Source organism: Dermacentor andersoni, chromosome 10, assembly GCF_023375885.2.
Source record: "Dermacentor andersoni chromosome 10, qqDerAnde1_hic_scaffold, whole genome shotgun sequence".
Taxonomy (NCBI): Eukaryota; Metazoa; Arthropoda; class Arachnida; order Ixodida; family Ixodidae; genus Dermacentor; species Dermacentor andersoni.
In genome coordinates this window covers 71,828,644-71,972,822 of record NC_092823.1, presented here as the reverse complement: position 1 = coordinate 71,972,822, position 144,179 = coordinate 71,828,644, and the positions used below count along the sequence as shown (strand labels likewise).

General features: G+C 48.0%; 1 protein-coding gene and 1 long non-coding RNA gene across 2 annotated transcripts; both read left to right on the top strand.

Annotated features, from left to right (window-relative positions):
* Window positions 1–31,510: 31,510 nt before the first annotated feature.
* On the top strand, window positions 31,511–80,035 carry LOC140213516 (uncharacterized). Its single transcript, XR_011890376.1, has 3 exons — window positions 31,511–31,908; window positions 79,661–79,769; window positions 79,981–80,035. It is a non-coding gene; the product is annotated as an uncharacterized lncRNA (long non-coding RNA).
* A 1-nt stretch (window position 80,036) lies between these two features.
* LOC140213515 (uncharacterized) lies at window positions 80,037–82,493 on the top strand. Its single transcript, XM_072284768.1, has 3 exons — window positions 80,037–80,098; window positions 80,461–80,788; window positions 81,185–82,493. The coding sequence occupies exons 2-3, from the start codon at window positions 80,703–80,705 to the stop codon at window positions 81,486–81,488; spliced, it is 390 nt and encodes a 129-aa protein (XP_072140869.1). The 5' UTR covers window positions 80,037–80,098; window positions 80,461–80,702; the 3' UTR covers window positions 81,489–82,493.
* Window positions 82,494–144,179: the final 61,686 nt, after the last annotated feature.

Here is a 144,179-nt window from a genome sequence, read left to right as displayed (position 1 = left end):
AAGGTGCACGAAGTCGGCGACTTATTTGGTGTCGGGTTAGGCAAGATCTAGACAGCTGACACTACAAGCAAGCCGTTTCGCTAAGTTGCGTCACACACTTTACCAACTTCATCTGCCCTACCAAACACTTCAAAGGGCATTGCAAATAGAACCCTACTCAAGTACGTAGATTCTCCCGCCACATTCATGTGGTATCGGCCATCGCCCAAGCTGGATTGGAAATTTGGGATTTAGAGGCGCTGTTTCGGATCCATTACCGTTTTCGCAAGGCAATGTACAGAGCCATGCCGTAGAATGTGATCGTGATGTATCTCTTTGGCATGTGCCCCGTGGCAGCCAACTTTAAGCGCCGAGATCAACGAGTACTGCTGCAGCTCATTAATAGTGCAGCACTTGGCGGTGATGATTTCAAGTTTTATTTGACTGCAACCAACAAAATTAATCGGAAACCCTTCTGTAGAACTTGGGCTTTCCATGGTACAATGTGAAGTTGTGAATGTTGATCAGCTAGTATCAGCTAATGTTTGTCGCGCGACTCAGCGCCACCTAACAAAATTTTATGGGTAAGACCTCCCGTAAGAGCATGCGACTTCATTGTACGAGGCACGCAGGAATTTACGGCTCTTTTGGTCAATTGCCTGCAACTTCGTCGCACCGTTCGCACCGTTCGGTCGCACCGTTCCCCTGGAACGCAGGGCAACGGTGCGACCTTCGGGGGTATCCAATTTTGCTGATTCTTTCTGCTGACCTTTCACTGCTTTCTGCTGACCTTTCAATGCTGACCTTTCAGCCACCACGATTCCAATCTCAAGTTTAGAGACAAGCTTACCGAAGTGCAACCATGTGCACTGGGTCCTAGAAGACGATAGAAGTCATCTTGTGCATCCGCTTGAGATTTGATGTACAGAGAAAATTACCGACGGACATGTTGTCAAAGTTTGCGGTTGGACCATTAACTGAAAAGGTTCTGTCAGGACCGTCGCCTGATCCTCTACATCAGCCGAGTAGTCTGAAGGCCCGCCACGAATTTTGCTATAAAGCGAACTGGACAAGAAACTTTGAAGTGTCTTAGAGCTTGCAAGAATCTCACCACCATATTGTCACGTGGTGGTGACGTTAAGAACACAGTAGCAATACTGTGAAAGGCAAAACTAGATTTTATTGGGCGAACCTGTGCCCACAAAACAGGCTACACTTATAGCACAACGAAAGCGGCGAACACAGTCGGCGATCTTCGAAAATCTGATCAGCGGGTCAAGCGCGTCGGCTTTTATACAGAATCGTCGAATGTTCCAGACTAATCGTTGGGAACCCGCGTGCCTTCCACAAAGTTCTACACCATTCGCGTCAGGCGAATAAATCAGATAACACAAGGTTCGGGGACAACAGACTGCGGATAGAAGCATCGATAACTTTCCAGAAACTTCGGATACATGCAAGCGCGTGGCGCGCTGTGCGGTAAGATTTGTTAGGCGGCGAAACGTGGTCGCCCGATAAATATAAGTACAGGTGTCAATACCCCTCTCTTAAAAAGCATCTTCCCGATGCTACAAATATAAGAGAGCGAAACACAAAAGGACACTTATTAAACATAATTAACAAAACAACGAAAAGAAATCAAGTCCAAAGGTCAGTTACGCGAAGTCCCAAAGTTCGTCAACGCTGGTGGTACGGCTTGAGTCGCACAACGTGGACAATTTCAGGTCGTGAGCGGCGCCGCTGTGACAGCGAAATGCCGTCTGGCACGACCTCATAGTCCAGTGCGCCAATACGTCGGATGATCATGTACGGTCCGTAATAGCGACGCAAGAGCCTCTCGCTCAGTCCTCGTCGGCGTACAGGGGTCCAAACCCAAACACGGTCACCGGGCTCGTACTCAACAAAGCGTCGTCGGAGGTTGTAGTGTCGGCTGTCGGTCCTCTGCTGGTTCTTGATCCGCAGGCGGGCGAGCTGTCGGGCTTCTTCGGCGCGCTGGAGATAGCTAGCGACGTCAACATTTTCCTCGTCAGTTACGTGCGGCAGCATGGCGTCGAGCGTCGTCATCGGACTCCTGCCGTAAACCAGCTTAAACGGCGTGATCTGTGTTGTTTCTTGCACCGCCGTGTTGTAAGCGAATGTTACGTACGGCAGGACGGCATCCCAGGTCTTGTGTTCGACGTCGACGTACATTGCTAGCATGTCGGCGAGGGTTTTGTTCAGGCGCTCCGTGAGACCATTCGTCTGCGGATGGTAGGCAGTTGTCCTCCTGTGACTTGTCTGGCTGTATTGCAGAATGGTTTGGGTGAGCTCCGCTGTAAAAGCCGTTCCTCTGTCGGTGATGAGGACTTCTGGGGCAGCATGTCGCAGCAGGATGTGCTCGACGAAAAATTTCGCCACTTCGGCTGCACTGCCTTTTGGTAGAGCTTTAGTTTCAGCGAAGCGGGTGAGGTAGTCCGTCGCCACGACGATCCAATTATTCCCGGATGTTGACGTCGGCAACGGCCCCAACAAATCCATCCCAATCTGCTGGAATGGTCGACGAGGAGGTTCTATCGGCTGTAGTAATCCTGCTGGCCTTGTCGGTGGTGTCTTGCGCCGCTGACAGTCTCGGCATGTCTTGACGTAACGGGCGACGTCGGCGGTGAGACGCGGCCAGTAATACCTTTCCTGTATCCTCGACAGCGTCCGGGAGAATCCGAGGTGCCCAGCGGCTGGGTCGTCGTGTAGGGCGTGCAGTACTTCTGGACGCAGCGCTGACGGTACTACAAGAAGGTAGCTGGCGCGGACTGGTGAGGAGTTCTTCACGAGCAGGTTGTTTTGTAGCGTGAACGAAGACAACCCTAGGAGCGACTAACCCATCGACCTCAACAACATGGCAGGAAACAACCAATTAGAGATTTGGCAGTGGAACTGCAGGGGCTACAAGCGCAATCAAGGGCTCCTGCAGCAACTCATTTATCAGAGAGGAACCGCGCCAGACTTGATACTACTACAGGAAACCTTTAGCACTCCGGCACTTAGGGGCTACACGTGCCTGGAGAAAGGGAATACCGCGACACTCATAAGTAACAAAATCGTCACCATAGCTCACGACGAGATTAAGGATACAAATATCGAGCACGTGATAACGGAGATTATTCCTAAAAAGAAAAGGAAATCGAAGAGCACTTTCTTAATTAACGTATACAGCTCGCCCAAACAAAGGGACGGGGACTTTCTAAAACTTTTTGCCGAAGCCAAGAGGCTAGCGGGACACAACAGCCTAGTGATAGCGGGAGATTTCAACGCTAAGAGCCCCCTGTGGGGTTACGCCAAAGAGGATAAGAAAAAGAGGGCGATTAGCATGGCCGCGGAAAATGCGGGATGCGAGCTCCTAACCGACGAGGCCCAGCCTACCAGAATGGGTAACAGCGTCAGTGTAGACACGTGCCCCGACCTCACGTTTGTCAAGAACGCCAAGAAAGCGGAATGGGAGAACCTGCTGGAAAACCTGGGCAGCGACCACCACGTCCTCCGCCTAGTACTCGAGGCGGAAAACACGAAGAGAAAGATCGGCTCGACCAGACTGACGGACTGGGACGCCTTCAGAAGACACTGCAGAGAACTGGGCGGCGACATCACTTCCCCGGAAGAATGGAGCCAACAGTTGAAGCAAATCCAGGAGCTCTACACCCGCGAGGTGGACAGAACAGAACAGGCACCGGAGGTGGACAAGCGGCTGCTGGGGCTATGGGAAGCACGCCGCGGCCTCACAAAGCGCTGGAAGAAGCAGAGAATGAACAAGAAGCTAAAGAAGAAGATTGCGGAGATCACCAAGAAGGCCGAGGAGTACGCGACGCAACTGGCCAGACAGGTGTGGCAGCAATTCACCGACTCGCTAAACGGCACCCTCAGCACGGCCAGGACGTGGCAGATACTCCGAGGCCTACTGGACCCCAGCAAGAGCAAGCGAGAGAGCAGCAACTCGATCCAGAGGCTGATCCACCTATTCCAAGGCACCGACGAGCAGCTGCTCGAGGAGGTCCGCAAGAAATGCTACGGAACGGGAGAGCCGGAGGGATACCGCGGTGAGTACCGAGGCGAAGACAACCCGGACATGGACCGACCCATCTCGAGGGAGGAGGTCGTCGAGGTCATCAGATCGGCCCCCAAGAACACGGCGGCGGGAGCGGACAGAGTCCGGAACTCCCTCATACGCAACCTGAGCGACGGAGCGATAGACCAGCTCGTCAGGTACCTAAACACGCTGTGGCAAGAAGGGAAAGTTCCGGCGGAGTGGAAGCACGCCATCGTCGTAATGATCCCCAAGCCCGGAAAGAAAATCCAGATTGAGAACCTGAGGCCCATCTCGCTGACGTCGTGCCTAGGAAAACTCTACGAGAAAATCGTCACCAAGCGCATCCAGCGGCACCTAGAAAACGGAAGATACTATCCAAACTCGATGTTTGGGTTCAGGGCCAACCTGTCGACGCAAGACATTCTGCTGCAGCTCGAGAAGGAAGTCCTGACTACAATGCCGAGAAAGGGCGAAAACGTCGTCATGGCCCTCGACGTCAAAGGGGCCTTTGACAACGTCAGCCACGAGGCCATCATGGAGGGCCTCAACAATACAAACTGCGGCAGGAAGACCCACGACTACGTCAGGGACTTCCTCTCGGGCAGAACGGCGACGGTCGGCCTGGGCGAGCTGAGGAACGGTATCTTTGCAACGCCTAGCAGAGGTACGCCCCAAGGCTCGGTAATCTCGCCCGTACTGTTTAACGTGGCGATGCTGGGCCTAGCTCAGAGACTCGAAAAGATCCAGGGAATCCGGCACGCGATGTATGCGGACGACATCACGGTCTGGACCACCTGCGGAACCTTGGAAGAAAAGCGAGCGGCGCTGCAAGATGCGGCCAAGTGCGTCGAAGACTACGTGAAGGAGAGGGGCCTCAGGTGCTCCACCGAAAAGTCCGAACTGCTAAGAGTCGGCAGACATCCCACCAAGGCGAAACTGGAGGTCAGCCTCGAAGGACAACTCATCCCCGAACGCAACATGATACGCGTCCTCGGCATGTGGCTGCAAGGCAGCAGAAAGTGCAACCACACCATCGGCCTCCTCAAGAAGTCGACCGAGAACGTGAGCAGAATGATAAGCAGGGTCTCCCAGAAGAGGCACGGCATGAGAGAAGAAGACACTCTCAAGCTCGTCAACAGCCTGATCGTCAGCAGAGTCATGTACTCGCTACCCTACCAAGTGAGGACTAAAACGACCAACGAAGAGATTGAAGTCGTCCTGAGGAAAGCCTACAAGACGGCGCTGCACCTGCCGAGAAACACCTCCAACGAAAAGCTGATGCAACTAGGGGTGAGCAACACCTTCGTCGAAATGGCGGAAGCACAGCGGAAAGCGCAAATGAAAAGACTAACGGGGACCTACACGAGGCGAAACCTGATCGGTAGGCTGGGCTTCGAAATAGGAGACGTCGACCGGTACGAGGACGTACCGGCGGGAATTAGGAAAACCTTTAATGTAAAGCCTATACCGAAGAACATGGATCCCAGGCTCTACGAAGGCAGAAGGAAAGCTAGGGCCGAATACATAGAAAAGACAGTGGCTAGAGAAGAGAACACTCTCTTCACGGACGCGAGCATAAGTTTAATAGGAAGCGAGGCAAAGGCCACCGCGGTAGTACTGAACAAGGAGGAAAAGCTTGTCTCGTGCGTCTCGGCCGAGATACGGAGCGTAGCTGAAGCCGAGGAAATCGCCGTGGCGCTGGCGGCGATGCAAGGATATAGGGAGAATAAATCGCTAAATATTCTCACAGGCTCGAAAGAGACTTGTCGCAACTACATGAGGGGCAGAATATGCAAAACTGCCCTTAGGATCCTCAGAGGGGGTAACCCCTCGGAGGAGGCGAAAATCAAACACAATCTGATCTGGATACCTGGACACGAGGGCATAAGGGGTAACGAGGCGGCGGACGGTCTAGCTCGAGCTAATAGATTCCGGGCTGGGCAGCAGCAGGAGTACCGCGCTAGTTACGCCGGGATCCTCAGTGACAGTTATTCGGAATTACTGCAACACTACAGGGGGACTAGATTCAAGTACCCAACGCCCCATAAAGCGCTGACGAAGGAGGAAGCAACGGGCTGGCGTAGGCTGCAGACAAACACCTTCCCCAACCTTTTCATATTCAACAAGATGTTCCCAACGCAGTATAGGGACACCTGCCCCTGGTGCGGGGCTACACCCACACTCTATCACATAACTTGGGAGTGCGAACGAAACGACGCATTCCGCGATCATAAACCCCCGAGTGCGGAGCATTGGGAGAGCCGGCTCGTCAGCTGCGAACTCGCTGTCCAAAGAAGGATGGTGGAGCACGCTAGGGACGCGGCCAAACTCAGTGGAGCCCTGGACTGAGGGACCACCCGTGCTGAAGAGGCTTCCCTTCGACGAGAAGACAGCGTGAAGAAGAGAAGACCTCGATCCGCGAGAATTCCATTTTATAATTCAATAAATGTTTTTCTCTCTCTCTCCGCGCTTATTATTCCAAGGAAGGCGTCGTTGTCCTCGTCGTCTTGCGGCGGGGGATCGATGGGGGCACGTGATAAGCAGTCGGCGTGGGAGTGTTTTCTTCCGGACTTGTATATTACCGTGACGTCATATTCTTGTAGTCTGAGGCTCCACCGGGCCAGCCGTCCTGAAGGGTCCTTTAAGTTAGCTAGCCAACACAACGCGTGATGGTAGCTGACGACTTTGAATGGCCTGCCATAGAGGTAAGGGCGGAATTTTGCTGTAGCCCAAACGATGGCGAGGCATTCCTTTTCAGTCGTAGAATAATTGCCTTCCGCTTTTGACAGCGACCGACTTGCATAAGATATCACCCGTTCAAGTCCGTCTTTCCTCTGGACTTGGACGGCACCGAGGCCTAGGCTACTGGCGTCAGTGTGGATTTCCGTATCGGCGTCCTCGTCGAAGTGTGCAAGTAGCGGCGGCGACTGCATGCGTCGTTTGAGTTCTTGAAATGCGTCGGCCTGCGGCGTTTCCCACTTGAACTCGACATCACATTTCGTTAGATGTGTTAGCGGCTCCGTGATGCGTGAAAAGTCCTTGACAAAGCGCCTATAGTAGGCACACATGCCAAGGAATCTATGCACTGCCTTCTTGTCGATTGGCTGCGGGAACTTTGCGATGGCAGCTGTGTTCTGCGGGTCGGGGCGTACTCCAGATTTGCTGATGACGTGGCCTAAGAATAGAAGCTCATCGTAAGCGAAGCGACACTTTTCCGGCTTCAGAGTAAGTCCTGATGACCTGATGGCCTCTAGTACTGTTTCAAGCCTCCTAAGGTGAACGTCGAAATTTCCGGCGAAGACGACGACGTCATTCAAGTAAACAAGACAGGTCTGCCACTTCAATCCTGCTAAAACCATGTCCATCACGCGCTGGAACGTTGCAGGCGCCGAGCACAGGCGAAATGGCATAACCTTGAATTCATAGAGGCCGTCTGGCGTTATGAAGGCGGTCTTTTCGCGATCCCTTTCGTCGACTTCTATTTGCCAGTAGCCAGACTTGAGGTCCATCGATGAGAAGTATTTAGTATTGCAGAGCCGATCCAATGCGTCGTCTATCCGTGGGAGAGGGTATACGTCTTTCTTCGTGATTTTGTTGAGTCTTCGATAATCGACGCAGAAACGTAGGGTTCCGTCCTCTTTCTTCACTAAAGCAACTGGAGACGCCCACGGGCTTTTCGACGGCTGGATGATATCGTCGCGCAGCATTTCGTCGACTTGCTGTCTTATAGCTTCGCGTTCTCGCGTCGAAACTCGGTAAGGGCTCTGGCGTAGTGGTCGAGCGCACTCTTCGGTTATTATGCGATGCTTTGCGACTGGTGTTTGTCGAATCCTCGATGACGTCGAAAAGCAGTTTTTGTATCGTCGAAGCAGACTTCTGAGCTGTTGCTGCTTAATCACGGGGAGACTTGGATTTATGTCGAAGTCTGGCTCGGGAACTACGGTCGTCGGGGTAGATGCAACAGAATCCGAGAGGACAAAGGCATCGCTGGTTTCCTGAATTTCCTCGATGTATGCGATCGTCGTGCCCTTCTTGATGTGCTTGAAGTCCTGGCTGAAGTTTGTCAGCAACACTTTCGTGTTTCCTCCGTGCAGTCGAGCGATCCCTCTTGCTACGCAAATTTCACGGTCGAGCAGTAAACGTTGGTCGCCTTCGATGACGCCTTCTACGTCAGCGGCTGTTTCGGTGCCGACCGAAATAACAATGCTGGAGCGAGGCGGGATGCTCACTTGATCTTCGAGCACACTTAAGGCATGGTGACTACGAGAGCTCTCCGGCGGTATCGCTTGATCTTCAGACAGAGTTATCGACTTCAACTTCAGGTCGATGACTGCGCCGTGTTGGTTTAGGAAGTCCATGCCGAGAATGACGTCGCGTGAACATTGTTGGAGGATAACGAAAGTGGCAGGGTAAGTCCGGTCATGAATGGTAATTCTTGCCGTGCAGATTCCACTCGGCGAGATGAGGTGTCCTGCAGCGGTCCGAATTAACGGGCCTTCCCATGCAGTACTAACTTTCTTTAATTGGGCTGCGATGGGTCCACTCATGACGGAGTAATCGGCTCCTGTGTCTACTAAGGCGGTAACGGCGTGGCCGTCGAGAAGCACGTCGAGGTCGGTGGTTCTTCGTCTTGCGTTACAATTAGGCCTCGGCGTCGGATCACGGCTGCGTCGAGTTGACCTGTGGTTGGCACGTGGCGTCGTCAGGTGGTCTTTCTTCGGCGTGTTCTTTCCTGCCAGACTTCGTCGGGACTGCGGTGTGACGTCGTTGTTATGTCTTTTTGTTATGTCTGTTAGTCTTTTCGGCGTCTTCGTCGGCGGCGGAGGATCTTCGTCAGTTCGACGAACAGCAACCGCACCTCCATCGGTTGCTGCTTTTAGTTTTCCGGACTATGGGTTGACGGACATGGGTTGACGGACACACCCCGGGTTGGGCCAGTGTATGGTCGGCGCTGTGGCGACAGGTAGCGGCCTGGTGACGGCGAACGGGACGGTCGTCGAGGGCTCCACTGAGTAGCGGCGAGGTAGTCGGCGATGTCACGAGGGCGTTCACCTTCCCGAGGGCGCGGTGCGTCGACAGGGAACCCTCGCAATCCCAGGTCGCGGTATGGGCATCGGCGGTACACATGGCCGGCTTCGCCGCAGTGGTAGCAGAGCGGGCGGTGGTCAGGGGCTCGCCAAATGTCCGTCTTCCTCGCGTAGCTGCGCTGGGCGATGGGTGGGCGTGCTGGCGGCGGCGGCGGTGGACGACGGAATTGCGGCGTTGCAGGGCCCTGGCGGGGTCGCGGAGGGAGACCTTGACGGCGTGCGACGGCGGCGTAAGTCATCGCTTCTGGCTGGGGCTGCGGTACTTGTTGTTGCACCTCAGGAACACCAAGCGATCGGTGCACCTCTTCTTTGGCGATGTCGGCGATTGAAGCCACTTGAGGCTGCGACGGTGGCAAGACCTTGCCCAGTTCTTCGCGCACAATGGCCCTGATGGTCTCGCACAGATCGTCTGTGGCCAGTGATTGAATTCCGGCGTAGCTTGTCGGCTTGGTGCGTCGGCCGAATTGTCGGTTCCGCAATTCCAGTGTCTTCTCGATGCTCGTCGCCTCACGAAGAAACTCGTCGACGGTCTTCGGTGGGCTTCTTACCATTCCGGCGAAACGTTCCTCCTTTACACCACGCATCAGTAGCCGTGCTTTCTTCTCCTCGGACATTTCTGGGTCGGCGTGGCGGAACAGACGGCTCCTTTCCTCAGTGAAGATTGCGATCGTCTCATTCGGCAGCTGCGTTCTGGTCTCCAGTAGAGCTTGCGCTCGCTCTTTTCGCATGACGCTTGTAAATGTTTGCAGGAAGCCGCTTCGGAAGAGGTCCCACGTCGTCAATGTGGCTTCTCGATTCGAACCACGTCCTGGCGGCGTCCTCCAATGCGAAATAGGCATGTCATAGCTTGTCTTCGCTTGCCAAGTTGTTAAACGTAGCGACCCTCTCATACTTTTCCAGCCAGCTTTCCGGGTCCTCAAATGTGGAACCGCGGAACGTCGGTGGTTCCCTGGGCTGCTGCAGCACAATGGGGGACGCGGGGGCTGCCATTGGGGTTGCCTTGGTCACAATCTTCTTGGTCTTCTCCGGTAGAAGTCCGTGCTCCGGGGGCAGCTGTTGAAGACGGCGGCTTGCTCGATGGTCCGGGGACTACATTGGTGTTCTCTTTGCGGTCCGGGCTTGGATCACAGCTTGTCGGGGGCGTCCGGTACATGAACAAATAGCACCTCCACCAGATGTCACGTGGTGGTGACGTTAAGAACACACTAGCAATACTGTGAAAGGCAAAACTAGATTTTATTGGGCGAACCTGTGCCCACAAAACAGGCTACACTTATAGCACAACGAAAGCGGCGAACACAGTCGGCGATCGTCGAAAATCTGATCAGCGGGTCAAGCGCGTCGGCTTTTATACAGAATCGTCGAATGTTCCAGACTAATGGTTCGGACCCGCGTGCCTTCCACAAAGTTCTACACCATTCGCGTCAGGCGAATAAATCAGATAACACAAGGTTCGGCGACAACAGACTGCGGATAGAAGCATCGATAACTTTCCAGAAACTTCGGATACATGCAAGCGCGTGCCGCGCTGTGCGATAAGATTTGTTAGGCGGCGAAACGTGGTCGCCCGATAAATATAAGCACACGTGTCTATATTCATCCTATTCTTTCGACGCCCTTTCCCATCCCCCTAACGCTGAGTCCTCTCACAAATAATAAATACCTCTCTCACTTTCTCTCACGTCGGTCGTATTGGATTTATGACAGCATTTTTAGCGACCCGTTAGCTAGGCTATTGGAAACATGGACATTGAAGCTGAGCATGCATGGTTTGCTAACGCGCAGCATTATAAGGTCACAAGTTTTATTGTTAGGCTTTTGGTAGTGTTACAGCTTTGCTCGTTGACTCTCTCTCATCTAGTGTAAAACTATACCCAATACACGTATCCTGCGCGCAGCGTGCTACAGCATTCACCTCAGCTCGTGTGGTCGTGCTTATGTTGTGGTAATCCGATGCCTTGTTACAGAGGAACACGCAGATGCATCCGGGACAAGAAATGTATGCTTGCTGTAATGTGATGAGGCGACTCGCGATCAATGCGATTTTCTCCTGGTTTATTTCGTCTCAGTCTCCTATTTTCGCAAGCACTGTCGTAAACCTTGGACCACTTTGCAATGTGAATTTGGTGAGTGTAAAAATATTAGAGATGGTCCCGTGCAATTTTTGTTCTAGTTGGAGCAGCCGTCTCTAGGCGCTTGAACACATTGGCTGCACAAACGGGGGTAAGTTTCCGCAGGTCTCGGCCGACAATGTCGTGTTCGCACCTAAAGACTTCAGATATTTGCAATTGATCGTGCGCAGGCGTGAGTCCCTTCTATGAATTTTGTAGGCAGATATCATACAAACTTCTTCAGTAACCACACGTTTACCACTCCTGAATGCATAGCGAAAGGTGTTACACTCGTGGTCCCGGAATGCGTCGTTCCTCTTGAGGCTACGATTAAACTCTACGTGTACTATTATTTAAACGAGTGCCACTGCCGCTTTTCCGGTTTATCCACAGGCCACGCACGCCTTTGCATTGTCTGTGCTAGCACGGTTACAGCACCTGCTGTGGACGTCCACGAAGGGGTGGAGTAGAAATGTTTTACCAGATCACGGCACTCCCGTGAGGAAAACTTGCGTTCTTCGAGAGTGCGGGCTGATTTGTCGGTGTAAGGCCTATCGGACAAGGTTGCATAGCTCCTACTTTGTCTTCCGGATGGTTTCCCAGTGCGCGATCTCGGCTCGTGGCACTTTTGCATACGCACAGTGCGTGCAACTGCTTAAAGGAAGCATTGGAGCCGACTGCACCGATGCCCGTCAGAAGCGTGGTTTATCATGGATGTCGGATACAGTGTCACCTCAGAAAGCTTAGCAGTTGTGCACCCCTCCTCGTTATATTGTGCGATTGGTGAACTGCGAAATTCATGGAGTTCGTCAAAGTTTACATCACTCTGGCAGCCTTATTTGTCATGGCGGATGAGGTATGTTATGTTTCCGAGAGCAGCTGCCTACAGTTCTTAATTAAAGTGCCTACTTCCAAGTGGAACCGATAGCACAACTGGACACCTTCTTTCTGCAAGTTAGCTTTATCATCGAGGGAATAAACATGGTTACGATGTATGACGCGCTCAATGCTCTTGTTCAAGCTGTGCTTGTTGTAGCTGGATGTGAAATAGGTCACAGGGAGGCTTCTTATTCTGGGGCGCGATATTAATAGCGCTTAACCCTGTTTTGAGTTGGAAAATGACCGCTACATTGTCGCGCCACCTATGCGGTGGCGATTTCGAGGTTGTTTTCGTACAAGAACTGATGGCACAGAACACACTGATGTGGCATGAGAAATTAGTGATGAAGACGAGCCACAATAAAGAAGAGCATATTTTCACTGGGCAGAAGGCCCTACCTGACGGTCAGACAAGGGCCTGCTTTGCTGCCTAGGCAATGGCCTGATACCAGACAGCCGTGGTTCTCCTCATCTTCATCGATGTCCACGCTGCTACAGGAACACTCCCTTTCCCCCCTAACACTATTGTCGGAGTCGTGCAAGTAGACTAAATGATACCTTGAAAAATTTGTGACCGGAGGTTGGGAGCTGACTAGGTTTACTGACGGGTTTGTTTATTGACTGGAAGTATGTTTAATTAAATCTCCTTCGAAGGGCTCGAGCCTTCCGTACAGCGGCATGTCTGTAACTACGTGGGGCGGTGTTTCGCCGTCGTGGCGGCGTCGGAAGATCCGTGGGTACTCGTCGCCAGTGCTTCGATCCGCCAGGGTTCGTGTACGAGGGAGGGCTCGAGGTACTTTCTGTTAGACAGACGCTCAGCAGCGTGGTGGTGATCAAGGATGACTGACCACCGAGCAGCTGTGCTCGTCGGTGTTTATTGGGTGCGGTGACCAACGTTGCCTACCAAGTCTGGCAGGCCGCCGGGCCTGGCCGCTCAACGATGATTATGTCCGAGGGGGCGTCACAGTATGTTCAATGACTGCCGAGGACAAGTAGGCTTTCGGCTGATTGGTTTATCCGGAGATAGAGGGATAGGTGCTAAGCCAAATCTTATTTGAGGCAATCGGTACATACAGTGTCGTGTCTGTCATTTAAGTTCACATTGACATGCTAGTCGGCAGGATGAATGACACGGTATGAACAGTATGACACCGCATGAACAGGGCATTTTAGTTGTTTCCATATGGAGTCATGGCGGAAGAAAACATAAGAGGAAGTCACCAAGAGTTTGGGAAGATGGGATAAGGTACTGTGCTGATAGCCGGATTCAGGAGTACCAAGAGTTTTGAATTAGGCTAGCAGGTTGTTGATGTAGTTGGTAAGGTCACGGCATGGCGATGAAAGGTCACGGTGGAAGAACTCTGCTGGAAGGCATAGTTATGCTTTAAAAACCATCTCGGCAGGCATACAGCGCAGCTCCAGCTATAGTGCAGCCTGAGGAGTCACTATCACCAGTGGTAATCATGTGCACCACTGAGTGACATCAGGTTGTGCTCTGAGAGAGGCCTTGATAGAGTTGTCGAAACGTTCAACAAGACCCTTGGTGATGAGGTGATATGCCGTTGTGCGTATGGGAGAAGGGCTTAGGAGGGTCACTACGTCCCTGGATAGTGCGAATTTAAACTGGCACCCAATATTGGTAGCAATACTAGATGATACGCAGTCCCGGAGGAACTGTTTGCGGTGATTTCAGTATGGATATCGGGCAGTGGGAAAGCTTCTGGCCATCAATTACAGCGATCTATGGATGTTAGAAAACAGGTGTCCGTATATGACCACTGAGTTGGACTCAAATTTTCAATGCGTACTCAGCAATGTCGTTCAGATGGTGGAGTGAAGCAGCCGAAATTACCCTTGCGTCTCGGCGAACCTGCGATTGTTGGCACACTAGACAACAATATGCCCAAACCCCTGTGCCCTTTGTGATTCCCGGCCATATGAAACATTGTGTCAACAGATCTTGCGTGAGGAATATTACAATTTGCTGAGGATGGCATGACACAGATATCAGGACCAACCTGTACTTTTGTGAGCCACAGAGAGCAAGTGATTGACTTTGGCGCTCGCACCACTTCTCGCTTCTAGTGATGCTATGGGCAGTTTCTGTGAAAACTGCATGGTGACGTACATTTTGGCATGCAAACCTGCTGACTTATTCCGTCGCATTGAAGCATTGGCGAGAGTCCTGCGGTGCTGTAACGTAAAGCTATTCAAAACTTGTGTATTCCGACTCGGCAATGAGGCCTACGCGATCGGTCGAAAGCCTTTTTGGACCACCCCCACTTTACCTGCCTGTCAGGCGACGTCACGAAAACCACGATAGCTCTCCATCTGATATGAGGTGTACACACAGATTATGCATCCTTGTACTCAACTAAAAAGATGGTTATTTCTGATTTGAGGCCGTTCCGCCTTTAGCCCTCGGATTTGGCAAATGTTCTCGGACTGCACCCACTTCAGCGGCCTGTCACGCGATGTCAAATTGCCGCGAAATGTACCCGCGTAGAAATGACGTGTAGCCGGTAAAGATGCAGCAATATGCGTAACAAAATTGTAATTTTTCTTGCTGAATAGCCGCAGGCTGCCCCGTTCCGAAGAAAATAAAGGTAGCAGCCGCGGTTCCCTAAGCCACTGGCTACTCGCACCTGCCGGAAAACATTAGTTTATTTTAGTACAACAAAATTTTGCGTTGCAGTGTAGCGTTTTGGAGCACTTTCAGCACGTTTACGATCTCTCTCTGCCAACGCTTCATTGCTGAGAATCCGTTTTAGCCTCATTCCCTATTGCAAAATTTTATTTATTTCCAAACTGGTTTATACAGATTTATACTGGGTTTGACAGGGACCTGTTTAGCAACAAACGTGTATAAAGAGGATGAGTTTACACACGAACAAGTCTGAACGGTGTCCCGTTTGGCATGCACTTAGGTTTAGGCACAAGCAGTCTTTGCTACGAAACTTGCGTATACTAGACGCACTGGCGCCGGACAGGGGCGCCTCTTTGGCAGAAAAGCTGGCTTAGTCTTGAGCTTTGTGGCAACCATAGTGGATGGTATCATGCATACCAGTTTAATGCTTCAACAGAACTGGGAATGAACATTTTTTTTTCGATAACCTTACAATTTAGACCCTAGTGCTATATTGGGGCCATTATCTTGCTCTGCAGAAATTGCGTGACCAATGGCTGGCATTGTAGCTTTCAAATAAAGCTGCGTGCACGCCAACTGCACACAAAGTTATTTCGCAAGCCGTGTCTTTTATTAACACGTAGACTTTTGAAAAGCTATGGCACACTAACAACGTATACAGCACGCCTTCGCGCACGCACGCACGCACATGCAAACAACGCAAGCCGTGTACGAAAGTGCCATTGACAGACAGTACGGACGTTTATATACCGGTGTCACACGAACATTTCAATCGCTATGAAGCCCAATCCGAATCGTAATTCTTGTTGCTTAAAGGAACTAGTCACAAACGAGAAATTCAATCCGGATCGGGCCTGATCGCGATCAAAAGTGCGCCGTGTGATAACCGCAAATCGTAAACACGTCCACAATAAAGCAAGAAATCAAGCCACCGTGGCAGCAACGTCCGATGCCTGGAGGGCACTGCTTATGAACTGTACACACCCGAAAAACGACACACAAAAAACAAGGCGAAACAATGCGTCGATCACATTTCTATACACCAAATGTGTCGTTAATTACGCCTCAAAAAACATTCACAAACCAAACTACGATATGCTGCGAACTTCAAACCGATTCCCGGTCCTGAGACGTCTATAATGCTGCTACGCAGATTGCTGTCTTCCCTCTTAAAACCAATGTAGCTGAAACACGCCGCACAGGACGCTGTACGACTCGTATAACATCAAAATGTTATGCCGTCATACATGCCGTCACCTTCCATGAGATCATTGAAATCATGGTCGCTTCCGGTGGCGGCCTACAGTTAGCGGCACCGGAAGCGCCGGTAAAGCTACTGATCATATTATTTTCCCGTCTTCAGCTGTAGCTACATGTAAGTGCGCGTCTCCATTGATGCTGGTCGATGTGGTTGTTTAATCGTGTTTACGCTGTGCCGAGAGAAATCGTGGTGCATTTTGTATCCATTGAGAATCACAGAGCCCTGGGAACGCGCAATGTAGCGCGCAATATCTTTCGTGTGGTGAGCTGATTACGAATATTGTAAATATGACCCTTCGCACCTTCTTTGTTCCCGGCTCATGAAAAGCCACTGTCTTAAGAATCTCCTCCTCTGGCACTCTCGCATCGTATCAAACTGTACGGAAGAATTTGGTGAAAGTTGTGCTATTGCATGCTGTGGTTGATCCCCAATTCAAGAGTAAGTGCGCCGGAAGGACCGTCGGTGCAGTCGATGCAGCAGCAGCTGTGACACTAAAAGAAGTGTTTCCCGACTACGCTTAGAAAGGTAGTCCGGCGGTTGCGCGCATTCTTCTAATCTATGGCTCGTGAAGTGTGCATTGTTGTACGGATCGCAAGATCCGTAGATCAACCGAATCCAGATTAGTAAAGCAACAAAAATTATAAATGTGCTTTTCAAATGTTCGTGCTTCATATGGCAGTGCCCATTTAGCAAAAAGTTGCATGGAAATGGCCCTTAAATCCATTGATGTTCCCAAAATATTTATCTATGGTTTATGTATTTTCTCCTTTTTTAGCATGCTAGCGTGGTTGGCTCTTCACTTCACTTCACTTTATTACATTGAAGGCCCCAGGATTGGCGGTATTACATAAGGGTTGGGTAGATACTAAGATAAATCATATACGCAAGAGAAAGATGTTTAGGTACAAGTTTGCTCGCTGGTAAATATGTTAATTATACAGTTCAAGAACGTGGATGGGCAGGTGGTTGCGGCGATGTCGTGTGGAAGGTCGTTCCAGTACGTGGCTGAACGTGGGAAGAATTATGTGGCAAAAGTCGTAGTGTGCGCACGCGGACGGGTAACTTGAAAGGGATGACCAATGTGGAGCGAAATGCGGCAGGAGGACTGATGTTGGGTGGATGATGAAGTGAGCTATAAAAAAACCTATGAAGCAAGTACGTAGTAGCGATACGACGCCGACAAGCCAGGGTTGTTAAACCGGATTCTTCTTTTACCGATTGTATACTGACCTTATATGAATAGCATGAATGCATGAATCTTGCGGCACATTTCCGTACTGATTCTAGACAGTTTGTTAGATATTTTTGGTTAGGGCTCCAGATGATAGAGACATATTCCAGCTTAGAGCGTACGAGTGAGTTGTATGCAAGCAATCTTAGGTTTGGTGGCGCTAGACGTAGATGAGGCTTTAGGAAACCAAGGCTTCTCTTAGCAGATGATATCAGTCTAGTTACATGCGCGTTCCAGGTTAAATCGTTAGATAACGTTACGCCTAGGTATTTGTAAGACTGTGTTATTGCTATCGTGACATGCGAGATTGTATAAGAGAACAGGAGAGGATTACGTTTTGGATCAAATGACATGAGCTTGTATTTATCGGGGTTTAGTTCCATGAGCCATTGGGGACACCAGTCCTGGACGCAAGTTGAATCTCGTTGGAGAGTTAGTTGATCAGAGGGGTTCCTCATTGTGCGATAGATAACCCAGTCATCGGCAAAGATATCAACGTTACAGGAGACCTGTGTTAGTAGATCGTTAATATATATTAAAAATAGAAGGGGACCAAGGACTGACCCTTGCGGGACGCCTGATGTTACTGTAGGAGATTTAGAGGTTTGATTATTAACGTGAAGAAATTGGGTACGGTTTGCTAGAAATTCTTTTATCCACTGCAGTACGTTATGATGCAAGTTCAACCAAAAAAGCTTTAGTAGCAAGCGCTTGTGAGGAACCTTGCTGAAGGCTTTCGCGCAATCTAAGAAGATTGAGTCAGTTTGAAGGTTAGAATCAAGGGCCACGCGCAGGTCATGGACAAAAATAGCTAAGTTTGTTTCACAACATAGGTTCTTACGGAAGACGTGTTGAGAAGGATGAAAGAAATTAATAGAGTCAAGAAAGTTCATTATGGAAGAATATATTACATGTTCCAAGATTTCGCATGGCACACTTGTTAAAGAGATGGGACGATAATTAAGGGGCGATTTTTTGTTATCGGATTTGAAGACCGGACGACCTTTCCCACCTTCCAAGCGTGGGTATGCTACCTCTGGAGAGTGATCGTGTGAACAGTAATGAAAAGTACACTGAAGAAGCACGACGAATGTTTTTTAAGAGTTTGCTGGTGATTTCGTCAGTGCCTGCAGAAGATGACATCTTAATATTTTCAATGATACCAGTGATGCTGTGTGCAGCGAATGTGACTGGTGGCATGAGCGATCTTGGTAGGGCAGTTAGGACAAATATTGGCATATCATTTTCGTTTGTGAAGACAGATGAAAATGCAGTGGTAAATATATTTGCACACTCAATGTCGCTCACTTCCTCGCCATGTGTGTCGGTAAGTGTGATGATAGGCGCATAATCGGGGTTAAGAACTTGTCAGAACTTTCTGGGTTTATTGGTTAGGATCTTCGGCAGGTCAGTATGAAAAAATGCGTGTTTGGCATTAGAAATTGACCGCAAATATGTTGAATCGGCCTCCTAGTATTTATTCCATGCGCATTCTTATGAGTTTAGTTTTGCTGCAAGCAAAAGTGGTTTTTTCTTGTTCTCAAGTGTTTTCCAGGTTCTTTGATCAACATAGCAACAAAAACTCAACAAACGAAAATTACTGTTTGTGTGCACAATTTTTCATTGAGAAATGGTATAGGCATTTCTGGAAGTAGTACGTCGATGTGTCGCCTCCACAGCTGACAGTCGCTAGAGATACCACCCGACTGCTGTGTGGACGCATGCCCAGATTTCTAGCTTATATGCAAATTCGTCTGTTAATCGAGTGTCGCCATATAGCCTGTATTATTGTCCTATGAGTTGTCGTGCATTTGTAAAGGATTCCGATCTTGCAGAGCAGCCGAAATTACAAGAACAATGTTCTTTTTATTAGAAAATCATTTCTCTTTTTTGTGTTGTCGCTCCGAAAAGCGGTTGGTCTGTTGTCATTTTGAGCGCATCGTCCTTTGGGGCAGTGCTTTGTTCCGCCGCATAAAGAAGTTGTGATTTGGAACGCTTTCGATGAACTAAAGAATTTTCCTAATAGTAACATTCACATTTCAGTTCATACAGATGTACGTTTGTGTGAAGCTTTTTATAGATAGATTCATGTTTGCTGCAGTTCAAATTACGTGTTATGTAACTGCCTGTGATGTAACAATAATTTATTCGCACAACCAGATGCAGCTTCATGTAACTGGTTGTATGAGACTTTTCAAAATGTAACGGGATCTTGTTATACCAAAAGTTTGCAGTTTCAGCAGGGAGGACCTTCTTAAACATTTATTATTGTTTAGGGATGTCAAGATGTTGTGAACTAGAGGGACCTCCACATAAACATCTGCGGCACCTCTGCAGCCTCAATAGCACGGCAAAGTACCTAATGGGCATGCTGCGAGAAGGTGTGTGCAAAGCTGTCGCTGCCACTGACACGAGCTGCAGGTTTTGTTGGTATCATTCATATTTGGAAACTCTCCTGAATTTTTTGTGGGTTTACAAACGTGCGTTCATTTTACGATTTCATCAATGTCACTTCAAAAAGAGAATCAAGTTGCGTTGGTTAAGGTGTTCTAAAGCTGTAGAGCGATGAGTGGCATGACATTGTTAAAATGCATGTAAAAATTATTGTAATGCTATTTTACTGCTTTATTATTAGCAATTCAATATCTCTATTGAGTACATCAGAGCCGCACTTGCTTTATAGAAGTTCGGCAGGACAAATTACTGAAGCAGCCTAAAGCGGCAGCAGCAAACACACTGACCAAGCTCTGTTATTAAAAAAAAAACTATGTTGTCAGTTACTACCTTGTGGTTCGCTGCTGCTTTTTATGCTGCACGTCAAGTTAAATATATGTTGATACTGTGTTTGTGACGTAATAGTTCGGCCGAGACCCGCCAGGTGGAGAGAAGTAATTAATGAAGGGAACATCGGGCATCCACCCATTCGTAGCAATTGTTTCAAAGGAAGCCCCTATGGATTCCAGAAAAGAACGGAAAACCTCACAGTTGAAGAAAAATTCGTCCTTGTCCGGGACTCGGACCCGGGACTACCGCCTTCACGGGGCAGCCGCACTACCATTTTCCTGTGTTTCCTGATTAGCAATTGCTACGAACAGGTGGATGTCTGACTTTCACCTTATTGATATTGTGTGTATGCCAATTTGTGAGTGCGGAGAACAAGCTTGAAAAAATTGTGTGCTATGTCCTGACAAAGAATTTAGTGTCGGCAACATTTTTACAAAATAGTATGTTCACAGGTTGGCAGTTATGTTATAATGTACAACAATAATGTAGAACATTTTTGTTGTTGATGTCAAATTCACAAAGTCCATGTTCGGTCTACTCTGATTTGTACCTTTTGAATTTGGCCCACCTTCTGTTTGATCAACTTACATAGTTAGCCCATCTGAGTTAACTGCAATTAGGGGCAATTGTATATATCCATGATATACCTACTCACTGTATCTGTACAGATATTTTAGGGACTTTGTTGTGAGGCATGCATGTCCTTTTACCTCTATGTCTTGCTACAGGTTGCCAGACAAAAGCAGAAAAGCTTTGCCCACCTTTATTGTTGTGCTTTCATGTAGACTTCCAACATCTGTGCCCACACAGACTCTCTGTTCTTAATTACATTTTCCTAAGTGTTCTCTATTGTGTATTACATTATAATTTTTACATGTTTTTCTTTGTTTTTTAGAGGGGGTATTCATTCCTATAATACTAGAGAGAAAAAAGTGTATAAAGCTTTGAACTCAACATTCCATCTCCTAAAGTGCTACGAGAAGTAAAACATTTCTAATTACTTTTTATATGCTAGCTGCCAGATACATTGTCCCATTATGAGAGTACGTATTTTTTCTTCTTTTGGCTGACTAGTTTTGTTGAAAGTTCTCCTTGTGAGTTCAGACTTTGTTTTCTTGCCACCTCACGCAATAGTGCAAACTGGAGCCTATGAGCTTAGTGTATAATAAAGAAGCAAATTCCTGAAGCATGCAACAATCCATGGAGCATAACATTCAAACGTTGCCAGTTTGTAATCCTTCTGATGTGTAGCGCAGCACGGAACTTGACGCTGATCTCTTCAGATGTTAAAAAAAATTGCAAGTTATGAAAATGTGGTCCGACAAACTACTGGTTACGCATGTCAGTCAGCCCGTTGCAGTGGTCACAAGTGAGAATGGAACCGAAAGCTGGGCATACTCGGCACTTTTGCATATGACAGAGGATAAAACTTCAACTCTGCTATTGCTTCTCTTATAACAGGAGCATCCCTCTCACCTTCCCCTCCTATTATTCTGTCAATTTGCCAATATGCATGATTATTAGGGACTTGGTGAGAGGTTGACTGTTGAACTTGGTATATGTGTGCCTAAATAGTGGTACCCCTGAAGCAATGATTTACATGGCGCGCATGGTAATGTGGCCAACCAATTATTGGCAATTGTCTGCGACATTGTTAGGGAAACAAAGTACTGTGTTGGGAATATTATGTAACCAGTTTCCCAAAAATAACCAGAAACAGTATTTCTTCACCTAACAAACGTGGTTAGGCACCCCATGCTCAAGCCATGCTTTCTCAAAAAATAATATTATAGCTTGTTGTGTTAACCATGGTATTAAAAGTGGCAAACAAAAGTCATAACGCGCTTTAATTTTACGATGAAAATGTGTGTGACCACCTAACCTGTCGCCTTACCCTCTTTTGCCGTAGATACACCTCTGTGGTACAAGGGGATTTCTATGTCATTAGCTAGCTTCTGGGATAAGTACAGACTGAATAGGCACATTTTCTGATTTTGATGTAGTACTATACAGAGCTCCATCCAAACCTGCGTTTTCTTTTCCATTTAGACCATGAAACCACGTTTCTCTTATAGGAGAAGAAATCCATTCAGAACGTAAAGCGCGATAGCCTCGCTGATGGGAAAATTGAGTCCCATATTTTCTGAAATGACCACTGTTTTTCTCATTAGACAAGGATTTGTAACTTTGATACTTGACAAATAGCAGAAAATGACATTTGGCGCCCTCATGTGGAAAACATGAAAAAAAGGACGCCCTATTATGTGACTTTCAATAAGTGTAAGCTGCTACTCCGCTTCATTAAAGATATTGAAATGTGGAACATTACTTTCTATTAGAAGTTTTTTTTGTTTTTGTGCAAAACGCAGCTAAATTTGCATTTCTTATGAGCACAAGAATGTCAGAGTTTCCGAAGCAGGGCAGTGCACGCTGTAACCCGTTGTAGGAGACCATAGTGGCACTGTAAGGCCTTGCATGATGCTTTTTAGCGCAAGAAAGAAGAACAAACGAAAACACAGGTGAAAGGAAAAGAAAAGTGAGCGCTACACTTACAACTGTTTGTTGTGAAAAACCGATCATTTTATATATTGTTACGTAGAAAGACGCAGAAGAAAAGCTATATACAAACATATTTACCATGAAACAAGCCACACTTCGCCAACAGGAAACAGCCTGCGCTGGCCTCTAATCGTCGTCGTCGTTTTCAAACTGCTCACCTCTTCGTCATCGCAAATACTGTTCCGTAGCACTACCCCCGGCGGCAAAAGCGCCGTCCCGGAGCGAGTAAAGGCCGGACTCCTAAGCAATGTAGTAGGACTTGAGCCTACTGACGTGCACGACATCACTGGATGCCAGAGTAGAGGACGAGGTCGAACTCACAGGCGCAATTTCGTACGTCACAGGCGTCACCTGGCGCAGCACGCTGTAGGGCCCTGTTTATCGCGAAAGGAGCTTCTCTAAAAGTCCGACGTGACAAGAGGTCGACCACTGGAGCACGAGCGCACAAGTCGAAAACTGCACATTACGGTGGCGGGCGTTGTACTGACGCTGCTGAGTGATTTGCGAGGCTGTCAGTCGAGTACGAGCAAGCTCGCGTGCGTGGTCGGCTATGGCGATGGCATAGGGAGCAAACTCGCTTGTTGAGGTCACGGCAGGAGGAAGTGCTGTGTCAAGGGGCAAGGTCGCTCCGCTACCGTACAGTAGATACAATGGTGAAACTCCGGCGGCGTCGATCCAGGAAGAATTATACGCCAATGTGCCGTCAGGAAGGGCAATTTCCCAGTCGTTGTGGTCCTTGGAAACGTACTTGGACAGCATATCGGTAAGAGTTCGGTTTAACCGCTCTGTCAGGCCATTGGTTTGAGGATGGTATGAGGTATTTTCCTTGTGTTGAGTGGAGCAGGAACGCACAATGTCGGCGATAACGTTCGAGAGGAAGTTACGACCACGGTCAATAAGCAGATGAGACGGGGCGCCATGAGCAAGATAATGTCACGTAAGGGGAACACCGCGACGTCACTGGCGCAACAGGTAGGAAGAGCCTGCGTGATAGCGTATTGGGTGGCGTAATCCGTCGCGACGGCTACCCATTTGTACCCAGACGTTGAAGTGGGAAAGGGACCGAAGAGGTCTAATTTAACACTAAAGAATGGTTAGCGAAGGCAGACACAGAGAGAATGCCTTTGGCGGTACTAGTGTTGGTGTCGTCAGGCCCGTCTACCGGGTAGCGAGACAGGCAGTCAGCGTCCTTGTGTAGTCGGCCAGATTTGTAGGTGACAGAATAAGAATATTCTTGGAGGCGTCTTCCAGTAGGATTTTGCAGAGAGGATAACCACCAAAGCGCGTGATGGTCTGTGACAACGGAAAAGGTCTGCCATAAAGGTATGGGCGGAACTTCGCAACCGCCCAAATTAGGGCCAGACCGTCACGGACAGTGATAGAATAGTTGCGCTCCGAACTTGACAGGAGACTGCTGACGTAAGCAATAGCACGGTCGTTGCAGCGTTGGCGTTGTGCCGGTACTGTGCCAAGTCCATGACCGCTGGCATAAGTACGGACTTCGGTAGGCGCAGAAGGATCGAAATGGGCCAGAACGATAGGCGTTGTGAGAAGGTCGAATAGATGCAAAAATGCAGAGTCCTCGTTATCACCCCACTGGAAAGGGGCGTCTTTTTTCAAATGCTCGGTAAGTGGTCGTGCTATTGCCGCGAAATTTCTCACGAAACGGTGGAAGTACGAACAAATGTCGATGAAGCTGCGCACATCATTGACACACTTCGGTACAGGGAAGTGTGTAGGAGCATGGATCTTGCCTGGATCTCGTTGCACTCCATTCGCGTCAACGAGATGTGGAAGGACGGTAATCTCGCGACGGCCGAATTGGCACTACGATGGGTTGAGTTGCAGACCGGCTCGAGGAAAAACTTCCAGGACTGCGGAGAGGCATTCGAGGTTCGTAGCGAACGTTGAGCAGAATATGATAACGTCGTCCAAGTAACACAGGCACGTAGACCATTTGAAACAGTGAAGAAGGGAGTCCATGAGGCATTCAAAAGTGGCAGGAGCGTTACATGGACCGAACGGCATCACCCTGAATTGATAAAGACCGTCAGGTGTTGCAAAAGCAGTCTGCTCACGGTGCACATCGTCCACGGCAATCTGCCAGTAGCCGGATTGAAGGTCAATAGAGGAGAAATAGGGAGCACCGTAGAGGCAGTCAACGGCGTCGTCAATCCAAGGTAGGGGATACACATGCTTTTTGGTGACACTGTTAAGGTGCCGATAATCTACACCAAAGCGCCATGAGCCATCTTTCTTTTTTACCTGTACAACAGGTGACGCCGATGGACTACATGACGGTTCTCTCTACAGTTCTTTCTGAGCCATGAGCGAGACGACTGATGGAAGTCCTCCGTCTGCTGCTGCTGCTGCTGCTAAACGAGCTGCCAGAGCAGAGGCCCAGCGCCGTCGCCGTCAGAATCCAGAGGTGCGTGCCGCCGAAGCAGAAGCTTACCGTCGCCGCCGTCGAGATGATCCAGGAGTACGCGTCGCCGAAGCAGAGGCTAAGCGCCGCCGCCGAGAAGACCCTGCCGTTCGCGCCGCCGAAGCGGAGGCTCATCGCCGCCGTCGAGAGCAACCAGCAGTAAGCGAGGCTGAAGCAGAAGCACAAAGCTTCCTTCATGACTGTCAAGAACTGTTAGTGGAGTCTATGTTAAAGGAATACGTGTGAAAAATAAAAAAAAAATTCTGTGATAGCGCATACATGTGTTGCTCGATTTCTTTGCCTCAATCTATCGAAAAGGTGAAACAGCTTATTTGCTGCGCTCAAATTTCGCATTAGGAAGTAACGTAATCGTCGGTAATTTTTTACCTGTACAATAGGTGACGCCGATGGACTACATGACGGTTCAATAACGCTGTTGGCAAGCATTCTGCGAACTTCGGCATGAATAACTTGACGCTCAGCAGGTGATAATCGATACGGGCAGCGCTAAGTAGGAGGGGCATCAGCGGTATTAATCAGATGGTTAAAGTAAAAAATATCGTGGTAGGAAAATAAAATGCGGTAGAGCTGACGAGCGTGCTCGGACGGCATGTCGGGCGCGATCATTTTCTGTAAGTCGGCGATGGCAGAAGTTGCCGAATGCGATGGTAGAGGAGGATCGGCTGAATTGTCATCTACAGCAATATATGCTACTGAGTTATCCTCTAATGAGCAAAGCTGGACCAGAGACATAACGTGTGACAGCACTTGTGTCGTCAAGCCAAAATTGACCACGGGCAGGCAGATGCAATTCGCCTTAATAGACAAAACTTTATGAAGTACTGTGATCCCGTGTGTAAGGAGGACGTCTCGCATAGGAGCCGCGAAGTAGTGATCGTTGGGCACTGTTGGGGATGACACTATGTCAACGTAAGTCAGTAGCGAAGGTGGCAAGCGAACGAAGTCGACGGAACTGAGGCGACTGAGGTGGGGTTCAGCGGTATCCAGAGCAAGCAGCTCAAGTCTAAGCCGAGGATGGTGTCGTGGGGTCAACGGACGATGACTGTGAATAGCACGATAGTGGAGCGTTAGGCAAAGGAGAGGCGGGTGGCACAGATACCAATTACAGGGCTGTTCCACCATCGGGGACACGGAGAACAGGCGTGGTGGCGGGAGTGATTATTTACTTTAGCCGGTTGCGATGGTCAGCGCTCATTACCGACACATTCGTCGCAGTGTCTGTATGAGCAGAGACAGAAACACCGTCGACTTGCACGTCAAGAATGTTCAGACGAGTGGGCAACGTCAGTAGAGGATTTGGCGGCGCAGGGAGCAATGCAGCGTCACCTCGAGGCGCGGAATCGTCATGTTTTCCGGCTGGCAGTGGCGTCCGAAGGAAGTCCGCGAATGGCCTTTACTTACGTTTTTGACCTCATTGTACTGCCAGAATATTCACGGGAACTTATATTAGGAATGGACTTTCTACAAGCTAACGGCGCTATAATTAATCTACGTAGGTCCAGTGTATCTTTCTCGACAAAACAAGCTATTCCTGTAGAAGAACCGGAGGCGCGATGCCTTGCTACACCGCGCGTCGTTGATGATGACGTAACTGTGCCGCCACGCTGCAGTATGTAGGTTCTTGCGGAAAAATGAAAGATTTTACGGCCGCGAAGGCATAGCGGATGGAAACATAGAGCGCCTTTTCAACAATGGTTCTTGCGTGGCTCGGGGTCTTGTTCACTTAAGCGATGGTCGTGCAAATGTCGCACTTAACGAATTTCGAAAAATGAATTCCAACACATAGCACAAGGAACAGCTATTGCCTATTTCCCCGAGTTCTTTGAAGCAACCGAATTATGCAGCCTAAAGACAACGTCAACTACCCTGCCAGGAACCTCCAGTGTCGACAGATCAATTACCGTCAACCCTAGAATCCCGGAAGCCCAAAAAGAACACATATGCGCCCTGATAAAGCATTTTTCTCACTGCTTCTCCACTTCCTCGAAGGTACGGCGCACGTCTGCTGCAAAGCCCAGAATCATAACAGTAAACGCCACGAGACCGGTATGCCAGCCCCCGTATCGAGTTTCACCAAAAGAAAGGGAGATCATCAAGAAGCAAGTAGTTAAGATGCTTTCGGATTACGTTGTTCAGCCTTCCAGCAGTCCATGGGCGTCTCCCGTAGTGGTCGTTAAGAAAAAAGATAACACACTTCGATTCTGCGTCGACTACCGTAAAATGAACAGCGTAACTGGGCGGGATGTATACTCCCTTGCGCGTATCGACGAAACGTTAGATCGATTCCGATGTCCTAAGTTTTTCTCCTCCCTGGATCTCGAGACTGGATATTGGCAAATAGAGGTGGATGAGCGGAATCGTGAAAAGAAAGCATTTGTAACCCCTGATGGCCTCTACAAATTTAATGCGCTTCCATTCGGCGTCTGTTGCGTACCTGCAACACTCCAGCAAATAATGGACACTCTGCTCCTAGGATTGAAATGGCGGCCGTGCCTAGTGTATTAGGATTATGTGGTCGTATTTTCTGCTACATTTGACCAACATCTAGAGTGCCTGCGACTAGTATTAGAAGCTATTCGCGCAGCAGATTTGACAATTAAGCGGGAAACATGTCAATTCGTCTTCGATGAACTTCGCTTTCTCGGACACGTCATCAGTGCAGGAGGTCTCGGCCAGATCCCGAAAAGACAGCAGTTGTTACGAGGTTCCCGACACCCACGGACAAAAAGTCAGTGCGACGTTCCTTGGGTTATGCGCATAGTACAGAAGATTTGAGGAAAACTTTGCAAAGATTACTGAGCCCCTTAGAATACTAACAAGAGAAGATGAACCTTTCATGTGGAAAAGCGAACAAGACGCCTTTGACGAGTTATGGAAACGCCTGCAAGCTTCTCCGATCCTTGCCCATTTTGATGAGATAGCCCACACTGAAGTTCATACCGATGCGAGTAACATCGCACTCGGTGCCATACTAGTCTAGTGGAAGAACGGCCAGAGACAGTTATAGCTTATGCCAGCCGGAAGCTCTTGAAAGCAGAGGCAAACTACTCAGCAACCGAGAAAGTGTGCCTGGCACTCATTTGGGCAACATGTAAGTTTCGACTCTACCTCTATGGCATACTGTTCAGAGCAGTCAGTGATCACCATTCGCTTTGCTGGCTGGCGAATCTTACGGATCCATCCCGACGACTTGCAAGATGGAGCCTTATGCTACAACAGTTTGATATCACTGTCGTATACCGATCCGGGAGGAAACACAGCGATGCCGACTGCTTGTCAAGGGCACCAGTCGAAACAACTGTGCGAAAAGAAGAGGATTTCCCGTTCCTTGGCATTGTTGACGCGTCACAAATCGCTCAACAGCAACGAGATGACGCCGAAATACTTCCATTTATACAGCGCCTAAAGTGCCTCGACGTTCAACTCCCGCGTATTTTCTCTAGAGGGATATCCTCGTTCTGTCTGCGAGGAAGTGACCTCCGCAAGAGAAACTTCGAGAACAGTCAGACAAATTTTTTACTTGTCGTACCCACAGTTATGTGAGAAGAAATTTTGCATGCATGTCACGATGAACCCACATCTAGACACATGTGTGTGAGCCGTACATTCGTGAGGATTCTTCTGAAATACTACTGGCCTAGGTTACTAGCATCACTGAAGCACTATGTCAAGACTTGTCGCGAGTGTCAAAGGCGCAAGACTCCATCCGTAAAACCAGCAGGCCTCCTACAGCCAATAAAGCCACTTAAAGCCTCATTCCAACAAGTTGATATGGACCTCATTGGACCCTTCCCAACATCAACTTTAGGCAAAAAGTGGATAGTTGTGGGCACGGACTATCTAACCCGTTACGCAGAAACCGATTCCCTGTACAGTGCAACGGCTGTCGAAGTTGCAAAGTTCTTTGTCAACAATATCGTGCTTAGGCATGGAGCTCCGACAGTTGCTATTCCAGATCGTGGAACAGCCTTTACTGCGGACCCCATGAAGTGCTTGTTGCAAATGACACATACTGATCATAGGACAACTACGGCGTACCACGCTCAGACAAACGGTTTAAGTGAACGCCTCAGCAGATCACTGGCTCACATACTTTCGATATATGTCGATGTTGAACATAGGCTGCGGGACGAAATTTTGCCGTACATCCCCTTCGCATATAATACAGCCGTTCAAGAAACAGCAAGAGTCACCCCGTCAGAGCTTGTATTTGGCCGAGCGGGAACCACAGCTTTGGATGTTATGTTGCCGTTACATGAAAAGACAATAACCCATCTGACCTAGATGATTTCTTGCAAGGAGCCGAGGAGGCACAACAGATGGCAGGGTAGCGAATAGGCCGCGAACAACGCATCGACTCCAGCCGGCACAACCAGCAACGTAGTGAAGCTCATTATCAGCCCGGTGACAAGGTGTGGTTATGGACCCGGTTCGCATGCGCCACGCGCACGAGGGATTGCGCGAGAAGGAAGAAGACGACGTTTCGAGGCCAGTTTGAGAACGCCACTGCCGGGCACTTCTTCACGCCCGCAGTGATTGTTAGTTGTGGGCTCACGTTCGCCCTTCATAAATATTGTTGTTTTATTAACATCGTTACAATGTATATATATATATATATATATATATATATATATATATATATGTGTGTGTGTGTGTGTGTGTGTTATTCATTTATTCAATAATATGTATATTATTGTTATTAATTTATTTAATAGTACTGTCAGCACAAGCCAAGGCAGCAGTTACGGTTACATTGCTGTCATAAATCTGGATGGCCATGGTTGGTGCTTAACCAATTCAGTAGAATATAATCACAAGGTACATAGTGCGTTTTTAAACAATTCAATCGCAAGCAATCCGGATAGGAAGGCACATCATATAAACAAATTTGAAGGAATAAACAACATCAGCCAGAATTAACAAATGTAGCACTATATGGGTCTAACGAAGAACTAATGCGCCAAAGCAAGTGCAACCGACAGACAGCCAGGAATGATACCTATTCTCAAACGTTCACAAATAATTTGGTAACAGGCTTTACGAAACATTGTAAATCGGTACATTCTACTATATCTTGTGGCAAGTTGTTCCACTCGTGTATGCTTCGAACCAAGAGTGAATTTTTGAATGATTCTGCTCTATAATTCAGTTGCTTAATATGTTTTGAACGCTTTGTTCTGGGGTTGGCACATCTCTGTTATGTGATGTGTCTGATTTTCTAAGTCCACTTTATAGTCTCCGCTTAATACGTAAAAAATAGTGTCAGCCTTTTAGGCTGCATTTTCTGCTTGACAGTCGTGAGGCCAGCTCTATTTAAGGGTTCGTTGACGGACTAGGTTCTAGCGTATGGGTTAAAAATAAACCTGAAGGCCCTGTTTTGTACGCGCTCACATTTTATTGCATTTTGTTGGGTGTACGGCTCTCAAACATGACTTGCATAAGTCATTACAGGATGTAGAGTCATATTATAGGCCATTGGTTTTATCTCTGGAGTGGCGTCGTGAACTTTGCATCGTAATATCCAAAGTTTACACTTGGCCTTATTACAGATGTTATCAACATGTACCGACCACTTCAAATCATGTGTGAGATGAATTCCTATGTATTTCAATTCCTTAACCTCACCTAACTCGGCTCCGTCGATGCTGTTGGGGAAAAAAAGGATCTTTTTTTACACGTCTGCGCATACAAAGAGTATTTAATGCATTAAGTTCCGTTTCCCCTCGCCCACCCGAGACTGACTTTCTGTAAATGGTTACCAAGGTTCTGTTGATTATTAGGAGTGTATATTTTAGCATATATAATGGTGTCATCAGCACAGTGCATGAAGGCTATTTGTGGTGAAAAACATGTTCCCATATAATTGATAAAAATGGAAAATATTAACGGGCCTACAACAGACCCTTGCGGCACACTGATCGACCTGATTTATTGGTACTTTAAAGAGAATATGATGAAACAAATTGTTCCCTTTCTGACAAATATGCCTCAATCCAATTTAATAGCTGAGTATTACCGAAGAAATGAGACAGTTTCATAAGGAACGTTCTATGGTATGTTCTGTCGAATGCTTTGCGTAATCGATAAAGACAATATCCATTTGACCGCTTTCATCAAGACATTGACCGATTTCAGGCGTAACTTCAGTGAGGAGAGTGACTATGGAGTGCCCACGGCGAAAGCCATGCTGGGTTTTACCCAAAATGTCGTTTTCTTATACAAATTTAGGTGGGTATTTAAGATCTGCTGTATCGTTTTGCAACAAGTACTTGTCAAACAGATGGGTCGGTAATTAGCCACATGTTTGTATCGCTGTTTGTGAATTGGTACTACCTTAGCCCCCTCCAGTCTCTTTGAACGTCGCCAGATTCTAGAGAGTTAGTATATAGATGGCAAAGTTTTATTATTTTCTTTATTATTTTCTCTTGCAGCGGCAGCGGCGACGTACGCACGTCATTTAATCAAGTTGTGTGGACTTTTGCAGAGGCCGGCGCTTCATCTGATACCTGACCAGGACTGTTCTGCGTGTCCCGCCATCTGCCTGACTGTACTGTAACCACGGCCTTCTGTCGCTTCTTTCTTGGGGGCGGTGTTTTCATGGAAAGCTGGCTTCACTCTGGCAGCGGCAGCGGCGACGTACGCACGTCATTTAATCAACCTGTGTGGATTTTTGCAGAGGCCGGCGCTTCATCTGATACCTGACCAGGACTGTTCTGCGCGTCCCGCCATCTGCCTGACTGTACTGTAACCACGGCCTTCTGTCGCTTCTGTCTTGGGGGCGGTGTTTTCATGGAAAGCTGGTTTCACTCTGGTAGCGGCAGCGGCGACGTACGCATGTCATTTTATCAACTGTGTGGATTTTTGCAGGTTGGTGGCATTTCTTATTCTGTGCTGTAGCACAGCTCCTCCCCTGTCGTCGCTGTTGCTGCCACGAGTCTTGTAGTGCTTTTACCTTGTTGTGACTACTGGTTAGAGTGTCGTATATGCCATATCTGTGCCGCATTTAGGCTATGGAGGGTTCTGGCTCTGGAAGCCTGCGCGATGTCGCAAAGTCTCCTGCTGATAAGCAGCCAGGTACTATAGAGGAAGTCACAAAAGTGTTGGTTGAACTGACAGCTAAGCTTGAGGCGTTTGCGACGGACATGAGAAATGTCGTCGGTGCTGTTGCTAACTCCAATACAGAGATTCGCTGTAAACTTGGAGCCATTCGCGACTCCATTGGCTTTATGAACGACGGTTTCGAACAATTCAAAAAGGATGTTGACGCGTTCCGTCGCGAGCTGACTGCAGTGACGGCTGAAAATCAGCGATGTAAAAGAGTATGAGCAACTAAGTAAAGAACTGAAAGAAGCAAAGAGAGAAATAGTTGAGCTGAAACAATACAGCAGGAACATGAACCTTGAGGGTAAAGGACTACCGTTAGTTGCAAACGAAGATCTGAGAAGAAGTGTTGGACAAATTGCCACATGTATAGGCACAAGTGTCACGGACAGTGACATTGATGTAGTACATCGTGTCCCTTCTAAAGATAACAACAAACCAAACGTGATCATAAAGTTTTCGGCTAGGTCTGCACGAGACAGCGTACTCTCTACTGCGCGAACCGCTAAGTTAAGCACTGGGACCCTGGGCTTGGAAGAGAGTAATCCTGTATATATCAATGAGCATCTGTGCGTTGAAAACAAGGGTCTATTGGGTAGAGCTCGACAACTGAGGCGAGAAAAAGAATGGAAGTTTGTGTGGATGTCACAGGGAAAGATCCTGATGTGGAAGTCTGAAAATTCGCCTGTCCTACATGTTACCTGTGACTCGTACCTAGACAAGGTGCGTTAGGTTACCCGCTATTGCATACTCAACGCCACTTATGTCATGGTGCCAACAGATAGAATGGCTCAAGAACAATCTAGGAACCTATGGTTCTTCTTGCTTTTCTCGATATTTTTGAAAACAGTTAACGGCGCGATTCATCAGACACCCACGCACATTTTCCGAATCTATGTGGTTTCGTACCTAGCAAATGCGCCTGATAGTGTCTTTATGTATGGGAGCTCTAAACTACTGTCGGAAACAGAAGTTCTGTTTATGAACGTTAACCTTTTGACCAATATTGTACACCTTAGAGTCCATAGTACATCAGTGTTGCACTCATTTCTTCTTGCTTGCTACAGTGTTGCGGTTGAGGGCGTCACCCACATAAAAATTTAAATTCCCCTTAATATTCTCTTCAGCAGTTGGTTTTGCATATATAGCATCTTATTCGTCTATGCCAACGGCACTGTTTCTACATTGCAATGGCTGTCTTTTTTTCCCCTGAGAATTAAGTTTCAAAATGGCTCTGAAATGTACTAGTCCCTCTGAATTAAGCAGGATTGTTGCGCATCAGCGCCTATCGACTCTGAGTTTCCTGCATATGAACATACAGTCAGCCCGTTCTAAAGAAGACGAATTGTGGAATTTTCTAGATGAATTTAAATTTAACTTTTCTGTGATTATGTTGACTGAAACTTGGTACCGCAACGACACCGACATTGTGCATATTGATGCGCATAATGTGGCCTACATAAATAGCGAAACTAGAGGCGGCAGTGTATGCATATATGTTGAAACAAGTATCGGCTATCAGTATATTGATGAATGGTCTCGATGCTGTGAAGACATTGAAATTCTGTGTTTAAAATTCGAAAACTCTCTCTTTACTGTTGTGTATAGACCTCCTCACGGCAACATCAACAATTTTCTTCAATATTTAGATGAATTCTTTTGGTTTGTTAATGAAAATAATTATACATTAGTACTCGGAGGTGACCTCAACATTGACATGCTCACAAAGACTAGCACACAAACTGACCTGTCAAATCTACTTCTTTCGCATGGCCTTTCATATGTTAAAACTACCCCAACTCGTATTACAGCTGCTACAGCCACCTTGATAGATCTATTTATAACAAATTCTCCTAATCTACTACAGCATGGTCCGATAAGTATCGCTATCAGTGATCATTTGCCAATTTGCCTAATTACTACGGTTGAAATTAAACAGAGGCACCCGGTGAAATCAGACATTTATTTCCAAGACATTATTTCACAATCTCTTTCTTGCTTTCGTGGCGAAATAAGCTCGTTGAGCTGGGATGATATACTCTCCTCATCATCACCTGATAGCGCCTATGACCGCTTCATTAAGATCGTGTGCACAGTATACCAAAAACACTTTCCTTACAGGCACGTAAAAAAACCTAAACACGCTCGCAAGCCATGGATCTCCTCTAAGCTAATCAAAATGATAAAAGAAAAGAATAGGCTGTACTATGCGTTTTTGAATAGCCGTGACCCAGATGATTTGAAGCAGTTTACGAAATATCGAAATAACCTGACTATGCTGCAAAAACAAGCTAAATGCGACTATTACTGCTCCATGTTCGATGGTATCGTTGATGCAAAACAGACTTGGAATAAGCTGAATTCTGTTATATCATCAAGGCGACCCGCCAGTACCATTAAAGAGCTCAATGTTGGTAATGAGGTTCCTAAAGATGAAGCACTCGCCAATAAATTTAATGATTACTTTGCCTCACTAGTTGAAAGCACTTATGATCAAGATGCCTTGATGTATTTGCCCAGTCCCCTTGCGCATTCTTTGTATATTGATGAGACTGATGACACTGAGGTTTTAAATGTGTTCAAAAATTTTAGGCGATCTAAAAGTGAGGATGTGCACGGATTAAAAATACAACCAATTGTTTTTTATTGACCTGCTCACCCCTTGCCTCAATCACATTTACATCTCCCTAACCTCTGGTGTTTTTCCTCAACAGATGAAAATTGCAAGGGTAGCTGTGGTGTACAAAGGCGGAGAAAGGGAAAGCTTAAGTAACTATAGACCAATCTCAATTCTTCCACTGTTTTCGAAAGGTTTAGAAAAAATTATTCTCCTTAGAATGACTGCCTTTTTTAACAAGTATTCTGTTTTAACACCATGTCAATATGGCTTTAGGTCAGGCTGCTCGACTGAAACTGCTCTTTTTAAACAAAAGGAACTAATTTTGAAAAATATAGAGGCGCGAAAACTAACATTGGGAGTACTCCTTGATTTCTCAAAAGCTTTCGACAGAATTAACAATGAAACACTATTACAAAAATTGAATTGTTATGGTACACGCGGTATAGTTTTAGATTGAATTAGAAGTTATATAACCAACAGAAAGCAATGCGTATCAATAAATAGAAAATCATCTTCGTTTAAACTTATTAAGCAAGGTGTGCCTCAAGGTAGCATATTGGGACTACTTCTATTTATCATTTACATAAATGACATTGTTAATATTGATGTTACCATTAACTATATTATTTACGCAGATGATACTAGTTTATTCTTCTCAGGAACTAAGGAGGATCAACTCGCCAATTTTGCAAAGGAAATATTTCACAAGATATATAACTGGTCTGTAAAATTTCTCTCCAGTTAAACTGCTCCAAGACAAAAGCAGTCCTCTTTAGAGCGCAGTCCACGCCTTGTGACCTCACCCAATGCCTCACACTCAATGACACAAAAATAGAACTTTCCGCTACAGCAAAAACATTGGGTGTTATCTTTCATGAATTGATGCTATGGGACCACCACACCGATTACTTACGAAATAAACTTAGTAAAGCGTTAGGTATGTTGCGCAGATGCAAGAGGCTACTACCAATACCACAGAAACTTATGGTTTATAACGCACTATTTGCTTCTCACCTGCGCTATTGTAACCTGGTCTGGTCAAATAGTACTAAGAAATCATTAGGTAATTTAGTTTCAGTTCAAAAGAATGCCTTACGTGCTATATCAGACTTACCTTACATTGGACATACGCGTGACATATTCCGGAAGTTCGAGATTTTACGTGTAGACCACCTTTACGAGTATCAACTCATCTGTTCTTTTAAACGTGACTTGATTAAGGGTTCTAATCATATCATAAACATCGCGAACTTGCAGCGGAATCCTTCTTTTCGCCTAAATCGATATACGGAACACTGGGAAGTCCCGCGCCCTCGGACGAACTATGGCCTTCAAGCACTGTCGTACTGTCTTCCCTCTACACTTAACAAATATAGTCTACATGATGTAAACATACGCCATATATCCAAGAGCACATTACTGCAAAAATTTCTGTGAATATTTAACTTTTTGGTTTGTCGACTGAAAATTATTTCTTTGCTATTTCTAGGTTGTCTTTTCTGGTTTTCTTCCATACATGTATGCGTATATGCATGTGTGTATCTATATATCTATATATATGTATATATGTGTGTATATACATGCGTCTGTGAATATGTATATATTGACCCTACCACAAGTATGTGCTACGAATATCTTGCCATGTTGCTGCCTGTTCACGGGGAGGTGGGACTAGTCAAGCTGCCGTTATGCGGCTTTTATCCTGCCATCCCTACCGCTTTGTATATATCAGTGTACTTATGTGGTAAAATAAACTTCTTCTTCTTCTCGGTTACATGTGGTAGAGACATAGCTGATCACCATTTCGTGGTCAGAAATTGCTTCTAAAATATCACACCCGTATTTCCATTGTGTGACGGATCTGCTCGAAAACGCCAAATCCAGTAGTGATTCTCCTGATTCGTAGGTTCCATGTGGGCATAGTTAATATTTGTCTTAAGTCAAGGGAAAAAGTCAGATTAAGAAGAACACGAGACACTGCCTGATCATTTTGATCTTCCCGATAATATACCCAGTCAATATTCGGTTAATTTATATCTCCGGCCATTAGATCCTGCAATTGCTGTTGCTAAACTTTTCAAGAAAGAACTCGAGGAATAGCATGCATTCTTCGGTGGTATCGGGGGGTGGAGGGGGCGATATACTGCAACAAAAAGAAAATACAGGCCACCGATCTCTGTGGTACCCACAATACACTCCAGTTCCCGAGGGGATGAAGCTTCAACGAGATCCATCGAAGTTTTATAAACAATAGCAACACCTCCTCCTCTGGATTCTCTGTCTTTGGGACAAACCATATAGTTCGGCGGAAGGAAACAAGCACTCTAAATTGATTTATTTCACCAGGTTTTAGTTACAATTACGACATCCGGTTTATGTTCCAAGAGGACAGCTTCCAAAAGTGAAGATCTGTTGCATGTGCTCCGTGCATTGACGTTTAAAACTACTTGTCTGCCAGGGACACTCTTCCCTGCTGTCAGATCTGTTTCCCTTTTCGTGCGACATTTATCTGCCGCCTATGTTGCTACTTTTGTCATGACGACGCGGTTCCCCACAGGGCCTACGTGTGGAAGTATCATCCTCCTAGTAACCCGCCTTGCCGGCCGCATAAAGCCTGTCATAAACTAGGCGCACTCGACTTCTCATTTTTAGCTCTTTCCCAAAGGCACTTTCTGCTGTGCACCACGCTCTTTGAGAAACCATCGCTTATCGAAACGTTCATGCCTTTCAAATTAGGAGAATCGCGCATAATTTGCTATTTTTCCTTGAAATCATACAGCCCGAAAATAACTTGTCGTGCTTTTGACTGCTGTTTTTCAAGACGGTGCATGCGCTCAATGATGCGGTGAGAAGTACCAATCATTTCCTTTAGCAGCTTCGATAAGTATGCCTTTGTTTCATTGTCTTCAATCAATCAATCAAATCATTATTTTCCATCAGGTGCTACAGATGGAGGGGCTACGGAAAAAAAGCTGCCACTTGGCGGCTTGACGAGTCCGCAGACCCATATATAAGGCAGCGTCTAGACAGCACCAGAGCATAAACAAGCAATAAACAAATCGAGGCACTTGATCAAAGCAAATAAATAAAATAAAAAGTCCTGAGCCAGATCAATCAAACACAGTCAACACAAAAGAATGAACAGGCAATAAGCGTTTCAAGGCACTTGATAAATGCAGAAGAAAAGAAAAAGTCTTGAGCTAGATAAAAACAAACACCAGAATAGCTGAAATCAGGTTAGTCAATAAGCAAACAGGTCTCTAAGTGTAACAGTGGAGCAACTTAATAAATCAAAATTTAGTGACTGATAATAGTTTAAAAGAGATAGCAGAGAGAAACACAAACGTTCCATACCAGAATTCAAGCGTGGTACAGCAACCTTCCAGTTTTCTCCACGTCTAGTATTGTAATATTTCTCATTTGTTTCTAAATGTGCCAAGGCATCGAGGCTATGAATATTTTTTTTCACCTCATATTTAAACCGAGCACTCAAACGGTACCGGTATAGCTTGTGAGCTGTAATAACATGTGCCCTGTGAAAAAATTCTGCAGTGGTTGCATTATGACGAGCATTGTATACGTGGCGTAGATACCGTTTTTGCATAAGGAATATTTTTTGTGTGTTAGAGAAAGTAGTTGTGCCCCAGACAAGTTGGCAATAGTTGACGTGTGGATAGAAAAGAGAATTGTAGACCAATATTTTCGTTTTAGTAGAAAGCATGTACCGGAGAAGGCCGACTACACCGGTTATTCGAGCAAGTTTGGCTAATACAAAATTCACATGCGGTTGCCAGGACAGATTGGTAATGAATATCACGCCTAGACATTTAAACTGGTCAACAATGTCAACAGGGCGAGAGTTTAAAACAGGGAAACTTGTCTTGTTCAGGGAAACCGAAGATAAGGTTATTGCGGCGCTCGACATTTTCCTTATCGTCACCTTTTTTTAGATAGCACTGTTACTGTTCCGTTCAGTCGAGACACCGCCCGCTGTGTGTTATCAATTTTCAAAAAAACTCAAGTTTAGCTACGCGGTCTTCGAAAGTTTGATGGGGCACCATTTACTTTCACTTCTTTTTGAACTACTCTCTGATCACGTTTAATGTCACTGAACGTCTTGCTCTGGCCGTTCAACGTTTGGAAAATCTGTTCGAGTTTTTCATGTATAGTCAAACCGGGGCCGAATTAAACTCGACATCCCCACTTTTGACAAGCTTGAGACATACAGACGAACAATCACATACAAGCAGCGCTAGAATGCGGGGGCATGGCACGATGATCAGAGACAAACGATTACTCCTAATTAAAGAGAAGTCGTGTCTCTGTGTGCGTGTTATTCCTGCAGTGTCCCGGGTCATATATCGCGGTTTTGCAACCAGCATATGACCATGTGGTATGGCCAGCCGTCAGAGTTTTCTACGCCCCTCGAACGACCACACGGTGCCCCGTGGCCAGCACACGTATCATCTGGCGACGAGTATTGGCCGAGCAGCTCTCGGAATCACTCCTCGGCATCTGACAGAAGTTTGACACCCCCACCGCAACGTCGTACTCTGCGTTCTCCTTCAGCGCTGCGTCGCACCAAGTCCCCTTCGTCACCGGAAAACTAGCTAGCGCGGTCGATGACAAAGACGTGCTAGTGACAAAGATACATCCTGTGCTGATGCTGAAAACAAAGTGCGTGTTCTTGTGGATATTATGCCTGTGATGGCTTTGGTGGACACAGGCACAACAATTTCGGCCAAGAGTGTCCTTTTTGAGCGCGTGTTAGGGCGCAAGGTTTTGTTTAAATGGGACGAAGATTCAAAGTTCTGTGGAGTGAGTGGCAAGCCGTTGCGACCTATCGGGGTGTGTAGTGCTGACGTGTTTTTGGGTGACCATTTAATTACGACAGAGTTTGTAATTATTCTTCGGTCGACCCATGAAGTTATTCTCGGCATGGACTTCTTGCGGTAGTGTGGTGCTACTGTCGACTGCCGCATAGGGAAGGTGTTCATAAGTGGTAGGATTCCGTCAGGACTCCTGGAGAACCCTGTAGATAGCGAAACTACACTGTGTTTGTTGTGATACGGTCGTACATGCATCATCTACCACTTGTATTCCCGTTGTCTGTTTCAGCGCACGTTCCTACAACTTCGATGGCACCGTAGAACCAAAGCACTTTAACCGCGTGACGAAGAATGTGTTCGTGTCACAACGTGCGGTGTAGATAGAAGGCGGACGCACTGGCTGATGAACCGTAAACTGTTCTAAGGAGCCCGTGATAGTACCAGATGGCATAACACTAGCCTTCGCTAGTGAAGACGCGTCTTTATCAGTGGCTAAACTAACAGATGTGCCCGAAGAGCCTGAAGACCACACTTCGGAAACGGCCCTTTTGTCGATGGTAAATAAATAGCTCAGCACAAGTGAACGTCGAAGGATAATGCGTGTGCTTTCGAAGCACGGTTCGGTATTCGACTTTACGCAGAAGGACAAAACACCTGCAATTCCCGTATCTCAAACGCGCCATACCATCAACACGGGTTCGGCAAACCCGATTAGACAAAAGCCATATCGTGTTTCATGATCAGAGCGCCAGAGTATCAACGAACGAGTAAACGAGATGATGAAAAAGGGAGTCGTACAAGAGTCGGCGAGTCTGTGGGCAGCTCCAGTGATTCTTGATAAAAAGATGGATCTTGGAGATTTTGCGTCGACTATCACCGTTTGAATGCTATAACAAAAAGGTACGACCTCTTACTTGTCCTCAGTAGATTTACGATCCGGCTATTGGCAAATTCCGATGCACCCTTACAAGGAGAAGACTGCTTTGTAACCCCTGACGGGCTCTTCGAATTTAATGTGATACCACTTGAGCTGTGCAACGCTCCAGCAACTTTCGAGAGATTTATGAACACTGCTCTGCGCGGCTTGAGGTGGAACATCTGCATGTGCTACATCGACGACGTCGTCATCTTTGGCCGCACTTTCAGCAAACACAACTCGCGTCTCGATATTGTCCTGAACTGTATTAGAAACGCTGGCGTAGTTTCAAACGACAAGAAATTCCACTTTTGCGACCTCCAAACACTTATGCTTGGGTGCCTCTTCGATAAGAATGGCATCCGCCCTGATCCCCACAAAACAGAGCCCTTGAAGCGTTCAGTGCACTGTGCTCTGTCAAGGAGCTACGTAGTTCTCTGGGGCTTTGTTCCTATTTCCGCTGCTTTATTCCTAAATTCTCCGACGTCGCGTATCCGCTGACATGGCTGCTACGAAAAGACACCTCCTTTGAGTGGACTCCGGAGTGCGAAAATTGTTTTCATCAGTTGAAGTTTCTGCTGAGGTCACGTCCACTTCTTCAACACTTCAGTCTTTCAGCTCCGGCGGAACTCCATACAATTGCCAGTGGCACAGGAATTGTTGCCGTCCTAGTTCGACGCTACCGTGACCTCGAACACGTGATCGCATATGCATGTCGCTCATCCAGTAGGCCCGAGCAGAATTACACTCTCATGGAACAAGAAGGCCTCGCGGTAACATTAGCGGTTCAGCGGCTTCGTTCTTACCTTTATCGACACCCTTTTACAGTGGTCACCGCCCACCACTCTTTGTGTTGGCTTGTGAATCGCCGTGAAGCTTGTGGCCACCTTGCGCGGTGGGCGCTCCGACTGCATAAATACAGCTTTACCGTCTCTTATGAGAGCGGTCTACGACACGCTGATGCGTACTGCCTCTCGCATATGCCACTAAACACTACGGGCGGCGACGCCGACGACTTACATCACCTCATGGCTTCTGTGTCGCCGCGTTTTCCAACCTTCGATTGCTTCAAAGCCGAACAGCGAAAAGACGATAAATTAACGCCGCTCTTCACCGCTACGATCGCCTCGACGACAGCAAACCATTTCTGTGTTCTTGATGGACTCCTGTATTAGAACTTTTCCAGCACTGGAGCACGTTTTCTCCTACTAGTACCGGAGAGCCTTCGCACAGCGATTCTGAGGGCTATGCACGACGACCCTTTGGTTCGCCAATTATTTTCGGCGAGGACGCTCTACCGAACCAAGGAACGCTTTTATTTGACTGGAATGCGACAGTCTGTTGAGACCTATGTGGGCAGCTGAATGCAGTGTCAATGCCACAAGCAGCCATCAACTGGTCCAGCTGGTCTCCTGCAGCCGATCCCGCCTACAAGCACACCTTTCCAACAAGTGGGCATTGACTTCCTGGGCCCTTTTCCATAATCAGCCAAGGGAGATCGTTGGATAGTTGTTTGCGTCCACTACCTCACACGCTACTGCGAGACAACAGCCGTGCCCACCGCAACTGCCACTGGCATTTCAACATTCCTGCTGCAATATGTCATCCTGCGACATGGTCTGCCTCACGTGATCATCAGCGATCGTGGAGGACAATGCACAGCGGATGTCGTAGAGGAGCTGCTTCGTTAGTGTGATTCTCACTTGCGTCACTCGACACCATACCATCCACAAACGAATGGGCTTACGGAACGCACCAACCTAACAATTGTAAACATGGTATCTATGTATGTTTCCTCCTTCCACAAGAACTGGAATGACGTAATGACCTTTATCACGTAGGCGTTCAACGCCGCGAAGCACAAGACCACCAGCTATAGCCCTTCCTTCCTGCTGTATGCACGGCCACCCCGGTACACAATTGACACCGTTTTCCCTTTCTGTAGTCACGGAAATCCCGTTGTCGCGGAGGCCCTTTGCCTTGCCGAAGACGCTCGTCATATTGCTCGTTGGGCACTTTGGTATCGCAGGACAGATCAAAAGCACGCTACGACATTCGCCACCGTCCGGTAACCTATCACCCTGGTGATTTAGTCTGGCTTTGGAATCCAGTATGGAAACGCGGGTTATGCCAAAAGCTTTTGGCCACCTACGATGGACCGTTTATTATTATCAGACTCACGGAAATCACCTATAGCATAGTCGCCTCACGGCGAGTGGTAGAAGAGCTGCCAAGACCCAAGTGGTCCATGTCGCTCCCTTGAAATTGTTCACGTCAAGACAAATGGATTCACTGGCCCGGTGGGTTTTTTTCTGCGACGAGATGAATGTTACGCATGAAGAAAACGAAGACCGATAAACGTGCTTGCGGTCCCGAGTGGTGGTAAGAAGAAGAGAATAACGTTTATTTGATCAATGAGCTGGCCGCTCTTGCGTCACCTTCGCGACCTAAAATAAACAGCCCCATACATCCGTAAGGGTGATAAGCGGTCTCCTTCGCGCGTAACAGTATAACGAACTACAGATGTTACCGACTGGATAGACCCTTCGGATGTGGTGTATAAGCTTTTCTCATTTCGTCTGAGTACTATCGTGAGACAACAAAATAACATCATACTTCATTTCGCCGATGTGAAATAATAATCTTAGACATAAGTATTGTAGTTTTCTCCCCGCAATCTATGTATTTTATTGCTGGGGTGTAAAATGTACAATCACTTCATGTCGCAGTGGCCTATTGCAAAAAGAGCATATTCTTACGTAGGAGGACGCAGACGAAAACCTACATACAAGTATATTTACAAGAAAATACGCCGCACTTTGCCAAGAGGCAAGAGCCCACGCTAGCCTTCAATCGTCGTCGTCGTCTTCACACAGCTCGCCTCTACCTCATCGTAAATGCTGTTCCGTAGCTCTAGCCCCGGCGGCAAAAGCGCCGTCGCGGAGGGATCAAACACCGGACTCGGAAGCAGTGTAGTAGGCCTTGAGGCTACTGACGCGCACGACATCACTGGATGCCTAAGTAGGGGACGAGGTTGAACGTACGGGATCAATTTCGTACAACACAGGCATCACCTGGCGCAGCACGCGGTGGGGCCCTATGTATCGCGAAATGAGCGTTTGAGAAAGTCTGACGTGACGAGAGGGCGACCACAGGAGCACAAGCGCACCAGGTGAAAACTGTACGTCACGGTGGTGGGCGTTGTACCGACGCTGCTGAGTGGTTTTCTAGGCCGTCAGTCGAGCACGGGAACCTGGCCTGCATGGTTGGCGAGGGCGATGGCATCGCGCCCATACTCGCTTGTTGAGGTTGCAGCAGGAGGAAGTGTCGTGTCAAGGGGCAAGGTCGTCTCGCGACATTACAGCAGATAGAATTTAGAAAATCCGGCGTTATCGTGCCGGGAGAAATTATAGGCAAAGGTGACGTAAGGAAGGGTTGTGTCTCAGTCGTGCTGGTCCTTGGAAACACACGTGGACATCATATCGGTAAGAGGACGCTTTAGCCACTCTGTCAGGCGATTGGTTTGAGGATGGTATGAGGTAGTCAGCTTGGGCTGAGCGGAGCAGTAACGCCCAGTGACGGCGATAACTTTCGAGATGAAGTTACGACCACAGTCAGTAAACAGCTGTTGCTGGGGGCCAAGAAGCTGGATAATGTCATGTAAGAGAAAGTCCCCGACGTCAGTGTCGCAACTGTTAGGGAGAGCCCGCGTGATAGCGTATCGGGTGTCGTAATCAGTTGCGACGGCTACCCATTTGTTCCCAGAGGATGACGTGCGAATGGACTGAGGAGGTCTAATTCAACCGTCAGGTAGCACCTCAGACGTTTTCCAACGCTGGCAGGTATCACAGGCAGCAACAGAGCGGCGGACGCAGCGAGCGAGACTAGGTCAATAGAAGCGGCGGTGTACGCGGTCGTACGTGCGGGTTACCCGAAGATGTCCTGCAGTGGGTGCGTCATGCATGTAAAAGAGCACAGTCTGCCGTAGATGTTTTGGAACGACAAGAAGAAGATCAGATCCATCAAGGAGGAAGTTCCTTCAATACAGAATGCCGCCGTGGACGACATACCCGCGAACGGATGCATCGGAAAGTGTAGAGCGCAGACCCTCGGCGTCGTTAGTCTTGTCTACTGGGTGGCGAGATGCGCAATCAGCGTCCTTTTGTAGTCGGCCAGATTTGCAGGTGGCAGATTACGAATACTTTTAGAGGCGTAAGGCCCAGCGACCAAGTCTTCCTGTGGGATCTTTCAGTGAGCATAGCCGGCAAAGCATCGCCGGTAATAATGCGATGTTTAACAGCTGTAGTTTGGGACAAAGGACGATCGTGAAAGTGAAAAAAATATCGTGGTTGGAAATCAGAACGCGGTATAGCTCACGTGCGTGCTCCGATGGTATGTCGGGCGCAATCATTTCTGTAAGTCAGCGATTATACAAGTTGGCGAAAGCGATGGTAGAGGAGGATCGGCTGAATTGTCATCTACTGCAATATATGCTACTGAGCTATCCTCTAATGAGCAAAGCTGGGCCAGAGACATACCGCGTGGCAGCACTTGTGTCGCCAAGGCAAAATTGACCACTGGCAGGCAGATGCGATTCGCCTTAATAGACAAAACATTATGAGGTACTGTGATCCCGTGTGTAAGGAGGACGTCTTGCATAGGAGCCGCGAAGTAGTGATCGTCGGGCACTGTTGGGGATGACACTAAGTCAACGTAAGACAGTGCCGCAGGTGGCAAGCGAACGAAGTCGATGGAACTGAGGCGACTGAGGTGTTGTTCTGCGGTATCCAGAACAGGCAGGTCAAGGCGGAGAGTACTGGCCAACTAATCGATCAGAGCAGAGTGTGCGGAGAGGAAGTCTAAGCCGAGGATGATGTCGTGGGGACAGTGGACAATGACTATAAATTGCACGGTAGTGGAGCGATCGGTGAACGAGACGCGGACGGCACGTACCAATTACGGGGGCTGTTCCACCATCGGCGACACGGACAACAGGCGTCGTGGCGGGCGTGAGTACTTTGTTGAGCCAGTTACGAAGGTCAGCGCTCATGACCGACAACAGCGCCCCAGTGTCTATATGAGCAGATACAGGAATACCGTCAACTTGCACGCCAAGAAGGTTCAGATGAGTGGGCAACGTCAGTAGAGGGTTTGGCGGCGTACGGAGCAATGCAGCGTCACCTCGAGGCGCTGCATCGTCTAGTTTCCGGCTGGAAGCGGCGTCCGAATGGAGTCGGCGAAAAGTAGCCGTACGTTAGTGCCCAACGACGTAGGTTAGTGTTCAATATGGACACTTGGGCTCCAGTATTGAATAATGCCGTCAACAGAACACCATGTTCGTCTACTTCAATTAGGTTCGTGTTGGTGAGGAGCCCCAACGGAGGATTTAGAAAGGACGAACATGATTCAGCAGTACCTCAGTGATCTGCGTGACCTAGTTTTCCGTCCGGGATGTTCCATAATTTGTCGGCGACGAATAGCGGCGTGACTGAGCCGACGGGGACCAACGGCGCTGAGGTGATGGCGAGCCAGCTGGACGACTGACATCGACGAAAACATCAGAGGTAGCAGGCATCCGGTGAGGCGAGTAAAGGCGTGGATCGGCATATGGGCGAGGAGACGGGGAAAAGGAGCTCAACTAAGGCGACGTCCTGGAGGTGCGACATTGCAAGCGACTTAGCCATTGCGGAGGCTACGGAAGCAAATAGGCTTGTGGTCAGGAGTTCGCCACTCGGCAGGGTTGCAGTATCTGGGAAGGGAATACAGATCGCCGTGAGGCGGAGAAGTCGGCACCGGTCGGGCGTCAGGTCGGCAGACGCAACAGGCAGCAAGAGAACCTACGTTTGCAAATTGTTTCCGTACAAATGCCTGTAGGAGGGAGATCGCTGGGGCTGGTTGTTCAATGGTGGGTTCAATTGGGCGTGAATGGAACGGCACAGGACTTGCAGCCCCTAGTTCGCAGCGAATACGTGTGACGTACACGTTTAAAGGTGGTGAAGTGGTAAGTTCAACGCAAGACGACGTCACAGTCGTGTTAGGGAGCCGGAGGAACAGTGGAATGACGCGGCGGTTTTTTTACTCTCGTCGCAGAAAAAACCCACCGGGCCAGTGAATCCATTTGTCTTGACGTGATCAATTTCAAGGGGGAGACATGGACCACTTGGGTCTTGGCAGCTCTTCTACCATTCGCCGTGAGGCGAGCTGTGTTATAGGTGACTTCCGTGAGTCTGATAATAATAACAAACGGTCCATCGTAGGTGGCCAAAAGCTTTTGGCATAACCCGCGTTTGCATACTGGATTCCAAAGCCAGACTAAATCACCAGGGCGGTAGGTTACCAGATTGTGGCGAATGTCGTAGCGTTCTTTTGATCTGTCCTGCGATCCCAATGTGCGCAAACAAGCAATACGACGAGCTTCTTCGGCAAGGCAAAGGGCCTCCGCGACAATGGGATTTTCGTGACTACAGTAAGGGAAAACAGTGTCGATTGTGTACCGGGGTGGCCGTGCGTACAGCAGGAAGGAAGGGCTATAGCCGGTGGTCTTGTGCTTGGCGGTGTTGAACGCGTACGTGATAAAAGTCAGTACATCATTCCAGTTCTTGCGGAAGGAGGAAACGTACATAGATAGCATGTTTACAATTGTTTGGTTGGTGCGTTCCGTAAGCCCATTAGTTTGTGGATGGTATGGTGTTGAGTGACGCAAGTGAGAATCGCACAAACGAAGCAGCTCCTCTACGATATCCACTGTCAATTGTCGTCCACGATCGCTGATGATCACGCGAGGCAGACCATGTCGCAGGATGACATATTGCAGCAGGAATGTTGAAATGCCAATGGCAGTTGCGGAGGGCACGGCCGCTGTCTCGCAGTAGCGTGTGAGGTAGTGGACGCAAATAACTATCCAACGATCTTCCTTGGCTGATTTTGGAAAAGGGCCCACGAAGTCAATGCCCACTTGTTGGAAAAGTGTGCTTGTAGGCTTGATCGGCTGCAGGAGACCAGCTGGACCAGTTGATGGCTGTTTGTGGCATTGACACTGAATGCAACTGCAAACATAGGTCTCAACAGACTGTCGCATTCCAGTCCAATAAAAGCGTTCCTTGATCCGGTAGAGCGTCCTCGCCGAACCTAATTGGCCAGACATAGGGTCGTCGTGCATAGCCTTCAGAATCGCTGCGCGAAGGCTCTCCGGTACTAGTAGGAGAAAACGTGCTCCAGTGCTGGAAAAGTTCTAATACAGGAGTCCATCACGTACACAGAAATGGTTTGCTGTCGTCGAGGCGATCGTAGCGGTGAAGAGCGGTGTTAATTTATTGTCTTTTCGCTGTTCGGCTTTGAAACACTCGAAGGCTGATAAACGCGGCGACACAGAAGCCACGAGGTAATGTAAGTCATCGGCGTCACCGCCCGTAGTGGTAAGTGGCATATGCGAGATGCAGTACGCGTGAGCTTGTCGTAGACCGCTCTCATAAGAGACGGTGAAGCTTTATTTATGCAGTCGGAGCGCCCACCGCGCAAGGTGGCCACAAGCGTCACGGAGATTCACAAGCCAACAGAATGAGTGGTGGTCGGTGACCACTGTAAAGGGGTGTCCATAAAGGTAAGAACGAAACCGCTAATATTACCGCGAGGCCTTCTTGTTCGATGACAGTGTAATACTGCTCGGGCCTACTTAATGAGCGACATGCATATGCGGTCACGTGTTCGAGGTCACGGTAGCGTTGAACTAGGACGGCACCAATTCCTGTGCCACTGGCATCCGTATGGAGTTCCGTCGGAGCTGAAAGGCTGAAGTGTTGAAGTGGACGTGACCTCAGCACAAACTTCAAATGATGAAAACAATTTTCGCACTCCGGAGTCCACTCAAAGGAGGTGTCTTTTCGTAGCAGGCCTGTCAGTGGATACGCGACGTCGGAGAATTTAGGAATAAAGCGGCGGAAATAGGAACAAAGCCCCAGAGAACTACGGAGCTCCTTGACTGAGCACAGCGCACTGAACGCTTCAACGGCTCTGTTTTCTGGGGATCAGTGCGGATGCCATTCTTATCAACGAGGCGCCCAAGCATAAGGGTTTGGAGATCTCAAAAGTGGAATTTCTTGTCGTTTGACACTACGCCAGCGTTTCTAATACAGTTCAGGACAATATGCAGACGCGAGTTGTGTTTGCTGAAGGTGCGGACAAAGATTACGACGTCGTCGATGTAGCACATGCAGATGCTCCACCTCAAGCCGCGCAGAGCAGTGTTCATAAATCTCTCGAAAGTTACTGGAGCGTTGCAGAACTCAAGTGGTATATCATTATAATCGAAGAGCCCGTCACGGGTTACAAAGGCAGTCTTCTCCTTGTCAGGGTGCATCGGAATTTGCCCCTAGCCGGATCGTAAATCTACCGAAGACAAGTAAGAGGTGGAATGAAGACAGCCTATTTCGCCATCAATACGTGGGAGTTGGTACACGTCCCTTTTTGTTAAAGCATTCAAACGGTGATAGTCGACGCAAAATCTCCAAGATCCATCTTTTTATCAAGAATCACTGGAGCTGCCCACAGACTCGCCTTCTCTTGTACGACTCCCTTTTGCATCATCTCGTTTACTGGTTCGTTGATACTCTGGCGCTCTGATCATGAAATACGATATGGCTTTTGTCTAATCGGGTTTCCTGAACCCGTGTTGATAGTGTGCCGCGTTTGACACGCGGGAATTGCTGGCGTTTTGCCCTTCTGCATAAAGTCGAATACCGAAACGTGCTTCTAAAGCACACACATTACCCTTCGGCGTTCACTCGTGCTGAGCTATTTATTTACCATCGACAAAAGGGCCGTTTCCGAAGTGTGGTCTTCAGGCTCTTCCGGCACCTCTGTTAGTTTAGCCACTGATAAAGACGCGTCTTCACTAGCGAAGGCTAGTGTTATGCCGTTTGGTACTATCACGGGCTCCTTAGAACAGCTTACGGTTCATCAGCCAGTGCGTCCGCCTTCTATCGACACCACACGTCGAGACACCAACACATTCTTCGTCACGCGGTTAAAGTGCTTTGGTTCTACGGTGGCATCGAAGTTGTAGGAATGCGCGCTGAAACAGACAACGGGAGTACAAGTGGTAGATGATGCATGTACGACCGTATCACAACAAACACACAGTGTAGTTTCGCGATCTACAGGGTTCTCCATGAGTCCTGACGGAATCCTACCACTTATGAACACCTTCCCTGTGCGGCAGTCTACCGCAAGAAGTCCATGCCGAGAATCACTTCATGGGTCGTCCGAAGAATAATTACAAACTCTGTCGTAATGAAATGGCCACCCATAAACACGTCAGCACTACACACCCCGATAGGTCGCAACGGCTCGCCACTCACTCCACAGAACTTTGAATCTTCGTCCCATGTAAACAAAACCTTGCGCCCTAACACGTGCTCAAAAAAGACCCTCATGACCGAAATTGTTGTGCCTGTATCCACCAAAGCCATCACAGGGATAATATGCACAAGAATACGCACTTTGTTTTTCAGCATCAAAACAGGATGTATCTTTGTCACTAGCACGTCTTTGTGATCGACCGCGCTAGCTAGTTTTCCGGTGCCGAAGGGGACTTGGTGCGACGCAGCGGATAGGGAGAACGCAGAGCACGACTTTGCGGTGGGGGTGCCAAACTTCTGTCAGATGCCGAGGAGTGATTCCGGGAGCTGCTCGGCCAATACTCATCGCCAGATGATACGTTTGCTGGCCACGGGGCAACGTGTGGTCGTTCGAGGGGCGTAGAAAACTCAGACGGCTGGCCAAAAAAGCGATACCACAAAACCGCGATATATGACCCGGGACACTGCAGGAATAACACACACGCAGAGACACGACATCGCTTTAATTAGGAGTAATCGTTTGTCTCTGATCATCGTGCCGTGCCCCCGCATTCTAGCGCTGCTTGTATGTGATTGTTCGTCTGTATGTCTCAAGCTTGTCAAAAGTGGTGATGTCGAGTTGAATTCGGCCCCGGTTTGACTATAGATGAAAAACTCGAACAGATTTTCCAAACGTTGAACGGCCAGAGCAAGACGTTCAGTGACATTAAACGTGATCAGAGAGTAGTTCAAAAAGAATTGAAACTAAATGGTGCCCCATAAAACTTATTGAAGACCGCGTAGCTAAAGTTGATTCTTTTTCGAAAATTGATGACACACCACGGACGGTGTCTCGTCTGAATGGAACAGCAACAGTGCTATCTAAAAAAGTTGACGATAAGAAAAATCGCCAGCGCCGCAATAACCTTATCCTGTTCGGTTTCCCTGAACAAGAAAATGAAACAAAGGCATATTTATCGAAGCGGCTAAAGGAAAATTTATTTTCTGTGATTGGTACTTCTCACCGCAGCATTGACCGCATGCACCGTCTTGAAAACAAAGCAGTCAAAAGCGCGACCAGTTATGAAGAGAAGAGGGCGTAATTCGGGCGAGTCACCTCGAAGACGGCGGGTGGTCCTCTGGTGTACAGATGTCAGTTCCACGGGATGGATTTGCTGGTGGTCGAGGCAATGCTGATTCCGTCAGTGGGTCTTCGCCTCATACGCCGCACCTCCACAAGCAATGTAACGATGTTAATAAAACAACGATGTATATTAAGGGCGAGTTTTTGTCCACAACTAAATGTCACTGCGGTCGTGAAGAATAGCCTGGCAGTCGCGTTCTCAAACTGGCCTCGAACCGTCGGCTTCGGCCTTCTCGCGCGAACCCTCGTGCGCGTGGCGCATGCGAGCCGGGTCCACCCGCCTACTCCTGCCACGAGGTTCGCTGCTTGTTGTTTCTGAACAACACCGCGGTACGGCGTGGATTGTGTCCAGTACGGAGGCCGCGCAACTTGAATGTGACCAAGTTGTCGCAGCAATATATACATATATATAAATATATGCTTGTGTGTTACACGACGCCCGGTAATAAGGCGCAGCGTTTGCATGGCAACGCAACCGCTCAAGTCAGTGAGCTAGTACCCGACAGCCAAACGTTCATGATGACTGTGAGGTAGGCTGTATACATTCAGAACAAATTTTTTTTCACACGCACTAACTTCCAGTCTTTAGAACAGTGATCGGCAAGACAGCAAGCCATAGACAGCAGCAACGGAGATGATACGGCTTCAGGCGAGAGATGCGAACGATTTGGACGCTGCGGTAGTGGCGGCCAGTAGCCGAGCTGACAGGAGCAACACGTTAGTTTGCTGCAGACGTTCTTTCAATAATCGTGCACGGGCCAAGATTCCTATGAAGAAAATTTTCCGCATAGCCCCAGTACACCAACGTGTGTCTATAGGGGGAATTCGTCGCCTGGGCGGAACGAAATGAGACGACACGTGGCATCACCACGGACATTTCTTTTGTCTTGAATGGTGGCAGTGATGGCGCGTGCTGTTTCATGACAGTGGGCGTAGCGGGTGGCGAACTCTTTGGTAAGTGATGTGGATGGGACAGACAGCGCAGAGGGTTAAATGGTATACAGAACGAAAGGACAGTGCATGACCGTACACGAGCAATGTGGAGCTGTAATTTGGAATCTATTGTTCGATCAATAGCAATATTATAAGCAAACGTCACGAAAAGAAGTGTAGTGTCCCAGGTTTTGTGGTCAGCTTTAACATACGCAGAGCTCAGGTCAGACAAAATTCGATGGAAACGCTCGGCAAGACCATGTATTTGGGGATGATACGCTTCTTATGGATGGTGTTAGATGCCTCCAGGGCCATCAGGAAGAGTAGCCTAGCCACAGTCGCTCAGAACACGAGGCGCATCGTGGCGCAAGATTATGGCGTGCAGGAGAAACTCGGCGAATTCAGAGGCAGCACTAGAAGGAAATGCTGCCGTCTCTGCGCAGCGAGTCATATGGTCCGCGGCGGAGACAATCCAGCCCTGACTCGTACGTGTAAGCAAAAGGCGTCCGTACAAGTCTATACGTGCCATTGCGACGGGAAAAACGGGCGCCACATTCGTTTTAAAGGGCAGGGGGGACGAGGTGTGGAACGTTTTCGGTGTCGACATGACGCCCAGGAACCGACGTACTTGGCAGCACTAGTGTACAGGCCAGGCCGAAAACAGCGACTCTTAAGGCGATCGTAGGCTTTGTTAAATCCTAAGTTGTCAGCCGTGGCATCGTAGTGAAATGCTTGTAAAACTTGTAGTTGTAGTTGTAAAACTTGTACTCTTTGGTTGTGAACTTACTAAAGTAATTATGCACCATGCAATTTAATACGTGCAAGTGCGTTTCATAAGAGGATGTTGGGTGGACGGCATATGCCAATGAGCCGGTGCATAATACTGGGGCTGTATGTATCTGCACGCTTGAGGGAGCCGAGGTCCGCTGAGGAAAGGATGTCTGCCGACGTAACGAATCTTATACGGCTAACAGTCCTTCTATTTGTCGGTTGACTTTGCGGTGTCGAACAGATGGAAGGAGAAACACGGGCGTTTGGCGATAAGGGGCAGTGCGACGAAGCGTCATGGTCTTGGTGCTGGCTGCCAGACCTATATCTGACTGTGTACTCATACTCGTGTAGGCGAAGCGCCCTGCGGCGAGGAGTCCGGACGAATTTTTCAGGGAGGATAACCAACAGAGAAGATGAAGTTTTCGGTAACACGTGTGAAGTGGCAGCCACGTAAATAAGGGCTAAACTTTAGTAAAGCCCAAGGAATTCTAGTTTAGTGATAGCATAACATCGCTCAGTAAGAGAAAGAGTACGGCTCGCATACCCGACGATTTGCTCTTCATCGCCTGGCTCCACTGCAGCGAAACAGCGCCGAAGCCATGGCCCCCTGTGTCAAGGCTGTGGGATAAAAGGGAGGAAACACCTGATGTGAGACGTCGCGGAAGAGTCTAAAAGGCGCCTTCATAGTCATCCGTCCAGAGAGACGGTGTGGTCCTGGTTTGACGTTTGTGCCGAAGAGCTGCGTAAGGAGCGATGTCACGGACAACGGCGGAAGTACTTTAGGAACTTACGCCGCATTTAGGTACAAAGCGGCGGAAGGTGTTTAGGTGGTTGCGTTTGGTAACTGCAGTACAGCAGCGACGTTGTTGAAAGCGTGCTCAATGCCGTGTTTGCTGACGACGTCACGCATTGAGGCATTGATGCTGACGACGTGGTAGTCTCGCAGTAGTTATGGGTCTTGCTAGTTGTAGACAAAGAATTACAGAATACAAGATCAAATTGAGGCGGTGCCAGCCTTTCTCTAGAGTTGAAAACTAGAGTTGAAAAAACGCACTTTCACTCGTTTTAAATCACCTTAATAGTGTTCAAATATGTGTGTCCACACCACCACCGCTATTACACACTATTGATCATAGTCCACTGTATGCTATGGATGTTGAAGGGAAACTGATGAAAAGTACTAAGCCAAAGTTTATGTGTAGATTATTCGTCAAGAAGTCTATTATTGTTTTTGTGTCCTATGATATGACTGTTGTATGAAGAATTGCCACCCAAGGTCCCGCTGCTGCTTTTCAGCCTCAGTTGATCTTACCAAAATGAATCAGTTGACATGATATCCGCGTGACCCTCCCCTTTGCCGATCTTCGTGAATCTATCAGTGCTGACGTTGCATTATTGGTAATATACTCGAAAATATTTGGCGTCACTCCAGCTTTCCAGTTCCAATATTTTGAAGCCCACATAAGCTCTGTTGTCAATCTGAATCATGAATTCGTTATTACAGGAACGTTATCTTTTACCCTAGCTCGACTGAATATATTGCATAAGTGTCCCTTTAAAGCTGAAAATTTATTCCTATTGCGCATCTTAAGAATTGGTGAGGAGCATTACACAATCGGAGCGACTACTTTAATCTAGAGGCAGCATTTTCAGAAAGAGAGGCAGACCTTGAAAACGGACAAATGCTTTTAGTGCAGATGTGCTACTGAGTGCAGTTTGTCTCCGTGCCGATTTTAATGTCACAAATGAGTGTTTGTTTGCACTATCGACATTCGCAGACTATTGAAGGCCTCCTACTAACCCACTTGAGTGAAACAGCAGGGCACTCAGTACGAGCGATGGCACATTTTTCTTACCTTTTCTGTATTGGGTGCTCTCCGCATGCCACATCAGAAAAACACCTTTGTTTGCCACTGCAGTTATTCATAATTGCAGATAGCTTTTGCTTCCACGAACTTTAAACTGAAACGCTTTAGCTTAGCTTTATTGGCAGCTGTGTTTGAAATCAAATCAAATCTTTGTTCAAATCAGACTTAATTTCAAATACATTTTATTGACAGATCTTGTTTTCTGGTCAATCTAAGCACATCGCGCTTGTTAGAAGCTATCCTTTACTAGCTTTTTCATTGTCATGTGCATGTTCGTGCGTTTCTTCAAGCATTTTTGTTTGTTGTTGCCAGTGGCAAAAAGAGGTACCGTGTGGTGCTTAGTTAAAGTGGACCACCAAATTATTAAATTTCTACCAACTGCAACGCAGTTATGTCATCAAGGCAAGCGGATTTTTCATTGCATATACGGCTGTGTGTCCTATCAGCCATTGTTTTTTTTTTCATAGATAAACAAATGTTCCGGATTCATTGACTTTATTACCATCTATACCTCCCTTTTAAGAGTACTGTACATTGTATGCCTTTATTTTATTGCGTGACATCTTATTTTTATTTGAGGGTGTTTTTGTACGGCCGCAAAAGCAGCCACATCCTTAGTTGCTTTGCAATCAACATGGGCATTAGCTTTTTCGCTACAACACTTTTTGTGTTTATTTTGCTGCATCTCTAGAATATAGTCGCAGGCTCTCGAATGGACACAAAGGCAAAACGGCATCAATTTGTGTACTTAATTGCTCGTCCAGAAACCTCGCAACATCTATCTTAAGATGAGTTAGTTCATGACCAGATTACCGCGGCAGCTGAAGAGCACCTTCCCCTGGTTTCGCCGCCGTCTCACCGCTCCACCCGCCTTGTCCTGCCTCCAGTTCAGTTTGCCCCTCGTCATTCCAGAACGTAGCTGCGCCGCTCTCCTAGGCTATGTGTCTCATTTTCCCTTTGCCCGCGTAGCTCCTCGTGCACTTTATCACTTCTTTTTCGATCATACATTTTATTATTTCGTTCGGAAGGTGACTTCTTTCTGTCGTTATTTTTTCCACCGACACCTCTTCCTTTCTTGTGATCTTCTTATCTTCTGCTCTTTCTTCTTCTTTCTTTCTTTATTGGCTCATTACACATTAGCATTTGTCATGGCACTTTTGACCACGCCTGGCCTTATCGCCATAAAACACCCCACATCATTATACACAACGCTGGTATTTCAGTCCCTGGTGGCTATACTCACCGAAGCATGTTACGGTGGAAAAGAGGACAAAGTCGTCGACTATAAAGACGACAAAGTGTCAACTGCCTCTCGGGGTTCTGTGCTGCTGCATATGTACGCATCGTGTAACTACATCGTGTAAATAGTTTATACCCGTGACATTTTGGTGGACGTGTGGGGTACGTGTCTTCGCCACGGAGCTTCGCAGCGGACGTCTCACCCAGCCTGGGACCATGCTTCGAGTTGAAGGCACCGCGTGTGCAGCTACAATGCCGACCACGCATACCCAGTACGTTGCTCTACGTCAGCCACAAGACCCCGGCAAGGTCACCGGCCTCGAAGGCGTTGACGTGGAAGAATGGTTGAAGATGTATGAGCGCGTGAGCAAGGTGAGCAGGTGGGATCCGACCATAATGCTGGCCAATGTCGTGTACTACCTCGACCGAACACCGCGTACGTGATTTTACACACACGAAGGAGAGCTAACTAGCTGGGACTTTTTTAAAGAGAATCTGTCGGCCGTCTTTGGCAATCCGCCCGGTCGACAACTAGCTTCCAAGCAACAACTCGCCACGCGTGCCAGAACTGCTACCGAGTTGTATGTCTCATACATTCAGGACGTCCTAGTCCTCGGTCATAAAATCGACACGTCCATTACAGAGGCGGACAAGGTTGGACACATTATCAAAGAGATCGCGGGCGACACATTCAACCTTCCGGTCTTTAGAAACTTATCGACTGTCGAGGCCATCGTGAAGGAATGTCGCCGTTTCGAGCAGGCGAAGAGTCGTCGTATATACAATAAGTTTACACGGCTTCCAAATGCGGCAGCGACCTCTTCCTGTACCGACACCACCGGCCAATCTAGCTCGTCACCACCAAGCGAAAACGTGACCCGAATTGTACGCCGCGAACTCGAAGCAGCGTTTCCTGCCTCGCCTCTAATATAGCTAATATGGGACTTGCCAGCGCCTGCTCCGTAAGTCGCCCTGACACCCTCCCTGCTCCTATGCCTCGGTCATATTGCAGTCCACCTCACAGTGTCCATCATCCCTACACTACCAGGAATCCATCGGACTGGCGTACGCCTGACGACATACCGATCTGTTTCTGCTCTGGCCGAATCGGTCTCAATTCCCATCACTGCCGGAGCTGTTGGCCATCTCCTCCTCCAAACACCTTCTGGAATGCAAGTTCGCCCCGAAGTTCCTCACCCCGTCGCTTCTATGAAGCTTCCGACGCCACTACGTCGACTCACTGCTATGCTCGCTCGCCCTCACGTCAGCGTCGTCAGACACGTCCGCCCCAGCTTCACCGCTCGCCGTCGTCGACCTGCCCAGGGCCGCCCAGCAGAAAAACTAGGCATTGCGGCACCTCGAGGTGGTGCTGCAATCTCGCATTCGTCGCAAAATCCTCCTTTGACGCTGTTTACGAGAAATAACCTTCTTGAAGTACAAGTTGATGGCACACCCGTCACAGCACTGATATATACCGGAACACACATATCGATTATGAAAAGCAGTCTACGCCGCTATTTAAAGAAAATTGTTACGCCTGCCGTTACTCGGTTCATACGAATCGCCGATGGTAGCACGGTGACCGTGGTCGGAATGTGTACTGCACATGTGAGCATTTCCGGCCGCCATACTGTCGTCCTTTTCACTGTGCTTCACCAATGCCCCCATGACCTCATACTCGGCCTAGACTTCGGCTCCGCCCATTTAGCGCTCATCGATTGTTCCTCAAGTACTGTGAGTCTTGACCTGCCTCTGGTGCAAGTTCCTCCGACACCACATGAAATTCGCCTAAGACTGATTGATTTTGTTCACGTTCCACCACAGGTCTGCACATACATTGAAATGTCGCCTTCTACGCCAGTTCCCGATGGTCATTACATCTCCGCTCCCATAACTACCATCGTTCTCACCCACAACAGACAGTAGCACGTATCTCCCTGTGGTGAATTTCGGGCTGGCTGAGCAAGTTCTGCCCAAAAATATCACCCTGGTTACAATCACTATTTTCGAAGTTAGTTCTGTTGACACCTTCACCGTCGATGCTACCTGTGAGCCTTTCCGGTCTGCTAAATGTACTGACAACGACATTAAGAAAATCATCGCCCCGGCTCTCACTCCTGCAGAGACTGAACAGCTCTGCAGTCTATTGCTTTCCTACAAGGATATATTCGACCTGGACAACCGACCCTTAGGCCAGACATCACTTGTCAAGCATCGTATACATACAGGCGATAATCCACCCATCCATTGGCGACCCTACCGAGTGTCAGCTTCGGAGAGTCATGTCATCAAATCCTAAATTGAAAAGATGCTAGCGAAAGACATCATTGAGCCACCGCCTGTAAGTCTGGTCAAAAAGAGGGACGGTTTATGGAGATCCTGCGTCGATTAGCGCCACCTCAACCGCATAACGAAGAAGGACGTCTACCCGCTACCTCGTATCGATGACGGCCTCGACTGCCTATACGGGGCACAGTATTTTTCGTCGATCGACCTGCGGTCCGTATATTGGCAAATCGCTGTCGATGATCTAGATTGTGAAAAGACCGCCTTTATAACACCTGATGGTATTTACCAATTCAAAGTTATGCCTTTTGGGCTATGCAACGCTCCGGCTACCTTTGAGCGTATGATGGACTCATTACTCCAATAATTCAAGTGGTCGACTTGTCTTTGCGACCTAGATGACGTTATTGTGCTCTCGCCCTCATTCAGCACACACGTTGAGCGCCTTTCAGCTGCACTTGCCGTTTTTCGCAAGGCCGGTCTACAGCTCAACTCCAAGAAATGTAACTTCGGCCATCGTGAAAATACTGTTCTCGGACATGTCGTCAATGCGACTGGCATCCGACCGGACACAGAGAAAATTCGCGCCATGAAAGTGTTCCCTATCCCACGGTCCGCAAAACATGTCCGAATTTTCGTGGGCCTTTGCTCTTACTTCCGCCGGTTTGTTAAAGATTTTGCCACGATAGCACGCCTTCTCAATGATCTTCTGAAGAAAAGTGTGCCATTTGCATGGGGATCCTCTCAGGCCACCGCCTTTTCTCGCCTTATCACCATCCTCACAACCCCACTGATTCTAGGACATTTCTCTATTTCAGCCCCAACAAAGGTGTGCACCGATGCCAGTGTCCACAGAATCGATGCCGTCTTGGCACCAGCTTAACACGGCCATGAACGTATCAGCACGTACGCTAGCCGTCTTTTGTCACCTGCGGAGCCGAACTTCTTTATTACCGAGTGCGAATGTTTGGCCGTTGTGTGGGCATGGCGAAATTTTGCCCCTATTTATATGGATGGCTATTTTCTATTGTAACGAACCACCACGCCCTCTGTTGGATTTCGTCCTTAAATATCCCACAGGCAGGCTTGCACGATGGGCTTTGTGTCTACAAGATTATTCCTATTCGGTGGTGTATAGGTCTGGACGCCTGCAGAAGAATGCCGATTGTTTGTCCCGTTATTCTGTATACACACCCGCCAATACCGACATGGACGCATCCCCAAGTGTTCTTTCCATTTCCCAGCTTTTGGACATGGCCAAGGAGCAACGCCATGACCCTACTTTGAGGACCCTAATTGACCGAATGGAATCTGCTCCTACTCATTCACCGTTACGGTGGTTCATTATCAACGACGGGATATTGTACCGACGCAGTTTTTATCCTGACGGTCCTCCCCTTATCCTTGTAGTTCCTCAACACCTACGCTCAACCGTGCTTCAGTAGCTTCATGACGCCCCAACTGCGGCACACCTTGGCTTTGCTCGCGCTTACGACCGCGGGCGCCGCCGCTTCGACTGGCCCGGCTTCGCACGCTCCGTGCGACGCTATGTAGCTGCTTGCATGCCCTGTCAACATCGCAAAAAGCCAGCAACGCTTCCTGCCGCGTACCTACAGCCGATCGACGTTCCACCTGAGCCGTTCTTTTGCGTGGGTTTGGATATCCTTGGCCCTTTCCCCGAGTCCTGCTCCGGCAACAGGTGGATCGCTGTGGCTACTGATTATGCGACGCGCTATGGCATCACTCGGGCACTTCCCACGAGCTGCGCAGCCGACGTCGCAGATTTCCTACTCCGGGATATCATTTAATACATAGCGCCCCGCGACAGCTCCTTACTGACCACAGCCGCACTTTCCTCTCGCAAGTAATCGCAGATATCCTACGATCATGCTCTACCAAGCACAAACTGACCACCTCCTATCATCCCCACACCAACAGCCTTATTTAGCGACTTAATCGGACTATTACTGACATGCTATCGAAATACGTTTCACCCGGCCACAAGGACTGGGATGTGGCGCTGCCCTACATCACGTTCGCCTATAATTGATCACGCCACGATATTGCTGGGTATTCCCCCTTTTACTTACTTTTCGGTCGTGACCCAGTATTACCACTGGTCGCTTCCCTCCCCTTGATACAGGATCCGAGAACCGAGTATGCAAGCGACGCCTTCGTCCACGCTGACGGTGCGCGCCAGCTTGCCCGTACGCATCTGTTGGCATCGCAGGAATCTCAACGACACGCTCACCATCTCCGCCATCGTGACACATATTTTTCACCAGGCTCTCTCGTGCTACTTTGGTCCTCTTGCCGCCGAGTGGGCCTCTCCGAGAAACTGCTCCCGTGCTACAAAGGCCCTTACCGTGTTCTACGTCAAGTGACCATTGTCACTTACGAGATCATTCCCGAGACCTCCGTCATGCCACCCGCTTCCACATCACCTGACGTCATACACGTCTCTCGGCTTAAGCCGTACTAGGCCCTTACCGATGGTCCCACCTGAGGCACCGGGACGGTACTTTTTAAAGAGGACAAAGTCGTCGACGGTAAACACGACGAAGTGGCAACAGCCTCTCGGTGTTCTGCGCTGCTGTATATATACGCATCGTGTAAATATATCGTGTAAATAGTTTATTCCCGTGACAATATACAAATTATTTAAGCCACAGTTAACTAAGATACATGCAATTAGGGCACTTGAACCAACCACTTTTTGTCGCACTCTAGCCCACGACCTGTGGTGTTAATTGGCGCGAAGTTTCATCATCATCATCAGCCTGGTTACACCCACTGCAGGGCAAAGGCCTCTCCCATACTTCTCCAACTGCCCCGGTCAGGTACTAATTGTGGCCATGTTGTCCCTGCAAACGTCTTAATGTCATCCGCCTATCTAACTTTTTGCCACCCCCTGCTATGCTTCCCTTTCCTTGGAATGCGTACCATGACCCTTAATGACCATCGGTTATCTTTCCTCCTCTATAAATGTCCTGGTCGTGCTCATTTCTTTTTCTTGATTTCAACTAGGATGTCATTAACCCGCGTTTGTTCCCTCACGCAATCTGCTCTTTCCTTATCCCTTATCGTTACATCCATCATTCTTCTTTCCATAGCTCGTTGCGTCGTCCTCAATTTTAGCAGAACCCTTTTCGTAAGCCTCCGAGTTTCTGCCCCATTCGTGAGTACTGGTAAGACACAGCAGTTATGCACTTTTCTCTTGAGGGATAGTGGCAACCTGCTGTACCTATTTGAGAATGCCTGCCAAAGGCACCCCAGCCCATTCTTATTCTTCTGATTATTTCAGTCTCATTTCCGGATTCTTGATCACTACCGAGACAACGTCTAGCTACCACCCTCAAACCAACGGCCTAACAGAGCGATTTCATTGCACGCTGTGCGACATGTTATTCATCTATATTCAACCTGACCATCGTAACTGGGATGCGAGTCTTCGATTTGTAACATTTGCATGAAACAGTATTCAACGGACCACCGGATACTCTCCGTTTGTCTTTGTATACGGCCGCCACCCAACCTCATCACTCGACGTTTCTTTCTTCTCTCGCCCCGTCAACGCTTCACCATTCCGTTGCGACCAGTTCGTGTCTCGTCTTACCCAATGTCGTCGTCGCGCCCGTATGCACACTGAAGCCAGCCAAGACGATCGCAAACATCGGTTCGACGCCTCTCACCGCGTCGTTTCCTACCGTCCTGGCGACGATGTCCTCTTATGGACACCTGCACCAACACTCGATTTGTGTTAGAAGCTCGAGTCTCGATATACTGGCCCCTACAAAGTCATAGAGCAGACCTCGCCGGTGAACTATCGCGTTACAGCTGTTGGTGCCCCAAGGGACCAACGCTGCCGCGGAACAGAGATCGTGCACGTTTCCCGCGTGAAGCCCTTTCACCGCCGTTCCACTGTCTAATGTGCGGCCAGGTTGGCCGCTTCCGTCCACGGGGGAATTTATTGTAAGCCTTTATGCGGACTTCATCTTCAGCTGTACAACATCATCATCAATCATCGGCTCGTGTTCGTTTTCGCATCGACGCCTTCTTTCCTTTTTTTCGTCTCGACCATGGTATTGCAATATATATATATATATATATATATATATATATATATATATATATATATTTATATGTGGGTGTGCGCGTGTGTGTATTATAGGACAAGGTTTATGCAGCCAATCTTTTTATTCTTTCGAGTGAGAGCCCCACCACCAAGCCCCAAAACGGTGATTATGAGTATGTACTGGTGAGAATATCAAGCGCATGAATAATGCTCACACTAATTTCCCCGCGCCCGCAAGCGGCCGGACAGGCCGCGACTTTGCCCAGAGGTAAGCGACAAACCAATTGTTTGAGGCCCGAAACCACGATAGCGATGGTCCGAAGAAACGCCTACTGTAGTAACGCGATTGTTCACGGGGGATGCTTCTTCAATAATAATGTAGGCTCGAAGGAAGTGGGATTCCAACTGCTCACATATACCGGGCGTACGAATGGGCGTCCAAAGGACTACTTCCTCTGCAGGACGAAACGATATGTCGTAGCGAGAGATGTCGTAACGTTGCTTGCGATGTAGCTGATTGACTTCTGTGCTGAAGCGAGTACGTCCACGGCATTAATGAAGTCTTGAGACGAACTGTTCGGGCATACTGGTCGACGTGTTAGTTGGGGCATTAGAAAAAGCGGCGTTAATGTTGAATGTCGGTGAATGGCAGTAAACTAGGTAGAAAGGTAAGTACCCCGTAGTTCGTTGGATACCATTATTGTGCGCAAACGTCACAACTGTAAAAGTTTGTCCCAGTTTTCATGATCTGGCCCGATATACACTGATATCATATCTGTTGTGTGCGATGAAATCGCTCTGTTATGCCATTTGTTTGAGGGTGATATGTGGATGTCGTCTTATGAACTGTGCCACAAGCTCCGAATACTTCTTTGATCATTGCTGACATGAAAGTCTTGCCGCGGTCACTTAACAGTGCACGAGGTGCACCATGATCCAGCACAAGGGCATCCAGAAAGAAGGTAGCAACGTGTAAGGCCGAACTAGAGCGTAGAGGCTCTGGCTAACGTGGAGCTGTTCAACAGCTTTCACAATCCATCGCTGACCTCCCAGCGTCATGGGCAGAGGGCCTATCAGGTCTACCGAATGATGGCAAAGGGTGTCTCGGGACCTGAGATGGGTTATAAAAGCCCAGCAGGATGCGAAGTATGCCGTTTGCGCCGTTGACGCTGGACGCAAGAAGCGACGTACGTTTTTGTTTTTATTTTTTATGTATTTATATTGGTATTTTTATTTATTTATTTATTTATTTGTCCACAGTGCCACAGTGGCATTACAGTCGAGGGGTTTTGGCTGTACAATTAAGAGCAGTCACAATCACAATGCAAACACTTCATTGTCAATAATATTAAGAAGAAATGAAGATAAAGCATACCATGTTTGAACACCGTAAGGAAAAAACTACATCTTGAAGATATCGGTTTTTGACATGAATTCGCGCACTTTATAATCATGATGAAGCCGCTCGGATCTGTAACGTGGATGTAATATGTGCGTCTGCCTAGGCATAGCTATGCTGTTGTAATATATATTATAAAAAAATTAAGCCTTAGCTTTCTCCTTCTTACTTCAAGGGATTCCCATTGTAATTCCTGTTTTATGCCAGACACACTAATGTATTTACTATATTTCCCAGTAACATAGCTGGTCGCAAGGTTCTGGATTGTTTCTAATTTTTGTCTCTCGGAGTTTTTCGGCGGGTCTCACACAGTACAAGCATATTCAAGCGTGGACCTAATATGCGTTTTACATAGTAATTCCCTAGAGTCCTGCGGAAAAAGTCTCGTGTTACGGCGCAAAAAAACAAACATTGTGCAAGCTTTCCCAGCAACATAACATGTACATGCCAACATAGCTTTGAGGTGATGTAAACTCCTAAATACTTATATTCGAGAAGAGTTTCCAATAGGTGCCCGTTTATGTTACGGACGTATTTAGGTACACTTTCTTCCTCGTGAAAGATATGTACACTGTTTTTCGGAAAGATATCTTCATTTGCCCCTGTTCCCATAACCAGTGCAATGAATTTAGGTCTTCCTGCAAAGCAAGTTAGTCCTGGGAATTTTTCACTTCTCTGTAGAATACACAGTCATCAGCGAAGAGTCGCATGTAGGAATTCATATTCTCTGATATGTCATTAACAAAAAAAGAAAAAGCAACGATCCGAAGACTGACCCTTGTGGGACGCCTGACTTGACGGAAGTTACATTTGATTTGGCTCCGGTTATTGTGAAATACCGACACCTTAAAGTTACGTATTCCCCAATCCATTCAACAACATTAACAATAATAATAATCTTTATTTACATCGGGATGATGAGAGGTTCTGGGTAAAAGCTGCTCGTAAACGGCAGCTTTCCCGTTCTACAGGGCAACAACAGCAAAGCAGTGAAAGACACACACAAGTATGCATATAATCTCTTCGCAATTCAGCAGAGCCAAAAATAACAGGATCATTTCATAAATGAAATAGAAACAAAGAAAATCGAACCACAATCAATACAATAAGTGCAGAGGGTATAAACCTGCACAATAAACACAGGATTAAGTACACACATTATAGGAATACAGGTGGAGTTACTAGGAATGTGTGCAGTGAATCTGTCGTAATTCACGTTTAGATATTTTAAGTAGGTCAGTCCCGGATTTTTTGCAGTTGTTTAATAGAGTTGGAAGTGTGAAGGATAATTTTTCCATTGTGTAATTGGTTCTAGAAATTGGTACAATCCACTCCTCTTTATGACGGGTAGTGTAAAACACAGTGCTCTTTTTCAGTAATGACAACTTATGCAGATATTTAAGATGATTTTTTAGTTCGCGCTGGAATGCAAGTGCAAGCTTAAATTGTAAAGAATGAACACTGGTATTATGCATGCGTTGGAGAAAAGACCTTGCGAGTGACTGTTGTGAGGTAGATTCAAAAGTACTCTGATAAGCTTTTTTTGAAGTATAAAGACACTTTGCAAATTTGTATACGTGGTTGTGCCCCAAACGAAGAAACAGTAATTAAGATGAGAGTAAAATAGGGAATTATAAAGCAGGATCTTTACTTGATACGGGAGATATGATCTGTAATGGGAAATAATGCCGACTGCTCGAGCTAACTTAGAATAGCATCAATGTGGCTATCCTATAGCATGTTCTGAGAAAATGTAACACCCAGAATTTTAATATTATTTTTTATTTCTATTGGTGCGCCACCATAACTTAGTCTTACATGAGAATTTATCTGCCTCGATTTAGGTCTAAATATTACAGCTTTCGTCTTATTAACGTTTATGTTCAGATGGTTTACTATTGACCACGTTTTAAGCTTAGTAAGGAGAGAATTCGCGTCATTGTGTAAGATATGACAGTCTGGAGCAGATAGAAATATACTAGCGTCGTCGGCATACAAAACATATTTAGGTTTAGTAGAGAGGTTAGTGGGATAATTGATGTAAATGTTAAAGAGAAGCGGACCAAGAATGCTGCCCTGAGGAACACTATGGATTTTAAATCAGAACGATACGTTTCGATTTGAACGAACTGCGGTCGAAAACTGAGATATGATTTAATGAGTTCAAGAAAATGACCTCGGATTCCATAAATTTCCAGTTTCTTCAGCAAAGTTAAGTGATGAATACAATCAAATGCTTTAGAAAAGTCAACATAAATACCTAGTACAAAGTTCTTTTGTCCAAATTGAGACAAAATAAATTCCTTCTGTTCCAGCAAAGCTAATTCGGTCGATTTGTTCTTCCTAAATCCATATTGAGCATCTGAAATAAGTTTGTCTAAATCATAGAACGAGCAAAGCTGATAATGGGTAAGCTTCTCCAAGCCTTTGGAAAATATGGGTAAGACAGAGATGGGTCGGTAATTATTCATATCATTACGATCACCCTTCTTGAAGAGCATAGTTACTTTAGCGATTTGCATTCGCTTTGGAAAGCATGCACTTGTTAGGCAAAGGTTAAAAATATGGGTTAAATATGGACATAAGACATCCAACACATATTTCACCGGACGTGTCTGAATTCCTTCAGCATCGAAACTTGAACTATTATTTAAAGAAGAAAAAACTGATGTAATTTGATCCTCTGTTACAGGGCTTAGAAAAGCAGATGAATTATTTCTAACGGGCATAAAATTGAGAAAATCTACAAGTATACCTTGATCAGAATAATGAAGTAAATACTCATTAAAGGAATCTGCAAGAGCACAGCCAGACACTTCACAGTCATTTATTGACAACTTCTCGATTCCAGGTGAAAGTTTCGTGCGTTTAAAAACAGTGTTCAACTTTTTCCATACGAGGTCACTTTTCTTTAGGCAACTGTGGAATTCAGAATAAATGTAACTAGATCTGCTTTTTTTAACCTCCTTGTTTAATTTATTTCGGCACGCCTTAAATTGCTTTGAGGTATCAGGATCTTTTGTTTTAATAAACTGATGGTAAAGCATATTTTTCTCGTTGATTTTTCGGCGCAGTTCTGGAGTTATTCAAGGTTTGCGGATTTTTTTACCTAGCTTAAAAGTTTTTATTAGAAAATGTCGCTTGTAAACCTGCAGGAACTGGTTGATAAAATTTCCATACCCTTCGTCGGGACTTTTTATCTTCATTACCCATGTAAAATCTGACTTAAGTAGTTCAGTCCTGAAGCTGTCTAAATTTGACAGAGTAATAGATTGAAAAAAAATGGGTGGTCGGCTTTTGCATCCTTCTAAATTCTGCTTCTATACCCTAACAAATATCGGAAGATGGTCGCTAAGACCACATGATATAGCTCCTGCTGTGATGTCTGTATTATCAAAATTTGACAAAAAAAGGTCTAGCAGTGTTTCATTGTCTTTCGTAATTCGGGTCGGTAGTGTGATTGCATTATCGCATCCATTTGATATAATAAGCATTTTCATGTTTCTTTGTTCGTTAGTGTTTGCTAACACATCTATATTAAAGTCACCGGCTGACGTGACAGAGTAACCATTCTCATTCACATTTAAAGAATGCAACTTGCGGACTAAGCGACCATGACCGACTACGTCAAAAGCCTTATTAAAATCAATGTATATGCAGTCAATGGTGCTACAACGATCCAAAGATTCGCATACCTCAGGAGCAAACTCGGTTGCTTGAGTAACACAGTAAGTTCCCTGCCGGAAGCCATGCTAATTTGGATTTAACAAGGGATTGGCATGATTCATTAGGTTCGTATATAGGATGTGCTCAAGAGTTTTAGAGACATTTCTTATTAAGGATATAGGACGGTAATTAGAGACTAATTCCAGATGCCCGATCGTATATATAGGAACCACGCAGGCAACCTTCCAATATGTACGAAGAAAACTGGTGAGCAAAGATTAATTGAATAGGAGACTTGGCCACAAAGGATGACATGCCTGGCCAAAAGAAACGGCTCCTAACGTGGTGGTATGTTTTGTGGAAACTCAAATGACAAACGCGCACGTCGTCCTGAAAGGCTTGAAGGACTTGTGTACGCAGCGAACCTGATAGAACAGGCACCCAGCGGTGTCCGTCGGAGCTTTGAATGTAGCGGTGCTGTACATCGTTGACGAGCTTAAATACTCGCAGTTGTCTATATATTGTGGCATTTGGTGCAGAAGAAGTATCGCAAAGGCGTTGGATAATGCTGTTGCAGTAGCGATCAGAACGTTGACACAATTCGAGTTGAGCAACGCGGTCGGAGTATAACGTGCCTCAACCACATCATCATGGGGCGGGCGATGGAGAGATGTACTCGAAAATAATAGCAACAGGGGGCAGCGAGAGAGGGCACCTGCGTCTTGATATTTTTCCCAGACTTGCAGACAACGTCGAAATCGTACTGTTGCAAGCGGACCACCCCTGACTAAGGCGTCCAGACAAATTTTTGATTGACGACAATCAGCATAGGGCGTGGTGGTCGGTTATGACCGTCGTGTGGCGTCCATAAAGATATTGCCGAAATTTTTGTGTCGCTCAAACTACTCTGAGACATTCCTGTTCTGTGATCAAGTAGTTCTTTTCGGCATTCGTTAATGCGCCACTGGCATAGGCGCCAACTCTCTCTCGTTAGGTTTAGGTTGCCATTCACTTCTTTATTCATCCGAGTGAGAGCCCCACCACCAGTCCCCAAGACGGTGATGATAAGTATGTCAGGTGAGAACATGACGCGCATGAAGTATGCTCACAATATATATATATATATATATATATATATATATATATATATATATATATATATATATATATATATATATATATATATATATATATATATACATATATATAGGCACTCAGAAACGCGTCCGGCTCAGTCGAGCGTCAGACACAGAGCGCGCGATGCCCTCTTCATCAGCGGGCCGGCGATGATTGTGCGTCCATAGGGCGCGCCAATCTTCCTCGCTACAACTGCCCCCGGGAGAAGAAGGAGCCATCCTGGCGACTCAAGGAGAAGCGAGGAAAACCGGGTCGTAATAGGGTGTAAGCCTCTGGACGCGCACTGTCTGGTGTCCGCGAGGACCCATGTGAGTAGATGGCGTTGGCGGCTAGAAGACGTAGTTGACTGGAGTCGTATGTTGTACGACGCGGTAGGGACCGTGGTATTGAGCGAGGAGTTTAGAGTATAGACCAGAGTTGCTTGAAGGTATCCACAGCCAGGCTAGTGAGTCCGGCTGGTAGGTGCAGGGAGGTCGGTCATCATCACGACGTAATTTTTGAGACTGTTCTTCCGCCATGAACGAATGGGCCAGCTGACGGCATTCCTTGGCATACTTGGAGGCTTGAGATTGAGGCGCGCGCTTTGATGGGTCAGGTAGGAAGGGGAGAATGCTGTCGTGCGTACAGGTAGGTTTACTGCCATATACGAGAAAGAATGGCGAAAATCCCTTTGTAGCCTATGAAGCGGTGTTATAAAAGTACGTAACATATGGCAAAAAAAGGTCCCACTTGGTTTGATCCGATGTAACGTAAATGGATAGCATGTTGCCCCAAGTAAGAAAATTCAATTTCGGCGCGAGAACAATCAATGATGGCCTGATGATAGGAAAGGAAGCCGCACCACAAGATTACGTCGTGTTAACAGGATGAGAGGACGTCGAACTCGACTGTATACGTCTATCTTTGAGCGACGATGCGGGCGGTACATGCGGCAACTGGGGTAATGCACTCAGAACTAGCTTTCCGGAGTTACAGCGCAGACAAGTGCGTCATTGCTTTTTGAACCTCGCGGCAAAGTTCTGCCGTAAGTACTGAAACGGCGTCGCCTGTGTCGGCTAATGCCAGTGTGGCGACTGCTTCTACAGACTATTCGATTACGTTCGTCGGAAGGGAGCGAGGCTTTGTGTGGTTCCACTGGAACGCAGTTCCCGCCTCTTGAACTGCGGTAGCTTATTTTCCTGCTCCGATGGGGCCGGACGCCGCAGCGTGGGGGATAGGTTTGCGGAGACGAGGAATGGCGTGCGACAAACACAAGCAGAAGGAATAACGTTGCTCGTAGACGGCAAATGGGAGTCATTTGGGGGCGACAACGACGAGAGAGAGAGAGAGAGAGAAAATGATAAATGAAAGGCAGGGAGGTTAGCCAGGACTGAGCCCTGTTGGCTACCCTAGGCTGGGGAAAGGGAAAGGGGGATGGAAAGATTAAAAGAAGAGAAAGTCCACTGGAGATATCAGTCGGTCACTCAGTCCGGATCACAGACGCTGACTCAATCCGGTCGCCTTCAAATATCGCAGCAGCGCTTTTGTGGCCTTTTGTAGCCGCGATATGTGAGGCCATGGTCCCAAGATCTTTTTTAAGCTGAACGGCCTTCCATCTAGTTGATTGAGAGCTGTGCAGAGGTCTTGCCTTTCATTTTCAAAAGATGGGCAGTAGCACAGTATATGTTCTATGGTTTCCTCGACACCGCAGGCATTGCACTCGGCGCTATCAGCCATTCCAATCAGAAATGCATAAGCGTTGGTGAATGCGACGCCCATAGTAAGTCGCACAGGACTATTTCCTCATTTCGCGGAAGACCTGGTAACAGCCGCAGTTGCATAGAGGGATCGAGGAAATGCAACCGATGTTGAGTGAATTCAGGTGTGAACGAAGCTGGCGAAACGTAGGGGCGGACAAGTTGGTCATTACCTTGGAGCCATAAGCGATTGCGACAGTGCCGTGCCACGCGACCAGGCGTTCCACAGAAGAAGCACACAGGCCGATTGCCGGGTGTAGGCCAGGGTCCCGTGCTAGCTGGAGATCTGGTGGTGTGCACTGGAGGGATTGGACGTGGCGGTGCAGCAAACGCTGGCGTTGAAAAAGTCGATGGAGGTGGTCATGCTGCAACCTGGACGTAGCTTAGATGTACACGCAATTGTGGCGCTGCAAGAGGGGGCTGAATAGCTTCGGACGCTTGTTCCTGGAGCATCTGGCGGAACGTAGGAGCCAAGGACGTCGTAGGCCCTGGGACGGCAGTGAACAGGGTTAGCTGGCGCACCTCTTTGGAGCGTATAAATTCCTTGATTTCTCTGAGCAGATGGTCGTTGTTAGTCACAGCGGCTAAACATGCAATAGAAGTATCGGGGATCGAAGAACGTCGAGTGAGTAGACGTTGCCTCCTGAGTTCGTCGTAGCTTTGAGAAATTTCAGAGACTTCGACCAGGGTCCGCGGGCTTTTCGAGAGGAGAATTTGGAATGCGTCGTCCTCTATGACCTTCATTAGGTGACGGATCTACTCAGACTTAGTCATCGATGGGTCGACACGCTTGCAAAGGTCCACAACGACTTACATGTACTTGGTGATGTTTTCACCGGGTTGCTGGGAACGGCTGCGCAAGTGTTCTTCGGCGCGGAGCTTCCGCAGCACATGGTGACCGAAGACTTGCGTAATGCGCGCCCTGAAATCTGGACAGGTGCCGAGGTCGGAATCGTGGTTGCGGGGCCACACGCTAGCGATACCTCTGAGATTGAAGTTCAGAGGTGGCCTCCCGGTGACGAGGCCACCTCTGAAACGGCTTCGGCTTGTCCGACTGCTCCCGACGTCACGGTTTCCCAACATCGCGACCCTGGTGTGTTCTCTGGCCTGGAGGGACAGGACGTTGACGAATGAATCAAGCTATATTAACATGCGAGCGCTAATACCAGGTGGGACCCAACCATTATGCTCGCCAATGTCATCTTTTATCTCGGCGGCACCCCACGCGTGTGGCACCAGCCGCATGCCGATGAGATGACCAGTTAGGACAATTTCAAAGAAAAGCTCAGGGAACTGTTCGGCGACCCCATTGGGCGCAAGGCTTTCGCGAGAAAGGCTCTTGCGTCTCGTGTGCAGACATCTACAGAGCCGTACGTTTCATACATGCTCGATGTATTGGCTCTATGCCGAAAAGCTGATGACGCTATGTCCGAAGCAGATAAAGTTTCACATGTCCTAAAAGGCATCGCCGACGACGCTTTCAATTTGCTTGTTTTCGGCAACGTCTCGACAATCGACGCCATCATTAAGGAATGCCGTCGCCTTGAACAGGCTAAGAGCCGCCGTATCACACACCATATCACGCGGCTACCCAACACTGCGGCTATGTCGACATGTGAGGGTCGACCACGTCAGGCTACCACCTGTGACGACGTCACCCGTATTGTTCGCCGCGAGCTCGAGGCCGCCTGTTCGCCAGCTTTCGCCGCGACGCCTCCCAATCCGCCAGCAACCACGTTTGCAATGATTCAGGCCGTAGTCATACAGGAATTTGAGAATGTGGGTCGGAACTCCGTGTGTACAACGTTTGAACCACCCGCCGTGGTTGCTCAGTGGCTATGGTGTTGGGCTGCTGAGCACGAGGTCGCGGGATCGAATCCCAGCCACGGCGGCCGCATTTCGATGGGGGCGAAATGCGAAAACACCCGTGTACTTAGATTTAGGTGCACGTTAAAGAAGCCCAGGTGGTCGAAATTTCCGGAGTCTTCCACTACGGCGTGCCTCATAATCAGAAAGTGGTTTTGGCACGTAAAACCCCATAATTAAATTTTTTTTTAACGTTTGAACCCAACGTTCCCCAGTTTTCTACGGGCCCTCCTCGTCCCCGGCAGTCCTTTTCTGCCTTATCTCCCCGCAACCCGTCCGAATGGCGTACCCCTGATGACAGGCCGATCTGCTTCCACTGCTGTCGCATCGGCTACGTCGCTCGTCTCTACCGCAACCGATGGATACCACCTTCTCGGACATACGCCGCCACTTCTTCCCGCACTTTTGGACCTTCTGTTCCATATGACAAACGCCATGAACCCACTGTTGCTGCTGCCCCTGCCCCGAACCTTCGCTACAGCCGCCATCACCTCGCCGCCATCAGTCTCGTTCGCCCCAACCCCGCCGCTTCTCTTCGCCGCCTATCGCGTCCCGGACCCAGCCGGAAAACTAGGCACTGCAGCTGCTGGAGGTGAAGCTGCGTTGTCGACCATGCCCCCAAATCCTCTGCTCACGTTACCATCGAACCAAAACCTTCTTGACGTTAACGTTGACGGCTATCCTGTCACTGCACTCATCGGTACAGGCGGACATATTTCTATTATGAGTGCTGCCTTCTGACAACGACTCAAAAAGCTCTTCACCCCAGCGTTGGCACGCGTCGTGCGCGTTGCGGATAGCGGTACTGTGCCTATCATCGGCATGTGTACGGCACGAGTCAGCATTGCCGGCCGCCACACCCCTGTCATCTTCACCGTGATTGCTCATTGCCCCCACGACCTAATTCTCGGCCCCGACTTTCTCTCCGCGCATTCTGCCCTTATTCACTGCTCGCCTTGAGTTCGCCCTTCGCCTTGAGTTGCCGATTCTCGTAGAACCTTCTGAAGCACCCCAGTGCCGCTAACGCCCCACCGGCTTTTTTCGCCTGCCGCCAAAATCAATAGCCTATTTTGAACTCTTTTCTTCCCCACCAGTCCCTAATGGCGAGTACCTCGTCACTCCTCTGCCCGACATTCCACTTCTGTATGACGTCACCGCGCCTCACAGTATACTGACTATTACTGCGAACCACACTCGGACGCCTGTTTGTAACTTTGGATTGGCAAAGCAAAACCTACCGCAAGGTATTTGCATTGCCAACGTTGTCTCGGCGACCATCACGCGGCACCGTTGTCAACAGATGCTTCTTGCGGGCTTAACAGGCCCATCGTGCCAGCCTCGGCCGCCGATCCCAAGATACAGAAAATGGTTGCGACGGGCCTGTCCTCTGCGCAGGCTGAATATCTTTGCCAATTGTTATCGTCCTACCGAGATATTTTCGGCTTCGACGATCGCCCTTTAAGCCGGACGCTAGCGGTCAAGCATCGGATTCTTACTGGCGATGCTACGCCTATTCACCGACGACCGTATAGAGTTTCTGCTTCGGAACCCCAAGTAATTGAAAGTGAAGTGAACAAAATGCTACAGAAATACATCATTGAGCCTTCTTCAAGTGCTGGGCGTCACCTGTGGTGTTGGTTAAGAAGGATGGCACATGGCGCTTCTGTGTAGACTACCGTCATCTGAACAACATTACTAAGAAGGATGTCTACCCGCTCCCACGTATAGACGATGCACTTGACTGCCTGCACGGTTCCAGCTATTTCTCGTCTACTGATCTGCGTTCTGGATACTGGCAGATTGCGGTTGAGGATATGGACAGAGAAAAAACCGCGTTCATCACACCTGATGGTCTATATCGATGTTAAGTAATGTCACTTGGATTATGCAACAACCCTGCCACCTTTGAGCGTATGATGGACTCCTTGTTCCAAGGTTTCAAATGGTCCACACGCTTTTGCTACTTTGACGGCGTCATTGTCTTCTCGCGAACGTTCGACACTCACCATGAGCATCTAACATCTATACTTGATGTATTTCACAAGGCGAAGCTGCAACTTAACTCATCCAAATGTAGTTTGGGCCACCGTCAACTTACTCTTCTTGGCCATCTCGTTGACGCTTCCGGAGTAAAGCCTGATCCCGACAAAACTCGCGCTGTCCGACATTTTCCGGTACCGAAGACAGCTGCAGACGCCCGATGTTTTGTAGGACTATGCTCGTACTTTCGTCGTATCGTTCCAGATTTTGCGACAATTGCTAGACCCCTCACTAATCTTTTGAAGAAAGCGTACAATTCTCCTGGGGCACTTCAGAAGCCGCCGCCTTCTCTAGTCTCGTCACTCTTCTAACCTCACCACCCATTCTCGCCCTCTTCGACCCTGATGTGCCTACAGAATTGCGTACAGATGCCAGCGGTCATGGCGTAGGTACCGTCTTAGCTCAGCGTCAGCGGGACAAGGATCGCGTTATTGCTTATGCAAGCCGCCTCCTAGCACTATCGGAGCGCAACTATTCCATTACGGAACGAGAGTGCCTTGCTGTTGTCTGGGCGGTTGCGAAGTTCCGTCCTTACCTTTACGGTCGCCCTTTTTCCGTAGTCACTGACCATCACCCTCTCTGCTGGCTCCCATCGTTAAAAGATCCTACAGGCCGGCTTGGTCGATGGGCTTTGAGGCTACAAGAATTTTCATATTCCGTGGGCTACAAGTATGGCCGCCTGCACTAAGACGCTGAAAGCTTGTCGCGTTACCCTGTTGGCGATCCTGACTCCTCCGATATTACCAGTGCTGGTTGCGTATTCTCTGTATCCCAGCTGTTTCATTTCGCCGACGAGCAACTTCGTGACGCCTACATCAGAGCACTCATCGACTGTTTTGAACACTTTCCGGCCGATTCCACTCTACGCCTCTTCGTCCTCGACGACGGTACTTCGTACCGTCGCAACCTTCATTCGAACGGCTCTGAGTTCCTTCTTGTCATACCTAAACACCTCCGCTCAACCATTCTAGAAGAGCTTCACGACGCACCAACGGCAGGACACCTCGGCGTATCTCGAACCTATGCCCGTGTACGTGGCCGTTTTTTCTGGCCGGGCCTTGCCCGTTCCGTACGAGGTTACGTCGCCGCTTGTCAAGTTTGCCAACGACGCAAGAAGCCTTCCCAGCTACCCTCTGGTTACCTGCAGCCGCTCGACATCGCTGCCGAGCCCTACCATCGTGTTGGCTTAGACCTTCTCGGCCCATTTCTGGAATCTACATCACAAAACAAGTGGGTTGTAGTCGCGGCTGACTACGCGACCCGCTACGCCATAACCCGCGCTCTTCCAGTACAAAAATGATTGTTGATTAACCATTGAGATATCTTTGGGCAACTGTTGAAACAACGGACTTCAACAAGTTTTCAAGAGCAATTGAGTTCACTCAACCCTTGCAAAACAATATTACCGTTGAGTGTTCTATATAAACAATTTATTGGGTAATTTGTGTTGATTTTTCTAGTTGTTCTTTTGTTGTGTAGCAGTTGAGTCCAGTATACAATAATTGGGACTCGCATATGAACATTCCAAACATTTATTTCGATGCGTTACAACCTCATTCCTGTCACTTTGTGGCAGGTTGGTTCTTCTTTCGCCACGCTTTAATTAAAAGAAAATAATGTGTGACCGATGGGGTGGAATCAAACGTCGGCCGTGGAGCCCGGTACTCTAACCAACGAGCGCGCGCATACTCCTCTCATTCGACAGCCAGTAAGCTCTGAAGTGCTTGGCGCGTGCGCCGCGTGCCACTTCCTGGTGCTGTCGCTACAGCTGGCGCTTTAAAGCGCCTATCTCCGGGACCGCCCCACTTTCGTAGCCATTTTCGCTACGTAAAAACTGCGACGTTAGACTAGATTCATGACCGCCCAAGTTCAAAACGATTTATTTCTTCGCCGGTGTACAAATGCCCATAGTCATTTTAACATACACTAGGGGTGCGATTTTGTAGGAATGCCTTTTTTCATGCCAACACCTTTTCGCGTGACGTCACCGATTTTGGAAATTCTGTATACGTAGGCACGACGTTTTCTTGGATCGTCCAATCAGAAGCTCCCTTCATTGGCCGGATGTTTCTTTCGTATTCTCTTCTCTTTTTCCGGGACTGTATAGCAAATTTGTTTTGTAAAACGGCACTTAATAAAAGCGGACTTCCATGCTGCGCAAAGCAAATTCATTTTGTTACATTACAACGCAAAAGCTGCCGCAGTCCAAAGAAATGCAAACGCAAGTGCTCTATTTTTAAAGCCGTAGCCACATAGTAGTCGGATGTGCATCCAATCCATGCCGTTGAGCGCACGCAAAATGGCAGCCTTTGTTTACCTGTGAACAGCTGACAGCCTCTAGCGTGTCCGTCTGAACAGCTGACAGTCCCTTGCGTGTCCGTAATTGCGGCCCCGCCCCCGTCAGATCAGGATTGAGGTGAGTAACTATTGCTCGTGTACTGCTTGCATTGTCGTGTGGTTTTCGCTGCATGTCTGACGTGTGATAATTTCTTTTTTAGGAAGGGCCAAGAAGAATTATCCGTAGCCCCCGAGGTCAAACTTGTGGGGATGCGCGACCCTCGCGCCTCCCCTGATGTTTTCCCGCATAGCGCATCCCCTGATATGCTGTTTTCCCGCACGGCTCGCGTGGCCTGGCGCCCGCGGCGCTCGGAGTGGTACAAGCGCGGTGCGAGAGATGGCGCGACCGTCGCACCGCGGCGGGGTTACTCGGGCGCCGAGGGACAAGGGGCTGTCTTTTTCCCGGCGGGTCGGGCGCACGGCGTGGACGTCCCACGCGCGCGCGGCGACCCATGCTTCTGCGAGACCGCCTCGCGTGGCGGCCTTCGAGCGCGCCTCCGTTGGCGTGACCGAACACGCGAACGACCAGGCGTTGGGATCCAGCATGGGGCGAACATATTCGCTCGCTCGCGGTGAGTCGGACTTCTAGATTTGTCGCGCGCCCATCGGCATGTTTTGTGGATAGCCACTCGGCTAGCAGGCATGGATCTATGAAAGGTGCAATAAATGCCCTTGTGACTGTTAGCACAACTGTGTTGTCGTTCCTTTGTCCCCAAGAGTACGGAGGAGAAACACGTATCTCCCACATCTGGCTGCCCAACGTGGACCTCTTGGGGCATAGGACGATAATTTTAAGTGTTGCTTCGTTCGAGACCGTTGTTCGAACCGAAGCGTAGGGCTAGCGTGGATTTTGATCGCTAGTGTCGGCGGCGTGCTTTCTTGAGCGAGGCGGCGGTGGCTGTAGTGTGTTTGAACATGTCAACATGCTAAGCCTTTTCGCAAGTGTTTTTTTTTTGATGACATTCGTCGGTACGAGAGCCACATGGTCTTCATCCTGGGAGAGCGAGGCTGAGTGCCCGCGGAGCAGTGGCAAGCCTGAAGCGAGTGAGTACGGAAGCCTCGTGGGTGGTCCGAATTTCTTATGTAAATAGCTTCTTCTATCTCTTTGACTCGGATGAAGTCGCGGCTCTGGGAGCCGGGTGGCCGCGGGCCACGGGTGCCACGACGGGCTGACTGGTATTGCGGCCTGGCACCGGGCGCTCCGACACCGTCTGGGACGGTGGGCGCCGTCAACTCGGATGCTGTGTGCACCGAGCGGAGTAGGACCACCTCACAGAGCTAACGTCTTCTCGCGGCTGCCTGTTTTGCGCTCATTTTGAGTGTTGTTTTTGGATGCCGGTTGTTGTCAGGGTAGCGACGCTTTAGGCCTAAGGCTTTACGAAGCTGCCTGTCGCACGTGGAGGGACACAACCTGGTGGACCGTGGCGTTGAGGTGTTGCAAGTTGCTTCCCTCATTCTAGTTAGCCTCGCACGAATTGAAATTACTCGTTCGACTCAAGAAAGCGAGCTTCGTTCACGTGAACTTAGCATCTGAGTAGCTGCCCGATCTTTTGCTAGCCGAGTTGAACATCGTACCACGTGGGCGATGCGCATGCAGAATTCCTCTCCCTTGCACTACTTTAGTGTTTGCCGAGTGTTTTGAGTGTACGCAGCGTGATTGGAGTCACCCCTGGCTGGCTGTCACCTGCACATCGTCTGCGCGGCTGCCCCGGACTACGATCGTGTCACCCCGGGCGATGGTGATGCTGTGGCCAGTTCGGCGCAGCGACTTCGGCGGCCTCCTGCATCCAGCTCACAACCCTCGGCGGCGGACAAAGGAGCCAGCGGTCACCGACAGCTACGGCGGCTCTTGCCAGCAGGGCGCGTCGGCGCGAGCGACGCTTGCTCGTACCGACTACTGCGTCGTCGTCTCCGGAGTCCTGGCCTGGGATCGTGCCGTCGAGTCGCAAAGCTGCTGCGGTGACCGGCGGACGCCAGCGGTGTACCCCAAGGACAGTCGGCTCGCATGTTATGGACAGCGTGTGGACATTTCCCCGGCGCGGCCACTGTTGCATGTACCACCTTGTTCGCGAAGCACGTGTTGATGTTAGACCGTGTCACATGTTTCGCCGGAATAAGTGATTTAAGGTTGGGGGGATGTGGGGATGCGCGACCCTCGCGCCTCCCCTGATGTTCTCCCGCATAGCGCATCCCCTGATATGCTGTTTTCCCGCACGGCTCGCGTGGCCTGGCGCCCGCGGCGCTCGGAGTGGTACAAGCGGGGTGCGAGAGATGGCGCGACCGTCGCACCGCGGCGGGGTTACTCGGGCGCCGAGGGAGAAGGGGCTGTCTTTTTCCCGGCGGGTCCGGCGCACGGCGTGGACGTCCCACGCGCGCGCGGCGACCCATGCTTCTGCGAGACCGCCTCGCGTGGCGGCCTTCGAGCGCGCCTCCGTTGGCGTGACCGAACACGCGAACGACCAGGCGTTGGGATCCAGCATGGGGCGAACATATTCGCTCGCTCGCGGTGAGTCGGACTTCTAGATTTGTCGCGCGCCCATCGGCATGTTTTGTGGATAGCCACTCGGCTAGCAGGCATGGATCTATGAAAGGTGCAATAAATGCCCTTGTGACTGTTAGCACTACTGTGTTGTCGTTCCTTTGTCCCCAAGAGTACGGAGGAGAAACACGTATCTCCCACAAACTTTGCAACATGGTGGATCGAGAACTGTCAAGGCATTTTCCATAGGGCACCGCCATGACATAACGGTACCTTCGTCAAAGTTATCGCTGCATCGGTAATACTTCCTGCACTGATACGCTCCCAGAAAGAAGCTGCTACAACAATAAATCTGAGTAGTGACTTCACCTTTTTTGACATTAGTGGTATAAAAAGGCAGAAATAAGTCGTAGTGAGCACTTTATGCAGGCGCTTAGCTTAGACAGAATGTTTGCCTCTAAATTTCTTACTGTGCTGCGGGCCGGCTGAAATTCCGAAATTGACAAAGAGAAAATGGCAGCAAAAGGGCCGCGGGTGTCAAAAGAGCAGGCGGCTATTCTCGTGCAGTTCATCGAGCAGCACCCATACCTGGCGAGAGCTTCTACAGAGTTCTCGCCACGTATGACTGCTGCTCGAAAAAACGAACTGTGGGAGGAGGTGGCGGCGGTGCTTAACGCACAGGGGCCAGCCGTAAAGGCCACCAGCCGTTGGCGCAACCATTGGGCCAAGATGGCCCATAAAGCGAAAAAAGAAGCGGCCAGGGCCGCAAGCGAGAAGAGTTGAGCTTCTAATGATGCTGACAGTAACGTAGTTTCACGTTGTCGTTGTTCCCGTGTTTGCAGGGCTACTGGAGGTGGCAAAGTGGGTGGCGTGGACGGCCGCGTCCTCGACGTCCTTATGAGGACAGGAGGGGTCCTTGTTTCCCCCCCTGAGTACTTCCCCGATAGCGAGGTGCGTACATTGGATTTAAAAAAGTGTTGTTTGTGTGACCTGCTGCGACCTCACAAATTTTCAGCATTACATTGTAACACAATATTGCAAAATGTTTAAGCCCTTTTTTTGTGCAAGTGACAATATAGGTTATGTACTCGAGCAGCAACTTGTGTAAATGATGCGCATTGCACACACTGCTCGCAATGTCTGAACACTACTCTGATTGCAGGACGAGGCAAGTTCGGAGGAAGCTGCAGGGCCCAGCGGTTCCCGCGGACATCCACCAGCGACAACTGCTTTCGTGGTGTCGGGCCCTGCAGCTGTTGCTGGGCCAAGTGGCCTTACACGTAAGGCAGTGACCTAGCTTTTGTAATAGCATTGTTGTTTGCAGTTGCTGTATGATCTTGCTATGAAGTAAAGTACGTCACTGTGCTGCTATTACATTTGTGTCTAACATCCAGCTCTTATTCATGGAGGAGAAATGCAAGACTACAAATGACATGATGTTGTAATAGAGATTCCTTGTGCTTCTTAAGGGTTACTGCTACAGCAACTTTCTGTGGCATCTTTTGCTCTAACTACCTGTTTTCTGTATCATTATTGTAGCTATGCAGCTATAATGACATTTCAAAGTGACTGGTTAGGACAATCAATCTATGTAGGTCGGATAACAGTGAATGAGCAGTCTTTGCTTTTGCCTTGCATGAAGAGCCACCGGCTACGCCCCAGGTGCTGCGGCCTACCACCCATGTGCCGCGGCCTACCACGCAGGTGCCTCCGCCAACCCCGCAGGTGCCTCAGCCAACCCCGCAAGTGCCGCAGCCAACCCCGCAGGTGCCGCAGCCAACCCCGCAGGTGCCGCAGTCTACCCCCCAGGTGCCGCAGCCTACCCCTCGAGAGCCACGGGCACCCCGTAGACAGCCCAGGCAGCAGGAACTTGATGGTGCTGTGATGACAGCTACTGCCGCATACGTTCGCCAGAGCCAGTTGGAGGAAGCCAGAGTTCAAGAGGACACCCGCTTCCGCCAAACCGGCAGGTATGTGTAAGGCCACAGATGTATATATTTCTGCGTATGAAATTGATGAGCATATGACCTCTCTAAAAATTATATTAATCAGTGAACAAGCATAATGTATACGTGTAGTCCTGTGGTGATATCTTGTACGCATTCGCGTGATATAACATGTGTGAATATCTACGCAATTATGTGGCCAAAAGAAAAAAAGTGGCGTTGAATTCAAGGAAGCAGGTATAGCAATGTAACACATCTTAATGGAATGCGACGGCACAAGTTTGATGGGCCAGAAAGATATTTCCAGTGTTTGAATATACAATGACAAGACAATAGACTGCAAATGGGGATGGATGCAACACACGAAGGCCTTGTTACTGAGCTTCTGTAATTAAACTAATTACACATCTTTGCTAACAGCACCACGAGGCCCACCTGCAGAGCCTGCGGCAGCACCACGAGGCCCACATGGAGAGCCTGCGGCACCTCGGGGAGGAGGTGGCGGGAATGCGGGAAGTGCAGTCGCAGCGCCTCGAAGTGCAGCGGCAACGCCTCGAAGTGGCGCGTCGGTCGCACGAGACCAACGAGCGCCTGCTTCAGCTGCTGCTGGCTGCACTGCGGCATGGTGGCAGCCAAGCCCCTCCCCCCTCTCAGGCCCCACATAATTAAAGGATGCAAAGGTAGCATAGGCAAGGAATTTGTAACTTATCTTAAAATTTGCTGATGTATTAATGATATGAAGGGCAAGTATTGCTAGTTTGCAAATAAATAATTGCTGAACTCACCCTTTAATGCAACCATAAGTAGCATAGCCGTTGCAGCATGATTTTTTTCTTCAAGGTTTACTTCAGCCATAAGAGCGTGCACACCATCAGGCTCGCCTGCAAAAGTGCCTGTAGGCCTGGTGTGTGCGGGCATTCCGACTGCGGCGCTGCAATTTTGAGGTGCCTAGTTATTGTCATGTCAATTTAAGCACGACGCCACACTGCAAGTGTTCTACAATTTAATCCTTCTCATCGAATGGTGAAATTTTCAGGCCTTACTATAATGTCGAAAGCAACCTGTCACTATACACAGCAAAAAAGAAAAAACGTTATGAAAATTCCTTGCCTATGCTCCTTCTTTTCATTTGTAATGTTTATTTTTTGTTTGTTGCATATTTGTTTGTGTCACTACCTGCTGAGCTGGAATGTCTCTTTTCTTGCACATCTTTCTCATTATTAAACATTTTGTTGTCATTCAGTAATCTTTCAGGTTGTGCTACATTGTAATTTAGCCCTTGTGGTGCAATTTGTGTGTAATATTTATGCAGTTTGTCTTAATGAATATCATATGGTGCTATGGCTCTTTCAGTTTCAGAGCGCCACAACAGCATGTTCCTTTCACATATAGTGATGTACCTATACATTTCGCTGTGATAAATATTCGGTTGGCGTGTGATTTAAGCACCTGCTCATTTCTGTTTCTGGTGCAGTTTAAGCCAGTTGTTATTACTGTGTACTTGTGCCGTGTACAACAGTTTTCTTAAGCGATGCATGCCGTTACCTGTGATATATTATGATGCAAGAAAAATGTGATCCAATATTTATGCCAACGTGTCTGTGATATGTTGCATAATGTCTCTACTACTGAGTACTCATGATTCTCACATTTCTTCAATGTAGAGACTGTCGCATGTGATGTGTGCATAAACAAGTGTATGTTGAAGGCTGAAATACAGAAAGGTGCAGTTTTCCTCTTGTGCTTTTATTTACACATCGCAACCACATTTCTAGTGCTAGCTTGCACTGTACAAATATTACTGTTTAACATTGCTGAGTTCTGCTATATACAAGTGAGGTCACTTTGTTGAAATCAATCAACTGCTCGTGCGTGCACACACTTCGCGGGAGCCACAGCGCTTGACATGTCGGATGACCAGTTGGACGGCATTTTCGTCACTCGAAAGGAACTTTGCCGTTGTTGCGAGACAAAATGGTGGAGGACCTAGAAGCTGCGCGTGCAACAGCACGTTCCATGGAGCGGAAGGTGTGACGTGCACTGTACATCTTGGCTTCTGTGAGCTTCTCTGTGCTAGTAGAAAGTGAGGAGACAGGCGCTTATGTCCATCAATGCGTAAGGTGATACGAGTAAGAATCAGGCTACATGCATCTAGATGACGACAGCAGCAACAAGCAAATTGTGGAAGACACTTTGAATATGCACTTATTTTTAGCTTGCTTTCAATCTCATCTGTCACCTCTAACGATACTGTTTTACTTACTATAAGTGCAGACTTTACATAACCCTTCGCTACACAACTTTTATGTACCCACCGTGGTTGCTCAGTGGCTATGGTGTTAGGCTGCTGAGCACGAGGGATCGAATCCCGGCCACGGCGGCCGCATTTCGATGGGGGCGAAATGCGAAAACACCCGTGTACTTAGATTTAGGTGCACGTCAAAGAACCCCAGGTGGTCGAAATTTCCGGAGCCCTCCACTACGGCATGCCTCATAATCGGAAAGTGGTTTTGGCACGCAAAACCCCATAATTTAATTTTTTAACAACTTTTACATTTCTCAACAAATCATGAATGCTTTGCATTACGCAGACATCAACTACAACTTAGCACGGGAAATGTATCTGCAATTTCACAGCATGAAATGCACAATGCAATTACTTAAAACTGTGTGCATGCACCTAACGATGCTGACGCTGCTGTTGACGTCGCAGCTGCCGCCGCACGCTCCTCAAATAACGCATGTGCTGCGCACGGGTTGTGCCAAACATGCCAATGAGATTGTCGCGAACAGCCCGCCCTCTCAAGTAGTGCATTCTAGAGCCCGTGTTACGGGGCAGACTGTGCGGCATGGGGTCGCCGTTATTGTCAAGCTCACTACTACTACTGCCGCTGCTGCTGTCGTCATCACTGTCATCGCCTGACTCGTCGCCTTCAGAAAGGCGAAGGTTGTGCAACACAGCACATGCCGTGACAATGTTGACTGCACGTTCCGGCTCGTAGAGGAGGGTGCGATATCGCTAAAGACAGCGGAAACGGCTCTTTAAGAGCCCAATGCACTTCTCCACTACGGAACGCATGGCGGCATGTGCTGTGTTGTACTGCCCCTCGGCTGTGTGCACTGGAGGATGGCCAGGAACCGGGGTCAGGAGGCACGGCTCCAAGGGGTAGCCACTGTCACCTGCACAAAGATGGAAATAGTACATTGAGTACTCCGCTGACGAGAGGCAAGTTGTCAACTGAGGAAAGCTAGAGCATCATTCAACAAAGGTAGACTTCAGGGTTGCAAGTCCCAAGTAAAAGCATGAGTTGAGCATGTCCATACCCGACACAAACTCTTAACCAATATACATGTGCACTACTCGGTGCCTGCCACAAACAAGAAATCAACACTTGTTGCTGCTATCAATGACAGTAGTAGCAGTAATGTGTGTTCATTTCTTCTGCTTCAGGCAGTCACTGGGTGCAGAGAGCACTAATACGTGTTGCTTTCGTCAGCTCCTCGCAGACACCTAATGTGCTTGTAACTTAACACTTCGAACATTGCCAATGGTGGCAGTCAATGTCTTAATTTTCTTTTTTTACTCCGGAATTACTCATGTTCTTGTGGTTTCGTTAAAAGTTTGGGTTGGAGCGGACACGGCGTTCTGCGCTGCTGAAGCGTGACTGCGCCAAAAGAAATGTTTTTTTCTCACCAAGGAGGTATTCCCCGGCATTCACGATGCGCCCCGCTTGGAACCGCCGGCGCAACCATGTCGTCCGCCAGACAAAAGCGTCGTGGTCCGACCCCGGTCGCATAGGGTCCAAGGCCAAGATTTTCATGTCCGCGTCGCAGATCTGAGGTAAAACGTAAACCAGAGAAAGTGCCCGTTGGCAGGAGCAACGTAACTTTCATAAAGGATCGCAGAAAACGTGAGTTTTACTTACGAACATGCAGTTGAGGGCGTAGTATCCCTTGCGGCACATGAACACAGCCTTGCGCTCACCCTTGGGTGCGATAATGGCTATGAGGCTGCCGTCTACGCATCCGATGACGCCGGGGATAACGGCGCGCCGAAGGAAACCCTTCTTCACGGCTGCCTTTTCCTCGGCTGTCTTTGGAAAATGGACCCACTTGTTGCGGGCCCCTGCGTTCACGACAGCCTCTGCCACACGTCGCACGCACTCGCTCACCGTCGACTACGACACACGGATCGTCTCCTCGCTCCCAACGGACGCTTGGAAGCTCCCGGTAGCAAAGAAGCGCAGCGCACACAACACTTTCCGCTCCACCGACGGTCCCGTCGCTCGCTCAGCTTCTAGTTCCCCCGCCAGTTCCTCGCACAACAACCGCACCGTTCCCTTCGAGAGGCGAAAACGCCGTCGAAAATGGTCATCCGGCATGTCAAACGCGTCGTCTGGCTCTCCCTGTTCACGTCGGCGACGGCGAAGAGCCACGGCCATAGCGATCAGAGGGGCGGCCATTTTTTTATGCCTTCGGAAACGACCCTGCCTCTGGCCGTGCCAAAAATCCGTTCCTTTTGCTCCGCATAATGAGTGCGTCAACGTCACGATGACGATTACAGTTTTTGCGGGTTCCTGACGTCGCGTGATTGACAGACAAAATGGGTGCGGCCCGGTCATTTTCGACCAATGGCTGCTCAGTGATGGCGGCTAAAGGCATAGAAAAAGTAATAGAATTCGTACAAAATCGCACCCTAGATGACATAACCTTTGGTACGATCCGAAATGAGCACGTTTCGGGGAGCAGAAGAATGCGAAATTCACTTGCAAACACGGTGAATACGCGCATGTGGAGTTCCCCAAGAGTAGACGGCGGCAAAGAGAGACACGGCGGAAAGCGGCCGGCGATCACACATGTGCCGACAGGCGACGACGCCACCTTCGAGCATCGGACGCGCTGTGGGAAACGGAGGATGCAAGCGTCTTCGAATTTCCTGCGACGTACCCTCTGTCCGTAAAGCAAATATAGTTTTTTATCCATTGTCCGTGGTACTAGAGATCAAAGAACGAACGCGCTTTGAGATCGCAGCGTGCAGCCGCTATAACCATTGACTTCAAAGAGCTTCGGATTCAGCAACAGCCGCAACAGTATCACAGCTAATCGCTGTATCTGCGGCTGCTCCCGTCTCTCGCCTTGCCAGAAGCACGCGATATATTTGAGCCTCACCGAACTGTCTTCTCATCTCCCAAGCCTGCAGGTCTCGTAGGTTCAGTTAAGAACACCAAAGGAAAATAAAAGAAATACAGGTAACGGACTCTTATCATACTTTACTTCTCACCTCGTCATCTGCAAAGGCGCTAGAAACTATATTAGAAGCTTTATTTTTGTAAAAATAGCAAAACTAGTAGTAATGTTTATTTCTAGGTGGCGCGACGAACGTCAAGGTAGCGTTCAGGTGTGTATGTGTGCGCGCAAGCCAGTGCAACCGCACTTCGTTTTGCGCTCTTTAGCAACAGTACACACGGTTACCGCTAGTTTCGTAGTCGAATTTTTTTGGTCGTTCTATTTATTGTCTACGCTACAAACAAAGTTGTTCTGAAAAATTTATGAAGGTTAGTTGATGAAAAACTATTGCTAATTAATTAGCGGTTTTTAATTACCGTTATTTTGTGTTTGAAATGTTTTATAACTGAATACGATAGCGAAGCTGTGAACGGCTTTCGGACTCAGTTATTCGGTTGCAGTTGTGCGGTGGTTCACGCCTTGTGCTGTTTGATGAAAGTATTTTTTTTGTCCTTTCGGACATCATGACGCACAAATTAGTTAAATGCTTCAACGACGATAAGTGGGACGTTTATCCGTTGAAGTGGTCATCTCACCCAGCTACTAGTCTTCTAATGATGTGCGAGCCTGGTTGTCTTGATGAGTTGCGCGACAGAGGTCATGATGCCTGTTGGAGAGAAGGCACCCCGAAACGGTCGCAGCCACATTTCTGAAGATAGGTAAGTAATCTCGTTTTGCTTGGGCACGTAGCCTTTTTTTTCTATTATGACATTGACGAGCGTGAGATGTTAAGCACACCGTTCACTTTCTTCAAGCAAACCGCATGCCCGGAGCAATTGCGCGCGATACTAACTCTCGCTGCCGCCGTCACTTCGTTTGAAACAATGGTAGGCGAAGAGGCAGCGGTGGCCCATGTGCGTAAAATTGAATTGCTTCGCTTGTTCCTGTCTAATAACGTTTCCTTCATTTGTAAGAGAGAACTTTTGTATGAGAGCACACAATTGGAACATAAGGATCGGCTTCTCTGTGCAGTCATAATTTTCTACAGTGGCCACGTCTTCTTTCATGGGGGCTCACGTGGGCCGTCTAAGCGCTTGTTATCGCGTTCCGATACGTGAGAGGCGCGCTGCCTTTCAAGGTATTTAGGCAGGTACTACGAGCTTAGGAGAACCGCGACAATTAATTGTGCAGCAGGTGCGCAGCTGTGCTACGCTTGTACCACACTCGTACCGGAAGGCACTGTTGCACTTCACGCTTACGCATTTCCTAACTATGGTGGCCGCCGTGGCAACTATGGCGACCGCCCTGCAGCGGCCGCATTCCAAAGGAGCGGAATGCAAATACGCTCGTGCGTTTTGCATTGTATGCACGTAAAAATTTCCAGGAAGTCAAAGTTATTACGGAGTCCCCAACTACGACTTGCCTCATAATGAGATCGTTGGTTTGGCACGTGGAACATCAGAATTATTTTTTTTTTTCCGTAGTGGCTCATCGCATGCCCTACGGTTAGTGTGATCACCTCTTGTGCCAAAGCGGTTAAGCGGGCCTCGATTTAGGTTGCGGCTAATGATGCCGCGCACCGCGAAATATATTTCGCCTCTTTGGGATTTGCGGAGAACGGCCAACCGATTAGTCACAGCTTCCGCGCGGTGACTGCACACGGATACACACCGCAAATGAACAGAGGTGTGGTAATGAGGTCGGCAAAGAACACAGCCGCCGACGGGCTCACCTTATTGCCTATCACCGCATAAACTACCGCAGTAGGCATCTTTACCCGCCGTGGTTGCTCAGTGGCTATGGTGTTGGGCTGCTGAGCTCGAGGTCGCGGGATAGAATCCCGACCACGGCGGCCACATTTCGATGGGGGCGAAATGCGAAAACACCCGTGTGCTTAGATTTAGGTGCACGTTATAGAACCCCAGGTGGTCGAAATTTCCGGAGTCCTCCACCTCCTAATCCTCATAATCAGAAATCGCCTCATAATCACAAAGTAATTTTGGCACGTAAAATCCCATAATTTTTTAGGCATCTTTATCTAGCGCGGTGGGTTGCCGTTGAAGGCGTACTGTACAATTTCTTCAATTTCTTCAATTTTAATAGGCGATAACCGAATCATGCCACCGTTCACTGCTGCCTCTCTGAGTAAGACCGATACGAATGTGCGTTGCTTCCAGAAGCGAAAGGAGCTCCAATCGGCGCGTTGTCGCCTCGAGCTAAGCGTCGCTCTCGACCACCGTTTGCGCGGTGAAGAATGACGCGTACATGAAGCTAGCTCACGGCGCGGACGCTACCGCGCAAAACGCGCAAGGGCGTGTACGCGACGTTCTGCACACAAATCGCGCGGGATGATCGGAGCCACGCCGGAGCGGCTAGCATCAAAGAAGCGGTACATGTTCTCACTCGTACAGGCGCGCTCACACTCGCATCGCTCTCGGCTATCTTTAAGTCATTCCTCCTCCTGGACTTCTACCCAAAGATGCGATATCTGCTTGGCATCGGCTAGGCACTGTCGCGTGGTCTTTGGTCCTGCGAGAGAGCCGGGAATATTTTTCTCCGCTGTGAAACGTCGCTATGCGTGTTTTAGCTAACATTTACCGTAGCAACCCATTTCTTCCTTTTCTCGACGGCACTCGCAAAGAGTCGCAAATTTTTACTTGCCTGTATAGTGTGCACTTCTATTTCGTGCGTAGTTGTTGTGCAGTGTGTGGCAGATTCTTAATCTTTGTAATCTCATTTTCTGTCCACATTCCCTTCTCACAAGTTACGCATGCGGCAAATTCCCAGGTGCTAAAGTGTTCTACGCCAAAAGCACCTGGGCGTCGTGCAAGAGACGCCCGTTGATATGTGGCTGATTCACTAGCAAGCTCGCATCTCTGTTGCCACTCTCAATCAAGTGGGATTTTCAACAATTTTTTGTGCTGCTCTGTGGTGTACTACCTGCCGCATGGACGCTGTGAAGGCCTACTTTCGATTTGCTCTGGCGTTTAGTAGTCAAGGATGGGCTACCTTTTGAGGGGAGGTATTTACTTTCGTTAGTGAGAATGTTTAATAGCCTAACTAAGTGATACGTGCGTATTGCAAAGAGCAGCCCGAACAGAGGCGGACGACGGACGACGAAATAGGTAGCAGCACACACGAGCACAAGCTCTACTAAAAGTTTACTTTTCATGACAGAGGAATTAAGCACACTGGTCAACCTGACAAAGGTAAAGATCCGTGCATGCATGGCAGAAACAGCCACGTGCGACGAGAAAAATATATGAAAAAGCCATGTCATGTAGAATAAACGTGCGTGAAAAACGAGAACTATCGGACAAATCTTTCGAAAAATCGAAAGATTTGTCACATCAGTGATACTACCCAACGAGAAATACTCTTTTGAGAACTGCAACTTTATCCCACTAAGGCCAACAGATAACTTGGTTATGCATTTGTTTCGTTTGTAATCAATAAATATTGCTTTTGGAACTCCTCTGGTGTTGCGGTATAGAGCAGAAAGAACGATTATTTCATCAAAAAGACCAGAACACAAGAGGACTTATGGTGGTATTATTAATTGATCACGAAGAAATATTCATAAGCAAGGTTTCTGTGACCCTTAGTGGGAAAGAGTTGCTGCAGTACTTCTGGTTAATATTGTTACGTGTGGAAAGACACAGAATAAAGAAGCTATATACAGGTCATTTACACTGGAGCCAGATCGCCAGGCCGACACTCGCTCGCGTCAAAAGGCACAGACCCACTTCGTCGTCGTTCTCGCGGCGGCTCGTACCTTCAGCATCACTCGATGATACCGTAATACTACCCCCCGGCGGTAAAAGCGCCGTCACGTTGCTGTTAAATATCCAAGGCGCGTGGAGAGTTGTAGGGTTTGAGTTGGGCGACGTAGACAATGTCACTGGCTGTCACAGTGGAGGACGTAGTGGGCGTGGCTAGAGCGATTTCGTAGGTGAGATCGGTTACTTGGCGAAGCACACGATGTGGGCCTGTGTAGCAGGAAAGCAGCTTTTCAAAAAGCCCAACTTTACGTGATGGTGACCAAAGCAATACGAGGGTGCCAGGCACTAAATGGACATCACGGTGACGGAGGTCGTAGCTTTGCTTCTGTTTGCCTTGAGAGACTTGTAGACGAGTGCGCGCAAGTTGGAGAGCATGGTCAGCATGGGCGATAGCGTCACGGGCATAAGCGCTAGTTGAAGCTGTGGTGGACGGAAGCACAGTGTCCAGTGGTTGCGTCGGTTCACGGCCATACAAGAGGTAAAAAGGCGAAAAGCCAGTAGTTTGGAGACGGAAAGAGTTATACGCAAATGTAATGTAAGGTAGAGTCTGGTCCGAGTCACGGTGGTCGTCTGAAACGCATTTGGATAGCATGTGTGTAATGGTGCGGTTCAAACGCTCAGTGAGGCCGTTCGTTTGAGGGTGGTAGGAGGTGGTAAATTTATGCTGTATTGAGCAGGCACGCATGATGTCGTCAATGATTTTGGCTAAGAACGTACGGCCACGGTCTGTTAGCAATTGACGCGGGGCACCATGAATCAAAATGATATCATGCAGGAGGACGTCCGCAACATCAGTTGCGCAACTGGTCGGAAGAGCGCGGGTTACGGCATAGCGGGTCGCGTTGTCCACCGCGACTGCAACCCACTTGTTTCCTAACGTAGATTCCGGAAATGGGCCGAGAAAATCTAAGCCGACACCATGGAAGGGCTCGGCGGGGATGTCGAGCGGCTGCAGGTAACCAGCGAGGAGCTGGGAAGGCTTCTTGCGTCGTTGGCAAAGTTCACAAGTGGCGACGTAACGTCGTACGGAACGGGCAAGGCCCGGCCAGAAAAAACGGCGACGTACACGGTCATAGGTTGGAGATGCGCCGAGGTGTCCGGCTGTTGGTGCGTCGTGAAGTTCTTGTAGAACGGTTGAGCGGAGGTGCTTACGTATGACAAGTAGGAACTCAGAGCCGTCCGGATGAAGGTTACGACGGTACAGAGTACCGTCGCGGAGGACGAAGAGGCGTAGAATGGCGTCAGCCAGAGAGTGTTCAAAACGGTCGATGAGTGCTCTGATGTAGGCGTCACGACGTTGCTCGTCGGCGAAATGAAGCAGCTGCGACACAGAGAATACACAAGAAGCATTGATAATATTGGAGGAGTCAGGGTCGTCAAAAGGGTAACGCGACAAGCTGTCAGCGTCTTCGTGCACGCGGCCAGACTTGTAGACCACGGATTATGAAAATTCTTGCAGCCTCAAAGCCCATCGACCAAGCTGGCCTGTAAAATCCTTTACCGATGAGAGCCACCAGAGAGCATGATGGTCAGTGACTACGGAAAAAGGGCGACCGTAAAGGTAGGGACGGAACTTCGCAACCGCCCAGACTACAGCAAGGCATTCTCGTTCCGTAATGGAATAGTTGCGCTCCGATGGTGTGAGGAGGCGGCTTGCACAAGCAATAACACGATCCTGGCCACACTGACGCTGGGCTAAGACGGCACCTACGCCATGACCGCTGGCATCTGTACGCAATTCTGTAGGGGCATCAGGGTCGAAGTGGGCGAGAATGGGTGGTGAGGAGAGAAGAGTGATGAGACGAGAGAAGGCGGCGGCTTCTTCAGGGCCCCACAAGAATTGTACGCCTTTTGTCAATAGATTAGTTAGGGGTCTAGCAATTGCCGCAAAATCTTGAATAAAACGACGAAAGTACGAGCATTGCCCGACAATACTTCGAACGTCTGCGGCTGTCTTCGGAACCGGAAAGTCTCGGACAGCGCGAGTTTTTTCGGGATCAGGCTGTACTCCGGAAGCGTCAACGAGGTGGCCCAGAACAGTAATTTGGCCGCGGCCGAAACGACAGTTGGACGAGTTAGGTTGCAGGTTCGCTTTTCGAAATACGTCAAGTATAGCTGTTAGACGCTCAAAGTGAGTGTCGAACGTGGGCGAGAAGACGATGACGTCGTCGAGGTAGCATAGACAGGTGGACCATTTGAAACCACGGAGCAAGGAGTCCATCATACGCTCAAAGCTGGCAGGGGCGTTGCATAATCCAAACGGCCTGACTTTGAATTGGTATAGGCCATCAGGTGTAATGAACGCGGTTTTTTCTCTGTCCATATCGTCAACAGCAATCTGCCAGTATCCAGAACGAAGATCAATGGAAGAGAAATAGCTGGAACCTTGGAGGCAGTCAAGGGCGTCATGTATACGTGGATCGGGTAGACGTCCTTCTTAGTAATGTTGTTCAGATGGCGTAAGTCTACACTGAAGCGCCACGTGCCATCCTACTTCTTAACCAACACTACAGGTGACGCCCAGGGACTGGAAGACGGCTCAATGATGTTTTTGTCGAGCATTTTGTTGACTTCACTTTGAATTACTCGGCGTTCAGACGCAGAAACTCGATATGGTCGTCGGTGAATAGGAGTAGCATCGCCAGTAAGAATCCGATGCTTGACCGCGAGCGTCCGGCCTAAAGGGCGATCGTCGAAGTCGAAAATATCTCTGTAGGACGATAACACTTGGTAAAGTCTTAGGCCTGCACAGAAGACTGGTCCGTCGCAATGATTTTCTGTATCTTGGTGTCGGCGGCCGAGGCTGGCATGATGGGCCCCATAAGCTCGCAAGAAGCATCGGTCAATAATGCTGCCACGTGGTGGTCGCCGAGACAATTTAACGTTGACAAGGCAAATACCTTACGGTAAAATTTGCTTTGCCAATCCAATGTTACAGATAGGCAGGAAAGTGCGGTTCGTCGTAATAGTAAGTATACTGTGAGGCACGGTAACGTCATACTGTAGCGGAATGTCGGGCACAGGAGTGACGTGGTACTCGCCATCAGGGACTGGTGGGGAAGACAAGAGTTCAATATAGCATATTGATTTTGGCGGCAGGCGAATAAAGCCGGTGGGGCGTAGGCGGCACTGGGGTGCATCAGAAGGTTCTGTGAGAATCGGCAACTCAAAGCGAAGGGTACTGGCAGATCAGTCAATAAGAGCACAATGCGCGGAGAGAAAATCGAGGCAGAGAATGAGGTCGTGGGGGAATGAGCAGTCACGGTGAAGAGGACAGGAGTGTGGCGGCCGGCGATGCTGACACGGGCCGTACACATGCCGATGATAGGCACAGTACCGCCATCCGCAACGCGGACGACGCGTGCCGACGCTGGGGTGAGGAGCTTGTTAACGCTGGTGAGGAGCTTAATTGCCGTTTATAAGCAATAGAATGCGTTTAGGTGCACGACTGAGTATTTCGAAGGGACCATCATACGGAGGCCATCAGGCAAGACTCACAGCGTCGTGGCATTAGGACGCGCATACAATGCTCAAGGCAAGAGTTGCCGTATTTACGACGTGCAGAGCGTCGTTCTTTGGGGGGAGGGACAGCAGTAGGCTTAGCGTTCCGTGCACAGTAGACATAGTCGGAAACGCAGCATGTATGGTGAGCGAGTCGCCGCAGAATTCGCAGGGACTCGTAGAGTCGTGCCAAGCATAAGCTCGGCGGCGCATGTGGAATAGTCACTGCGAAGGGTGGTGTGGATGTTAAGAAGAACGAAAGGAATCACATTGATTCATGATGAAGGAAAAAACGAGGCCATGGGTTAAACGTTCAATTGACGATGAAAGCTTCCGATGACACAATTGGACACCGGGGGTACAAGAAATTGTAGATGTGATTGACCCAAAGTATCCGAGATAGATTGTCGAACAATATTGAGTCGGATTGGCGACGAGCGTCTCTCGTAATGGTGGCAGGGAACACATAGCGGCTAATACAGAGTGTGATGACTGAATATATCGACTCCGCCGTTATGTATAGGAGCGGTATCGCTTGAGGACATTAGCTGAACCTCTTAATGGAGGGTATAATGTTGCGATGGTTCCCGCAGGGACGAATGGCGCCAATAATATTTACGTGACGGTGACGGAAGCGGGTTTCCCCGGGCGAGAAGGCGCCAAGAGGAGTCGCAGTGCGGTGAATCACTTTACAGTGTTGGCAATTGAGGCACGTGCTTGACCAGCGACAAACGTATGCGTTGATACTTGGCCACTCATAATGAGAAGGAACAAGTCGTGCTGTTGCGCGAATGCGAGGATGAGCTAAAGAATGGAGGGCATCAAAAACGGCACGGCGGTATGAAAGAGGAATGTAAGCATAAGGTCGTCCGGACGACGTATCACAAACGAGGGGCACATCGTAGATGGGTGCGGGATATCTTTCCAACACCAGAGAAGTACCGATAGGGTTTAGCAGGTGGAGCTCGGCGTCGACACTCTGACCGTGCCAGGGCCACGAAGTAGATGACCGGTCCCCAATGAACCATTGTATGGTTGGCAGCGTGAGAAAGTGTTTCTGCAACAGCGTTGGACTTGCCGCAGAGTTTAAAAATCTTGCTCTTGACTTGAGAAATGCAAGTAAGTTGTCTGATTCACGCGAAGTATATGAGGTGCTACTTGACGCTAGAACGGAAGTGAGTGATATACGGTCGGTAACACATAAAAATGAGCGTCCCCTGAGAAAATGATACAGACGATTCACAGCAAAATAGACCATGATCAGCTCTCGGCCGTGCATGCTGTAGCGGCGCTCAGGAGGCGCATGCGTATTCGAAAAGAAGATCATGGGATGCCAACACCAGCAACAAATTGTGGCAAGGCTTCACTAACAGCGGTTTTAGATGCGTGAACAATGACAGGTTTGGGGTGGACGCGGAGCATCGCGCCGGCAATGGCTCCTTTGATGCATTTAAACGCTCGGACGGTGCTGCCATTCCAGGCCACGGGTGTGTTCGGTGTCCTGATGCCCGAGAGAACGTCGTGTAGAGGCTGTAGTATATTGACGCGTGTATTTATCTTTATCAAGCGACCACGTTTCGCCGCCTAACAAGTGTTATGGCACAGCGCGGGTCGCGCCTGCATGTATCCGAAGTTTCTGGAAAGTTATCGATGCGTCTATTCGCTGTCTGTTGTCACCGAACCTTATGTCATCTGATTCCATCGCCTGCCGCGAATGGTGTAGAACTTTGTGGAAGGTTTGCGGGTCCCAACGATTAGTCTGGAACATTTGACGACTGTTGTATAAAAGCCGACGCGCTTGACCCGCTGATCAGATTTTCGACGATCGCCGACTGTGTTCGCCGCTATCGTTGTGCTATAAGTGTAGCCGGTTTTGTGGGCTCAGGTTCGCCCAATAAATTTTAGTTTAGCCGTTCACAGTATTGCTACTGTGTTTTTCAATGTCACCACCACGTGACAATATTGAAGCAGCGAGTAATGAAGCACCGGTAATAGTTCGCGAGGCCGAGAAATTCCCACCTTTGCCTGGTGTTGAATGCCTGAGGAAACTCATGGATGGCTGTGACGCTGCTGGAGAGTGGGTGTATGCCGTGTGCCTTCACGTGATGGCCGCCTAAATCCAACTCGGTGAGGCGCAATGCCCTCTTTGGACTATTGTCAACAAGACCGCACAGGCCGAGTCTTAGGACCATATGACGTAGATGGACCTTGTGATCATCGGCCGTGGAGATGTACACGAGTATGTCGTGAAGAGAGGGAAAGCAGTACCTGAAGCCACGTAATAAATGGTCAAGAAATGCTGAAAGCTTTATGCCACACTACGGAGACCGACAAACATGCGCAGATATTTGAACAGGCCGAATGGTCTTATATTAGTGGTTTTGGGAGTAGCTTAGGGCTCCAATGCAGTCTAGCGTTATGGTTTCACCAGGTGGACCTTGCTGAAGTTTCACTGGTGAAGAACGCGGCTGGCGTGTGGGGATGACAGGGATCTCAGCTCTCAGTCGGGCTATGAGCAGCGTGAGCACCTCTTTACCTTTGAGGAGACACGCATAGCTGTTCCTAGTGGCGGCGCCGTTGTAAAGAGGGCGAGGAAGGTGATCAACTGTGGTCGCGGAGGAGAAACGGACATTCAAAATCTTGTCGGCCAACTGAGCCAGCGATTCCACGTCAAGAATGACAATGCGTACATGATCATACGCACATGCGCTGGAAGGCGCTACAGGAGAAGCTCCTAGAGAAGTGAGCTCTCAGTTGATTGATGGAGCCAGGGGCCCTATCACGTAAAACTATTCCAACATGTTTTTATTCTAATCTCTTGACGTCAAATTTGGTTAACCAGTGGTGCGAGCATGGGGTGGTGAAGCGAACTGTTGTTTAATAAGACCAACCATAAGATCTTCTCGTCTATGGAAAGTCAATTTTGTTTGCGCTAAAAACGAATTACATTACTTACAATGAGCAGCCTGTCTGATCTAATTGGTTTACAAGAAGCGAAGATTGCGATCAAGTCAGAGAGTGTCAATAGGCCCATGCCAGTGCACTGACGATCGTTAACTGAATGAAGAGGGTAGTGCCGGCGTCTTCGATTTTCCAACTTTCACTTGCATTACTTGTGGTGGCTGGTAGCAAATCGCGGTGAAATGCAACGGAAGTGTAAGAACCGCACTTGAAAATTATATTTGTTTTCAAGCAGGTTTCAACAAATAAGGGTATGGAACCGGACCCCGCTTGATCCTGTTCAGTCCGGACCCGTTTAAATCCTGTTTATACCTGTTTAACCAAGACCCGTTTATATCCTGCTTAGTCTTGTTGATTCGAGACCCGTTTAATCCTGCCCTATATGACCCGGACCTCTATGCCTCTGTTCAGAACTATTTCTTGCTGCATTCATACTAGGTCCTTTCAGAATGGATTGATGTCGCTTAATATAATTTACTGTTTAAACCTATTTTGTACATTTGCGTATTTTTCCATCTGCAAGTAGGTCTGAAATATATTTTCTCGAAGAATGCCACTTTAACATGTAGGTTTTGCCTGGAACATTGTATGATACGAAGATGAACAGAATTTTCGGCATAAATTGGTTAGCGCTACCAACACAGATGTGATACATCACGAACAAATTTTGTATGACCCACCAGTACCTTCTCTATGTATGATCTACAAGAAAATGCACCCTGAAAAAGACAGTGCCTTATTTTCGTACTTACTACAGGTATGCAAATGGAATTCTTGCAAGTTTAGTACACGTTTGATTAATTTTACTCGTCCAACTGCAGTTCTTTCTAGCTGTAGTGGTTTGATCTGCAAACTACAATAGAGCGTAATTTTGGGGTGGAAAATTTCAGGCAAGGTGTTGACACGTACTTGTAAGTGAAAAAGAGAAGTATACTTTACGTAGGTATTTCTGTACACCCGCTTGAGCTTTCATTGGGCCTGAAGTCCTCCGGTTCAAGCAAAAGCATGTTATACATGTCACAACCACTGTTTTCGGACCTTCTAAAGGTACTTTAATGCACCCAGTCTGACGAGACAAGACCGCTGGAAGGTGTTGATTGGTTGAGAGTGAGCAGGGCACCAGAAAAAATAAAGCCAATAATTTATCTTGACTCATAGAACAGGTGCACAACACATTCCAAATTTGCCTATGTGCCCAGAGATAAGAAGGGTTCAGCATTCCAACATAGGAGATAATGAAAAAATACCATTGAAAAATATGTAGTGACACGCAATGCCTGTTTCGAGGGAACTTGGATTACCGTGGGAGAAGAAGCTGTCATAATTAGGAGACTACTAAAACAAGTGTTACAGGAAAAAGATGGACACATTGTTTGATTAACAATAATCTCTAGCATTGACTGAACAGGATACACGCATGAAATAACAAGCATGAAAAAATTACCCAGAAACTACATCCTTCTGCCAACAAAGTAAATACCGTAGTGTACTCGCTTTCGCATTGCGCTGCTCAGTCAGAGGTCATGGGATCAAATCCCGGTCACAATGGCTGCATTTAGATGGTAGAGAAGAGCAAAAACCCCAAAGTAAGATCCATTGGGTACACGTTGGAAAAGACTAGCAATCCCGTTAACTTGAAGTTACAAAGACCGGGGGAAATTTCGAGATAAGCAAACTCACAAGAACAGACGGCCCTGGCCATGCAAAGACCATATAAAGCCTTTCAAGGTAGGTGCCAGCGGCCGCTGAATTTCTTGCAAAAGCTAAATATAGCACAAGAGGTATTTTTCGGTAGATCACTTTTGCAAGGTATTGTACTATTTGGCGCCCGACATGTTGGGCACCCACGGGAAACAGCAATTCTTGCACAGATCAAAGCAAACACTGTTGCACGTAGGTATTGACACATCCAAAGCCTAGTCACACAAAATATCGCGAAACTGGCCGTATGACAAAAAAGAAGAAAAGTAATCAACTCGCAATACTGCCCAAAGCTCGGTTTCGTAGCCATGCGTCCCGCTTGATTATGTGCCACTCTTTCTTCTACCGTCGTCGGCTGGCTTATCTCCTACTGAAAACGCGCGTGGAGATCACTATGGCAACAGACGAAGTGCGATTAGAAATGGCACCGGAAAAGGCAGTGTAGCAAAACTACATTCCTGATCTCATTAATAATGAAAATACCTATAACATACCAAACATGTGGCGGAGCGCAGAGCATGGCGTAGTGTGTCGGTTTCCACAGAACACCGCAAGCTGACAACTCGCTGCACAGATGTGAGCATGCATGTTATGGAGGTCACGTGTGCCTTGTTGTGCTCATCGCGCTTTTGAAGGGGTGCAGTTGACGCTGCTTGACTGTGGCAAAAATATAAAGACAAAACAGCTGGAGAGATATTTGAAGCTTAGAACGACGTTGTTTGAAAAAAAAAACATCAGATATCTGACGTTTTTCTTATATCTATGACGGGGAACCTAGTACTAGCTCCCCATGCAGAGAATTGCTAGACAGTGAGACTGCTTATTATCATTGTAAAACAAATGTCACGCTAGCCATACCTTGGGTCCGTTTCGTTTTTCTGCGAGCAGCACGCATTCAGATCTATTCTGCCACTTTCACCTTTCGCACGATAACACGGTGGGAGTAATTAAACTGAACTGTTAGTAGCGCTCAGTCCCGTTGCCTCATTTTCTTCTTTGTGAATTGTGTATCAAATAACGCTTTTTTTTGGTGAAAGAGTGCTAGTTTAATGAATAAACTAGCTCCATGGCAGTTTGTAATAAAGAAATGTTACCATTCCCTAAAAATATGTCCATGCAGAACCGTGTCAAAAGAGCGCCCTAAAGGAAGAACATGAGTGTACTATCATAAAGGTCAACCCTTGTTTTTTTTTTCCTTAAAATAAGTTTGAATACCAATATTGAGGTACAAGCTCACCATATAATATCACCTTCCTAATGAAGCAAGGCAGAGTGTTGCTCAACTTTCGCGGGACCAACTTGGATGTGGAGATCGGCGCAGATCAGCAAGATAGCATAGTCTGCTTACAATTTTTGTCCAAGTCCAGCCATGCCAACAGCAGCTCTAAAAGAAGTGAGCTTAGTGTCACAAGGAAAACAATCTAAAAAGTAAGACTGAAGAAAGCAACTATCGTTAGGCATAAATAGGATCGAAATGGAGACATTCTGCCTATACTAACTTCACTTTGAGCAACAAAGCATCCAAGTTATGAAAGATTATATTGCCACATGGGGTGGCACAGCGAAGGGACTTAAGAAGAGGACAACGATGTTCATCTCGGGTCGCGCGTCGCCGCTTACGTTTTATAAACTGCAAACGCACGGATCTTCATTCAGCGCGTACACTACAGCTGGGTATAAGCGACAATCTGGTGGAGCTTGCTAGGCAGGCTCACCTTATGCCGGAGACCCCACTGGGCAGCATCAACCTCGCCCCACAATTGTAGTTGACTCCAGTTCACCCCAAAAACCGGTGAATCCGAGGCCTCGCCCAAGAATTAGCAAACCTCCAGGAAAAAATGACGCCTGTGACCCCTGCGACTTCTACGGAAAGGGTGGCACCGATTTACCAAAAGCTGCTGAACCCCCAAGTGCCAACGGCTTTTGACGGCGGCACATTTGAGTACCTCGATGGCTGGCTGGCGGAGTTCGAGCGCGTGGCTGCGTTTAACGAGTGAGACAACAACGCCAATATCAGGAACGTCTACTTCAGCCTCCGGGATGGTACTCGGACATGGTTGTTGAACCGCGAAAGTGCCCTGTCATCGTGGCCTAAGTTCCAGCAGAAGCTACCGGAGACTTACTCCAGCCCCGATTGCCGGTAAAAAGCGGAGCGAGCCCTTCGGGCAATCGTTCCAAAACTCAACGAGAGCGTCATGACGTACGTGGAGGACATAAGGCGTCTCTTTCTGCGTGCCGATCCGAGCATGTCGGAAGAAAAGAAGGTGCGTCATCTGATGGGAGGCGTAAACGAGCAGCTATTTCGCAGTCCTGTTCGGAATACGCCCAAGACTGTTGCAGAGTTCCTCACCGAAGCCACCGCGATGCAGACGACGCTTCAGCAACGATCCAACATGTACAACCGACAAGTAAATGCGGCCTGCACTCCGCATTCGCCGGTATACTTCGGGTGGGACGTCGCCATAGTTTGTGAACTGATTCACTCAGTGGTTCGCGAAGAGCCGCAGAAGCACCACGGTACGTCGCCACCTCCAGTCAGCTCCCTCGCCAGCGTCGTACGCCACGAAATACAGCGGGCACTGCAGGCATCTCTTTCCAGCAGTGAAGCTCCACCTCTGCCACGCGAGTCCGGGCGCAAGACTTCGGCAGAAATATTACTGAGCCCCGCCCGAGCTTTCGCGCCTACCTAAGTTGCGTCGCCAGTCGCGTTGCAATTGGCGCAAGCCGCTCCGACCACTCCACTACCGTACTTTGATGACCGCCGAACACGCACGAGGAAATCAGAGGTTTTGCGAGCACCCGATCGACGACCGCTGTGCTACCACTGCGGCGAAGCTGGTCATGTGTGTCGGGAGTGCCCCTACCGACGTCTCGGACTGCGGGTTTTCTATCGGTTAACCTCGACCTAGGTTCGGCGAAAGGCCTCCCTACACCGCAGAATTCCTCGAACAACAGCGTATGTCGGGCAAACAGCAGCGGCAGTCATGCTCACCCTCACCGCCGCGATATTTCCGTGCTTCTGATACCACTTCGAGGACGAGGCAAGGGAGATCACCAAGTCCACGCCGAAAAAACTAACCTCAGCGACCTCCCGAGGCGGGTTTGCTGATACTCGATGCTCTGAAATTCTCGTATCGTGCGAAGCACAGAACAACGAAAACACGATGACGCCAGAACCGTTTTCGCAAACAAGATTTCATTGAACATACCTGCATTGATCGACGACAGAAAATTGACTGCAGTTGTAGATACCGGCGCCGATTACTTAAGTGACATACTGGCGATCGTTCTGAAAAAAGTTAAGTTGCCCTGGAATGGGGCACCAGTTCGTACGTCGTCATCGCTTGGCTTATTCTTGGTCTACCGCTTGGCTTATGCACGGCCTGAGTGTAAACTCGCAGTGCTCCCTTCTTCGCCACTTGTCTGGTTCTACGCGAGTGTTGTCGCGATGTAATTCTTATGATGGACTTTCTCCGGGAATGTGGCGCCATTCTGACCTGCGCGAGCGCTGCATCACTTTATCGACAAAAAAGGCAACAACACAGACCGACGCGTTTGGACATAGATCTGCACTTCGCGTTTCAGCGACAGTGTCACGATACCGTCGCCTGCGAATGTTACGGTTACCATCAAATCCTACGAGCTACGAGACGGTGAAGCCAATGTAGAAGGCCACATTGCTATGTTGCTGACCCAAGGTACTTGTGTAGCGCGAAGCCTTGTGGAACTTCGTGATAGCTACGCAGCGGTGCTCGTTACCGACTATACCTTTGATCATCGGCATATTTTCGTGGCAATGCCGTCGCCGACGCCGAACCATCAACCGATAGCGTCGAGTGCTTTGCTTCTGAAGTGGACCCAGATGTCAGTTCGCTCAGACACACCGATCTAATCTCCTAGCTTACGGACCTCAAAAAGAACGGACTGCAGGATCTCTTGAACGGATTCCGCGCGTGGTTCGCTCGGTCTACTATAGTTGGCCAACCGACAATCACGAAGCACCGAATAACGAAATCCTCCGACGCACACCTCTTCAAACAACAGCCTTATCGTATTTAGGTTATCATGTCCAAGCATACAAGTTAAGAAAGATTATATTGCCAAATGAGGTGGCACAGCAAGGGAACTGAAGAAGAGGACAACGTGGAACTTCATTTAGCGCACATGCCACAGCTCGCTATACGCAACAATATACATGAGCTACCTATGTGAGAAACATTATAAGAACGCCTCCTTTTTGACATGCCCCTCCCCTTATGCATGGATGTCTCCCTGGCTGAATGAGCTCGGCTGATTCCAGGTACAGTGTACTCAAAGGTTGTCACTTGCTGGCCGAATCCCGATATCATTGCATTCCTTGCAGAATAATTTTAATGTACACTGTAATGTTGGCCATCCGGCAGCCAGTGCAAGCTTACAGCACCCATAAGGTTAAGGGTATTACCTGACAAGGTTTACGAATAAGTGTCGCCAGAAGCACAACTCAGCGTGTGTTCCCGGAGGCCATTATTACACTTCATTAATCACACTTTTATCGCTTCAACCTAATTTTCATCAACATAGTACAACATTTAAGCATCTGCAGAAGCTTAATGCACCAGGGCACCTTGAAGAATACTACAATAGCTTCCTATCCAATTCAGCCTTTGAAATAAACAGTGAGAAGTTTTGTAGCACGTTGTGAATCAGCGAATTTATTCTGGAATTGCATAAGCCTTTTCAATACACACAAAAATCACCAGTGCTACGAATTCCTTATGAGCATTTTGTATACCGAAAACACCAACCACAACAGTTGAAGGTTGGGAAAATTGGCAAGAGTTCTTTTTGACTGTGCGCACAATGAAAGTGAAAGGGCGCTGTGCTCTTTAAATCTCTGTCTGATTGGTATTACCTCGATATGTGTGCACTGTAAACACCAAATCTGCCTGTCCCTTATATCTTCAATGTGTATGTACTGTGAATAGAACTGAAAGTAACTCAAAGACCAGGTAATGTTACGTTGGATAGAATGAGCAAGAAACATACCTTCTCATGTGGTAAATCTTGGCGAAACAGTTTTATACGTATATCCTATACCAGCTACTGCACTGAAGAAGGCTTACTGAATTTGCTATGCAAAGCAAGTTCGTTTTACAGAAGATTGGATTTGTTCAATTACTCCGACAAACTGGAGTTGCTGCAGATTATGGAAATGTGGCATCATTGAAAACCACCTTAATTTTTGTGTAAACAATAATCCTACAGACAACTCCAGAGATCAAGATAGGTACAAGTATGCAGCGGACAAAATAGTGAACTGGTCTTTCGCCGCCTGTTCAGGCAAAAACAAGTACTGAAACATTCTCGACACACTAAGCATATTTTGTAGAAGACAGTATATCAGAATTAAAAAGGTTAAAAGGCAAATATTTGAGTCTTATAGTGCTTTTGTGATGTAATGGTTTGTCACTACTCATGTATGATTGAGCTTACTGCTGAACATTTATAGATCCTCTTAATTGATTTTCAAGGGATCATTACACTGAGGAGCCAGTGATGTGACATCTCTGGGCTCCTGACGACAGTTCTGGTGAGTACATATCACAAACTGCTGACATGCAACTGAACTTTTGGCCAGTGTCATCTCATACTACATGATTCACGCCAAACTTCAACAGGGCACCACAGAAAACTATATTATTACGATATTATCGGTAAATACCCGAGAGACGAGCCGCCGCGAGAAAGACGACGAAGTGGGCCTGTGCCCTTGGCGCAAGAAAAATGTCGGCCTGGCGCTCTGGCTTCAGTCTAATGTAAATAGCTTGTAAATAGCCTCTTCCGTATGTATCTTTCTACACGTAACAATATATTTAAGCTGCATTAGGAAATAACTCTACTACAATACCAAAAAAACAATAGTTACCAACGAGTAGGCTCCATTTGCCCAAAAAGACAGGAGGAGACATGGACGGTCAAATCACAATAAAGGTCCCGCACCAGCTTTCCGTGATGCCGTGAAATATGACGCAGCCTGCTCAGGGTCAAATTTATTTGACTTTGGAAAATATACAACATTGGATTATAAGTGCACCAGGAACTGAACCTAAACAAGTTTTAAGCAAGTGAACTGTACCGCAATAGCTAAAATACAAGAAAATTCTCTGGAATGCATGATGTGCCCCTAACATACTGGCAGTGAAATCCTGGCACAAAATTTTAGAAATTGAATTTGGAACTTCATTTTCTCTCTTTAGATTTAAACTCTTGTTACAATATTTAGCAGAGAAAGCTTTCTCGGAGAATACTTACACCAACTAAAAGGATTTAGTGCTTCTCTTTACCATTACTTTAAAGCGAAATTTGCAATCTTGTTTACCGGGTCATGTCACCGTAGTCATCGTATACGCATCCAAAGCAGGAACTTATCCTTGGCCTCAAATAAATTACCTTGGCATTCCATGCAACATGAAACTGAGTAACTGGAGTCACTGTAAAGGGAAGAACAAATGGGATGCTCCGCATGTGACGTAACAGCAGTTTTAAAGGGACTAACAACAAATTTCTTTGGAGCCGGGTCATTTGTGGCACAATTCAATGCTCATTCTCGGGAGTAGTTATAGGTGCTTCGGTTCCAATATCACGTGGAAATTTCGCAAGTCGAAGTTTTCGATCAGCATTGCCGCCTTAATATAGGAGGCCCTACGCTAGCAACACAGAAGTGATAGGAATGCCCTTAGCCTAATTCACTAATTGTGAAAGCAGACTGATGGGTGGCATTTGCAAGAATGAGTTTAACTTTAATTAACCATTTGCAAAATACTCTTCGGAAAATAAAATGCTACCATTGTATGCTGCTGCCTCTCTGGTGCCCTGTTTCGGCTATGTATGCAAGTTTTATTTATTTATAAAATACCTTACAAGGCCCCCACATGGGTATTGAGTAAGGGGGGCATAGAATCAAGTACATACAATCTAGTAACAACAATAATAAAAATAAAACACCAGCCAAATGCACAGCCTAAAAGTCAGAGTAACGTATTAGCTACACAATGCTGCATAGGAGTACAATAAAAAGGAACTCTATAAGTTTGTAACAAACGTATAACAGTGCAAGGAAAACGTAGAAAAAATACCACAGAACAGTGAGTGTGATGATAAGGGTTAAGAAGGGTTGAGCGAGCTGAGTGAGTGCTTGGTTTTTTTCACGGTCAGTTTCCACAACTATGTTATCGCGGAGGTTGTTCCAGAGTCGAATGGCACGTGGTATTGCAGACGAGGTATGTGCTTCTGTTTTACCATAGATGCGCATGAAGTTATGATGATTGTGTAATCTGTGCGACGTCTGCGATGACGTTTCTAGGTGTAGGGAACGTTTGGTAGTGTGGTAGGCGTTTTTATGAAATAATGACAAAAGGGCTACGTAGCGACGATTGCATAGCAGCTGAAGTGAAACGTGAATCTTTACTAGAGTTACACTAGAACGGTAGTCATAATTCGGGGAAATGAAACGTGCGGCTCCATTTTGGATTAATTCCAGCATGTTAAGTAACTTTGGTGGGGAGACCAGACTGGAGTGGCGAACTCAACTCGAGGGCGAACGACTGTTTGAAATGCCAGTTTGCGGATAAGTGGAGGTGAGTTTCGAAGGTTACGTTACAGTTACCCAGTGATCGGGGAGCACTGGCACATATGGTGGCAATGTGAGAAGTGCAGGAGAGGTTGGTTGAGAAATTTACGCCTCGATATTGAAATGATGAGGTACGAGAAAAGGGGACATTTTTAATACAGTAGGAATAGTCTAAGTTAGTGCGTTTGTGGGTGAAAGACATCCCTTTACAGTTTGCTGAATTTCGAGTCATTAGCGAGGTGTCACACCAATTATTAATTTGGCTAAGATATATTTGGAGGATCATGTGGTTATCGATGGTGTTAATAGAACGATAGATAATGAAGTCTTTAGCGAAAATGCGCATGCATGATGATAAGTTATTGGGTATGTCATTAATGTATATCAGAAAGCGTAAGGGACCAAGAACGCTTCCTTGTGGTACACCTGATGGAACATCTGAAAGGGGGCAAGAGGAGTTGTTAGCGAAAGTGCTGCCTATTAGAAGACAATTTCGAAGCCAGGATAGAGTTACTGAATCAAGTTTTAATGATGATAACTTCAAAAACAGGCGACAATGAGCTACGCGGTCACAAGCTTTAGAAAAGTCCACAAAGATGATGTCAGTTTGAAGGTTTGAGTCCATGTTAAAATCTAGATCAATCGTAACGTCAAGCAGTTGCGTTTCGCAAGAAAAACCTCTCCTGAAACCATGTTGAATATGAAAAAAAAGAAGTTGTTCTATTCTAGATGATGGTAAACGTGATATTCAATAATATGTTCTATCATTTTACAGCATATGCACGTTAGTGATATAGGTCGGTAGCTCTCAGCTAAGTTTTTGTCAGCGTCTTTGAAGAAGGGTATGGCTTTGGCTGTTTTCCAATCATGAGGTATCTGACTTCTGAGTTGTCAAAAATATTTCTTCTTAGGTAAGCTGGTGCTTACTTAACATGTTGCTTTCCAGCGCTAAAAACTAAAGAAAAAGCAGACAGAGAGAGGCAAAAGAAAGGAAGGACAAGCGCTACACGTACAACTGTTTATTCCAAAAAACAGAGCATCCAATATATACACAAAGATGCAGATGCGCAATGACATAAAACAAGCGAGAGACGTCTATCTGCCGAAGGCATTGTGATCAATTTTGATATGCTTAGCAATCTGAATTCCGAATGATAAAGCGTAACAGAAGTTTGACTTACGCGAGGTAGACCAGTGGTATAGATATAGAAGGCGTCTAATAGTTCACGTGTACTTTTGTTCTTGCTTCGGCCTAGAATCCTCTCGTTAAAAAACACTATTCAGCCGTATTTTTCTTTAAAATACTTGCGTGCTCTCTCATTCTGTCGATGATGCAACGCAGTTTGTTAATTTAGCATTTGCCACAATTGAGCGAAATCAGGTAAACCACTCCCACGGAGCAATCCACGTTACCCTTAACGAGCCGTACTATACACCCGTTCGTGGGGCCACCTATGATTCGGTGGCAGAGACAGGCCAGCTTGTTAGAGATGGAGAAGAGGACAGGTACTCCATACCTGTTCGCCACTTTCTTGAGATTGTGGCTAACCCTGTGAAGGTACGGAACGTACCTTCGCAGGAAAATTTTAGAAAATTTTCTAACCTTGTTGGAAGGCTATCTCAAACGTACTTTTATTATTTTTGACAATCAACTGTACTAGCACCCAACTGTTCTCACCTAGTGCGTCTGTTAAGTGACCTATTCCTTTCTGAAATTTATATAACCCTCGACAACTGTTTTAAGAACACGCACATGGTAAAGGTTGTTTAGATATGTAGAGGATTGTGTAGTCCTTTTGGACAAACAGTGTTCTTCAACTGACAATGATGAAATCAGCGCAGTTTTAAGGCCTTTTAAACTTCATGGCAAAGGCCTACGTTTTCCCATGAGATTCCAGTGGAGAACATGCTGCTGGTATAGACATAAATATTACGTTTTTAAAAGAACATGTTTGTCGGTACTACTCATCATCATCATCAGCCTGGTTACGGCCACTGCACGGCAAAGGCCTCTCCCTTACTTCTCCAACAACCCCGGTCATGTACTAATGGTGGCCATGTCGTCCCTGCAAACTTTTTAATCTCATCCGCCCACCTAACTTTCTGCAGCCCCCTGCTACGCTTCACTTTTCTTTTTCTTTCACTTTTCTTTTCTTTCACTTTCTTTTTCTTGATTTCAACTAAGATGTGATTACCTCGCGTTTGTTCCCTCACCCAATCTGCTCTTTTCTTATCCCTTAACGTTACACCTATCATTCTTCTTTCCCTAGCTCGTTGCGTCATCGTCAATTTGAGTAGATGCCTTTTCGTAAACCTCCAGGTTTCTACCACGTAGGTGAGTACTGGTAAGACACAGCTATTATACAATTTTCTCTTAAGGTATGATGGCAACGTGCTGTTCATGATTTGAGAATGCCTGCCAAACGCAGCCCAGCCAATTCTTATTCTTCTGATTATTTCCGTCTCATGATCCGGATCCGCCATCACTACCTGCCCTAAGTAGATGTATTCCCTTACCATTTCCAGTGCCTCGCTACGTATCGTAAATTGGTGTTCACTTCCGAGAATTTCAAACATTATTTAGTTTTCTGCAGATTAATTTTTAGAACCACTCTTCTGCTTTGCCTCTCCAGGTCAGCGAGCATGCATTGCAATTGGTCCCCTGAGTTACTAAGCAAGGCAATATCATCAGCGAATCGCAAGTTACCAAGGTATTCTCCATTAACTTTTATCCCCAATTCCTCCCAATCCGGGTGCCTGAATACCTCCTGTAATTACGCTGTGAATATCATTGTAGAGATCGTATCTCCCTGCCTGACGTCTTTCTTTATTGGGATTTTGTTGCTTTCTTTATGGAGGACTATGGTGGCTGTGGAGCCACCATAGATAGCTTTCAGTATTTTTACATAAGACTCGTCTACACCCTGGTTTCGTAATGCCTCCATGACTGCTGAGGTTTCGACAGAATCAAACGCTTTCTCGTAATCAATGAAAGCTATATATAAGGGTTGGTTTTATTGCGCACATTTCTCTATCACCTAACTGATAGTGTCAATACGGTCTATTGTTGAGTAGCCTTTACAGAATCCTGCCTGGTCCTTTGCTTAACGGAAGTCCAAGGTGTTCCTGGTTCTATTTGCCATTACCTTAGTAAATCGTTTGTAGACAACTGACAGTAAGCTGATCAGTCAAAAAATTTTCAAGTCTTTGGCGTCCCCTTTCTCCATGCTCTAAAGATGGGATTTCACCATACGGTTCCACCCACGCGAAAATTGCAAAACGAGGGATTGCACAACCTGCCTGGGGTTTGCGCTTAAAATATGCGTGTTCATAGAATGAAGAGGAGTTTTCAAAATGAGATCAAGCGGCTTTTAAAAGCCGGCCAGCCTCGCTAGATGTTGACCTCAGTGGCGGAAACTTTGCTCCGTAAGCTGAAAGGCAACAAAAAGCCTAAGGAAGGCGATGAAGGTGAGCGTTGCACTCGTAAAAAGGTACTAGTGATCCTCTACCTTCACAGGGTTAGCCACAATCTCAAGAAAGTGGCGAATGGGTACTGAGTATCTGTAGTCTTCTCCACCCGAACAAGATAGCCCATCTCTGCCCCCGAATCACCGGTGGTGCTAGGAACGGGTGTATAGTTCAGCATGTTAGACGTTACGTGCATTGCTCCACTGGAGTGGTTTACCTGATTCCGATCAGCTGTGGTAAGTGTTACATTGCGAAAAAGGAGCATTGCGTCATCGACCGATATGAGAGATCATGCATTTAAATCAAATAAAGGTATGACTGCACTCCTGTCTGCACATTCACGGACTTGCCCCGACTGTGAACCATAGTGTGATTATGTCAGGATCCTAGGCAGCAGGAAAAACATAAACCTAAATGAGCAGTTTGAGGCCTTCCATATCCATACCACTGGTCTAGCTGGCATCAGTCATACTTCTGTGACGTTTTACGATTCGGAATTCAGATTGCTATGCACATAAAATATGATTGCAATGCCTTCAGCTGACTGAAGTCCTTTGCTTGTAATATGTGTTTCCGCAGCTGCATTTTTGTGTATATTGCTACGGAACAGTTTTTGCAATGACGAAGAAGCGAGCAGTGTGAAGATGACGACGACGCTTAGAGGCTAGCGCGGGCTGTTGCCTTTTGGCCAAGAGCGGCGTGTTTCGTTGTAAATATACTTGTATATAGCTTTACTTCTGCGTCCTCCTACGTAACACATCTGGTGGTGGTGGACGTTCCCTGTGCCTCATGACGGAGCATCGCAGTGGGCGGTACGTCGAGCCTTCCTTTATGGGTCCCGGAGACGACAGCTCGAGTCAGCCGGCTCCGACACCTGCTGCCACTTTGACGACCTACATCACTCTCCCCGCTCACCGTGATCCTGGCGCATTCTCGGGCAAAGATGGGGAACACGTCGAGGACGGGATCAGCCTGTACGAACAGGTCAGCCGCAAGTACCGGTGGAACCCTACCATCATGCTCGCCAACGTAGTCTTTTACTCTGCTGGCACTCCTCGGCTTTGGTTTCGGACGCACGATGAGATAACCAGTTGGGATTCGCTTAAACAAAAGCTCCGTGATTTGTTCGGCAACCCCTACGGTCACCAGCTTGCTTAGCAGAAGGCGTTATCTGGCCATGTGCAGACGTCCACAGAGCCCTACGTCTCCTACATTCAGGACATCCTGGCTCTGTGCCTCAGAGTTGACGCACACATGACTGAGTCAGACAAGGTTTCCCGCTTCCTCAAAGGCATTGCCGATGACGCCTTCGACTTGCTCGTTTTCAATAACGTGACGACGGTAGATGCAGTTATAAAAGAGTGCCTCCGCCTGGAACTCGCAAAAGCCGACGTATCGACCAGCAGTTTGCCTGTCCACCCAACACTCCAGCGACATCTCACTGTGTCTACGCTCCTCTTCCCAACAACACTGGCGATGTTACCAGCATCGTCCGGCATGAGATCGAGGCCACCTATCCGGCTGCCTTCGACTCCACCTCCTCCAACGCACCTGCCGTCACGGTTTACCTGATCCAGGCAGTTGTCCGCCAGGAGTTCGCAAACATGGGTCGTCACACCATCTGCTCCGCCCATCGCCCTTATAGAGACCCGGCTTCTTCGATTCCACCCCGCCCCCATTCTTATTATCCACCACGTTTCCGCAACCCATCTGAATGGCGCACTGCTGACGAAAAGACCATTTGTTTTCACTGCCGTCGAATCGAACACATTTCTCAGCACTGTCGCAGTCGCTGGAGTTAACCGACCCGGTCTGCTTATACTGCCTACTCTGATCCCCCATGGCCCTTCTCGTCCCTATGGCGCACGCTGCGATAATGCCGCCACTCATATCTCCTGCGCCGAACGGCCCCTATTCTTGTTCGCCTTCTCCCCAACGCCGACAATCTCGCTCTCCCCAGCCCCGTCACTCCTATTCGCCACTGCCAGCCGGAAAACATGACGATTCAGCGCCTCGAGGTGACGCTGCTTCGCTCCCTACGCCGCCAAAACCTCTACTGACGTTGCCCACTCGTCTGAACATTCTTGACGTGCAAGTCGACGGTGTTTCTGTGTCTTCTCATATAGAGAATGGGGCGAATGTGTCGGTAATGAGCGCTGACCTTCGCAACCGGCTAAAGTAAATAATCACGCCCGCCACGACGCCTGTTCTCCGTGTCCCCGATGGTGGAACAGCACCCGTAATTGGTATCTGTGCCGCCCGCGTCTCCTTCGCCGGTCGCTCCACTATCGTGCTATTCAGTCATCGCCCGTTGACCCCACTACACCATCCTCGGCTTAGACTTGAGCTGCTTGCTCTGGGTACCGCTGAACCCCAACCCAGTCGCCTCAGTTCCGTCGACTTCGTTCGCTTACCACCTTCGGCACTGACTTACGTTGACTTAGTGTCATCCCCAACAGTGCCCGACGATCACTACGCGGCTCCTATGCAAGACGTCCTCCTTACACACGGGATCACAGTACCTCATAAAGTTTTGTCTATTACGGCGCATTACATCTGCCTGCCCGTGGTCAATTTTGGCTTGACGACACAAGTGCTGTCACGCGGTATGTGTCTGACCCAGCTTTGCTCATTAGAGGATAACTCAGTAGCATATATTGCAGTAGATGACAATTCAGCCGATCCTCCTCTACCATCACATTCGGCAACTTCTACCATCGCCGACTTACAGAAAATGATTTCGCCCGACATGCCCTCCGAGCACGCTCGTCAGCTCTACCGCATCCTATTTTACTACCGCGATATTTTTTACTTTAACAATCGTCCTTTCGCCTAAACTACAGATGTTAAACCTATCATTAATGCCGCTGATGCCCCTCCTACTTATCGCTGCCCGTATCGATTATCACCTGCTGAGCGTCAAGTTATGCACGCCGAAGTTCGCAGAATGCTTGCCAACAGCGTTATTGAACCGTCATGTAGTCCATCGGCGTCACCTATTGTACAGGTAAAAAATTACCGACGATTACGTTACTTCCTAATGCGAAATTTGAGCGCAGCAAATAAGCTGTTTCACCTTTTCGATAGATTGAGGCAAAGAAATCGAGCAACACATGTATGCGCTGTCACAGAATTTTTTTTTTATTTTTCACACGTATTCCTTTAACAAAGACTCCACTAACAGTTCTTGACAGTCATGAAGGAAGCTTTGTGCTTCTGCTTCAGCCTCGCTTACTGCTGGTTGCTCTCGACGGCGGCGATGAGCCTCCGCTTCGGCGGCGCGAACGGCAGGGTCTTCTCGGCGGCGGCGCTTAGCCTCTGCTTCGGCGACGCGTACTCCTGGATCATCTCGACGGCGGCGACGGTAAGCTTCTGCTTCGGCGGCACGCACCTCTGGATTCTGACGGCGACGGCGCTGGGCCTCTGCTCTGGCAGTTCGTTTAGCAGCAGCAGCAGCAGCAGACGGAGGACTTCCATCGGTCATCGGTGGGCTTTGTATCATTGCGCCGAAAAGTTCTTCCTTCACACCAAGCATGAGAAGGCGGACTTTCTTCTCCTCGGGCATATCCGGGTCGGCGTGGCGGAACAGGCGGTTCATTTCTTCCGTGAAGATGGCAACGTTCTCGTTAGGTAGCTGCAGTCGGGCGTCCAGCATGGCTTCGGCCCTTTCCTTGCGCACGACGCTCGTAAAGGTGCGCAAGAAGCCGCTACGGAAGACGTCGCATGTCGTCAAGGTCTACTCCCGGTTCTCAAACCACGTTCTGGCGGCATCTTCTAAAGCAAAGTATACATGCCGCAGTTTGTCGTCGGAATCCCAGTTGTTAAAAGTCGCGATTCGTTCGTAGGTCTCCAGCCAGGATTCCGGGTCTTCAGTCGCTGCTCCATGGAAGGTCGGCGGGTCCCGAGGTTGTTGTAGGATAACGGGGGACGCTGGGGCAGCGATTGGGGTTGTTGTTTAGACCACCGTCTTCTTTATCGACTAAGAATTCCGTGCTCTGGAGTCAGTCCTTGCAGTCTGCGGCTAGCACGCTGGTCTTGGACGATGTTGGTTTTGTCCTCGGGCTTCGGGCTTGCATCGCGGTATTGCGGGGGCGTTGGGTACATGAACGCACTACCACCTCCACCAGATGTCACGTGGTGGTAACGTTGAAGAACGCAGTAGCAATACTGTGAACGACTAAACTAAAATGTATTGGGCGAACCTCTGCCCACAATAGCGGCTACACTTATAGCACAAGGATAGCGGCGAACACAGTCGGCGATGGTCGAAAATCTGATCAGCGGGTCAAGCGCGTCGGCTTTTATACAACAGTCGTCGAATGTTCCAGACTAATTGTTGCGACCCGCAAACCTTCCACAAAGTTCTACACCATTCGCGGCACGCGATGAAATCAGATGACATAAGATTCGGCGACAACAGACAGCGAATAGAAGCATCGATATCTTTCCAGAAACTTCAGATGGATGCAGGCGCGAACTGTGCTGTGCCATAACACTTGTTAAGAGGCGAAACGTGGTCGCTTGATAAAGATAAGTAAGTACACGAGTCAATATACTACAACCTCTACACGACGTTCTCTCTGGAATCAGGACACCGAACACACCCGTAGCCTGGAATGGCAGCACCGTCCGCGCGTTTAAATGCATCAAAGGAGCCATTGCCGGCGCGATGCTCCGCGTCCACCCCAAACCTGTCATGGTTCACGCATCTAAAACCGCTGTTGGTGAAGCCTTGCCACAATTTGTTGCTGGTGTTGGCAGCCCATGATCTTCTTTTCGAATAAGCATGCGCCTCCTGAGCGCCGCTACAGCATGCACGGCCGAGAGCTGATCATGGTCTATTTTGCTGTGAATCGTCTGTATCATTTTCTCAGGGGACGCTCATTTTTATGTGTTACCGACCGTATATCACTCACTTCCGTTCTAGCGTCAAGTAGCACCTCATATACTTCGCGTGAATCAGACAACTTACTTGCATTTCTCAAGTCAAGAGCAAGATTTTTAAACTCTGCGGCAAGTCCAACGCTGTTGCACAAACACTTTCTCACGCTGCCAGCCATACAACGGTTCATTGGGGACCGGTCATATACTTCGTGGCCCTGGCACCGTGAGAGTGTCGACGCCGAGCTCCACCTGCTAAGCCCTAGCGGTACTTCTCTGGTGTTGGCAAGATATCCTGCACCTCACTACGATGTGCCCCTTGTTTTTGATACGTCGTCCGGACGACCTTGTGCTTACATTCCTCTTTCATACCGCCGTGCCGTTTTTGATGCCCTCCATTCTTTAGCTCATCCTCGCATTCGCGCAACAGCACAACTTGTTACTTCTCATTATGAGTGGCCAAGTATCAACGCATACGTTTGTTGCTGGTCACGCACGTGCCTCAATTGCCAACACTGTAAAGTGAATCACCGCACTGCGACTCCTCTTGGCGCCTTCTCGTACGAGGAACCTTCTTCCGTCACCGTCACGTAAATATTATTGGAGCCCTTCGTCCCTGCGGGAACCATCGCTACATTATACCCTCCATTGAGAGGTTCAGCTAATGTCCTCAAGCGATACCGCTCCTGTACATAACGGCGGAGTCGATATATTGAGCAGTCATCACACTCTGTATTAGCCGCTATGTGTTCCCTTCCACCATTACGAAAGACGCTGGTCACCAATCCGACTCAATATTGTTCGACAATCTATCTCGGATACTTTGGGTCAACCACATCAACAATTTCTCTTACCCCCGGTGTCCAATTGAGTCATCGGAAACTTTCATCGCCAAATGAACGTTTAACCCATGGCCTCGTTTTTTTCCTTCATTATGAATCAATGTGATTCCTTTCGTTCTTCTTGACATCCACACCAGCCTTCGCAGTGACTATTCCACATGCGCCGCCGAGCTTACGCTCGGCACGACTCTACCAGTCCCTGGGAATTCTGCGGCGACTCGCTCACCATACATGTTGCGTTTCCGACTATGTCTACTGTGTACGGAACGCTAAGCCTACTGCTGTCCCTCCCCCCAAAAAACGACGCTCTTCACGTCGTAAATACGGCAACTCTTGCCTTGAGCATTGAATGAGCGTTCTAAGTGCCACGACGCTGTGAGTCTTGCCTGATGGCCTCCGTATGATCGTCCCTTCAAAATACTCAGTCGTGCACCTAAACGCATTCTATTGCTTATAAACGGCAGTTAAGATATGTTCTCCGTCGACTGTCAGAAGAGAGGCTCATTGAAATTTAACGCTTTAGTAACTTCTGCTGTCGCATTCCCACCCGACCAGGTCAGTTGTACTCGACGCGTGCGTTTCGCACAGCTGCCACGAGCGCTGCGCCATTCATACAATTCATGACTTCCTCGCTAGAACGAGAACCCTGAAGCGCATAACTACGTTCCACATCGGTCCAGTCACAATAGACAACGACGACACATCCAGCACCATGACCGTTTAGGAGACGTGGAATCGTGGAATCAGGCTCCCGCCTGATTGAGCGGGCTCGCCTAAACTTAAAATTTGTGGTCACCAGGCACCAGAGTTAGCCAGGTATTTTATTCAGCCATACTTCCGCTACTAAAACCGGGGAGTTTGATCCGTCCATGATGGAGTCGGAAATTTGGGCCATTTCGGACACGTGCAAATCGGTTTCGGTAGCCATAACTATGCCGATGCATGTGGGCGTAACATGTAGGCACAATATTTGAATAAAATCATGAACAAAGGTGCTTGATTTGTCTCCAAGCAGAAGTGGAACACCACGCAGGAGCTGCGAAGGTATTCCGTCCCCGATATTTTAAGGTTGAAGAAACTGGTGTAGCCGTCACTGTTCCTGTGTTGACGTGCGTTTGACGAGTTCGATCGTTAGGATTTCTAAAGGGTCTGTGGCAGGTGGGTGGAGGAGCAGGTCGCGAAGCTGGGTGGTAATCTCTTGAACTGTTAAGTATGCGATGTGAGTCGCGTGTAGGAGGAATATATATATATATATTTATATATATATATATATATATATATATATATATAGTTACGTGTAGAAAGACACAGACGGAAGAGGCTATTTACACTGGACTGGAGCCAGAACGCCAGGCCGGCATTTTCTCGCTCCAAGGGCACAGGCCCACTTCGTCGTCGTTCTCGCTGCGGCTCGTCTCTCGGGTATCTACTGATATTATCGTAATACTACCCCATGGCGGCAAAAGCGCCATCACGGTGCTGGTCAATATCCAAGGCACGTGGAGAGTTGTAGGGCTTGAGTGGGTGACGTGGACAATGTCACTGGTTGTCACACCGGAGGACGCAGTGGGCATCACTAGAACAATTTCATAGGTGACATCGGTCACTTGGCGGAGCACGCGATATGGGCCGGTATAACAGAAAAGCAGTTTCTCACAAAGGCCGTTTACGCGATGGTGACGAAAGGAACACAAGGGTGCCGGGGCAAAATTGATATCACGGTGACGGAGGTCGTAGCGTCACTTCTGTTTGTTTTGAGAGACTTGTAGACGAACGCGCGCAAGTTGACGAGCACGGTCAGCACAGGCGATCGCATCACGGACATAAGCGCTACTTGAAGCTGTGGTGCACGGTGTCTAGCAGTAGCGTCGGTTCGCGGCCATAAAGAGGTAAAACGGGGAAATGCCGGCAGTTTCGAGACGGGAAGAGTTGTATGCAAAGGTAATATAGGGTAGAGCCAGGTCCCAGTCACGGTGGTCGTCTGAAACGTATTTGGATAGAATGTATGTAAGGGTGCGGTTCAAACGCTCAGTGAGGCCGTTCGTTTGAGGGTGGTTGGAGGTAGTAAACTTAAGCTGAATGGAGCAGGCCCGCATGATGTCGTCAGTAACTTTCGCCAAAAACGTACGGCCACGGTATGTTAGCAATTGACGTGGAGCACCATGTATCAAAATGATATCATGTAGAAGGAAGTTCGCAAGGTCAGTTGCGCAACTGGTCGGAACCCGTACAAAAAAAGTTATTAAGAAGGCATTGAAATATAGTTGGTCAATGTTGACTTTTTTATTGAGGAACTGTTGAGAGTTTGTTGGAGAATTCTTGGGGGGAGTGTTGCCGACTCTTGAATATTGGCCACTGAAATTTAATTGAAACACTATTGGGTACCTCAATATTGAATAATCGTTACCATTGAAAGTTCATTGTGCTTAGACGGCCCGTAATGTTTGTTTTGTTGAAAGGTTGTTGAGTTACTATTGATTCCGCGTTGAACTGACTTTGTGGCAGTTCTGGTGACCTGTTGTTTAGTTATTATTGCCACAGCACTGAAAAGCACATTGTGGCACAGTTGAGATGGCATTGAGATTTCAGAAGTCGCCATTGAAATATGATTGACGTTTCGTTGGGCTAGTGGATTTTTATTCATATATTGAAATTGATTTGCTGTTAACATTTGCATGCCCCGGTGCCTGCTCATGACTTTCCCAAACACAAACAAAATTAAAGCAGAGACTGATCAACTTGAAGTACCTTTATTTACACTAAAGAATTGTGCACGCGAAACATTATTACAGTACATAACGCACCACTACATCGAACCTGGAGACATAGGCTAGTACCTACAGCAGTAGCAGTGTAAATACATCTGAAAAAACATATACATATGAATTCAATCAAAGCGATCATTGTGGTCTTCGCATTCGAATATGACTAGAACGCAAAGCGACTCAAAAGGCAGGGCTTAGCGCACCCTTGTAACAACCAACTTTGAATATATGAACACATGAAGCATCTTGTGTGTCAATACACAAAATACATCTGAATATGTTACATTTAATTGTTTCGCACACTAACACATCACAGGAAGAGCTACGGCTGACTGTGAGAAGGAAAAATACCAGACTTGAAACAAATGACTTCACGTAAATATATACAAGCTTTAGCGCACGTCTTTCACCGCGATTAAAATTTAATGAAGTTCCAAAGTAGACTTGCCTGAGCTTTGTCTTTGAGATATAGATATATATTTACATGTTTCCCAATTACTTTCTAAATAACATCACCCAACTTAGCTATTATTTGACGAGATATCATTTAGAAAGTTGTCGGGCATGGTGAACACCTGAATCATGTTTCTGACAAGCGAGGATTGCTTACTTCAGAAATAAACTTGTAAAATTTTGTGCAATGAATGCAGCTTATCTCCCTGGAACAAGTCAAGAACAAACAGTACACCATTTGATTATGTTAATTTGGCGTACAGAAGAGATTGTTGCTGGTATTTCCTCAATTTAGTGAGCGGATCTTCAGGTAATTTTTCTGGACTTGCACAAAGCTAATTAGAGCACTTTTTGGGGCCTTTTTCCCTATACCCAGCAACTAAGTGGTACCTCAGTCAATAAAGAGATATGCCAAGGCTAATACCTTGAACGATAAGAGAAAAGATAATTATTTAGCACAGAAAATTGGTAGTAACACACGGTTAACACAATTCCAAACAGCCAAATAAATGAAAACCTGCACTTTTATTATCAAGTACCCAAGAAATAGTCATAAAGGATGACAAAAGGTTCCAATGACTCGACAGCTATATTGGTGAGACAGTGAAAAACGCAAATAAATGCATATACAAAACACCAATTACCTTAATTTCGCAGGTAAGACGTTATTAAAATAGCACCAGAGTTTTGCTCCATAAACTACATAAAGGTTGCATAAAAATTGGGACAAAGCAGTAACTGAAACATAGAGGGAGATACAGCACCCGTGTTGAAAAAAATTACAAGGAAAGTGATATATATGCCTATTTAAGCTCAAAGTTTTCGCTCCAACAAATAGAAAAAGGACGCATGCACTTAGAACATAAAAAAGTTTCATGTGCCCGGGGAATGCAGCACAGTACAAAGAATCGTCATGAGAACCGAAACGTACATCTTACTACGAATGCTTGCAGCCTACAATCAGGCATGTGCCATATCATACCTTGAATGGATGAAATTTATAAATCTTACACACAAAGGAAGTTACCATCACTCTTATTGGCTTCCTCAGGGGACTCCTTGAAGTTGAACTAGAAAAATGTACTCAGTGTTAAATACAAAGAAGATAAGACGCTATAGCGTTCTTCCTGAAGTAAACAGCGCAGAGTGAGTAAAGACTTTATTTGAAAACAAGGTATTGACGGATGACCCTGTTGACCCTTGGCCTGCAGGTCAGGGTCGGAGCTGAGCAACACGGCCTCCCACTGCTCAGTATTACTTATTCCGTGATTTGTGTGATTTTCTGCTGGGCACGACCACATAATATGGAATAGATCCGCTTTTTGCTTACAATGCTTACATGTATTAGGGTATTGGTCCAGGTAGTAGTAGTGATAGGCTACGGGGTTGGGGTAAGTGTTCGTCTGCAGTCGTCTCCAAGCTACTTCTTGTCGCTTGTTAAGCGATTTGTGTGCTGGCGGGTACACTGCCCTGGCTAACCTGTAGTGCTGAGTTATTTCCTGGTAGCTGACCATGCGATCCCTCTCTGATCCTAGCGTGAGCCGTCCGGGTGCTCGGTTGGCAAGTCCTCGAACGGCGGTGTGGGTGGCATCGTTGCCGGGTAGGGAGGAGTGTGCTGGTGCCCAAATGATCTGGATTGGTCGTGGGTGTTGATTGGTGTCTATTATGTGTTTTACGGGAGCCGAGACCCGACCTTTCGCAAAATTGCGTACTGCTGCTCTGGAATCGCTAATACTGTAATGACAATGTGTGGAGGCTATTGCCAAAGCGATAGCCGCCTCTTCCGCTGTTTCGGAGCTTCTGGTGCGAATTGAACCACCAGCGCGTATTTGACCTGAGGAGTCCACCACTACAAGGGACATACAGTTGCGTTCTATGTATTCTGCTGCGTCGACATAGACTACGTCTTTCAAGGCGTGGAATTTGTGATGTAAAGCTTTGGACCGCTCGGCCCTCCTTTCCTTGTGGAATTCTGGGTGCATGTTTTTAGGGAGTGGATTAATTTTGAGATGGCGCCTCTGATCGCGAGGAATGTCTACTTTAATGCTTTGCATCGACTCGTAGTTGATGCCGAGATTCTGGAGGATGTTTCGCCCGGCGGCACTCTGAGCTAGCCTTTCGTATTGAGATATAAGGTGCGCTTCTACAAGTTCATCGAGGGTGTTGTGCACACCTAGGGCTAGCAATTTAGCGTCGGCCGTTCTTATAGGTAGCCCAAGAGCCTGTTTATAGGCCCTCCGGATAATTCCCTCTATTTTCTTTCTCTCGGCCGCTTTGAGGCAGAGGTACGGGGTGATGTAGGTGATGCGGCTGAGAACGAAGGCTTGTACCAACCTTATGAGGTTGGCTTCTCTCATGCCAGAGTGTCGGTTGGCAATTCGTGAAATGAGTCGCATCGTCGGCTGAACGCATGCTTCCAGTTTATGAATTGTGTTGCCGTTGCGCCCGTGAGCTTGCATGAAGAGGCCTAGTACACGGATGGTGGTCACCACCGGGATCGCGCCTCCTCCGGCTCGCACAGTCATTTCTGGGGATGGCGCAGTGTCGGATTTGCGGTTTGTAGGGGCTCTGAGTAGGAAGAGTTTTGATTTTTTCTGTGAGCAGGCGAGGCCTTTGTCGGTAACGTACTTTTCAACCGTGTGTACAGCTTCTTGCAGCGTGGTTTCTATATGTCCACCGCTACCTTTAACCACCCGCAGGGAGATGTCGTCGGCATACAGACTGTAGTGTAGATCTGGAATCTGATTAAGTTGTTCTGGTAATCGGATCATCGCTAAATTAAAGAGGAAGGGGGATAAGACTGATCCCTGCGGTGTGCCACGACTTCCAGGAGGGATCTTGTCCGATTGTAGTTCCCCTATTCTTAGTTCCGCTGTGCGGTGGTTGAGCAAATCTTTGATGTAGTTGTAGGTCCTCTGGCCCACACCTAGGTACTGCAGATTCTCTAGTATAGCCTGATGGGCTACGTTGTCAAAGGCCTTTGTAAGATCAAGGCCCAGGACAGCTCGGGTCCCATTCTTGGGTATGTGGTCCAGAACTTGATGTTTAAGCTGAAGCATGATGTCTTGCGTGGAAAGTTTTGGACGAAAGCCAATTATGGAGTTCGGAAATACGTTATTGTCCTCCGCAAAATTGTGGAGGCGGTTAAGTATAACGTGCTCCATGAGTTTTCCTACGCATGAGGTCAGAGAGATCGGGCGTAAGTTCTCGAGCTGTAGTCACTTACCATGTTTAGGTATGAATATTATTTGTGCATGCTTCCATTGCGAGGGGATAGAACCTGTTTCCCAACAGCGGTTGAAGTGCTCTGTTAAGGCAGTGATAGATACGTCATCTAGATTCCGGGGGGTCTTATTTGTTATTCCATCGGGGCCTGGTGCAGATTTAGTTCGGAGTTTCAGCAAGACGGCTCGTACTTCAGCCTCTAGGATGGGTGCGTCGAGGTTAAGATTCTCCGGACCAGTGTATGGCTTCTGGGGGATTTGTGCATCTGTGCCTATGTACCGGGTTTTGAGCTCTGTTAGGAGCTCGTCGTTCGTGCCCTGGTATTGGTGAGTGATCTTATTCAGGCATTTCCTCTGCTCGGATTTACTCTTATCCGGGTCCATAAGATATCGGAGGAGATTCCACGTTTTGGCTAGACCGAGTTGTCCCTGCATGCTATCGCATCCCTTTTCCCATTGGTTTTTGGTTAATTGGTTAGCGTATTCCTCGATTTCTATGTTGATTGGCGCAATGCGCAAGCGGAGTGTACGGTTTAGTTTATTCTTTTTCCAGCGGGTTTGCATGCTCTTTTTGGCTTCCCACAAGTGTAGGAGGCGGCTATCCACCTCGACCAAACCATCATCTTCAGGGATTTCCCTCGTGGTGCGTTTCACGCCATCTCTGAGATCCCCGATCCAGGCCTCGAGATCGTTGATATGCTCAGTGGCGGTTGTCTTCCGAATCTGGCGGAAGCGGTCCCATTCCGTGAGCGAAACTCGTTTGGCCTTCATGCGGGGTGGACCCGCCTGAATGTGGATTTCTATGATATAATGATCGCTACCGAGGCTTTCCCCGGTATTAGTCCAATCATAGTTGCCTATGTTTTTGATGAAAGTTAGGTCGGGTGTGGTGTAAACACTGACACTATTCCCGATACGGGTGGGTGTCTGGGGGTCTGTGATGAGAGTCAGTCCCTGTTGTTGGGCTTCTAGCCATAGATTACGACCTTTGACTACCTCTGTGCGGTATCCCCATGCAGTGTGGGGAGCGTTAAAGTCACCTAATAATAATATGGCCTTTTGTTGGGAGATTCTGAGAGCCTTCCTAATTAGAGTTCCGAACTTGTGACGCCGGCACTTTGGGCTACTATAGACATTAAGAATGAATATGCTTTCATCCTCCTTACGTTTAGGGATGAGTTCAATAAAGACGTGGTCTATGTCGACTTCTTCAATATCATGTTTATTGGCTGTTAGATTTCTGTGAACTAGAATAGCGGTGGTGGAATCCGACGCAGAAGCAGTATAGGATTTGTACCCTGCCAATTTTGCGTGGCCTCCCGTCTCCTGAAGGGCAATGATATCCGGGGCCGCCTTACCCCCAAGGAACTGCTGAAGGCTTCCCCGTTTGCGGCGAAACCCACGGCAGTTCCGCTGCCAGATCTTGTAGTTAGGAGTGTGAGCCATTTTGAGGTGGCGGGGGTTCAGCGATCGGTTTGGAGATTTCGGACAGGGATGGACGGTCATAGGGTTTAGATGCCACGCCCTTAAGGGAGCCGGAGGCCGTGGATGTTATGTTAATCTCGACTCCCAGCGAAGTACTTTGGCTTCGGTCGCGGCTACCCGAGACTCTAGGTTGGTGGTTCTGGTTTCCAGAGCGTCCAGACGTGCGCTTATTTATTGCAAGTGGGCACATGTTGCTGAAGCATGTTGCTGAAGCATCTGGTTGGCAAGTTCAGTAATCATATGTTCTAGTTTCTCGAATCTTGGGGATATGTCTGAAGAGTTGTCTGTACGATCTTCTGCCTTACGTTTCTGTGGTGGTGCTGTGGTGTTGTGTGAGGGATTAGATGGTGGGGTTGAGCGCGGCGTCTGACTGCGCTCCTGTTGTCTTTTTTGTAGTCGGGTGATTTCTGCACGCTGCTTAGTGATTTCGGTTCTCTGTTGTTCTATTAACTGCCTCATTTGTTGGAGTTCTGCCTCGAGAGCCTGAATCTTAGAATACTGAGCATTGGGAGAAGAGACCATGTTAGCCCAGCTCACCTGTGGACCGCTGTTGGTCGGGGTCGTTCGTCTCCCGGAACTCGACCGGTTTCGCGACGTCCCGTCGGAGTCCGTGGCACTCAGAGTTGAGCTTAGTCTCGGGTAAGATCGAGATCGGCTCCTACTGCTCGATCCTCCGGGAAAAAAGCTTGCACTGGTTTTTTGGCTGTTCTGCGTCGATCGGCGTTCTCGCGATCTACTTCGCCTGCCCTCGTTGGGGTGGTTCTGTTCTTCCACCGAGAGTTTCTTCCACTGTCGTTGCCGGATGATGCAGGGGATTTGGAAAAGTTTCTTGCATTGCTTTGAGCCGGAGAGATGGTTGCTATTGCAGATAGCGCATACTAGTTCATAGTCATGGTCCGTTGACGGGTTTTGCTTGCCGCACCGAATACAACATTTATCGTTCGGGGTGGGGCACACATCGTCCCGGTGGCCGACTTTTCGGCAGATTCCACACACTTCGATCTTCTTCTTGTACAGAAGGCATCGGTACGTAGTATTCCGGTAGTTGACGTAGTGTGGTACTTCTTCACCTTGAAAAACGATGATAACTGAGGACGTCTTGCCCATGCGCCTGGCGTGCAGGACCCGGGGGGTATTACGCACCAAACTTCTAATAATATCTCCTTCTGTGTCGTAGTCCGGAATCCCATGGATGATTCCTTTGGCCGAGTTTTCGGGCGCCGTAATGTAGGTAGTCATGCTGAATCTCTTCTCTTGTAATTTTAGCTCCTTGATCTGGCTGTACTTGACGGCGTTGTCCTCTCTTGGTGTGCTGACAATAATGATATTTTGGCTGGTGTTGATTCGGATCGTGTCTTCTAGTTGCGCCGCCGCTTCCAGAGCGGCCGTTCTCATGATGTTGTCGGTGATGAGCGCGGAGCTCCAGCTGGCTGTATTGAAGCCGTCACGCGGTCGGAGAACCACTTTGAAGTCGTCTTCCGGCAGTGGTGGGGGCTTTGGCACTCGCCGACGCGGACGGGACGACGGCGTCTGCGCTACCGAATTAGTTCTTGTACGCGGTATGGCGTTGGATTTGTTAAGACTTGGTTTGCTTCGCTGTAGGTTCTTATGGGCGGCGAGCCATCCTGCCTCGTTTAGCTCTTCTGGGGCGATTTCAGTCCCCTCCACTTCTATTTCCATAGCTGCCTGATGAGTTGGTAGAGATGCCGGGCTGCCCAACCGGCGTTAGGGTTAACGCGGCGGCCGGCGTACCGGGCACGAAATGTGGCGTTTTATGGATGGATATGGAAGCACTTGCCGAGATGTTGATCTCCTTGTGGTCCGGATGACTTCCCTAGAAACCGGAACTTCCATCCGGAAACTTCCACTAGAAGTTTATTCGTGAAGACAAAGATTTTAAAAACTCTGGCCAACTTCACAAAGAAAAAGCCATGGATGCGCAGCAGAAACAGTCCGTCAAAACAAAAAAGGACCGAAATACGTCCTGTAGAATTACCATGTGCCTCAAAAAGTAACCAAAACATGGAAACTGAAAGGTTTTTCCTGGAAGTGATAATATTAGGATATCATCGAGTGATGCTGAAGGTACGAGCCACCGCGAGAACGACGACGAAGTGGGTCTGTGGCTTTTGCCGCGAGCGAGTGTCGGCCTCGCGACCTGGCTCCAGTGTAAATAACCTGTATATAGCTTCTTTCCTGTGTCTTTCCACCCGTAACTATCTGGTGGAGGTCGGCGATCCCCGTCCTCACCACGGAACTCCGGAGTGGTCGGTACATCGAGCTTGTCACCATGCGTCCCGGTGACGAGACCGCCTCTGCAACGGCTTCGGCTTGTCCGATTGCTCCAATTATCACGGTTGCCCAACATCGCGACCCTGGTGTGTTCTCTGGCCTGGAGGGAGAGGTCTTTGATGAATGGATCAAGCTCTACGAACACGCCAGTGCTAATAACAGGTGGGACCCAACGCACATGCTCGCCAATGTCATCTTTTATCTCGGCGGCACCCCACGCCTGTGGCACCAAACGCATGACGACGAGATAAACAGCTGGGACAGTTTCAAAGAAAAGCTGAGGGACCTGTTCGGCGACCCCAATGGGCGCAAGGCTGCCGCGAGAAAGGCTCTTGCGTCTCGTGTTCAGACATCTACAGAGCCGTACGTTTCATACATCCTCGACGTCTTGGCTCTCTGTCGCAAAGCTGACGATACTATGTCTGAGGCAGAGAAAGTGTCGCATGTGCTAAAAGGCATCGCCGACGATGCTTTCAATTTGCTTGTTTTCGGCCACGTCTCGACTATCGACGCCATCATCAAAGAATGCCGTCGCCTTGAACAAGCTAAGAGCCGCCGTATCACACATCACATCACGCGGCTCCCCAACACTGCCGCTACGGCCACATGTGAGAGTCCACCGCGTCAAACCACCCCCTGTGACGATGTAACTTGTATTGTTCGCCGCGAGCTTGAGGCCGCCTGTTTGCCAGCTTTCTCCACGACGCCTCCCGATCCACCAGCAACCACGATTGCGCTGATTCAGGCCGTCGTCGGAAATGAATTTCAGAACATGGGTCTCAACTCCGTGTGTCCATCGTCTATACCAACGGTTCCCCTGTTCTCTAGCAGCCCTCCTCGTCCCCGGCAGCCTTTCTCTCCCACACCGCGCCGCAACCCGTCCGAATGGCGTACCCCTGATGACAGGCCGATCTGCTTTCACTGCTGTCACATCGGCCACGTCGCTCGTCACTGCCGAAACCGATGGCCACCACCTCCTCGGACATACACCGCCGCTCATTCCCGCCCCTTTGGATCTTCTGTTCCCTATGCCACCCGCCATGACCCCATTGCCGCTGATGCTCCTGCCTCGAACCTTCGCTAAAGCCGCTCGCCCTCAGCTCGACGCCATCAGTCTCGTTCGCCCCAACCCCGTCGCCTCTCTCCGTCGCCTATCGCCTCCCGGATCCAGACGGAAAACTAGGCACTGCAGCTTCTGGAGGTGAAGCTGCCTTGTCCACTCTGCCCTCAAATCCTCTGCTGACGTTACACACGAAACAAAACCTTCTTGACGCTGACGTTGATAGCTATCCTGTCACGGCACTCATCGATACAGGTGCACATCTTTCTATTATGAGTGCTGCCTTCCGACGACGACTAAACAAGCTCCTCACCCCAGCGTCGACACGCGTCGTCCGCGTTGCGGATGGCGGTACTGTGCCTATCATCGGCATGTGTACGGCACGTGTCAGCATCGCAGGCCGCCACACTCCTGTCCTTTTCACCGTGATTGCTCATTGCCCCCACGACCTCATTCTCGGCCTCGATTTTCTGTCCGCGCATTCTGCTCTTATTGACTGCTCTACCGGTACCCTTCGCCTTGAGTTGCCGATTCTCACAGAACCTTCTGACGCACCCCAGTGCCGCCTACGCCCCACCGGCTTTATTCACCTGCCGCCAAAATCAATTGCCTATATTGAACTCTTGTCTTCCCCACAGGTCCCTGATGGTAAGTCCCTCGTCACTCCTCTGCCCGACATTCCGCTACAGTATGACGTTACCGTGCCTCACAGTATCCTTGCCATTACGGCGAACCGCACTTTCCTACCTATCTGTAACTTTGGATTGGCATAGCAAATTCTACCGCAAGGTATTTGCCTTGCCAACGTTGATTGTCTCGGCGACCATCACGTGGCAACATTATCGACCGATGCTTCTTGCGAGCTTAGGGGAGCCATCATGCCAGCCTCGGCCGCCGACCCCAAGATACAGAAAATGATTGCGACTAACCTGTCTTCTGCGCAGGCTGAAGACCTTTACCAAGTGTTAGCGTCCTACAGAGATATTTTCGACTTCGACGATCGCCCTTTAGGCCAGACGCTCGCGGTCAAGCATCGGATTCTTACTGGGGATGCTACTCCTATTCACCGATGACCATATCGAGTTTCTGCGTCTGAAGGCGGAGTAATTCAAAGTGAAGTCAACAAAATGCTCGACAAAAACATCATTGAGCCGTCTTCCAGTCCGTGGGCGTCACCTGTAGTGTTGGTTAAGAAGAAGGATGGCATGTGGCGCTTCTGTGTAGACTACCGCCATCTGAACAATATTACTAAAAGGACGTCTACCCGCTCCCACGTATAGACGACGCCCTTGACTGCCTCCACGGCTCCAGCTTTTCTCTTCCATTGATGTTCGTTCTGGATACTGGCAGATTGCTGTTCACGATATGGACAGAGAAAACACCGCGTTGATCACACCTGATGGCCTATACCAATTTAAAGTCATGCCGTTTGGATTATGCAACGCCCCTGCCACCTTTGAGCGTATGATGGACTCCTTGCTCCGTGGTTTCAAATGGTCCACCTGTCTACGCTACCTCGACGACGTCATCGTCTTCTCGCCCACGTTCGACACTCACCTTGAGCGCCTAACAGCTATACTTGACGTATGTCGAAAGGCGAACCTGCAACTTAACTCGTCCAAATGTCGTTTCGGCCGCCGCCAAATTACTGTTCTGGGCCACCTCGTTGACGCTTCCGGAGTACAGCCTGATCCCGACAAAACTCGCGCTGTCCGCTACATTCCGCTTCCGAAGACAGCCCCAGACGTTCGAAGTTTTGTCGGGCTATGCTCGTACTTTCGTCGTTTTATTCAAGATTTTGCGGCAATTGCTAGACCCCTAACTAATCTATTGACAAAAGGCGTACAATTCTTGTGGGGCCCTGAAGAAGCCGCCGCCTTCTCTCGTCTCATCACTCTTCTCTCCTCACCACCCATTCTCGCCCACTTCGACCCTGATGCCCCTACAGAATTGCGTACAGATGCCAGCGGTCATGGCGTAGGTGCCGTCTTAGCCCAGCGTCAGTGTGGCCAGGATCGTGTTATTGCTTATGCAAGCCGCCTCCTGACACCATCGGAGCGCAACTATTCCATTACGGAACGAGAATGCCTTGCTGTAGTCTGGGCGGTTGCGAAGTTCCGTCCCTACCTTTACGGTCACCCTTTTTCCGTAGTCGCTGACCATCATGCTCTCTGGTGGCTCTCATCGCTAAAGGATCCTACAGGCCGGCTTGTTCAATAGGCTTAGAGGCTACAAGAATTTTCCTATTCCGTGGGCTACAAGTCTGGCCGCCTGCACCAAGACACTGAAAGCTTGTCGCGTTATCCCGTTGACGATCCTGACTCCTCCGATATTACCAGTGCTGCCTGCGTATTCTCTGTATCCTAGCTGTTTCATTTCGCCGACGAGCAACGTCGTGACGCCTACATCAGAGCACTCATCGACCGTTTTGAACACTTTTCGGCCGATACCACTCTACGCCTCTTCGTCCTCGACGACGGTACTCTGTACCGTCGCAACCTTCACTCGGACGACTCTGAGTTCCTTCTTAGTCATACCTAAACACCTCCGCTCAACCGTTCTAGAAGAGCTTCACGACGCACCAACGGCAGGACACCTCGGCGTATCTCGAAGCTATGACCGTGTACGTCGCCGTTTTTTCTGGCCGGGCCTTGCCCGTTCCGTACGACGTTACGTCGCCGCTTGTGAACTTTGCCAACGACGCAAGAAGCCTTCCCAGCTCCCCGCTGGTTTCCTGCAGCCGCCCGACATCCCCGCTGAACCCTTCCATCGTGTCGGTTTAGACCTTCTCGGCCCATTTCCAGAATCTACATCGGGAAACAAGTGGGTTGCAGCCGCGGTGGACAACGGGACCCGCTATGCCGTAACCCGCGCTCTTCCGACCAGTTGCGCAACTGATGTTGCGGACTTCCTGCTGCATGATATCATTTTAGTTCATGGTGCCCCGCGTCAATTGCTAACAGACCGTGGCCGTACGTTCTTAGCCAAAGTCATTGACGACATCATGCGTGCCTGCTCAATACAGCATAAATTTACCACCTCCTACCACCCTGAAACGAACGGCATCACTGAGCGTTTGAACCGCACCCTTACAGACATGCTATCCAAATACGTTTCAGACGACCACCGTGACTGGGACCAGGCTCTTCCTTACATTACATTTGCGTATAACTCTTCCCGTCTCGAAACTTCTGGCTTTTTGCCTTTTTACCTCTTGTATGGCCGTGAACCGACGCTAGCACTGGACACTGTGCTTCCGTCCACCACAGCTTCAACTAGCGCGTGACGCTATCGCCCATGCTGACCATGCTCGCCAACTTTCGCGCACTCGTCTACAAGTCTCTCAAGGCAAACAGAAGCAACGCTATGACCTCCGTCACCGTGATGTCCATTTTGTGCCCGGCACCCTCGTGTTGCTTTGGTCACCATCCCGTAAAGTTGGGCTTTGTGAAACGCTGCTTTCCTGCTACACAGGCCCATATCGCGTGCTTCGCCAAGTAACCGATGTCTCCTACGAAATCGCTCTAGCCACGCCCACTACTTCCTCCACTGTGACAGCCAGTGACATTGTCCACGTCGCCCGACTCAAACCCTACAACTCTCCACGCGCATCGGATATTTAACAGCACCGTGAGGGCGCTTTTGCCACCGGGGGGTAGTATTAGGATATCATCGAGTGATGCTTAAGGTACGAGCCGCCGCGAGAACGATGACGAAGTGGGTCTGTGCCTTTTGCCGCGAGCGAGTGTCGGCCTGGCGATCTGGCTTCACTGTAAATAACCTGTATATAGCTTCTTTATTCTGTGTCTTTCCTCACGTAACAATATTAACGAGAAGTACTGCAGCAACTCTTTCCCACTAAGGGTCACAGAAATCTTGCTTATGAATATTTCTTCGTGATCAATAAATAATACTTCCATAAGTCCTCTTGTGTTCTGGTCTTTGTGATTAAATAATCGTTCTTTCTGCTCTATACCGCAACACCAGAGGAGTTCCAAAAGCAATATTTATTGATCACAAACGAAACAAATGCATAACCAAGTTATCTGTTGCCCTTAGTGGGAAATAGTTGCAGTTCTCAAAAGAGTATTTCTCGTTGGGTAGTATCACTGATGGGACAAATCTTTCGCTTTTTCGAAAGATTTGTCCGATAGTTCTCGTTTTTCACGCACGTTTATTCTACATGACATAGCTTTTTCATATATTTTTATTGTCGCACGTGGCTGTTTCTGCCACGCATGCACGCATCTTTACCTTTGTCAAGTTGACCAGTGTGCTTAATTCCTCTGTCATGAAAAGTAAACTTTTAGTAGAGCTTGTGCTCGTGTGTGCTCCTACCTATTTCGTCGTCCGTCGCCCGCCTCTGTTCGGGCTGCTCTTTACAGTACGCACGTATCACTTGGTTAGGCTGGTAAACATTCTCACAAACAAAAGTAAATACCTCCCCTCAAAAGTTAGCCCATCCTTGACTACTAAACGCCAGAGCAAATCGAAAGTAGGCCTTCACAGCGTCCATGCGGCAACTAGTACACCACTGAGCAGCACAAAAAATAGTTGAAAATCCCAATTGATTGAGAGTGGCAACAGAGATGCGAGCTTGCTAGTGAATCAGCCACATATCAACGGGCGTCTCTTGCACGACACCAAGGTGCTTTTGGCGTAGAACACTTGAGCACCTGGGAATTTGCCGCATGCGTAACCTCTGAGAAGGGAATGTGGACAGAAATGGAGATTACAAGGATTAAGAATCTGCCACACACTGCACATAGCTACGCACGAAATAGAAGTAGACACTATACTGGCAAGTAAAAATTTGCGACTCTTTGCGAGTGCCGTCGAGAAAAGGAAGAAATGGGTTGCTACGGTAAATGTTAGCTAAAGCACGCACAGCGATGTTTCACAGCGGAGAAAAATATTCCCGGCTCTCTCGCAGAACCAAAGACCACGCGACAGTGCCTAGCCGATACCAAGCAGATATCGCATCCTTGGGTAGAAGTCCAGGAGGAGGAATGACTTAAAGATAGCCGAGAGCGATGCGAGCGTGAGCGCGCATGTACGAGTGAGAACATGTACCGCTTCTTTGATGCTAGCCGCTCCGGCGTGGCTCCGATCATCCCGCGCGATTTGTGTGCAGAACGTCGCGTAGACGCCCTTGCGCGTTTTGCGCGGTAGCGTCCGCGCAGTGGGCTAGCTCCATGCACGCGTCATTCTTCACCGCGCAAACGCTGCTCGAGTGCGACGCTTAGCTCGAAGCGACAACGCGCCGATTGGCGCTCCTTTCGCTTGTGGAAGCAACGCACATTCGTATCGGTCCAACTCAAAGAGGCAGCGGAGAAAGGTGGCATGATTCGGTTATCGCCTATTAAAATTGAAGAAATTGTACAGTACGCCTTCAACGGCAACCCACCGCGCTAGATAAAGATGCCTAAAAAAATTTATGGGGTTTTGCGTGCCAAGACCACTTTCTAATTATGAGGCGATTTCTGATTATGAGGTGGAGGACTCCGGAAATTTCGACCACCTGGGGTTCTTTAACGTGCACCTAAATCTAAGCACACGGATGTTTCCGTATTTCGCCCCCTTCGAAATGTGGCCACCGTGGCCGGGATTCGATCCTGTGACCTCGTGATCAGCAGCCCAACACCATAGCCACTGCGCGACCACGGCGGGTAAAGATGCCTACTGCGGTAGTTTAGGCAGTGATAGGCAATAAGGAGAGCCCGCGGCGGCTGTGTTCTTTGCCGACGTCGTTACCACACCTCTGTTCATTTGCACTTTTTATCCGTGCGCAGTCACCGCGCGGAAGCTGTGACTAATCGGTTGGCCGTTCTCCGCAAATCCCAAAGAGGCGAAATATATTTCGCGGTGCGCCGCATCATTAGCCGCAACCTAAATCGAGGTGCGCTTAACCGCTATGGCACAAAAGGTAGGGTATACACTAACCGTAGGGTATACGATGAGCCACTACGGAAAAAAAATAAGTCGTAGTTGGGGACTCCGTAATAATTTTGACTTCCGGGAAATTTTTACGTGCATACAATGCAAAATGCACGAGCGTTTTTGCATTCCGCTCCTTTGGAATGCGGCCGCTGCAGGGCGGTCGCCATAGTTGCCACGGCGGCCACCATAGTTACGAAATGCGTTAGCGTGAAGTGCAACAGTGCCTTCCGGTACGAGTGTGGTAGAAGCGTAGCCCAGCTGCATACCTGCTGCACAATTAATTGTCGCGGTTCTCCTAAGGTCGTAGTACCTGCCTAAATACCTTGAAAGGCAGCGCGCCTCTCACGTATCGGAACGCGATAACAGGCGCTTAGACGGCCCACGTGAGCCCCCATGAAAGATGACGTGGCCACTGTAGAAAATTATGACTGCGCAGAGAAGCCGATCATTATGTTACAATTGTGTTCTCTCATACAAATGTTCTCTCATACAAATGAAGGAAACGTTATTAGACAGGAACAAGTGAAGCAATGCAATTTTACGCACATGGGCCGCCGCTGCCTCTTCGCCTACCATTGTTTCAAACGAAGAGATGGCGGCAGCGAGAGTTAGTATCGCGCGCAATTGCTCCAGGCATGCGGTTTGCTTGAAGAAAGTGAACGGTGTGCTTAACATCTCATGCTCGTCAATGTCATAATAGAAAAAAAAGGCTACGTGCCCAAGAAAAACGAGATTACTTTCCTATCTTCAGAAATGCAGCTGCGACCGTTTCGGGGTGCCTTCTCTCCAACAGCCATCATGACCTCTGCCGAGCAACTCATCAAAACAACCAGGCTCGCACATCAGTAGAAGACTAGTAGCTGGGTGAGCCAACCACTTCAACGGATAAACGTCCCACTTTTCATCGTTAAAGCATTTAGCTAAATTGCGCGTCATGATGTCGGAAAAGAAAAAAAAATACTTTCATCAAACAGCACAAGGCGCGAACCACCGCACAACTGCAACCGAATAACTGAGTCCGAAAGCCGTTCACAGCTTCTCTATCGTATTCTGTTATAAAACCTTTCAAACACAAAATAACGGTACTTAAAAACCGCTAATTAATTTGCAATAATTTTTCATCAACTAACCTTCATAATTTTTTCACAACAACTTTATTTGTAGCGTAGACAATAAATAGAACGACCAAAAAAATTCGACTACGAAACTAGCGGTAACCGTGTGTACTGTTGCTAAAGTGCGCAAAACGAAATGCCGTTGCACTCGCTAGCGGGCACACATAAACACCCGAACGCTACCTTGACGTTTGTCGCGCCACCTAGAAATAAACATTACTACTAGTTTTGCTATTTTTACAAAAATAAAGCTTCTAATATAGTTTCTAGCGCCTTTGCAGATGACGAGGTGACAAGTAAAGTATGATAAGAGTCCGTTACCTGTATTTCTTTTATTTCCCTTTGGTATTCTTAACTGAACATAGGAGACCTGGAGGCTTGGGAGATGAGAAGACAGTTCGGTGAGGCTCAAATAAATCGCGTGCTTCTGGCAATGTAAGAGACGGTAGCAGCCGCAGATACAGCGATTAGCTGTGATACTGTTGCGGCTGTTGCTGAATCCGAAGCTCTTTGAAGTCAATGGTTATAGCGGCTGCACGCTGCGATTTCAAAGCGCGTTCGTTCTTTGATCTCTAGTACCACGGACATTGGATAAAAAACTATATTTGCTTTACGGACAGAGGGTACGTCGCAGGAAATACGAAGACGCTTGCATGCTACGGTTCCCACAGCGCGTCCGATGCTCGAAGGTAGCGTCGTCGCCTGTCGGCACGTGTCTTATCGCCGACCGCTTTGCCTCCGTGTCTACTTTTGGGGAACTCCACATGCGCGTATTGACCGTGTTTGGAAGTGAATTTCGCATTCTTCTGCTCCCCAAAACGTGCTCATTTCGGATCGTACCAAAGGTTATGTCATCTAGTGTATGGTAAAATGACTATGGGCATTTGTACACCGGCGAAGAAATAAATCGTTTTGACCTTGGGCGGTCATGAATCTAGTCTAACGTTGCAGTTTTTACGTAGCGAAAATGGCTACGAAAGTGGGGCGGTCCCGGAGATAGGCGCTTTAAAGCGCCAGTTGTAGCGACAGCACCAGGAAGTGGCACGCTGCGCACGCGCCAAGCACTTCAGAGCTTACTGGCTTTCGAATGAGAGGAGTATGCGCGCGCTCGTGGCCTATTGGTTAGAGTACCGGGCTTGACGGCCGACGTTTGATTCCACCCCATCGGTCACACATTATTTTCTTTTAATGAAAGCGTGGCGAAAGAAGAACCAACCTGCCACAAAGTGACAGGAATGAGGTTGGAACGCATCGCAATAGATGTTTGGAATGTCTTCATATGCGAGTCCTAATTATTGTATACTGGACTCAACTACTACACAACAAAAGAACAACAAGCAAAATCAACACAAATTACCCAATCAATTGTTTATAGAGAACATTCAACGGTAATATTGCTGTGCAACGGTTGAGTGAACTCAACTGCTCTTGAAAACTTGTTGCAGTCCGTTGTTTCAACAATTGCCCAACACTATCTCAATGGTTAATCAACAATCATTTTTGTACTGGAAGAGCGCGGGTTACGGCGTAGCAGGTCGCGTAGTCAGCCGCGACTGCAACCCACTTGTTTTCTGATGTAGACTCCGGAAATGGGCCCAGAAGGTCTAAGCCAACACGATCGTAGGGCTCGGCAGGGATGTCGAGCGGTTGCAGGTAACCAGAGGGTAGCTGGGAAGGCTTCTTGCGTCGTTGGCAAACTTGACAAGCGGCGACATAACCTCGTACGGAATTGGCAAGGCCCGCCCAGAAAAAATGGCGACGTACACGGGCATAGGTTCGAGATACGCCGAGGTGTCCTGCCGTTGGTGCGTCGTGAAGCTCTTCTAGAACGGTTGAGCGGAGGTGTTTAGGTATGACAAGAAGGAACTCAGAGCCGTCCGAATGAAGGTTGCGACGGTACGGAGTACCGTCGTCGAGGACGAAGAGGCGTAGAGTGGAATCGGCCGGAAAGTGTTCAAAACAGTCGATGAGTGCTCTGATGTAGGCGTCACGACGTTGCTCGTCGGCGAAATGAAACAGCTGGGATACAAGCATACGCAAGCAGGGGTGCTAGGCAGGATGCGCCGAGTTTCTCGTCCAACCGAGTTTTACCCGAGTCTGCTCGACGGCAGTCAGTGAACGGAGATAGCGCGAAACGCGCAAAGGCTGCAGGCAAAAAAATATGTAGACAAAAAGCCGCGTATGACAACATGAGCGCACCCTGCGCGGCACGCTGCTACACGTTTCAAGCGCAGACGGCTGCACAACGAAACGCGCCACAGCCGCGTATTGTTATCAACGGATTATCGCAACTTAGCAATACCATGACTGTCCCGCTGTCTGTCTGCACACTTGCCGTGAGCCGCTTCCCTATTGAAAATTTGCCTGATGCTGGGCATAGTGGAATCCATCATCCATCATCATGGTGGATTATGGTGATGGGTGGCATGCCGGGTGACGGGTGGCACGGTGGGTGCTGGTTGACATGGTGGGTGACAGGTGGCACGGTGGGTGCTGGGCGGCATAGTGGTTGCTGGGCACGGTGGATGTTGGGCAGCACGGTGGGTGCTGTGCGGCACGGTGGGCGCTGGCTGGCGTGGTGGACGCTGGGTTGGATATCATTGTGGGCACAACACGTCAAAGGCAAGTTGTGTGATGAATTGAAGGAGCAGCCATTGCTATTTGGAAGCTCATGACGGGCTATCTTTATGTGATGTTGAGTCTTGTGAAGTGTACAGTCTGTATATACATGTGGCCAAGTATGCGGCTATTTCCATGCCATAAAGAATCAATCTGTAAAGCACCATACTATGTAGCATATCATCACACTTTATTGAAAAACGTCATTGGACCTATACAGTATTTACTTTTGCACTTGCTTGGCGCGGCGACATGCTTCTGTAAAATAAAGCTTCGAAAGTGCTTCCGCAGAGAAGCAAGGTGGCTCTCCGGAGGTGGTGCTGGTGGCCCCATTGGATGGTCAGTTATGTATTTCTCCGGGCAGCCTAAAAGAAGTGTGCAATAAATGTAGAAATAATTTTTTTTGCAATGATTTGTAGCGATAAGTGAATGAAGGAAATCTGTTGCAATCACTTCAATAGAAAGATCGATTCAACAAATGTTTCAGATAACAAAATGCAACAAATGTTACACACAAACATGCTACCCAATGCGCAAGCCAGCACTGGTTTATTTGCAGTCAGAATGCATACACATGCATCACATTGTTTTGCAGATTCACATGGGATTTTTGTATGTTTTTTTGCCAAAGCCATGCCTCTTCTCAACGGGGGGTTGGCTTAACTGCACAATTTAGTCACATGGCAGCTGTACTCAAAGCCTTATGGGTCTATATTTGGCTTCTGGTTTTGCATAATTTGTCTGCTCTTCGACTGCCCAAACTCCTTTCAGTTGGGAGAGCCACAATTTGGCTACACTGTCTCTAACGCATGCAGGAGAGCTGCAAGATGCAAGCTGTCGGGTTTGTCCATTCTATCATCTGTTGAAAGAATTACTTGAGTAGCGTAGCAGCAATGCGTCGGGTAATTTTGAAGTAGTTAAGATGGCGAGAAGGAGTCCGGGATGCAATGCATGTGGTAGCTGGAAGGCAGAGGCATGGTCTTTTAGGGATGTTAGCCTCAGTAGCTCAACGAAGGTGTCGTCACGGCGGTATAGAGAACTGGAGATACCCTGTGGGGCTGTTGCGCAGAAAAAGGCATCCTGGTGTCTGGGACTTTGGAATGTGTTGGCGGTAAAAGAGTATAATACAAAACAGACAAAAAAGGGGGGAACTGAAACCGGAATAAATAGGAGGGTGACATGATTAAAAGCAAGCTGAGGCAGATGCGCCTGGGAAAAAGGGTCGTACAGTTGATATAAACGTTAAAACATGAAAGACTATAATAAATTGAGTAGTAGGCAGGTAAAAATTGCAAGTGGTGGAATAGGTGAGGTTAAGAATTAAGTTTAGCTGGTGACACAATGTGTTTTGTGCCTTGGTTGATGACATGAGACTTTCAGATTTAAGTTACAGCTTTAAAGCTTTTAAAGATCCTAATTGCTATGTGTTAAATTAATTCCCATTGGATGTAGGCATTTAAACTTGTGTATGAGTTATGATTCCGTATATTTCCTCTAGCGAGGTGAGCGGAAATTTGTTTCTAGTATATAGAGCCTTGCTTTGTCACATATATGACATGTTCATTGAAGTGGCTGGCTACTGCTTTAAGTAAATTGTGTTTTGTATCTGCGCAATAACCGTTCAGTCTTTCATGAATTTGTTGTCCAGTCTCACCTATGTATTATTTGCTACAAGTGACACATTCTAGACAATAGACTACATTGCTTGATGTGCAGGGGAAACTCGAAGTTACCTTGTTTGAGTAATTTGATGCTGTACTTTTTACTGTAGCAGCAGATTAAATATGTTTGCATGTAGAGCACCCGGTTGGCGAAAGGGACTTGTTCGTAACTTCGTCTTTGTCCTTAGTTTGGCATGTACAAGAATATCTTTATTATTAGTGTTGCATCTCAAGACTACTGTCGGCAGGGCGGGAAAAATCTTGTTTCTGGTTGCTGGTGAGAATTGGGCAGTATTTATTGAGGATGTTGTTCACGTTTGGAAGTGTGTTTGAGAATTTAGTAGTAAGAAGAGACATTGATTTTGTGATCCTAGGGTGGGGCTTGAGGACCTTGGCTCAGTCAAGTTTGGTTGCATCGGTGTAGGCTTTCTGAAGGGCACTCTTCGGGTGGTTCCCGTTTGATAGGGTTTCTCTAATGTTATCAAGTCTACCTAAGTAGTCTTGGTTTTTAACACACATCCGACGTAGCCGTGTGGCTTGGCCTTTAAAGATGCCTTCTTTGCAATGTCTGGAATGGTGGCTTGTATATTCTAAGTACTGTTGTTTGCCAAAAGTTTCCTATACAGCGTTGTCTTTAGTCTCCCATTGTCAATATATATTGTTTTGTCCAGAAAGTTTATGCGCTCTATTGAAGCTGTTGATTTGAATTTTATTGTTGGGTGAAAAGAATTTAGAACTCCTACATATTTATCTAGGCTGTCTTGACCATGTCCCCATATTATGAATATGTCGTCTATGTAGTGTAGGTATGTGTGGGGCTTGTCAGTGCAGCGCGATAGGAAATCTGTTTTTAGAATCACCATAAATATGTTTTACCATGTACACATGCTACTGCCCGCTTTTGCTCATGTCGTCCTCTTATTTGTTATTCCAGTTTCGGTTCACCCCCATGTTTGTCAGTTCTTATATTTTTTCTAAATGCCCTTACCACATTCTAAAGTACCAGACGCTAGGATACCTTCTTCAGTCCCTCAGTGACACAGGGTATCGCCACTTCTGCATACCGCTGTGACGGCACCTACGTTGAGCTACTGGGAATAAAGTCCCTAGAAAGACCATGCCGCTGCCTTCCAGCTACCCCATGCACTGCATTCCAGACTCCTTGTCACCATAACTCCTAAATTATTCGACGCATTGCTGCTATGCTACTGAAGTCATTCTTTGAGCTGATGTCTTTTTGGGTCTTTTTTGTTACTCGAGCACTGACCGCCTGACCGGCTGTTTTAAAGCCGCAAGAACATGCTGCCAAAGACACCCCTGAATGCTCCCTAACCTCTCGCTTCCCCAATACCCTCCTATGCCCTTATTTTCCTTTTCTTCTTTTTTCTTTCCCTCTTGGTCTCTTTTTTATGCCCCATTTTCTCGCCACCTTCCCACTCCCACTCTCGTTCCCTCGTCGTAGGAATCCTCCTTACAGACATCAGGCGACAGCGCTCATTCTCTTTCAAGTCTCTCTCTTTACAACCAGCCACTCTCGACAACTGCACGTGACGTCCCTCTGCTAACCCTTTAAAACTAACACACCGAGGATGACGAGGCAGCTTTTGACGAAGATACGTCGTCCTATTGAAATGTTGGCCAGCCTTTCTGAGGCACTTTATCCCTGTTTATAACCTTTACATCACAATAATCAGAATAGTGTTTTGAAATTGCATGGCTGTGAATGCTGCAGATTGTGAAGCAGCAATTCAGGTGACCACAGTCAACACTTTGGAACTGCAGTGGTTTAAAAAGCTTCTTTTAGACTGTACAATTTGCCAAGCTGTGTCGGAAACCAATTTTCTTCAGAAGCATTATTTCAAAAACAGCGAAATGAAAGCTGCAGCATGGAAAGCTACAATAACACATGCCAAGTCTACATTAGAATTTTAAAGACAATGATGTGCTTAAATGTTCAATTCTGTTATTAAGACAATAAGCAGCAGGCGAATGCAAGCTGCCACCCGACTTCATTGTTTTTTATTCAAACTGATTATGGGGGAAACCTTGTGGGTGGTTTTCGCCGGAAACCCATATCTCGAAATTATCTTGTGCTGCTTTTCATACCCCAGAGACATTTAAATTGTGCGCCGAGACACAGTGCATATACAATAGAAGAAAAAGATATACATATAGGCACTTGCCTCATTCTTGCTTTGGCATTTCTTGTCGTTCTGTATACATCATGCGATGCTAACTCATTCAGATAACTTGTAGATATGCAGTTATGTTTCCTAAATGAGGTGACTGTTGACTTACTCTGCGAAGCAGCAACTTTCTCCGGTGTTGCCGGAAGCTTCCTGCATGCGTGGTACATTGTCCGGCAGGCCTGTCCAGTCAGGCTACTTTCATCTGCTTGCAGTGGTGCCCACAGGTTCCATGCCACCTCTAATGTGCACATTCCGTCGGAAGCAAACTTGAATATGTAACGCCACTTGTTGAGTGGCATCACAAATCTCACACCAATCTGTACCTGCAATAGATATGAAGTGTTTTTTTTTCCTGAGCAGTACTCTTAACACAAAAACACACTTGTATTAAACAATATGATCTACGTTAACTAGGTCCGTCAATTTCTGATGCAACTGCCCCTTGAACAAGTTTCTGCCCCTCGAACAAGTTTAAAAAAATGGGGTTAAACCCAACCTCACCAAGAAATTCATTTTTGTGTACAAGATTAAACTAATAACATTTTCCCATTTTAAGGGCAGCAAACACTCACATTTCATACAGTCTAACCTTGCAATAATGAAATAACGGAGAAAGTGAAACAATTGATTCAAATAGGCGCACCGCAATGCAGACAACAGTGCAGCACATGTTACCTAGAGAGCTACGCGTGCCAGTCTCCAAAGGCCACTGCCATCACACACTACATGGCCTTGTTCTAAAGCCCACTGGAGGCATGCCTTGAAAGTACGATTACTCTTGCATGGTTGAAAACGAGTTAATTCCCTTGCGGCCTCTGAAAACCACTCGCACCACTCACTCATCTCAGCAGTTATATTTTGGTCATGACTAAACTGCAGCGAAGAATGCGCCAAGTCCCGTCACAACTTCGAACTTCAGAACTTGGTGTGCATGCTCCTTTTACTGCGACCAGGTTTGAAATGTTTGTTGTAACAGTACAGCGCTATTGAATATGTTCATATATGTGGACACAGTTTCAAAAAGCATGGCTAGAAAATCGTAAATTAATGCAATGAAATATGGTGATTTTAACCAATAAATGGTTATATGTGGGATTCTTATAGGTGAGAACTGTAGTGTATATGAATGTCAACAGCGAGAATCTTTTAATATGGTGCTCCAGTAACAGCAAAATTAAAGGCATTTGATAAACTGCCGAAGGCCACCACTGTTTCTCACTTCTCCGCTACATTCTTACTCGCGCCTTTCTTTTCTACACTACAAATGCAGCTAAAGCGAAGAGTTGCATTGCACAGCAGAAGAAAGCATCCTCCAGTCTCAGCCCCTGATCCCCATACCCATGAAGCTGGCTGAATGGAAGTTTCAGTGTGCATAATCCGTGAGCCCTCCACCACTGTCGGAACACAAAATTGTTTGAGATACCTAAACCAGGGTTTTGACAGTCTCATGGAGAGAAATTAAAGGATATTCAAGGATTTTCCACTCCCTGTGAAAGATTGTTAAAAGGTTCAAGGTCCTATGCAAAAGCAGGAGATAAGATCAGCATGCTGATCTTCTCCTAAAGTTAGTGCCTACTGTTTGAATAAAAGCCTTGAAGTTCAGTGCATGTGTTCAGCAGTATCTCTGCCTTTCTATATGCCCCTTTTTGTGCTGATGACAAGTTGCACAGTTCAAGCTAAACCATTATCGAGCTTAACAAACATGAACATTAACAAACATGAAGGTGACGTTTCTCGAGGCCGAAGTGTACCGTGAAACATCGCTACTACGAACAGCACATTAACAAACTTTTCATATTAGCGAACTTTTCAGAAATCTCCTGCTGACATATTTTCAATGTAAAAACATTACAGTACTACGAACTTCAGAATACCGAACTTTTCCGAATAGCGATTGCTATTCAGTTTCCCTGTGATGTTAAACCTTTTCTAGTGATGTCGTAGATCTTTTTCATTATATTCTGCAAAGCCAACATTTTTGGGCTCTCCGTGAAAACCTCAATGGCTTTGGACCTGTTGCATTTCAAAATTGTACTCGTTTAAACATTGACAACTTAATGCAATTTTTAAGATTTTACCTGTGCTCTACAGCAGTCCCTTGCAAACACAGCTCCGTTGTTCAGAAGGAGGGGATTTGTATTAAATCAATGTATTGCTCCTGTTTAAGTGATCTGTTCTTATTATTTTGTGACAAACATATTTGCACATGCCTTGACCCAGCATGCACATCTAAGATTATACATATTTTCATATATGTTGATGATTAGCGAGTTATCCTAAAGGATGTGTGACCTGAGCATTCTGAAGAGCTTGTGAACCAAGTGCTTGGTGCTTTTGATTTTTGTTGCAAAAGATTCAAATTCACGTCTGAGTTACCTGAAGAGGGGTGCCTTCAATTTATATCAATATTGTTTTTCATGACGGTCAGGTGCGCTATTCATACCATCCACGGTCCAAAAGCCAGTCCTTAGGTACAGTTTAACCTATTCCAAAATTCTGAAAAGACGCATTGCAAGATAGTGCGTGCATACTCCTCTCAAAAAGTTTTGTGACCATAAGGTTGCATGCAGCCTTCAGCTCCAAGTACTACGCTTGCAAAATTATGGGCTTCTATAGCAGGAAGCCTGATTAAAGAAGTGAATTGAGGGAGCCAGAACTCCCCCAATGAGCTTGAAACCAAAAAGGCATGGCCTGTTGTGCCATACATTCATGACTTGGTCCAACGCCTCAAGAAAGTGGCTGGGAAATGCACCACCCTGGTCATTTTTTCGGCACCTGGAGGGCTTGTACGCATGTGCAATATCGTGAATAGTGCTGCCAAGGCTGACTGCAGATCACAGGACACTAGATGTTTAGAGAAGTGCAGAGTGGGTGTGGTGTGCAGGATGCCACTTTCATGTGGAAAATGTTATGCGAGCTAGACCAGCCGATGCGCCAATGCAAACATGAGAGAGCACCGCACTGCTGTTAAGTCGGCAGCAGGGGGTGAACATATGGCAGATCACGGCAGGCGATGCTTGTGCAAGCCTGACTTTCAGGGCACCTGTGTCTTGCGCAGCTTTGCAAAGTAAGCTAGAAAAATATTTGAAACTTTGCGCATTAACAATGAAGCTGATAAACGAGTCCTTGCATGACAAGAAAAAAGCATATCTCATGCGGAAGTGGAACTCCCTTGAGTGACAATTGCACCTGCTACATCTTTTTGTAGGTTTTTGCGCAATATGTGCGTTGCTGCTTTTTATCATTAAGCCCTTCAGTTGATGTCTAGCGCCCGTCCAGTCTGTGTCTGTGTGTGTGTGTGTGTGCCTTTGCGCTTGTCATGATGTCCAAGTTCAGCTATCACCTACTAGCACTTACTATTGCATTAATGAGAAGTACATATTAGCACGCTTTATAAAAAGCCAGGAGTAGCACTATGCTGACCGGAAATGAGAAATGGTAAGAATATTCTGGCTCAAAACAACATTTCAAGTTTATCAACACTGACAAGCAAGTAACTGAGAAAGTTGGTCTACGTTAAAGTTTACATTTTGAGTGATATAAGGGACACGAGGAAGACAACAGGACACAAAAGCTACCAATTCAACATTAATTTTGATGCAAAAATTAAAGATAATACTTATACTGCGTGTGCCCTTGTACTGCACAAGCGACCTTTTAAGACAAAGGGCACAAGTTGCAATACAAGTGTACAAAATCATGATAAACAGTACTTGCATAAGAATAGAACAAATGAGCACGGAGTGATCACTATTCCGTGTCATTTAGAGAGTATTCCTCTTTGTAATGCAATCATAATGAGCACTGGCTGACAGATGTCCCTCTTCTTTAAATGGTAGGCCTAAAGGGCGATCGTGGAAGTCGAAAATATCTCGGTAGGACGATAACAATTGGCAAAGGTATTCAGCCTGCGCAGAGGACAGGTCCGTCGCAACCATTTTCTGTAACTTCGCATCGGCGGCCGAGGCTGGCACGATGGGCCTGTTAAGCCCGCAAGAAGCATCTGTTGACAACGCTGCCACGTGATGGTCGCCGAGACAATCAACGTTGGCAAGGCAAATACCTTGCGGTAGATTTTACTTTGCCAATCCAAAGTTACAGAAAGGCATTCGAGTGTGGTTCGCAGTATAGGAAGTATACTGTGAGGCACGGTGACGTCCTACTGTAGTGGAATGTCGGGCAGAGGAGTGACCAGGTGCTCGCCATCAGGGACTGGTGGGGAAGACAAAAGTTCAATATAGGCTATTGATTTTATCGGCAGGCGAAGAAAGCCGGTGGGGCGTAGGCGGCACTGCGGTGCGTCAGAAGGTTCTACGAGAATCGGCAACTAAAGGCGAAGGGTACTGGCAGAGCAGTCAATAAGGGAGAATGCGCGGAGAAAAAGTCGAGAAGAGAATTAGGTCGCGGGGGCAATGAGCAATCACGGTGAAGATGACAGGGGTGTGGCGGCCGGCAATGCTGACTCGTGCCGTACACATGCCGATGATAGGCACAGTACCGCTATCCGCAACGCGCACGACTCGTGGCAACGCTGGGGTGAGGAGGTTTTTGAGTCGTTGTCGGAAGGCAGCACTCATAATAGAAAGATGTGCGCCTGTATCGATGAGTGCAGTGACAGGATAGCCGTCAACGTTAACG

What these genes read in the sequence shown, in the direction of transcription:
- LOC140213515 (XM_072284768.1), top strand. Translation starts at nt 80,703, where the DNA reads ATGACAGCTACTGCCGCATACGTTCGCCAGAGCCAGTTGGAGGAAGCC. An exon ending in CGCTTCCGCCAAACCGGCAG is followed by an intron (nt 80,789 to 81,184) that starts GTATGTGTAAGG and finishes CTTTGCTAACAG; the next exon opens with CACCACGAGGCCCACCTGCA.